Genomic DNA, 138,165 nt, shown 5'->3' with positions numbered 1-138,165 from the left:
GAAATTTTCATCCCATATGAGGAGTACATACTTTTTTTTGTTGTCTTCAAATTTCAAAAGCTCTATTTGTTGATAAGTTCCCAAGGCAATAGTTGCCTGTCTATCAGATTTTGTATCCACCATCATTTTACCAAATTTTTCTCTTGTTACCAGTTCTACTGGTATCACTCCTGAGTACAATTTGAAGCACTGAGATCAACACAGATCATAGTTTAAAACAGAGGCTACAGTCTTCCATGATTTTTGAAACATGCCAGATAAATGAAATAAAATGAGGAGACCTGTTGGCCCACCTCAACTTCTGGTCATTTTTAAAACAAGACAGCCTTGCCATCAGAACCATATTTCTCAAGTGGCAGGAAACGATATTAACAATAACAATAATGATAATAATAATAACAATAACTATAACGATAACGATAACGATAATGTGGTACAAGTAGGTTCGAGTTTGCCATCTGGCTGGCTTTTCGCAAAACATTCAATTTCATGATGCCCCTCTCCATGTACAAATGGGTATTGGTGATATTCAAGAAGGAAAGGTGATCATGAAATGCTAAAAGCACCCATCCAAGACAAAAAAGTGGGATAAACCTAGGATACCTTACCTAAGATGGTGAGCCCTTTATTCTGGCTAACTGATAAAATTGAACCCTGATTTTCAGAGGAGAGCCTGACAGAGCAAACCAGGATGGGGCAAGTGCTGTGCACCTGGCTGCCAGCTGTGGACAACTCAACTGTTTGAGTTTCCTAACAAACTTTGGTGCAGACATCTGGGCTCTGGACAATGAAGGACGGACACCATTAGAGGAAGCTGCCCTTCATGGACGTATGGAATGCGTGAGACATTTAGATGGACTTATTGCTATCCACATGATGCGCAATAAGAAAGAAGTAGACAGGCACAGGAGACAAGCTAAAAAAGATATGATGAAAAGGATAAGAAAGCGCGATAAGGACGTGCAACGCCGAGATAATGCTTATGAAAGAAGAGTTGCAAAGGAAACTAGGGTAAGAAGTAAGTCTATGAATGATGACCAGAAAGATACATGGACTGGAAATGGATTGTCTATCCCTCACAAAAATGCTGAGAAGCAGTTCTCACAATTAACCAATGTTGGCCATTTTCCAGAGCAAGAGAAATCAAATGAGAAGAAAAGCATGAAGTCCCACTCTTCAGAGACCTTTCAATTTGGTTCTAAAAAAGGTAGAATGATGGGAGTCTTTCGCTCAAAATTCAGCTCACTACGCAGCTCAAAAGATGAGCCACAAATTATTAATCGCAGGTCATTAGAAGATGCCGGCCTTGTCAGGAGCTTTTCTCAGAGTACACCTTCTTTTTTGGATCAGTTTGAGTCAAAGGCAATTGAGAATCAACACCAGAGTTTAGCTTCAGATTCTGTGGATCCCTATGAACTTGATTACTCAGACCTGTCCTTTGGACATGTGGTCAAAAAGTTTGATGACAAAGGCAATGTTACAACACATGTTCATTATGTTCCAAAGAATCCAACTAAGATGATGAATGGCAGTGTGACAAGCCGAACTAGCCTCAGCAGTCAGTTAAGCTCAAGTAGTCAGCTGAGTTCCTCATTAAATGACATTCGCAGTTTGAAATCTATTGAGCTTGAAGATGCATTCTCTCTGTCGGACATTGAAACAGAAAACACAAGAAATAAAACCCTTGTCACATTTATGGCTTCACTGAACTTGGAACAGTTCACTACATCTTTGATCAATGAAAGAATTGATTTAAGTACTTTATCTCTGTGTTCCGATGATGACCTCAAAGACATTGGCCTCCCTCTTGGGCCAAGAAGAAAAATTCTGGATGCTGTTCGGAAAAGAAATGCAGCTTTGAGTCATCCAGGGCCAATGAGTGACTCAAAAATTTAATCTTATTGAAAGGTTTCAGTGAGCAATTTATTCTGTATTTTCGATTTGTTTGGCATGTAACTTTTATACCTGTATTTTTCAAGAATTACAGAATGATAAATTTATTTTGCCTTGCCATTGTCAAGCCTTCAGACCAAAAACCCAGCATGAATTATTGTTAATTTCCCAAGCAAAATACATAATCAACTAATTCCTCATAATGATACACGATGATGGCATTGTTAATTATTTCATTATGAGTCTGACTTTTAATTGGTACCTTGAAGTTGACAGTTCCAGGTCACAGTGACTTGTGGTATCACTTTCACCCTTAAACTCCCAGAAGTGATTAACATGTAACTTCTCCCTATAATATCAATACATTATCCAGCAAACAGGTAATGAGAATACTCAAACTTATCAGGTAGAAGTTGTTATCTAAATCAAAGACCTCATTCTCACAGCCTATTGACAATGAAATATGGAGTAGCTTGAGCCGAGAGTTTACAAACAGATCTTGGGAGGTAAAGGGTTAAGAGAAATTTATCTTTGAATAAGTTGTCTTCAAGTTGTTAACTAAAAGAAAGAATTTAACATTAAATCACTCAGTAGAGGCAATGAATTGCAATTAATGAAAGTACATTGACTGCCCAGTGCAGAGTTTTCTGTAATTTCAGCTCAGAAATGTAAAATTTCATGAAACAATTATGTGTAAGAATATTTGCACATTATTGGGAAAGTTTTAGAGAATTTATGTATATTGAGACTTGTTGTTTTTTTCATGGTCAGTTTCTAAATGATTGTAATTTTTAAGAAAAGTCAATTCTGTGACCACAATGACGTTAGCAGATTTGACATTAAGTTTGAATTTTGCTTAAAATGGTTCTAGAATTTGTGAAATCATAAAATAATTAATTAATATTTGAGAAAGAAGTTGTGAACTTGTGAGGCTGCAGTTGGGAGAGTTCATAACATCTTATAGAGAACTAGCATATTAATAAGAGATTAGAGCACTGTATGCATGGATGAAGTTCTCTACTTTCAACAAACACACCCTTTGTTTGTTTTTCTCACACACTGTTAGAGTGGCATGGAAGTTGCCAAGGTGACTAGGCAGGTCATTGCTCTAACAGTATGCACTCTCAAATAAAGCTATGTCAAGGGCACTTCCTTTCCCTATATGCCCCTAAGACTGTAAGTCATGTTCATTCCTGACAAGCTAAAGCTCAAATTTGGCATAACATTTAGTCACATACAGATGGGTTAATTTCAGGATGTGGGGAGAAAATCAGACTGCAAGAAATTAATTCTAGATACAACACTGTAAAAGATACCGATAATTATTAATGATAACTACTAATTCTAGCCTTAAAAGATATTGCTGCAATATATGCTAGATTCCAGAAAATAATTAAAGAAATTCACACCAATGTCTGACAGTTGGATGGTACTTTATTGCTTCAGTTTTGAAACAATTAATGAGCATGGACTGTATGTTTCCAGGATCAGCATCATAAAAATTAACAATACTCTTTGCTGAGATGTGTATCATCAATAAATAAAAAGAAACCTTTCTAAGAGTTTTTCTTTGTCATGGTTTCATGTGGTTGTCTGTAGTTTTCATTACATCTTGCAGAAATCTTACCATTTCATCATATGAACGGTTAAAAAATAAATCAATTTTTGCACTAATATAATTATCATCTTTTTAAACTTTTAATCCCATTCAGTCACACTGTCAATAATTTTGGATAGTACTCTCCACTTTCCTAATTTTTCTGAAATTAAAGCCAACTAAGAGGCTGTCTTTAAACTCAAACAACTGTTTCTAAAATAGGGTAATTCAGTGTTATCAACTGATTTGATAACATAAATTGGCTTGTCAGAGCCAAGAAGCAAAAGAGTTCTCTCACGAAGGGCGAACACTTGAAACATCAGCTTTTAAACTCTTTACGGTGGCCAATTTACATTATCAACTTGATTGATAACTGTGAATTACCTTATCATACTCTCCCACTGACCCAGCACCAGAGTTTCTTTGAAACTTACTACCTTTATACACGTTACTAAAATAGTCACCTCTGGAGTCAGCATTTTGATGCCTACCTGGAAGTTTTAACTAAATTTTAGCTCAAAATTATTGTTAATTTCTAAAGTTGTCAAACACAGGAAATAAAACATAGATTAGCTTGTTCAAAACAATTTTACCTGAAATCATTTAAAACAATATGTAACAACACACTTAGCATATTGATGAGTAGCACAGTCACGCCGCCATTTTGGACTCAAGTGCCTTTGCTAACAAATATCTTCGGGAAGGTTTAACCTCTAAATCTCACACTTTCCACAATATAAGCTTAGTTATCATACTTCATTTTGGTGTAAAGAAAACAAGGTTTGCGACAAAGTGAAAATTGTAAAAAATAAATATTTCCTGAAAATGCGTGAATTTCTGGGTGTAACGCGTAACATGAAATGTATCAGACGGAAGAAAAAAATGAAATATCTCAATATAGAACGCACATGGGGCCACTATTTTTTGGCCGTTAGTAGTTTGTGACAAAAGCAACAGGCAGTATGATTTGCAACAGGAATGGTTTATTCTAACGCAAGTTATAAACGTCTGTTTTTATCACTGAACAATGTAACGCTCGCAACTATTAAAACAACCATAGTGTGCAAAACTAGCAATAATGATAATTTCGACTGTGTAAGCAACAAACTAATAACAAAAATGTAATGGGCATACATCATAATATTTACAAACCAACGCTGAAGTTGAATCGTCGAGTAGAATGTTTTCCAGATCAAAATAAAACACGCAGAAACATTTCGTAACGGTCATATTGAGCTTAATTCCATCACATATCCACCAGTAGATCCGTTGTCAGACGCGATTCTTGTTAAGTTGAGTAAACAAGCTCACCTCTCCTGGAATGGGCTTGTATTAAGCTAAATTTACAGAACGTTTCAACCCATTTCGTTAGATCTAACGCTAGAAATTTACGTTTGGTCGAGGCAGAAACAATTTTCGCCATTGTTTCCGTGTTCATGAACCGTAACGAAGGAAAGTGACGAAGGAATATGGCGAAAAACACCACCAAAACTTTCACGAAATCCGCTCCTTGGCAGCTTCTCTTTGAAAGCACATGCTTTGTTTACACAGACAATAACATGGGATTCCATACAGAGTTTGCAGGGGCAGATTATTGCATGACAGTGAAATGTTTTACGCGATTTTCATCACTGAGGGAATTCAACCGCAGCAGATGGAAACAAAAGAGTCCAATCTAAATTCAGGTATTTCGCGAAAGAAGGCGGCGCAAGAAAGAAAAGCAGCGGCAAAAAGAGAAAGGGACAAGGCCTATTATCAACAAAACAAGGTAAAAAAGATTGCTCAAGTTAAAGAACGGCGAAAGAAATTGCAAACCGAGAAATCAATTCGGCCGCACACACGAAGCATTGCAGAAAAAAACAAACGCCAACAAAAAGCAACGGAGCACAGAAAAGCATCCCGTATCGCAGCACAAGAAAAAAAGAGAAAAGACAAGGCAGCAAACAAGAGAAAGAGTTAGAATATACCGTGAAAAGAAGCGAACAGAAGCACAAGAATTTAATAATAGCGTGGATTCTCCAGGTTTCGCAAACCGGACGTCGAAAGAACGTGCTATAGATAAAGTCAAGAAGACACTCCCTTCCACACCCCGAAAGAAGGCGGAAATTGTCCAAAGCATTGTCAAAAGCCGTTAGTAGTTTATGACAAAAGCAACAGGCAGTATGATTTGCTCATGTTACTGCATCAGTTGCATTGTGAATGATGAGGAGAATTGCACTAACAAGGCATGGCTTGATGAATGGAAGCTGGTGGAGCTAACCAGAGAGGGTGATGTGGCAACCACTCGACAGGCAACTGAAGCACCAATTTTAGACCATGATACTGCTTCCTACATAGCTGACCTGCCCAGCAAGGGAAGTACAGTTGCGATAGCCGCTGAAGATGATCCTGTCTACGACTTCTATCTCCTTCAGGTCACTTCTGATGGAGTTGAAGAACTTGACAGTAATGTCACAGATGACTATCAGTGTCATTATTACAGAGGAGACAGAGTTCTTAAGGGGCACTTTTACAATAAGGGAGAACATTCATGACATGACCTTCACAATTGACGAAAAACGGAAAGCGTTTGTACATGCTGCTACTGTCCGTCACATTTGCGGTGACCTACCAGTCAGAAAGAGAGGACGAAAGTCTATTTACAAACTCCCTTTAAAAGAAAATGAGGAAATCATTGCTTCAATGTGAACTAATGATTACAAAACCTCTTTTTTTCCATTTTTAAATTGATTTTCTTAAGATTTTATGAAAAACCAAAAATGTGCCACGCCCACAAGGGATTGTGGGTAATACCAAAATTAGTGTTATTAATGCAAAATAATAAAAATATTTACAGATATTGATTACAATGTACATTTTGATCAAAATTAAAGTCAAAAAGTGATAAAAAGTGAAAAAATAAAAAAATAGTTATTTTTGAACTATGTTACAGCAAATGGCTATGTGACTGTGCTACTCATCATCAATAGGTCATTAACAATTATTTGCTAAAGTGAAGGTGAATAATGGTGGATACTTACTGAGCTGCAAAGCAGCAAGGCAAATATCACACCAAGACTGAGGTGAATAATTTTTTTAAATATATACAACACAGAAACCAAAAGATTAGTTTACTTCTGTCAATATACCAACAATTGTTGGAAATTAACCTCTTGACACAGGAATTAGTCTCATCAGCTGCTTCAAATTAATAGAAATTTTAAAACAGTTACCTGTACGTATACATTAAAACTCACTTCTCTGGTGAAAAAGTTTTCCACTGGTTAATCCTATCAGTAGATTATTTAAAAACCAATGAGAACAATTTGTATCTGCCTTTTAAGAGTTCAACTAACATGACTTTTGGATACAATATTTTAGATCAGCAACCCTGTTCAAAGGAAATTTTTAAGAGTTCAACTAACATGACTTTTGAAGACAATATTTTAGATCAGCAATCCTGTTCAAAGGAAATTTTTCAAACTATTTTTTCTAAGCTCTTTCCATATTCCAGCCTAGAAATTACTTAAAGCCAACATTTTGTTTACCCATCATTGCCATAATCAATTTTTGTTCAAAGCAAGAGCTCTAGCTCTGTACTTTCCAAAAAAGTCATCACCATTGACATAACAGCCTTGCATGGATCTCTTTCCAGTAAATGACGACCTGCCATGAAGCACTCTCCAGTTACCCATGATGAGTAACAAACCTGGGACGAGTTTGAACCACAACTGGTTTTCAGGGTCACAGGTAAGTGCAGTGAATGCTTTCAAAGCTTTGTAAAATTGAGCAACGTCCTCATAATTCAAACGGTCCAGAGTTTGCATGTCGTAGTTGTTGAATCTTATCCTAGAGATTGTTCCATTGAAAGGGTCAAGCTCTATGATTGGTCCCTTGGCTTTCAAGTGAAGTTCCTCAGACTTGTATTGGAAAGGAATGGTTGTTGAGGTTAGAAAATCAAAGGAAACCCTGTCATCTTTCTTCAGCTTCTCTGCCACAAAGAATCCATCTACTAATGAGTTCATTCCCCCTGTTCCCTGATGTCCCACACAATGCAGCATCTGAAGCCCAGCTGGATTGGAGAAGTATGTGTTGTCTGTGTGCCCTCGGAGGTAACTTGCTGTGTAAGCAGTGTCAGCATGCTCCAGAACCTCATTAGAAAATTCCCAAAATTTTCCATAGTGTGTTTCCATAGCATGGCCACTCAACTTCTTGGATATTTCTTCAACAGCGTCAACTTTAGTTGGTGTGTTTTCTACAAATGCAAACCCATATTTTATGATGCTTTGAGACAGTGTGAAAAGCTGGTCATCACTCGAGACAACTTTGGTAAAATTAAAAGGGTTGGGAACGTTTGTTTCAATAGTGTCTTTATTCCACAAAAACAGTTGATCTATCTGGTCTGGTTTCTTCAACCCTGATGTACTTTGTTCTGTGTGGTAGGAGTGTTGTCTAAGCCATGCTGCATTAAAGCATGTTTCATGGCTGTCTGGCCACTGAACGCTTAAATAGTTCTCTCCAGGAATGGAAACGTTTGTTGGTTTAATATCGAGGGGTACATCTACGATGTTAAATTCTTTCTGAAAAGTAGCGGAGTTGTAACATTGTTCACACTGACAATGATCCCTCAACCAGATGTGGTGGAATTTTGCGATGCTTCCATCTTTCCATCTGATTTTCACAGCTTCACCATCCATGGACGCTGTAGAGATCGCGAGGGTGGAGTGAGGAGAAGATTTCCCTCCGGATTCTGTGCTGGTTCCACGGAACACGATATTTCCAGATCTTACGAAAGCAGGAGACTTACAAGGTATGTTTCTTTGCATACAACAGATCGCTCCCTTGGAAAGTCTATTTATTAAATACCTCATAGTCGACATTTTCCTATGCAGAAGCGATGAATCTGCGCCTCGCTAGTCAGTTTTTGTGGAGGCAAAATTCAGCTGATCTTTAGCGACTTTGTCGAGTCGATTACTACCACCATTGCACTTCCTTAGTGTTTGACAACGCGTGCGCGCATGATCTGCGCATTTTCAACGAGAAATTTCATGGCTTTGTGACCACTCCTTATTAAGAGTCGTCATTGGATGAAAACATGGCGGTGGCCAAACGAACGTGGAGATTAGAATTGTAACGTTTTTCGTGCGTTTTGGTCGATTTTTTTAGATCTGAAAGCGATATTGTTATTTTAAATAATGGAAGGTAGAGACAGAGAAGACTTTGATGGAGGAAATGAGTCCCGGGGCTTCACAAACTGGGAGAAACAATGCATTGAGCAGCTCGAGTCCCAACCCGATGTCGACGACATATCAGCAATTGAAAAAGAACAAGCCTTGCAGCGTTTGAGGAATCTGTTTCAGAACGCAGCAACGGCTTGTGCCCAGCTTTATAAAGGTTAGGCTTTTGGGGGTAAATTCGTTTGAGTTGTGTAGTCCCTTAAGATCCAGGTTATGGCGACGACGAAATCTAACATGTTGCTTGTATTGTTCTCTCTATGGCAGAGCGACAGAATCGGAGCCAAACTTATGATCGTTTATGGAGCCCTTTCCAAGACACTGCAAATACTATAACGCTTCTTTATAAAGGTATTTTATACAGGACTATTTGGTGCGTACGCTTTGAAACAGAATCGCAATTTTGAAGCGCAAGAGTTGGGTTTTACCGCTACGCAATTTATCAAAAGTTGCATCGGATCCCCTTCAAGAATTGAAGTTAATTAGAATTGCAGTGAGAGTATATTTTTAAGGACTTACGGTCTTCATTGTTTGTCTCCGCTACTTCTAAGAAATCTTGCGCGAATAAGTGTTTGGAAAGCTTTGAAATTTGATTGTTTTAGTGGATACAACGAGAATTCGTTAGATATTTGGACTTTGTGCGGCAATAAATGTCGTAATTTCTTATCTGACTTTCTTTTGCTATGGTTCACGGTAGGAAAAGTAGATGTGTTTTGAATTGCTTAGAAATAGCATGGAAATTATGGCCGGTTTGTTTTAAGAAGATCTGGCAAAGTTGGTCAATTTTGTTTATATTGAGAGTATTGCATTTCCAGATATTATTGTAATCCTTCTTGAAAACGACTTTGAGAATGAATAATCGTCTAATTATATGCTACGTCGAAAACCAATTGAAACGGTCTTATGGCTGTGTCAAGCGACGATGCAATCGGAAATGACAGCGTTCCTTTTCTTCCTAAGGATCATTAGATGTGAAAGGTTTTCATGCAGCATTCCACTAATTATTTGTTGCGAACAGTATCTCTGTTTCAGAAAATGTTTTTGAATGAGCATTGCGATTTTTAATTATGGTTGATAGGGTATAAAGAAATATTTAATTTGTCAAAAATGTTTTTTCCTTATTGAGAATTGGTTAATTTTTTAATAGTGAGGAATTCAGATTAAAAAAATAACTGGAAATATCAATTTCCATCGCAAGTAACAAAAAAGAAAGTGTGTGATACTTTTTTACCTAGTAGTGAACAAATTTGAGAAGCTTGGTCAGAAAAAAGTAGTCAGTAACTGAAAGTTAGTCATTTCAGCAAATATTTGAGTGCCTCTGTGGAGGTTACAATGTAATAAAAAGTGTAATTGATATTTCTTTTTCAGATGGTGCTGATGCTTATAAGCGCGGCTTGGACTTGGGCTTCCAGTCTGGATATCAAAAGCGCAGTAAAGATGTCCTTTCTTGGGCTAAGAAGAAAAAGAGAATTATTCTTCGTGAGGAGTTGTTGTCATATTTGGCTGGCCGTTCACCTCCAAGACGGAATCATGAGGCAAGGCACACTTCAAGTACAACGTTAGGATCAAATTCAATGGTTCTGCCATCTGGAATGGACTCTGATATTTTAGACACAGATGCACAGTACTATGGGACACCTCTAGATACCTTTACCGTTCGACCTGAACTTAATACAGCTGCTTACCTCTCTGCTGGTGGGGGCCTGAATTCTTATCATAGTCCTCGCCGCAGAAGCCACTCTGACACAAACTTTGGCGATACTGAAGTTAGGGAAGGAAGAAAACGATCAGCATGTTCAACAGACATTGTTATGGAGTCGCCTTCACACAAACGAAACCGCTACTACTAAAGAGATTGCCATAAACATTATTTGTCCATAAATTTTTCCAAAATAACAGTACAAGATGAAAACAAGCTACTATGTTACTGGGAGATTGAAGTTTCAGTTTTGTAAAGATTTTGGTAAAGTTACCAAGATTAACTGAGTTGTGCTGTGTATGATGAAAATGATTATAGTAAATAGTGTGTTGAAATACTATAAACCTGTTATCACAGCAGTCTTTCTTCTAAAACAAGCATTCTGAGACAGAAGCTCATACCCATACCCAATGAGTCACAACTACTTATTGGGACAAATAACTTGTTTAAGTTCAAGCTTCTCTCTTAGATACATCTGTTTCAATAAGTTTTGAAGTAGACAGCAAAAACCACAAAGTTGGAGGTTAATGGAAGTTCAATCTTTAGTCTCATGTTGTTAATTTGAAAGAAAATAGTAGGCAATTTAGTTTCATGTAAAAGGCAATTTTGCTGGTTGCAAGCTCTAATTGAAACCTTGTGTATTTCAATAGTAGCAGTAACTGAAAAGGAAGGAAGCTGTAAGGTAAAAAATGATTTTATTTAACCTTTGAAACACGACAAATAACAATTGATGATTTTACTGTCCAAACAAGACAAATCAATGGAAGTGAGGATCAGCAGTCCATCTTCTATTTACTTGCTCCCCTATTTAAAAGCATGAAAAAAAAATTTTATCCAAATAACAAAGCTTCAAGCTGAAAAGTGCACAGCTTTACCTTCAGTGCAAAGCTTGAAGGCTTAACAGTGTTGCGCTACGATGTGCAGGTCATCATCCCATTGTCCTCAGATTTAACTGCTATCCCATGATATGGGTAACAATTGGCTTTTAGATGTACAGCTGTAAAGTTTTTCACATACTAAAACAAAAAGTGTTGTGCTTTTGTACACAGCCCTTCTGTGGTCTTAAGGTGTACCATCTTGATTCTTTAGAATGTTTATTTGTGGGAGGAAAACTACAAACAGAAGAGCTGTGTTGCAGGTGATGGCAATATGTTTATACTTTTAATAATATTTTATTTTGGCTTCAACATCAGCATAACAGTTGGGAGAGAGAGAGCAATGGGCAATGTTAATTCTACTGAAAAGTGAATTTTAATAACAAATCAGGCCAATTGTACAATGCTTCAAAAATCTATTTCCACTGTTCCTCCTGCAGCTTCCAAAGCCTTTTTTACTTCTTCAGCTTCTTCTTTGCTCACATTTTCTTTCACATTTGTTGGTAGCTCATCAATAAATTTTTTGGCCTAAAAAAAAAAAGGATGATAAAAATTACACCAAATTCTGCAAGAGTATGAAGTAATCATTGTAGAGATGTTTCCCAGGACCCTTAAAATTAACTCATAGAGACAACCAAAGGTTAAATCTGGAAACCTGTAAAGGGTTGGTTGTAAGTTGTCACAACAAGCTCCAAGTAATATTTATTTAGTCATTCAAGTAATTGCACTAAACAGCTTTGTTTCTATGGTTTGAACTATGCAATATCTTCAAAAAATCTATGAGTGAACTCAGGGACAAGTGAGTGATATTGTATGCTCAAAAATTTCAATAACTTCAAAATGTCATTTTGAAGGAGTTTGGCATACATCAAACCAACAAATTTTTAACTGTCTCGAAAACAATTCAAAACATGTCACTCTCAAGTTTAGGCCTGATAACAACCTTGAAAAATGTTTTCATACCAAAACATTTGTTGCCTCAGCACTGTTTAATTCTTGAGTACATGTCAAGACTAAAGGAAAGGTTTAATTTTATTGAAATTTTAACCATACATCAGATTGGTTCACTTTTTTCGTCCATTGTTTTTAGATTGCTTTACTGAGTCTGTGAACAAAACACCCTCAGGAATGTTGAGCAAGACAACCTGCTTCATGAAAACACTGCCATTAGTTACCATTTCTTTAGGCATAAGTTATAGTGGAGCTGGCAGAGTGTAGCCCCATAATTATACAAAATAGTAGTAACCCATCAAGCCAAAAAAATTTGGATGTACAACCATACGACTGTACGACTGTATGACCATACGACTGTACTAGGTGCTACTTTTAACATGCCTGGTCAACTGTACCGCAGGCATGCCAATGCCATGGCTTTGTTCAGTAGTCCAGTGGTCAGAGCTAGGGCTCCAAGTCGGACGACCTGGATTCTAGTCCTGGCCGGAACAAGGCATTGTGCCCTTGAGACGTGCAGGAAAAAAAAAATGCCAGCTCCACTTTTAGGCTTGGCTAAATCTATATATTACTCTTACCATCTATAATCATGTGTTTATATTTAAGTAACTGATAATGGAGACTTTCCATTCACCTGAACTAAGTTAAGCCCTGGTACAAGATTCTTGATTTCCTTTATTAACTTGACTTTGTTTGCAGCATCAAACTGAGTTAACCTGACGATGAACTCTGTTGGAGGAGGTCTCTCCGGTTCAGCATCTACCTCCTAACAAATGAAAATTGTTTTAACTCTTTCACTACTAAGAGCTTATTGATAATTTTCCTTAGAGGCTGCTTTACAAATCTTATGATGTTAGTTTGGAGAATTTAGTATTGGATCCACTAATAATCCCCTGATTGATATTTTTCTTTATTCTCATCACTTTTCAGCTTGATATTGCATCAAAATTGTAGAGAGAAATTCTATCTTGGTCACTGATGGGAATTGAAGAGCTAAGCCCCAGTAAAAAAACTAAAGTAATAATGTATCCTTTATTTAAACATGATAGGATTTAAAGCTCAAAGCTTGTGGGTTCATGTGAAAATAATTACAATATGAAACTTATTAAAATAGGGATAACATTACTTAGTATACAAAACACAATATACTGTATTTCAATTCTTAAGAGTTCTGTGGATAAAAATGGTTTCTTCCAATGTGGGAAACCCCTGAGGTAAGGTTTTTTTAGCCAGAGAACCCCGATTCAATCAGAAATGTTTACCCAATAATTTAAGATTACAATGACATATGTGATTTGGCAAGTCACCTGGGCTGGTGCAGCTGCAACAGGCATAGCTCCCATCATTGGCATCATTGGAGCACCCTCTATTTTGAGTGTTTTCTGAAAGACCAAATAAAAGTGAACTTCAACTGATTTGTCCCCCAAAGGTCAGTAGCCTGCATAGCAGTGTTTAATGTTTCATTTTAGCCCAAGCACATCCCATTCCCACAAAACCCTCCTGCTCCACTGGAGCTTATCCTGCTTGGATGAAATGAAACAGAGAGGATTACTACACAGGCTAGCCAGTTGCCTGGGTATATAATAACCTTTTTAAGTTCTATTTGAATGTTTACCCTTTAATCTATTTGCTTGAACTTTATGCTGTTGATTTTGTGGAGGGTAAACAAATCAAATAAATTAACTATTTTTTAAATGAAACTTAAACTCCAAAATGATGGCAAAATTTACTAATCGCCAGAGATTCACAAGTGATGTAACTTTGATTATCTCATAGACGAAGACAGTCAGCCTCTTATTTTAATTTTTTCATTTTGAGATAAACCATACCTTTGTCGTAAGCAAAAAATCTCCAAAAGAGCTCGAGTCTCGAGCCAGTTTAATTAAAGGGTACCAATAAAAGATTTTTATCATTTTTTACACTTACAACAATAACGATAGGAAACTATCAATGGAAATCTACGAAAATCTGTATTTCTAAGCAATCGCCGAAAATTATTTTAATAAGAATCAAAATTAATTACAAACATCCCTAAAAATTCAATTTAAAAATTGTTAGAAAAGGGATTTACCTTTAGCAGCTCATTCAAATCAGCAACTTCTATGAGTGTAAGTTTTGATATTTCATCCACAATATTTGTGATCTTTTCAGAATATTCCTTAGGCGATTCATCGGGCGAGGGAGCTGCTAAGGTTGAATTATATCGCGTACAGAACCGCCATCTTTGGAGGGACACACACCACGTGCAACTAGAAAAACAAATGTCAATTACGTCATGAAACTCTTTTGCATTAATTTGAACGCTCCAGCTTGAGATCGTACCTGAGACTGCCATAAAATCGATAAGTACACGCTCTGGATGATGTAAGCAGTCTAAATGCCTCGATAGTGACTCTGGCCGCCATGTTGTAAATCCAGGAGTGGATCATGGGAAGTAGCATGAGTCAGAAAAGCACTGGGCCCCATTTGTAAACTGCAAGTTCTTATGGAATACTTGGTCAGCTGTGGAACACCTGATAATCAGGGGGAAATAACACTTTTACACTCATGCAGAGGTCACAGCGAATGAAAAACGTGAGCACAATGAACGCCGAAAATACCCCACTGATCGTTACCCAGGACGATGTAAGTTTTTCTCGCTACTCTCAGACATTAAGTGACGCATATTCATGCGCAATTTGCCAAACTCAGGTTTTAACCACAGACCATTGCTATTCTGTAGCCGTTTATTCAAAGTTCAAGTCTTCCTCGTCGAAGATATGTCACAGAAGAACCCAACAGTTCGTACAGAGAAGTGAGAGAGATTAGAGAGGTGAGGCATTCATCAGAACTAACTCGCAGTACGATTATTGTATACCTCGTTGTTACTGTTTTTATAGCGACAATCTTATCAACGTTTATTTGAATAGTCAGCTTATTTCTCTTTCAGAGTTTATCCAAAAATGGTGTCGCGGCAGAACCAGGAAGTCTTCAGAAAATATCTTCAAAGTACGAGGTATGTAGTTATTATTATGAACTGGGCGATCAAGTGATGTAACCTCACATGATCATTTGGGTAATTGAACCCCTATACCTCATTATATAGAAACGGTAACTATAATAATTGTATTCAGGACATCTCATTTTTTAAAGGACACTGACGAATGCAAATTTTTATGAAATGGCAGGCAATTCAAATACCGCAGATCTTACCATTATGGGAGAGTAAATTTATGAAACCAACTGGGGGTTACTATTTGCACTTTTTTGTTTGATGCATGGTCACATGTGCAGCATCAGATGTTTATGTATATCTTGTCATGTAAAAGACAGATGTTAACTTCTGAACGTAATGGTAATAAATCCTCTGTTCAGCTCACCTTGAACTTGTTCACAATAACTTGAATTACAACATCAGTGAATAAGATTCACCAAAAGTCTTTTGAACCATTTGAAGTTTTGGGAAAATTTTCTCCAGTGAGGTTTTCATGAAATGAAAGGAAAAATTCAGAGGTCACCTATATTTTAGGGGGCAAATCATGTTTAGGCTGGTTCATAACTTAAGGAATAATTCACATTGAACAGACATTAGGCAGACATTTAGGCCAGTTCATAACTTTAGGAATAATTCACATTTAACAGACATAATAGTAAGAGGTCCTAGTAGTGGCAGTGGGCTGCCAGTAACTGGCATTTATTGAATCTCCTGGTGTATCTGTTTCCATGGATTGGCAAGCATTTTTTCTCTCTCTCTTTCTAGTTATTGGGCTGTTTGTTGTTTTATGTTTCATCCTCCCCTAACCTAGCCACCCTTCAACCCTTTATCTGCAAAACAAAATTCATAACTATCAAACTGTTTGGTTTTTAACAGAGCTTGGACTATGATACTCCTGAAAATTCACTTTACTTCAGAGAGCAGAAGTCCTATACCTCAGAGGTAAGTAAAGAGGTAGCAGTTACTACATCTTGAATGATAGGATGTGTCTCAAGGAGTCGTTCATTAATCACTTGACCACTTTTGTCGCAAGATATGTCAAAGGCTAACATTAAGTTATTCAGGTAATTTGGTGTTTACAACTGAATTGAAAACATAAATTAGCCACTGCAAAGGGTAAAAAAGCTGACATTTCAAGTGTTAGCACTTCATCAGAATGATCGCTCTGACAAAGGGCTAACGCTCGAAATGTCAGCTTTTTTACCCTTTACAGTGGCTAATTTACATTTTCAACTCAGTTGTTAACTCTAAATTACCTGCTATACTCTCCCACCGACGCAACACCACAGTTTCTTTAGAAACCTACCCCTTTATAACTTTAAGTTATACTCTGATGTCCAAAGGGATCAAGGCTGGATACTGTATTCTTTAGAGTACAAATATACTATCCTGGCTAACTAACGGTTTTCATTCTTGACGTCTTAACCCTTAAACTCCCATAAGTGACCAAGACAGACTTTAGACTTAAAAAAATTCAGTACAATATCAAGCAGACAAGTGACGAAAATGAAGGAAAAAAAAACAGTAAGGGGATTGTTCCTTGATCCAATACCAAATTATGCAAGCTCACATTATTTTAAAAAAAACTATATGGGAGACAGTAGGGAGAATTAATAAGGAGATCTTGGGATTGAAAGGGTTAAGTTGTTTGAATTGATAAAGAAAAATAGATAAAATTTATGTAAATTAATGTTCAAAAAAAAAATTTTTTTTTTAATTTCTTTTGGCTCAATTGCTATTGATTCTATATCAAACTGTTTTAATTTTCTTCACATATTTATGTTTGCCTATTATGAAGTCTCTCACTATCTCTAATATTTTGTGTAACAGCTTCACAAATATCTAGCATTGTTTACTGTTGTCTACAAGAAATTTGTTTTGTATTTTTAGTTAATATATTAAAAAATTTTTCTTCTATTATTTTGTCACAAGGAATATCAAATTTTTTTCTTCAGGAACGCCTTCGAGTTAACATTAACAGATGGGTCGTTATGTTTATCATTGGATTTGTCACTGCAGTTATTGCTTTCGCTATAGATGTGTTGATAATAATGTTGGCAGGGTTTAAATATAATGTAATTAAAGACTGTATCCTTTTTTATTACATGCATCAAATGGGTTTGTTTTAGTTTTGCTTGTTATTTTTATAAAATTATCTGTCTTATGAAAGGTTGGCCAGAAACTGAAAACATTTTAATCAAAATCTACCAGTTATTGGACAGGTTTCTTGACACAAAAAACTAGTTAGTGAGTTGTAAGCTTGCAAAATCTTTCAACTTACATGTTATAATATATTTTGTTTCATATATAATGAACAAACGACTGTAAAAATACATTGTTTGTCCAATCAGAAACAAGAGCAATTAAATACTTTACAGGGGAAGGCAATAAATGGCTTCCAATCTTTGAAATGTGTCAGTCAGTAGGTAGTGTATAATAATCTTAGCACTAGGTACAAAATAAAAACATTATACCATGGAAAGTGCTTGAATGATTTTTATTCACTTGTTGCAATGCATTAAAAAACTCACTCATTTACTGCACTCACTCGTTTGTTTTTTTATATATCATAACTCTTGAAAAAAAATTGTTCATGAACATTTTCCATGGAATGATCTCTATTTATTTTTTGAAAGCAAACAAAATATTCAAACAAACAAACCCAAAGTCACCCCAAAAAAGTGGATTTAAATGGAAATGAATAACAAAAAGTTAGACAGTTACTGGTGGTAATTCCTTTTTTTTTATGACAGAAAAAGTTGTTAGCATTGGCAATCTGACTATTATTAAAATCGTACTATGTAATATGTCACTTTCAAATTTTTCAAGGAGTTTTAGATTGTTATTGAATTTTGCTGTTCACAAGATGTTACCATTTTAACTGTGTTAAACAATTCTTGACTTTATGGTAGATATTAGCCAATGCACCAGCGGAAATTGTATGTCCATTCCTTACTCATTATGGGTTGTACTAGATGCTTTTATGGTTTGCATTGCAGCTTGCTTGGTTGTTTATGGAGAGGTAATTGCTAAAATCTTCTGATATTTTGCAGTATCATATTACCATGACAGGACGGAAAATTCGTGCACTGTAAGTACCTCCCTTTGTCCCATACAAAGCCTTAGAAAACTTTTCTAAGGGTTTGTATGGGGACAACGGGAGGTACTTACAGTGCACGCATTTTCCGTCCTGTCATGGAGGTTTTTTAGATTTTTATTGAGTTAACCCTTTAAATCCCATGAGTGACCAACACAGAATTTCTCCTTACAATATCAATACAATATCAACTAGATATTAAGTGATGAGAATAAAGAAAAGTATCAATTTGGGGATAATTAGTTGATCCAATACTAAATTCTCTGAACTAACACTATAAGAATTGTATGGTTGCCAGTAAGGAAAATTACAAATTTGATCTGAGAGTTAAAGGGTTAAAACATTGATGATATTACATAAATATGATCTCTTATGCCCCATTCACACCAAAGCTTAAACATGTTTAAAAGTTGTTTTGTTAAACACAGTTTAATTTTTTTTTTCTTCATAGAAACTATTTAACCGAATATTTTTGACTTGAATGTAGCACATTGGAAATGCAAGTTAGCTAGTACTTGAATCCAATGGAAAATCAAGTTTTTCAGTTCTCTGTTTATAATTTTCATTCAATGAAAACCAGTTTAACAAAACATGTTTTGCTGGTGTGAATGGGGTATTACTGTGAAGTGATAATCAAGAGACTGACCAGGGGTCTTTTGGAATAGAAGTTATGTTGTGAAAAATTAATGAAACAGCCATTAAATGAATGTTTTCAGGAGAGATATTTTTTTGTTAAACGATGGTTATTTTCTTATTGCTTGGTTTCCTGGCATATTATGTATCAGTCATTTAAAATTACATTTTTTATTAATAATTCAAATAAATGTATCCTCTCTGTTCACAAAAAAAATATGATTATGATATTACAAATACTTTTTTCAGCCTGTGGCAGCAGGGAGTGGTATTCCACAAATCAAATGTTACCTCAATGGGGTGTTGGTACCACATGTTGTGAGAATAAAGGTAAAGAATTGTGATCATTTCAAGATCTTTTGGTGTTACTTCTTTTGTCAGAGAACTTTTTTTTCTCGTACTGTCAATCAATACATGTAATTTGAAAGTGAAGAATTTTCAGTTGGACAAGGCTCCAGACTTTTACAGCATTCTTCTAGACTCTTAGCTTGCTTAGTCTGCTATGATCGTGTATCATCAATAATGATTATTATAATATTATTAATATACTTATTATTGATAAGAATACATGAAAGTCATATATTTGTACTGCGGAAAATACATTTTAAGCAAATGAAGATCATCGCAGTATATACTCAACTTAAGCAGTTGAGAAATAAGGCCTGAAAAAGGCCTATCACACCTTCTCCATCTACGGGTATATAACGAACTCACAATTGACCAGCTCCCAGCTGGCTTGATAGCTCAGTTGGTTAGAGCGCTGCACCGGTATCGCAGAGGTCATGGGTTCGATTCCCGTTCAGGCCTGAATTTTTTTCAGGCCTTATTTCTCAACTGCTTAAGTTGAGTATATACTGCGATGATCTTCATTTGCTTAAAATACTTATTATTATTAGATTAGAGATATTCTTGGATTGTTGTCATTAATTTTGAAATAGAGTGCATTAATTGCTTAAATTTGTTAATTCTTTAACTTAATTCTTTGTTGTCCTCTGTTCCTATCATTGATTGGGTACCCTGTGTCTTATGATTACCTGTCCATGTGCTTTTTTTTTCAATTAACAAATGCTTTCTCTTCCTAGACCTTGTTCTGCAAAACAGTTGGTGTTGTATTTTCAGTGGCAGGCGGCCTGGCCTGTGGTAAAGAAGGTCCCATGATTCATTCTGGAGCTGTAGTCGCAGCAGGAGTTTCACAGGGAAGATCTACAACCTTCAACAAAGACTTCAAAATGTTTCAGTATTTTCGGGAAGATCATGAAAAAAGAGATTTTGTTTCTGGTGGTGCTGCTGCAGGAGTGTCAGCAGCTTTTGGAGCACCTGTTGGTAAGTCAAATAAAACAAAATATCCAGACCCAAATTATGACAAGATATCTGTAAATCTATTGAATATAAAATATCTAGACCCAATGACAAGATATCTGTAAATCTATTGAATATTAACAGTCCTGGCCTCTCCCTTGATTAGGTGGGGTTCTCTTTAGTTTAGAAGAAGGAGCAAGCTTTTGGAACCAGAGCCTGACGTGGAGAATGTTTTTTTCATCCATGGTTTCCACTTTCACTCTCAATGTCTTGTTATCTATTTATAATGGCACCCCTATGGATCTCTCAAACCCTGGACTTATCAATTTTGGTTCATTTGAGGTAAGTTTCCACAGTACTACTTATTAAAAGTAGGTTTGAGCTCATTAAAAATTTTTCAAAGTTACCATTTTGCGACTGAAAATCAGAAAATGGTGGGTGAAAATAAAATTTTAGTCCCCAGAGGCCAGCAATCATTTCTAAAAGATGTAGGTTATGACATCCCAAGATGTAACAATCACACAGGCAATTAATAAGCACTTGTAATATTTTATACAAGTTTGTACCACACTTTAATGCAAGATTATGAAAAATTAAAAGGAGCACATGTTGCAGCATGCTACTTGACCCACAAACATTGGCCAAACTCAAGCTTTCCCTACAAGTTTTCTTCCCATGCAGAGCACTTGGCCAGTGAGAAATCCTTGATCCTTTACCAGTGAATCTTAATTAGAAGTGGTGTATGAACTCTGTGTTGAGTTGTGAGGAGAAACTGTGAAATTAAGTTCACCAGTAGAAGGTTGTATTATTAATTACCAGTGGGTAAAAGATTTCTATGATCTGTTGATCATTTAATTGATTAGTATACATTCATGCTTTCATGGAGGCCTATTTGAAAGTCTAAAGTGTTCTACTTTTGTTGCCCAGGGTCAAACATATGCAAGCTACGAGATACCTTTGTTTTGTGTAATGGCAATAGTTGGTGAGAATTTTTGTTTTGTATGAAAAAATCACACACACTTTCTAAGAAGCTTGACTGTAGATTTTTAACAAGTGAAATATATTTTGGTTTAATTACTTCTTATTGGGTTAAAATGATTCGCAAGTGTCAAGAAGGGGTTACAAAAAAATCTTGTAATCGATAAGTTTGAAATTTATGTAAACTCAAAGACTGAAAGTGATAACCTGAGTATTATGCACCCAATTGTCATTACAACTATAATTTTAATTTCTTTCTTTGCTTATTGTTTTCAATTTGTAATCATTTCTTAGGTGGCTTGCTTGGGACACTTTTCAATGCAATCAATCACCGTTTGTGTATATTCAGAATGAGGTATAATGTTTGACTATCCTTTTTAGTGAACATTTTTTTTGCATGAGTAACAAAAAATATTGCAAGCTTGGGTTACTGGTTTAACCCTTTAACTCCCAGATCAAATTTGTTAGATAGATAGATAGATAGATAGACGTTTATTAATAATACCTTAATAGCAGCTGGAAGCTGAATTACAAAGGTGTACAAATTATATAATAGAACTATACAATAAAATCAAACCTAAAAGGGAACTAATTTACATATGGGCCCATATACAATTGTAATAGATGTCAATTAAAATGTCTTGCGCTTGCTGGAATGAAAGTATCTCTGAACCGATTTGTTTTAAAGGAAACTCTAAATGGTCTGCGTCGTCGTAACTCCCTAAGTTGATCTCGGTTGTCGAAAGGCAGTAAGTGGTACAAACAATCCAAGGGATTGGAGACGATGTTGTTAAAGAATTTTAGGCAAAGGTCTTCCCTCCGATCCCTTAGGGTTTTCAGCTCTGCCATCTGAAGCACTTCTCTATAATGATTATCATAACCGTATATAATTTTCAAGGCTCTCTTTTGGACCCGCTCTAAACTTAAGCTCAAATAATCGGGGAGACTATAATGGTAGACCTGACATCCATAAAGTAAGACGGATTGAATGCAAGCAACATAAAAATTCACTAATTCTGGTGATGGTACCTTAGCTCGCTTTAACTGAGTTAAAAAGTAAAGGCGCTTAGCGGCCTTTTTAATCATCTCAGTAACGTGAGTGTTCCACTTGAGGTTGTCTTGAAAATACACACCCAGTAATTTCACGACACTGAAGGCGCTAACCTTAGAGCCATTAATTTCTATGAGATCGTAGGCAGGAGGGGAGCGCACGAAGGAAACTCTTAGCTCATTACATTTTTTCGGATGAAGTTGAAAAGAGTTAAGTGTTGACCAGGTAGCTACTTCGTTTATCATAGACTGAGCATTGCTAGGACCACCCTTGCTTATGATTTCATACACTGTCGTGTCATCTACATATTTTATACAATCACTGGCTGATGGTACTTTCAAATCATTTATCATAACCAAGAATAGCCACGGTCCCAATTTTGTTCCCTGCGGTACTCCTGCTCGGACCGATCCCCACTCTGAGAGACAATCATGTGCAAGTTTGACCCTTTGTTTCCTATCTTTAAGAAAGGCTATTATCCAATTAATGATGTAAGGGTTGATGTTGTAGGTCGAGAGTTTCGATAGCAAGAGGCTGTGATCTATCAGATCGAAGGCTTTTCTATAGTCCAACGCAAAGATCCGCACGGTGTTCCCCGTTCCGTCTGTTGCTTGCGCCCAATTGTGCATCAGGTTTATCAATGCATGCGCAGTGGAGGATCCTGGAATACACCCAAATTGATCGGGTTCCAGGCGTTTCAGAAGTGCTGGTTTCACATGTTATTCCCCTTACTGTCAACCATACAATTCATATATTGTCAGTTCGGATAATTTAGTATTGGATCAACTAATTATCCTCAAATTGATATTTTTCTTTATTCTCATCACTTATCTGGTTGATATTGTATTGATATTGTAAGGAGAAATTCTGTGTTGGTCATTCATGGGAGTTAAAGGGTTAAGCATTTCTCCCTGTTTGATGATTTACTGACTGGCCTTTCTGTATTACTGTCAATCTAAGAGTTTTTATAAGTTTCTAATGGTGATGTTTTTTGAGCATTCACCCTTGGTCTTTGAATGATGAAGGGCAAACATTCAAAATGTCAGATTTCAGAAGTTGTTATGAAGGCCAGTTTACAGTATCAAGTCAGTTGACAAACATATTATCTTGTATATCACCCACCAACACAGTACCACTGACAGTTTCCATGAACAAAAACTTACCCCCTTTTTTCAGAAGGGTTGTTGTAGGTACAAAGAGCTTTGTGAAAGCTGTAGTTTGAGCCCTAAGTGGTTCATTGGTTGTGTTCATAGATAAAACACTTTCTCTTGCAGTGCTTTTCTTAACCTGCATAAATGGGTATCAGAAAAACCTTAAAAAAATCCTTGAGGTCACCTGCCATGGCCAGCAGCATCCCATATAGGAGCCAGTAGAAATACTGCTTATTATTTCTTTCCAACAAAACCAGGACAAGCCGTGGCCACTCTTGCCTTTAGCTTTGATTTCAGACTTCAAGTAAAGAGAGCCATTTAATGAGAGAAGTATAATACTTGTAATATTGCCCTCAATTTTATTTCCAGGTATGTGAGAAAGAACTGGCTTCGTGTAGTTGAAGCAATGATAGTTTCTGTGATGAGTGCAACTTTTGCTTTTGCGTTGATCTACTTCTATGATGACTGCAAACCAATAGGAGCAGCAAACATCACCAGACCATTACAGGTGCATATCGCCTTCTTACCCTAACATCAGTATGCATATTCTCAAAACTGCTCTCTATACATTTCCGTTTCTAACGATGAAGAGATTTTGTTTAATGATCATAATCTTTTCCAGATTACAATCGTTTCCTTCATTCTCTTCAATTTAAGGTTTAATCTCATGTGTTTTACTACACTTTGATTTGTGCTCTTGTTCATTGAGCAAACACAGATAATAAATATGCCAAATACAAGACAACACGAGTGAAGGTAAATCTTGATGATCTTTCACTTATGATCTGTTTCAATTAGTTTTTCTGCCAAGATGGTCAATACAGTTCTATGGGGACCTTAGTATTCAACACACCTGAGGAGTCCATCAGAAATCTTTTCCACTTGGAAGAGTGTAAGAAAAGGTTTTGAGAATGTTTTAATCATAATCTACAGGCTGGGATAGTTCAGGAATTGACAGATTGTAAGAAGTTGATTGGATTTAGGTAGATTGGTGAGCCAAGCTTTGGTGGCAAACGTGTAGAAACTCAGACTAGGTTTTAAGTATTACTTTCAGTGCACCCTGTTTTCAAAAATGATGCTAAACGAAGGAATACAGACATACAATTTCGTTAAAAGTAAAGGTATGTATTGAGTTTCAAGAAAAGAAACAATATGAAGTATTATGGCCGGCAAAGTTAGTATTATCATTTTGTATGATGTAATTTTATTTATATTCACCAAAGGCAAGTACCCGCACTTAAACTGGCAGTTATAGCTCTATAAAATTATTCGTTTCATCAAATAAATTATCGTGAGGAAATCTTTCCTCCCTGTCAGGCAATTGCTTGGAGGGGTGTTAAATTCTCTCAAGTTGGACATAGAGCGGCAACTTGTTCCCAATTAATTTATCACCCACAAGGTAACTTTATGACATTTTTCTTTTCAGTTTCATATGATATGGCGACGCTAGCTGGTTTTGCTCCAATCTACTTCTTACTTGCCACTTGGACTTATGGTTTGTTCGTTCCCAGTGGCCTTTTCGTGCCTTGTATTCTTACCGGGGCAGCCTGGGGACGTCTCTGGGGAGTGGCGTTGAGGAAGTTGTTTCCAAATGGGAACTGGGGTCATACGGGAAGTTACGCACTTATAGGAGCTGCTGCTACTCTTGGTAATAGCATAAGTGAAAAACACCTTTCTCTTACAATTTACAAAACATGATGCTTTCGAAATTGCTGATCTTAGCAGTATGCAGGACGCGTGTTATATATGAGCTTCGTAATGAGCCTTGCTCACCACAGAGTCTCTGTGGCTCAGTGGTAGAGCATGGGAGCTCAGAATCTGAAGGTCTGAGGTTCGATTCCTCACGCTCGTGACAAGACGAAAAACATCTTTCTCTATAATTAAGGTCAGCTTATAAAGGGAGGATTGACCGATTGACTCACTGACTAATGGATTGACTCACCGATTGATTGATATGTGCAAGATGGTTGAACAACGTGAGAGTTTGGATACAATTAAAGTAATAAATTCTTGCAATCCTGTTGTGGTCAATGGGGGAATGTCTTGCCGCCCATGTGCCCCCGACCTTTCCTCTCAAAAGTAACCGGTAATAACTGTCCTGTTTCTCATTTAGGCGGTGTTGTCAGAATGACGATCAGTCTGACAGTTATTTTAATGGAGGCAACTGGAAACATAAGTTTTGGTATTCCCATCATGATCGTTCTTATGATCGCTAAATGGGTTGGTGATTTCTTCAACGAGGTGAGTTGACCAGCTGTAAGTCTTCAGGCCCCGAAGTTTTGCGGAACTGACGACTTTTATTGGGGAAGCTGTTCATGTGTTGACCCCATGTAACCCCCTCTCTCCCCCTTAACATCTCTTTCTCCTCCTCCCCCCCCCCCCCCCCCCACGGTGAAAGACGCAGATGCGAAGATAAGTTCCCCCCAAAAAACGATTCTCATAGGCCTGGGTTCGAGCCCCTTACCTGATCGCTGTAACTTTGTAACTCTTTGTTTGGTAATGGCGATCTGATGGATTGGCAGCTTATCCGATCCAGCGATAATAAACAAAGTAGTTGAAAAACTTAACCGTGATGCATTGACATCTGTGTGAAGCTTAAAGTTCGCGCCCTCTCTTGTTCAGGGTTTATATGACATCCATATCAAGTTGCAAGGTGTCCCTTTGCTTGGCTGGGAAGCGCCATCGATGGCCGTCGGATTGAATGTCAGGTAAGCTTGAACTGAGGAACCTTCTAGTGACGCCTGTAATTGAAGACTTCTGCGGGTGTAGTAGTTATTGCGTTAGAAGGATGCTTGTACCACGTGGGGTTCTCGACCAATCAGATTTCTGTATTGAAAATCGAGTTGACTTTTAAGGGGAGCGGATCATGAAGTACGATGACGTCACGCAATCTAATAAGTTGAGACATTCAATAGCGTCTTGTGGTACAAGCATTCCGCTCTCTCATTGGTTAATACTCTTGTTAGAGTCTGTTACGAGCCCAAGAGAGCTAAACCTTCCAAAATACTGATAGGATATTGAGCTATTTAGCAATCCCAAAAGTTGTGACTTTTCAAAAATAACGACCACACGCCAATGGTCGGGGCTGGAAATGATATTAAAAAAATCGTTCTGACAGCTCGATCGCTCAACTTTTCACGGAACACGCTAATACGTTTGGAGCTAAGTTTTTTATTTTGGCTTATTTAAGTCATGTTCGTTTGATTTTCTCCTCAGTGATATTATGAGTCAAAAAGTAGTTTGCTTCAAATCAGTAGAGAAGGTAAGTTCGATTATTTCTCCACAGCTCACCGCTTTAGCTTGGATTTACATCCTACGAGCGAAACATGTTCAATTATCCACCTTCTTCCCTAACATTTCCCAGTCTGTGGGTTACTCCAACATGGATTTAGTTTGTGCTCATTTTTGAAAGTTCGTCTTAATTAATCTTGGAACTTGGCCTGAGAAATTTTTCTCCCCTCTGTCAAGCCCATTTCCGAACTGCCTCTTGTTTTTATTACATTTGGAAAGTGTTTCGTCACAGTAAGCGGTTCAGTTATGGAACGACCTAACCTTTGCGAGAAAAATAATGCGCTCACGGTTTTTTTAGGTAACCTCCACGAATTTCTTGTAAATCTCAAGGAAGTTTTATCATAGGCCCTGTATAAGCCTTGTATTAGCTTCTGCCTTTTACTAAAAGAGTGACTGATTCCCGACGATGAAGTGGAAAGCTTTCGGTTATTAAAGGATGTCTACCTTAACTCTCTCTCTCTCTCTGAGGTTGTCTGAGGTAATTTTGAGGCGTTTAACTTAACCAGTTTTCATCTTGTCAGGTTGGACGAATAGTTGACGTATTGAAAGACACAAGCTCTCACCACAATGGGTTTCCTGTAGTTGATTTCCTTGAATTAAGAGAAGGAGAGGTATGCTTATTTGAGCTGTTTTTATACTTTGTTTAATTCAGGTAAAAGACACTTTTCCATCGCTTTGTTCTTTCGTTTCAGGAATCCAGTAATGCAGACAGAGACACGGCCCCGTTCGGGACTTTCCGCGGCTTAATACTAAGATCCCAGCTTATTATTCTTCTTAAACAAAAGGTAAGAAAATGAAGCACATAAATGTCTAGAAGGATACAAAATCAGAGATCCCAGAAATTAATAAAGTGTTCCAAAGGAAGATCATTCTGTTGAGAAGCGTCGAAGGGAAGAGCTCGAGGTTGAACTTTCGGATTTGATTCACGACAACCTGACACTTGATCGGGAGCTTTGTCATTTTGCGCAACAAGCAAAATTGTGGCAAGAGCTCGAGAATGAGACCTCTTGTCTGGCTTTGTCAGTCGATAATGACTCGGCACGTACTCAGCAAATATCGGAAAGCGTCGAAAATATCAGCTTGGTTAACGATGACTCGTTTGTTCTTGTAAATGAAGAACTGAATCGCCAAAGCAGTGTTGTGTCGGATCAAAGCGAGGTTGAAGTTTTAAATCCGTTGCTTTTTCTCATTCTATTTAATTTCTTCCTTTTAGATATTCTCTGAGAATAGTCGCCAAGGGAAAAAACATAATTTGATGTTGCAGGATTTCAGAGACGCTTATCCGCGATTTCCTCCCATCCGAGTGAGTATGGGTTCGAGTGAAGATGTTGAGTTTATCTCTCTTGCTTAAAGGTTCTTCAGACGTACCTACTTAACTCGAACCATTGGCAAGCTTATATAGAATTTTGCGTCTAAACCAAACATAAGTGTTGGAAATTAATTTTTTGTTCCCATGATGCTTCTGTGGCTCATCGTGCTAGCGACTTGAATTTAACAAAGCTGTTCACATAAAATAGAGGATCTCTTTTTGGATTTATATTTTTGTTTGTTTTTGTTTTGTTTTGTTATGGGTTTTTTTTTTATCATTTCGTGTATTGGCGTCTTAGGCATTGCGGTTTGAGGGATCACTGATAAAGATTTCTCAAAAATATGATATAATTTCATTTCTCCTCGTGATTGTTCAATTGATGCGTAGTTGCTTTTTTTTTGCAGAATGTCAGTATATCAAAGAAAGAGAGAGACTGCTACATGGATCTTAGACCGTTTATGAACCCAAGCCCCTACACAGTGCATGAAGTGAGCTCTATTTTCCTAAATACCGTCGTAGTTTTCAGAACATTTGCTGTGTAAAGCCGATATGAAATGTAAACTATGTTCAGGTCTCATAACGCCCTTACTCTTTTATTTCAGAATGTATCCCTTTCGCGTGTTTTCAAGTTATTTAGAGCTCTGGGACTCAGGCATATTGTTGTGGTAAATGAAAACAATGAGGTGAGTAGGGTCTGGAAACTAGCTAAATGTCGGGGTCGTGAAATTGTTTCTACTCACGCGGCCTTGGTGCATTTACATGTTAGAGCGAGTTCCTCTAAGTTCTTTGTGTTGTGATTTAACAAATTATCGGCGTGATTCCTCTGGCACATTTCGAACTGAGCTGGGTAGTCCTGATAGTTGAAAGCGTATGCGGTTAGATGTGAAAGCATCTCGTTGCGCGACAGTAAACAAAAGAATCACCAGATGACCAAAAATCGCTTAATTCTCAACACTTAATTGTCGAATCTTATTCACGATATCTTGACTGACTTCACGCTCTCTGTTACAGGTTGTTGGTATAGTAACGAGAAAAGACATCGCTCGTTTTCGAATGTGGAGTCATCGTGGTCAGATTGGCCTAGAGGAAGTTCACATTTTAGAAGAAAACTCCATACACGATTCTTTTTAATCCATTCACTTAAGAACGCAATAGATCTCAAACTGACCTTGGGTACTTAAAATTGGAATAAGTCTAAAAAAGCTTCTTATGGTGGCTTGGCTAATTGTCCAATCTACCAAGACGCCGTTCTCGGTGAGCGAAAACGAAGCTGTAGAAAGTTGTTTCCATGAATCGAGAAATTTGAAAACTCTGCCGGGCTATGTAGTGAGGTGTTGACTATCGTCAATGAGCGTGATTTATTTAGTAATAGAATTCTTAAGGGTCTATTTAATATAATTGCGATTAAATTGTCAAAATAAATGAGAGGTTGATCCAGGGCGCCGTATTGAATCGCGAAAGTTAGAAAATACTCAGAGGGAGTATTTTCACCAATTTTTTTTAAGAGACGGAGTGCAGGGAGAAGTCTGGGGAAGGGATAGGTTTTCGTCGCCTCTCCCACCCGTCCCTCGTCTACTATGTTGAGTTGTTACGTCACCCAAGGCCTTTCACGTCTTTTTTTTTACTAATATCAGACACGACCCGTTTTTTCGATACTTTTTTTGACGAAAAGAATAAATGAGGTATATAAAGTTATAAACAGAAATTTCAACTAGGCTCTGAGATATTTCGTGTAAGAAAATTTATTGACAGGCAGATTTGAAAGTCACATTTGATATATTTATTTTTTTATTTGGAAACAAAACATAAATAAAATTTATAAATATATACATATATATTAGAACAAAAATATAGAATAACACTCTGTTATGGTAACCACTTTAAGAGACCAAACGGTTAAATAAAGTTAGAAATACGGTTTTAGATTGGGAGCAAAATTATCTTGTCATAATCATCACGTGCATAACCACATTATATCTTTGCTGTGATTGGTCGATAGGCATGCAAACTAATTTGTACGGACAAGTTCTTAATTTACTTTTTCATTCAATAGCTCGTCACTGGTAGTGACTGGAAATTATTAAAACAGCAAATATTTTGGAAAAAATTCTTAGTTATTCCTTTAAAGGTTGACATTTGTTAATGTCGTTCTGGCTTTCTTACAATTTTCAATATTCTAGCTTCCTAAGGAAAAGACTCGACTCCTGAAAAGCGCGGTAACTTGTAAGCAGACGGCTGCTATTATTCGTGACCGTTTTTTTTTTTTTTAAGTTGAGGGGGTTTATCACACACCCTCCACCCCCGATCACACAAGAGGAGGTATTTTTATGTTCTCGGGTGACTGTAGGATAATCAACGAGTTTTTGTACTAAACTCAGTGACGCGATCGACGCTTACACTGAGAAATTGTCCTCTTAAGAGATCTTGAGCACACGTTAATTCTGTTAAATACTAGATATTCTTTACACTCTTGCTTTAATAGAGAGAAGAGAAAAAGGAAACCATTAAATCGAGTCGTCGAAAAAGTTTTTTTGTTTTGCTTTGAAGGAAAATTTTATTTTTCACTAAGACACTTTTTAGTACTCTGAATCAACTTAGGACTTTTTGTTGAAGTCCTTAAACCAGGCTAAATTTTCCTCAACTGTGATTGGCCTAATCTGATCACATGTGGCGCTTGATTACGAATCACCGCCGTAATGGGAAGAAGATAAGTTTCCTGGTCTCGGCTAAGAAGAATGAAATAAGTTGCTTTAAGCGTTGGAAATGTGATCCAATCAGTTCACCGTCTGATTATGCTCCTTAATATATTTCCTATTACACTTGAATTATATTTGAATATGCAAATTAATATTTTTTAGACAAGAATCCTATCATTTATATTAATTGGTTTGTACTAGCTGTGATTTCCTTGTTTGTTATTTTTATCGCAATCTCCATTGTTAAGGTCAGCGATTTCAAGAGATCTTTGACGTTATGAATAGTGCGCTCACAAAACGATTTTTTAAACAAAAGAATTCAATTTAATGAGAAAATAATTAACTATGCCAACAAAACAACACAATGGCCATAAAACCAACAATGATGTCTGCATGTAAAACTAGGATTTCAAATTCATTATGTTGTTTGATCATTCGTCACGAAAACTCAAGTTTGTTCTGCGATACTTCTTATGTTGGTTTTGAAATCTTGGCCTGACCTTCTGGAGCTGACAAGTCGCTTCAAACTTTGCCGGAAAGTCTACAGGTATCAATTTCTCTTTCAAGTTTATTTGAAGTAACGAAACTGGGCGGTAATTGTACTAAAATAATCACTCCTGCTCGGCAAATTTAGCAGAACATTCATGTTACGTTAGTTTATATATCTTACTTGTTCAGAATTGCAAAAACATTGTTTACACCAAGAAATCAGATACTGTTTGGTATCTGTATTAATTTTGGGTTCAAATTGACTTGCTAGGCAAACGCTTCGCTTCCGTCCAGAACACAAGACCAAATCACTGTGTCTAAATGTATTTGCCAGAATTCGAAATCTTACAGAGCATGATAAAATTTTATCAAGAAAGTTCCTTACGATTGCCACGGTTTCCTACTTGCCGATATGAAGTCACTCAAAAATCTGAGTCTTTAGAAGGCCACTGAAGAGTGCGCTATGGGTATCAAGACAAGAAATTAAATTTCTAAACGAACGCGTTGAAATGTTAGCTCTCCCAGGGAGGGGAGGGTGGGGCCACCTTGACAGCGTTCCCTGCCCACTATAAGCCATTAACTTGCGATCTTCGAGACAATGGCAAACAAGAAAAAAAATTAATCAGCTTATTGTCCCTAAATTAGAAACTTCGTGGTCTGATATATCAATTTAACTTATGGTATATACAGTTGAATTAAATTCTAAACGTTCGCTACAACGAAATTTAAGGAGTTTAGGTAGCTGCAGCTTAAAGCTTTATCCGGAAGCATACATCCTTTTTCCTGTAAAATAGATCATGCATGGTAAGATGTTTTTCCGAGCTAAGTGATTTTCGGCACGAGTAAATGAAATCGTGTAAATGAAATCTCACCACGCAAAGATACCCTTTCCACTCCTTATTTGCATCGTCTTTTAAATTGTGGGAAAGCCAAGCTCCAGAGCAGTTTTCGACATTTCACATCACTCCTTAGTTTCGCTTCTGTCTGCCGGTTTAAAAGTTTTGGATTCCTCTATTTTGGAGTAGATTTGTGCGAAGAGTTGCTTGTATTCCCTTCCGTTCCCTGATAAGCTGTTTTGCCGTGAAATATTTTGTGAACCTATTTCTTCAAATCGAACGTCGGGTTCCTCGTCCAGTGGCGAAGTTTGAATCGCACGCTGTACTGTCGGAATCGGAGCTATATCTTGAACGATTCCTTCGCTTTTGCATCTCTCAACCAGAGAGTCGTATTTCCTAACAAGCTCGTGATATTGGCTTCCAAGCTCTGACAAAAACGATGTGCTGTTCTCTTTGAGAGGAGACTTCGCCTCATGCGACGGACTTAAAACTTCAACCTCGCTTTGATCCGACATAGCGCTGCTTTGGCGATTCAGTTCTTCATCTATAAGAACAAACGAGTCATCGTCAACCAAGCTGATATTTTCGACGCTTTCCGATATTTGCCGAGTATGTGCCGAGTCACTATCGACTGACAAAGCCAGACAAGAGGTCTCATTCTCAAGCTCTTGCCACAATTTTGCTTGTTGCGCAAAATGACAAAGCTCCCTATCAAGTGTCTGGTTTTCGTGAATCAAATCCGAAAGTTCAACCTCGAGTTCTTCCCTTCGACGCTTCTCAACAGAATGTTGTCTTTTTAACTTCATAATCCTATCGTTGAGAATTTCAATATCTTTCTTAAAACCTAAAACTGCCTCGTCTTTTTCGGTGTGATCAGACTCGTTGTCGCTGCCTAACTCGTACCCATTCTCCTTCTGAGTAAGTTTGAGAGACAGACTGTTGGCCATCTCCCTCTGAAGTCTCATCCGTTCTATTTGGAGTTCTTCTAACTGCACCCTGTACTCATCGCACTTATTTTCCAAGGAGTCCACGGTTTGCACAAGCGTCTGGTAGCGTTTTCTCATAACCGCAGTCTCACTTTGTAATTCCTTGTTAGTATTCTGTAGTTCCAAAGCAGTGGATTCCATTTGTTCACAAGCCTTCACTTGACCATCATGCAATTCACGCAATGTTTCCAGTTGTTTGGAAAGAAACTGAAGATTTCAAAACAGTTACATATATTACGAGCGCGCATTGATTATTATAAGAAAATATTAATTACCACCTTTAACCATTTACACAAATTAAGTAATTGTAGAAAAATCTGTCTCCTCTCCTAAGTAGCGTATACATACGGGATAGTCTTTAGAGTGTCACGCAATGCTTGGGGGGAAGGGGGGTGACTTCCCTAGGGGAGGTACGGGACAGAGTCGCTAAGTCGCCTGCACTTGCTCTAGCTTCCCTAGTATGAAGCGCCAACCAAGAGTACTAATATTCCGCTTAGGTGTACTTCAAACGGGGTGAGTTGAAGTTACAAGTTCGCAGTCGTTTATTCGACCAGGCATGTTTGATTCAGAGTTGCCGTGTACGGTGGGATGAGGGGGAGTGACCCATTTCCTCCCCTCTCCTTAATTTTGACCGTCGCTCCCCCGCTTAGCATAGATTTCTTTCCTCCCCAGTCTTACGCGGAGGTAAAAATCAAAATGGCGTTTAATTTTTTTCGGAAATTTTATCAACTTAATTCAAAGCGAATAAATCCGTTCGAATTTTGGGTGGCTAAACTGTCTTTCTCTAGTCAGTTACTTCTTTTCTTTTCTCTCTCTGCTTCCCTCCTCTTAGATTAGACACGCGTTCAATCTATGCGATTACTGTATATTGAGCCAGTAAGAATATAATCTGAGAGATAGAAGAACGTGATCAAGAATGAAAAACAAGCAAATTTCATCGCTAAAAGCATATGGAATATTTCAGTTTCTTTACCTCATTTTTAATGGACTGCTCCTCGAGATAGTGATGTGACGACTTCAACATTACTTCCAGTTCTTTGTTTCGTTCCAGAAGATTTTTGCCGATCTCAGCCGCCAGCTCGAGATCTATAATATGGCCAAGGTAAAAAAATAAAACGTTCTTTCAGTGATATTGGTTGCAATGTAGGGTACAAAGATAGCTTCATTTTGTCACGCTTGAGCAACGATTACGAGATGAACGATTATTTAGCGCGCATTAGTTCTGAAGAAGTCAGTGATCGTTAAGATCAATGATAAATCATAAAACAGTAAATCTAAATCTCATTTTGCAGTTTTACGAATGACACTTCAACGGTAATAAACTCCGTTCCTGTTTTCTTTAATTAATAACAAGAGAGATTAACTTTTTCTTAAAGCGGGAGAGGCCAGCATCAACTACGATTTTCATAACACTTCCATAAGTCTAACTTTACTTTTTGTAGGTCGAAACTAGAGTTGGATAGGAAGCGAAAGGAATCGGAAGGCGACTTAACCAGGCGATAACGAATAATTAAGTAGGATTTTTCTGTTAAAGCGCTAAAAGCTGGAAAGAGAATAGATATTGATGTTGCTCTGAGCTATACAACTGAACATTCATAGCACTCCAAGCACAAAAGGGGTTTATACAACCAAAGCTTCCAACCTACCCGCTTTATGCCATCTATTATCACACAAAGGGTAAGATTCACAAAACACCGATGGATGTTCAGATTCCATAACAAATGATGCTTTCACAATTAACTTGTTACCAAGACTAAAAGTTCATGCAACTTAGTTTGAGCATTAGCGTTGTTGACCAATGAGATTTCACTTCTGGTAAATAACTGAATAATGGTAGAGAAAGTTTGTTTGCCGAATGAATGTAATATTGAAACAAGTCTTTCGACCTAATCAGTGATAAACTCTTTGTGAGTGATAAAATTTCCCTTGATTTTTTGGCGGATCAATATGGAATCTCTAACAATTCGCCAAAATCGCAGTTTTTTACACCGTTTTGCGAAACAAAAACTTATGTGATTAAAAGTAATCTTATACGTAGCTTATTCACATACTGTTGCTGTTCATGTTATTGTTTTTCCTTTCCTTTCCTTTGGTGAAACAAGTTTTTAATGAGTGTCGCTTACGTTCGTATTTATCACTATTGCCTTGGTATCGCTTTCCAACTTTCCCCACAAAGCGGAAGTGACGCAATTTTCTTGCGCAGCGGAAGCGAAATGTTTGGGTGTTGCTGAAAAAGTCTACAAGTTTGCCTAATAACCCGCGGAAAATAAATTAACTGACCCACCGGCAAAGATAATCTGTTTTCTTAGAAACATTCTCGACGGCATAACAGTTTTATCCGATGACGATGTTGATTTAAATATAAATCACCAAATCCTTGAGTCGCTTTTACATGATATGGTGACAATAAAATTATATTCGAACTTTGTGTTGAAATATTCTTAAATAAAAGACATGATTGACTGACTACCCTCATTCAAGATCGCCTTGAAAATGCATAGAAACACAGAAATCAAACAATATCACTGGGTTAAAAATGCCTTGAATTTGTATGAATCTCGAATCAAATTTCACACAGAATCAGACAAAAACCTTTTGATCAATCAACTTGTTCAATACACTCGCGATCGCATTTTAATAGTGGAATGTCTGTACTCAAAAAATTCGACAGGATACATGCTACTTTTTTTTTTTTTTCGTTAGGGTCACTTGCAATTATACATGAGGTAGTGAAAGGAAACATTTTTCACGGCAGAATGCACTAAACGGCGAGAAAGACACAGCGATACTAAGGACATAATCTCACTCACCAGTACAGCAATGTGATCCGCGATCTTTCTGCTCCATACTATCGCTGATGTATTCCAAATTATAAAGCGACGAATTCACCTCCATGGACGCGATTCCAAATATTGTCTAAAAATTTGTCATATCGGTTTCTCGCCCAAATAATATCGCAATCCCGCCCGAAAAATCGCGCTTCTCGTCGGCGAAACAAACCCAAACCAGAACAGATTGCCGTGAATGTAAATATCAACCACTCATGCGAACGAGGCCGGCTGTGCCACGTAAGGTCTAGTGTCGTCATTTGCATATCACAAACGCTGACCTGCGAGAAACATATCATCATACACCGCGATTGGGAGGCATCGCTCATTCAAACAGCCAATCAAATGCAGCGAATAGGGAACAAACTGACATGTTTTGACCTTTTTCAAGAGGCAGATGTGTATGTCACATCTTCCGATATCTTCAGGATTATACATTTTTAAAAACAATGTTTGCTTGATAAAATATGCATACAACCCGCTGATTTACTTACAATTTTAGTTATACGGTAACCGCGGTCAATTTTTTTTTCTGACATGGATCGCCGAAGGTTGATTTTTACCACAGAAGGTGACTTTTGTATAGGGAAAGAAATTTCAAATTCATATTTCATGTACCGGCAAAGATTGAGAGGAAAAAAAACATTTGGGGGGGGGGGGGGGAATTGTTGGGCATAAAGGTTCGGCAAAGCTTCCCGTGTCGAAAATGATTCGAAAATATGGTGTAGGGTGGGGGGAGGGGTCGGGAGGCTGAGGATGCGAATATCAGACCTGTACCTGAGGCACTACTTCAGTTAGCACAGACGGGTCCGTGGGTCAAAGCCGCGTAGGTTTAGAGGGGAAGAGGGGATTGGGGAGTAGTCAATATAATATTAGTCAAAGGAAAACGAAGAACAATGGATCATAGTATAAGGATCGAGGAATGTGGAGTTGAAAATAAAGAGGCAGGAAGACCAAAGGAACGGAGGAAGGGGAACGGGGAATGACGCAAACTGCTGAAGCCAAATAAGGGAGTGTCTCGTCCCTATCCAGAAATGATGGCAAGCAGGAACCCATTTGGGCTCCTGTGGCCAGCGGAAATCTGTATTTATGTGACTTTGCACTTCTTTCGTATTAGCCACGGTGGCCCTTCAGTCAGATCTTAATTAAAATGTCAACGAAGTCAGTAAGCTTTGCTGTCTTGACTGACTGGTGTCTTCGCTTTCGTTTTTTTTTTTTTTTTGTTTTTGTTTTTTTGTTTTTGTTTTTTCTTTCTTTTTGCCAATTTTGTGTTCAATGTTCGAGAAAATAAAACAAAACTCGGTCCTAGTCTTCTTTTGTCTGATACTCTGGAACAATGACCAAATACTGGTTATGTAATACTAAAACAACTTGCGCTACGCCTTGCACGTAGGTCGGAAATCGGTCAGCAGTCATTTGTCAAATTCTAAGACTTTTTCAACTTCCGCTTACTTAAACAGCCACACAGTACCATTGACGAGTTTCCTGACTGATCTCAGAATCGCCGGAAATGATTGATTTCGTACGAACGTAAACTGTCCATTGTATGCAACGCTTTCTATTCCATTTTCATTACTTGTGTATGTTTTGCATGCAGTATTCTTTTGTAAAAAAAATTCAAATCTAAAGGGTAGCTTAGCAGAACTCAATAAATGATGAAGCTTTTATGACATTTCGCTAATCTAATTGGCTGTTGAAACTTTCGAAGTGAGATTAAAATTTGCCTTTTTTTGGTGTCCACCATCTGCTTTGAGATTTTCCTCTTTTGAAAGATTTAATTGCAAATCGAAGCTGACAAATTTTTAAGTTTAAATGGAAAGTTAGCTTGAATTTCTTGACTAGGAGATTCCTCGATAAACACAACTCAAATAATCGATTTCAGGAGAGTTCATTTCCTCAGGATGCATAATCGAAGGTAAATTAAAATATACGAATTAAATTGACATAATGTTATAATTTAAAAGTCGTATCGTGCAAGGAGAAATATACTTTTTAAAAGCCGCTAATTTCAGTTACGTCAAAGTGAAATTATTAATACTTTTATATCTGTGCTTAGACGATTTTGTCACAAATTTATCCCTCGCATTTAAGATTGAGGTAAGCGTCACGTGTAGTCAGTTTCGAATTAATCTTTTGCCTGTCAAAATGGAAATGGTTAGAATTGAAGATACAGTCTATAATTTACCAATGGTAAGTTTCTTCAACTAGATGTACGTGCAAGTATGAAATCCGTGTGCGATTCAGAAAAAACCCATGGTAGGCAAAGCCGTAAGATCACATTTGAGCTGAAAGACTTTTAAAAAGCGCAAGCAAAAGGACCTTATTTTTTCTCCATGCAAAAGAAAATGCTTTGGATCAGCGGTGAGCGCGTCATTTTTTTTCGCGTGGTACGTAGGTAAGTCTGGCAAAAGCTGGTTGAATTTGTCGAATGTATCTTCATATGTAAATTATCAGCGTGTGGGGCTTGCTCGGTGAAAATAAAGGTCATAACAAAAAAAGGGGGAGCTTTAATTAAACGATGGCTCATCAAAAATTTGAAATCTTTCAAGACTGAGAAAAGGTGACTGGTGCAACCACACCGAATTCACGAATGATTTTGTTCTTGGCCCAATTTCCGCTGGGTTTTTTAAGTCTAACTCGCCAAAATAGTCAGAAAGTGTAAATTGGTGATTTTTCAAAGCGGTTTAGTTTATTTCAGTTTCATGCCTCACAAAACAACTTAGAGTTTATGTGTAATAATATTTCCCCAAAATTCTAACTTTCGTTTGAAATTTTCCTTGTCAAAGAAGTAACATTGCCAATAACACCTGCTGAGGTTAACTAATGGTCAGGTTTATTGTGATACAAATTAATTTTCACTCTTTTGGCTGAAAGCAGGATGAGTGAAAGGCCATACGAAAAAAAAAAAGATTCTACATTCATCATTTTTCCAAATCATTCATCCATACTACTATTTACTCCATCAAATGTTTTCTGTTTGTGTTAGCTAACGAGCTTATCACGGTATGGTTTACTGAGAGAGCAAATATGTACACAGAGTTTGGCTTTCTCCATTTTCTGTGACCTTCTAAACCGCATGAGTCATGAGAATCGATCTGTTGGTGATGGCAGTATTAGGGATGTGCTATCTGTGAAAAGTTATCATTTCGCACCTCACACTCTAGTCAATTAGTAATTTTTTTCCAAAACCGCAAATTAGTCAACACTTTGAATGTGAACTTAAACTAACCCCAGGTTAGGCGAAGATTTTTTTCACTATGTAATCACGTTTTTTTACAAATTGGAATGTCTTTTTATTCTGTTTCTACCGATGAGTTAGGTTAAATAGCGCCAGGAGCCCATTACGGACTTCTGATAGCGCCTGGATCATTTATATCTTCAGCATTAATCCAAAATTTTTCGAATTGATTATAAGGGTCCTAAAAATAGCGTGTGAAATTGTCAATCGTTATATATATGTATATAAACCCGTTTTCAAAAGCATTGTAATTTGAAAATATCTTTTAAATATACATATCTTTTCTTTTCTTGTCACTTTTGGATGGAAAAAGAAAAGGTGTATATATTTCATATATATTTCGAAATTGCAACGTTTTTGAAAAAGGCTATATATGTATACATGTAAGTTACATCTTTTTTTTTTATCTGAAGAATACAGTAGGCAAAATATTTTTCAATCATCCAGAACAGTTGCAATTTCTACCTCTAAATCCAAATCGTGACTGCGCAAAATTTAATGACGCTTTCGATGTGGTCACGTTTCGGGGAACAAATTTACAAACATATTGCACAACAAATTTTCATTAGTCAGCGTTTGATAGACGATGATAACGTCTTTTCCCTAGTTTTCGACATTCTCCTTGCAAACAACCACTTTAGTGAATGACACTAGTAGGAATTAAACAGCAGATGGCAAATTTCTTTTCCAAGAAAGAAAGAAAGCCGTAATATATTGGATGTTTCTTCAAGCTCGTCTCGTCCATCAAATTCGAATTTACTCATAAATGCTAGTCTTTTGCAATCGGAGAGAGAAATTAATCATGGGCAAGGGAACAAATGTCACATTTGCGACGTGTACTGGTGATATTGTGATAATATGCGCGTTTTTTTAGTGGTTACTTCATATCTGTAATTCGTACTGACACATATGGGAAAATAAGTAAAAATTTTTATCTCTTATCACTTCTAAGAACTTTTTGATTGGTGAAAAATCAAAAGGAGCCTCATAGCTAATACCTTCCTTAAAAAAATATTTGCTCTTCCTTCAATAAACAATTTCGCAGTTTTATAAAATCTAGAGCGTCAAAGTAAAAAAAAAAACCATCGATGATTCTAATATTAAACAAAATTTACTCCCAGGACGAAAAGCAGACGACACCAGCCCAATAAAACGCCATATTTGACAGTTCTCATAGGCTTGGCTGAATGAAAAATAAACATTCACTACAAAATTTATTGCCATCTCAGCTCTGTCAGTCAAAACATTAATCATACCAAGGAAGGTGAATTCAAATCGCAAGGGTATTATCATTTCTAAGGGGTTCTGTACTCCAAAAGGATAAGATTTGAAGAACAACGTTCGGAAACGCATTTCAAAATACTTTGGAAAAGTCATGTAAGTTTGTTTAAAATTTACCATAAAAGTCTTCCTCTAATGTGTTGATAGGAAATATTTTTTGATGTTGTGTTTAAATGATGGATATGCGATCGTACTGGTGTGTCCAACTAACACGGGCGGTGTCGAAAAAAAAAACATGTAAGTGATTCTTTAGTTTCTAATTCATCGGAATGATGCAGTCATTTTCAAAGCTAAACGGCAAATCGGCCGAAAAAAAATTACGATGATTTTTGAGCCAACATTAGGATATATATAAGCTGTCGTTAGCGAGAGTGCGAATTTCATTGCGGTATTAGCTTTGTTATAGCAAATTACCCAAATTAAAAGTTGTCATTTCCTCCACTTTGGTTTTCTAGATACTGAATATCTGCAATTTCCTTTCTCGGTGATTTCAATCATCAGTTCGTATCATATAATTTTGCTTTAATTTTTCAAAGGAAGCGACAAGGTTCTGACGATTTTCCGTGGAAAAAATAATTTCACCTTTGTACTGAAACTAGTCATGCGTTACAATCGGTTTTCATCAGAAGACCATTTCATTGACATAAAAAATTAATTAAATAAGAGAGAAATTTTGATTTAAATTTAAGGCAAGTAACCTCAGATGTACCTAAAATATTCCTGACTGCATTAATAAAACGGGGTTTAAGTCACATAAAAATCTTTAAGTGGTAAACTCTATTTAAAATATTGCAATTAGACATCCTCAACTTTTATTCAACGCTGTATGATGTTCCACTTTTCACATTTAAACAGTAAATCAAGTCTTTTGTATCCTTATGTCAACCCAGGAAAGGTAGTTATCATTGAAGATGTTTTGAAAAAGACAAGATGAAAAAAACTTGTTTGTTTTGTTTTGTTTTGTTTTTTTGCATTCAAATAAAAAATCAGACAGTAAAGTAGATCTTCCCCTCGAGGTTTTAAAACCCAATTTTCTCATAATGAGGTGCTGATATAAGATCCATGGAAAGAATTTAAAAAAACATTTACTGGCCATTAATCCGATAAAACTACTGATGTGTAGATGCTGGCAGGTAATTAGCACAAAATTCGATAGTATTGTTGTACAAAAACCGCTTTTACGAAACTAAGGCCAAAAGATCCTAAAATTTCAAAAGAAAGCTCAAGAAATGGCGCGACTATTCCCATCAACGGGTAGAAATTTTAATCTCAGATTAGCCTGTGCATAATTCATATTGGAAAAATAACACGAAAGTCCGGCAATTTCGTAGGCAGGGGTTGTACGTTTACCTCAACATCAGCAAATGATATTTGTATGTCAAGATTTTTCTCGTTTGCGGGGCTGACTATGAAACAGAACACTGTAAGTATTTGATAAGTTGTAAATTAATAATCTGTTCTGAATCGATAGCTAAAGGCCCTTTCTACTTCGTTAGAACTTTAGTTTCTTCGATTCATCATATTGTAAGCTTTCATTGATCGGAACATTTTACAATGTTTTACAAAGGAGTTCATCTCCCCTGTGTTTTCACACTTGCCGAATTAGAGAAAATTACAGAGAACACAAGAATTGGGAAGCCCAATTCTGATATTCCCATCCAGTTTTTGCCCACGAAAAGTCACAGAGTTTGATTAAGCTTTAACTTCCGTTTCTTCGGGGCGCACCATTCGGCGATATTTTCCACACCCGTCCTCAGGGAATCTTTTTAAAGAAACTTCAGTGTTTTTACCATAGATCATTGATCATATACTGCTTTTCTCTTTTTCTTTCATTTTGTTTTGGGGGGCCAGAGCTGGGAGGCCCCATTCAGTGACATGTGGGATCCTTGGTTCTTTGTCTCGGACATACGCATGCGTTCAAATGACTAGGAATTCCTTTTATTTTCCATTCAAAGTTTTAGCTCTTTACATTTTGTTGTTGTTTATTTTGCTCAGTTTGTTTCTTTTTTTCGTGCGAAGAAATAAAGACAAGAAGGGACACAGAAAGGGTAGGAAATTATTCTTATGCACCTTGAAATATTTTATCAAATTTGGCTGTCACAGTCATAAACTCAGATTTTAAATAAAAAAAAGATGTATGTAAATGCAACAGAAAGTAACTTTCTCTTCCTAAATAATTATGAAGGTATCATCAAATGAAATTCACAGCTAGTCTAAAGCCATGCATAATTTTTGACCTTATAGCTGCAAATGCTTTTGATCAGGAACACTATATATGCCAAAGCCAGGCCTTAAGAACCGGTGGTCCATTCGCTAAGAAATAATGTCTTACAGACACCATAAAGTAATTACAAAAAGTCAAATACCGGTATTTCAGTTTGATTTTCCTGATTCGTGGCCTAGAAGAAGATGGCTGAGCTGAATTTGCGGTTGTCCCATATGTGGCTAATCTGTCGAAAAACTAAGTCTTCAAAATCTGGATCGCACAATGTGATAAAATTCAAAAGAGTTCCTAGAAATTAAGAAATTTGTTCAGCTTCATACATGTATTTTAAAATAAGAAAGCTCCATTTTCCTTTTTGAAGTGCCGTCTACAAGAGTTTGCGATTGATATCGACAGTTAAGATTTATCTATATTGATCTGTCAGACACCAAAGATTATTTATCAGAGGGTTTTTGCACGCAATGAAATATATTTCGGAACGTTTACGAAGGAGGAAAATCTGGATTTACACAGGCAAAGCAAACGGAAGCAGGGTGTAAGACAAAATGTCAATTTTATCAGCAATAGGTAAATGAAATAGGCATATTTACCGACAAATACTCCAGTTCGTGTCGTATAATTACATCATATATTTGACCTTAACAGAAACAGACGAAATGATTGTCAAATATAAAAGCAAAAAGCGCTCTGTACGTGGAGCTGAAAAGTTCAATTCTAACGCAAAACGGAAGCTTGTGACAAAAAGGCTCGGATTGAACTGTTCTTTGTAAAAGGTGAGGTGCTTAGCTCTAAGTAGAATTTCAAACTTTGCGAAAGTCTCTGTGAACATTTGCATAGAAGTGTTTCAAGATTTCGCCATTGTTTCAGTTTAGCGATTTTAAAAATTGACTGCTTATAATTCTGGTTAAAGACAAAGATCCCGAAAACCGCAAACCAAAAGCTTTCTAAGTAATACGTCCCAGCGAAAAAAGGTTCTTCTGTAAAATATGTAGAGCTAACAGATCTCCCGTTGATAAAATATCTTATCAATTATACAATTTAGAACATTACTAGCGGCCTCATTAAAAGTAAGTTTGACGCTGATAAGCAAGTGTTTGGATACTGAAAAATTCTATAGCGTCATTTAATGAATAAACAAAGTAATTCCTGGTAGCAACACTAAAGAGCTTTAGCCTTTCTTTGTGGTGTTCATAAAATATCTATGTTATGTAGATTTTGGTGTTATTTAGATTACACCAGTCTCATTTGTAATTAATACCATCGTGAAATTGAAAAGGAAAATGCGTTTCCTTCACATGTAGTTGAACGAGACACTTGGCAAAAATCCTACTCGGAAAGTGTAACAATGAAAAGATCGGATTGTGTTGGGAAGAAGGCCAACCCTTGCGCAATTTCAAACGTGTTTTCAGACTTTTGGTAAACACGCTAAATTGTATATAAATCATTTTTAATGACTGATAATAATTCTACCAACAAAAAAGGAAAGGAAGGGAAACTTTTACAGGAAAACTGCTGCGGCAGAAAACGTTCAAAAACTTGAGGTAGGGTGGCGTTTTAAATGATGTAGTGTCGTCGCGGTAGATGCCTTCAAAAATCATGTCACGAGAATAGTCACATTTTTCTTTTTTTTTTTTTGCTGTTGTTTTAATAACAAATCCAAAACGTCCATGATGACGATTTTAAGTTCCTCAAACAAAGGCTCAAATGAGTAGTTTGACACGGCGATTTCTGACTAATGAAAATTACAAAATATTGTAAATGCAACACGGAAAAGTGTTCGGGGGTCATGGAAATTTCTCGATAAAATTTGCTGATTATTTAAATCAGGCTGTATTATTTTTCCCTCAGGCTAAATAGTCGAATGGCAAAAAATCTTTCATATCATCAAGGAAAATAAGATTTTTCAATGTAAAAATTAAATGATAAAATATTTCTGAGTTTCAGTCAAGTGCACAAGGTTGTGAAGTTTATTCGCTGTGGTTTCCAGCTTGAGCCGGGCACAAAATACCAAAGACCTTTTATAGTATCATAAAATTTTTGCAATTTTTAGAAACGCGACTCGGTGACTCAGTTAATTTATCAGTGTTTTGCTACAATAATTAAGTCATACAACGACAAAATGCAAATTTTTCGAGTAATTTGCAGTCATAGATTACAAACCACGTCAAATTGTATCACCAAACACCAATTCGTATCAGATATCTACTAGCATTTCCAGTTTTAATCATCCCCAAAACAACAGTTTTAAATGATTTTCCTAATTCATTGATGGTGTATCTGTGCCGATCTGTTAAGTAATGAATAATTTTTTTATTGGAGAAACGTTTAACATGACGTGTTACACCGAAAACTTGCTTGGCCAATTATTTACTGTAAATTCTTTCAATTTGTCCATTTTACTGGATTAAGCGGGGCCAGAAATTATCTTCTAAAACTTTCAACTTCGTAGTGAGCCAAGATTTTCCTCTTAATTGAGTCATAACATGCCATGAATCGGCTAAGTGAGACTTGGTCATAAGGCCTAGAAGCATTTTTCAAATGTGCTCTCCATCCCATCTACTGTGCATTCTATTTTCGAAAAAATAACAGTGGTGCGATTAATTGCAAATCATATCCTCTTGTGTTTACCTAAGTCGCAGTGTAAGTTTGTGTCAAACTCCCTCACAAAACAACGTGTTTAACGTTCTCAGGGAGATTTGGTTGTTCGTTTAAAACCTGTGTCGTAAGACTGAGGAAGTTATACATAGGCACTGTTGAGTTAACTGTGGGAGGTCAATATTACGAGATTACCATCACAACGATAAGACTTGTTCAAATCAAAGAACACTGACACCCGTTGTAAGCGGAGACTATTGCCGGCTCCCGATTGCATGTAAGTTCGTGTACTTAAGCAGCAGACCGTCAGGAAACCTAGAAAAGTCATTGTTGGTTTTACAAACAGGTGTGTCCCATGACAACGCTGTGCCATTTGAAAGTAAAATAAACGGAGTAATTCAATTTTTGTGGCATCCCTGTGTCTTCGTTGCCAAACCGGCGAACGAATACATGTGAAGGGACGATAGGCGTGATACGCAGTCTTGTTACCTAAACCTGGCTTTACTCTGAACTCTGAATACATAGATAGCATCCCTCGAGCACTGCAAGAGGGACAAAAAAAAAAAGCATGATCCTATTGCATCACTGTGGTGCTAATTTCCTCTCGTCAATCGCATCGTTGACCTTCTTTTCATTTTTAAAGTAAACTCAAATATATTAATATGATGGATGGGACAAATCGTATTTGTTTAAACACACCCATAATGGAATTTTTTAATAAACTTGGAATATCCCTTTACAAAAAACTATTCTGTCTGGTGTTGATGGTATTTGATCGGCCGTTTGCAAAGATAACAACTCAACTTGAGGTTTTGTGTGGTGGTTTCACGGATGAAATGTTTCTCTATCCCTGCTATTTTTTAGGTTGTTAAAGTCATTTCTTTTCCAGGAAGTATTTCTCCCCTGAAATTATTGTCGTCTTTGCCTCAATAAACAACAACTTAGCCCAGATGGTTGCAAAAAGGTCTCGTGCCTTCTACCCCACTGACAAATGTCTGTTTGGCTAATGGACTTACAAGTCATGTGAACTGCAGTTTCCGTTCGTGTTGATTGATGTATAAAATACCATCAAGGCTGATATAATTTGATCTGAGAGTTACCTTTACAATTGGGTGATAAATTCAAGGACTATTCAAGAGTCTTATCTACTTGGAATTAAGTCGGAACTCGTGCTTCACTTAACAGTAAAGTCCGTTTACTAACCATTTGGACATTTGAATTGTATTGTTTGAGGACGGTTACGTTTTGGATTAATCGTACAAGATTACCAAGCGAGGTAGGGCTCTTAGAGAGCTGTGTTTTGATGTCTCGTTACTTTTTATTTCCAGGCAATTATCAAGTGCAACAATCGGAATAGATTAAACGTAGATCATTATTAACAGGTTGTTTCGGAAAATTTTCACGGTCATGTATACAAACATGAATAGATTTAGTTTGGAAATGTGGGAGATCTGGACCTCATATTTGTTGATTCCATCTTTTTAACCTGGATTTAACCCAGGAAAAAAGGTATTCTGAGACTCTTAGAATAAAACGTGTGTTCGCTGTGGTCAACTCATACTTAATCGACCGTGCCGTAAGAAAATTAGGTCTTATTGCTTCTCTCAGACGGTGGTAAGCAGTTGCTGCACCTCATATAGAATCTCAGTTATTTAAAAACACTCCTTGATTACCACAACGATTGATGTAGTCCTTAACCTCGATACATGCTTCCTGAATGAACTGAAAACCAATTTATAAAAGCAGTAAAAACAGATTTATTTATTTATTTATTATCTGGAAATCAGTGAATTTTGCCTCTCTGCTCACGCAGTCCACTACGTAAGCTGTCTCATCCAGGTTCTCACTGGCAAAACATTTACATAATCGACAACAAAGCTGTAACGAAATATTTATCAGAACTGGCCCAATGATTGTTAGTTACATAAATGGACTTTGAAACCCTAGGCGCACTGGTCTGTTGTCGAATTTTATCTTGTGACAATGAGTTAAACATGTTCCAATGCTTTATAACAGGAACGTTACTACAGGAACACTTCGTGCGATTTGCGCGGCTATTTTCGACTGGAATTTAGCCGTTGTCATCGACTTTCGGTTCCTTCTCACCTCTGTCTAAATATCAGCACTAATCCTTCGTTATTTGCTTATTTGTTAGAACTCATAATTGCTATTACATACAAATTTTCCTTGTAAGGATTTGGGCAGAAGGGTAGCGATACAAATATTTAAAACGCTAGAGTCTCTTAAAATGTTCATCATCTCAAGTTACTGTTGAATGAAGCTATCGCTATCTCGGAGACTCCATCTTCTGCCAAGGCGTTGACAACTTGCGAACGATCTTCACTGAGCTAGAGCGCGATTTTTTACATGGGGAGAAACCACCAAATTCAAAATGTATACAACCTCAGCTTATTTTTTAACTTTTATAGAAGGTTTGAGGTTTGACATGAAGTTATAATTATCTTATTCTGATCTATTCTAACAACATACGCTGAAAGAAGTCAACTGAATAGTTGTCTTTCAATGACGTTGGCGGCTTTTAAAAGCTTTTTTCATAATATTGAAGCTAGAATTTCAACCAGGGTTTTTTCATTTCCGTAGAGCAGATTACTTTGTATCAAATTAAATTTTTTCTATTTTTATCTTTTATTTCACTGATATCTTTCCAAATTTTACTCCTCAATCGTTGCAATTGCAGTTTGCTCTTTAATTTCTAAATATTTTGAAGCGCAGTTTTTTCCAAAAGTTACTAATTAAGTTGTTTTATCATTTTGTGTCTGATTGCAGATTTTTGGATCCAAAAGTTTCTTCCGCCGAACTTAAGTGCTATCTAGAACCACTTGGTTGAAAATAATTGACATGTTTATCTGTAGTTGTCTCTTTTTTCCAGACTGAAGTGAGCAAGTACTTGTTTGTTGGCCTCCAGTAAACATTTCACATTTCGACAATTTGTTCTTGTAAGGATGGTTTATCCTGGTAACTCCAGCTACTCTAACGCAAGTCAATCGGTCGGCCCACGTCCTGAACTGGAACCGAGATACGCCGTGACTCTTCGCCTTACCTTAAGTGCTATCATCTGCTCGATTGGAGTTGTGGGTAATATTTTGGTTGTCATCATCACAGGAGCAAACCACGGTGGTAAAACCGCTGTACACAAGTACATCCTCAACTTGGCTATCGCAGATATCAGTGTACTAGCAATTTGTTATCCGCTTACACTTGTGAAAGCCGCGGATCCTGAAAACTGGCCGCTCGGAAGGTTTGTATGCAAGTTTGTGTACCCGTTTACGGATATCTTCTACAGTGCTTCCATTGGCTCCATCGTTGCCATAGCAATGGACCGCCACACAGCAATCGTTCGTGGAATGACAGCGTACAGGTCGAGGACGATTGCTAAATGGGTGATCCTGGCGATTTGGATTGCAAGCTTCATGAGTTCCGTGTTTCCAGTTTACTTGGTGATGGAATACATAGAGAACAATGGTACAGTTGACTGTACTCCAAAGTGGCCAAGTCACACCACTTTTGCCGCTTACGTGTTTTCTTTAACGATTTTTTGGTACGTTATACCGCTGTTCTTGATTCTCTGGGCGTACCGGCAGATCGCGTGCAAAATTCGCGACAGCAAAATACTCCACCAAAAAATGCACAATATGGTTGGCTCTTACAAGAGAGAAAGGAAGAAGAAATTCGAAACTGCAAACACCAAAGCTCTTAAAATCCTCGTGCCGGTGGTGATTGTCTTTGCTATAACTATGTTTCCCTTTCATCTTTTTCAAGTTGTCAGAGTTTTCGTTGACGTGGGTCACATGAAATACATTTGGGTCGTGTATAACATATTTATTACTCTGATGCTGACAAACAGTGCTGCAAATCCGATTATTTACTCCCTTGTGAGCGAGGAGTTTCGGCAACAGTTCAAAAACATTTTGAACTTTAAATGTCAGCGTCTATGCCTCGAGCCGAGGAAAAAACATGATGCATCTATCACATATCGATATTCTCTTTCAGTAACTGCGCCTCCACCAAATCCTGACCGAGAGACAGATGTGTGAAATGGAGAGTCTTGAAGCTAAACTCAAATGAACTTATCAGCTAATGAAATCTCAGAGTGAAAACATTAGCGAAAAAATAATAACAATAATAAAACGGATAAGGCCATATCAGGAATGATGCAATACAATACAATACAATACTTTATTCAAGAGAAGGAAAATAAAAATTGTAAAAGTATCTCTCGAAAGGGGATATTCTAGAGGTTAACCCTATATAAAAGATTCCCCGAATAAAAAGATCAAAACATTATATACAGATAATTAAAAACTGTTTACCATCATCTCAATCAATATTCATGTAAATCTTTAGTCTGTTACGAAATAAAGTCAATGATCCTGCGTGTACAATATCTTTAGGCAAATTATTCCACATATTAACGATCCGTACAAAAAAAGAAAATTTGTAGCAATTTACGATAGCTATTTTTACGTAGAGCTTATAATCGTGATTGGCTCTAGTTCGATTACATTTAGTAAGTTCAAAAAAGTCCGAAAAATGAAGACTATCTATTTCCAGAACTATCTTGTAGCACTGGATCAGAGATAAAAACTCTCTTCGTTTCTCCAAAGTTTGCAAATTCAGTAGGCGGCAGCGGTCTTCATAGCTCATTTCTCCGCGTTTTTGCTTTAATGCCAACCGAGATGCCCTTCTTTGGACTTTTTCCAAGGATTCGATATCCTTTTTTTGGTAGGGGCTCCAGACGGGGACAGCGTATTCGAGTATAGGTCTTACTAACGACTTAAAGAGGCAGGAAAACGCATAGCGATTATCGTTTCCAAGTGATCGCCTAATTATACCCAACACTTTGTTCGCCTTGTTTACTATGTAGGAAACGTGTTTACCCCAAGATAGATCGTAGTTTATTGTGACCCCTAGGTCCTTGGCACTGTCGACAGATTTTAGTTGCGTACCAAGGGAATAACTAGGCTTGGATCTGTCTCTACTGTGCGTTACACGCATAACTTCACATTTTTCAGGATTAAAGCGCAACTGCCACTTGTTAGCCCAATCGCTTAATTTGTTCAAGTCCAGCTGTAAGGCTGGTATATCCTTATCAGGCTCCATGATCTTGCGATAGATTTTAGTATCATCAGCGTAGATTTTCACGGTTGATGCAATGTTTGCCGAAATATCATTTATATAAATAATGAATAGGATTGGGCCGAGTACTGTTCCTTGAGGCACACCTGAAATCACGGGTGACCAGTCTGAACAATTGCCCCTTAACACTACACGCTGCCTTCTATTCGTCAAAAAATTTCTAATCCACAGTAGTAGAGAGCCGTCTATCCCATACCGTTGTAGTTTCAGCAGCAAGCGCTCGTGTGGCACGCTGTCGAAAGCCTTGGAGAGATCTAGGAAGATGATATCCGTTTGTTGCGAGCAATTCCTAGCCTTTGCCCAGTCATTGTAACATGTAAGTAATTGTGCCAACGCGCTATAAAAAGAACTGGTAATTTGGGAGAGAGTTTGAAAATACTACTTATCAAACGAGCGCTTGCTTCTCATGAGCATTCAGTTGTATTGTATAGGCATGCACAGTGTGCTAAGAGGACAGGACAAGAGTGACTAAAGCTTCTATCCCCAACCTTGAACCCTAAGGGGGGACTCACGCGTAAGTTCTTCTGATCATAAAGCAGTTTTCAATGAGTATCGAAATACCAAATAATAATGACTACCAATCAGAGAAACGGTTAACATCCTCATTTTTCAATGAGAATTTGAGGTAAAAAAACAAGCAACCTGCCTGAAGGGCGGGAAAACACGACAGACCAAGTTGGGATTTGTTTTAGTTTTACATTTGATTGGATGGGTGGGTGGTGAGAGTTTTCTAGACCAATCACAGAGCGAGATGAAACAAATCCAAAGTAATCCAGGATCACTTTTAAGACTAAATTGAAAACTGCTCTTGTATTAAAAAGTTTGAAAAGAATGAACAAGCTTATAAGCTATGGGGCGTTATCATGATAAAACAACAAGTTCTCTTAACTTATTTGTAAGGAAACGTATAGCAGTTTGAGAGAGAGTTAAGATCAGATGCAAGGAGTACAGCGCAACCATACTTAAAACCAGAATTAATTAAAACTATCAGAATCATTTCCAGGTTTCCTTGGAGCGAATTGGAGAGAAAGTAACCTTTCGGGGGAGGGGGGGGGGGAATGGGATAGAAAAGAAAGTAATGGCGTCGAAAGTCTCTTCATAACACGCTTTCCCAGGCCTGTTTGTAAGCACGTGTGTATGTTTTATGATCAAAAAGAAATCTTTACAATCAGAGAAACATATGGTTGCATTTTTTCCCAAATGGTTTGATATGAATCAGTATATGCTACAAAAACGATTACTAAATCGAAGTAAGACAATTTTGTACTAAACACAGGATCGTGCACATCAGGTAAAATGTAAATTCCTTATCAGTAACCCTTCATACTGTGCTATGTTCAAGCGCTTTCAGCTTTCTTTTTGTTTGGTCTTTGAGAAGAACAATCCTTAAATAAACTCTATAAAAACTCAAATAGGAGTTAAAAACTTAGAGGAGCTGGGAACCAAAAGGAATAAATTCAGTGTACCAACTCAGTCTCAAATCTTCCCGCAGGCGGAGAACGCACGTCCTGCAGCGCATATCTAAGAGGGCTTTCTCGAAGGCTAATGAAATAAAAGAGTATGAACAAAACTGACAAAGCTCGCCTGATTTATTCATTCTATGATAAAAGGAAAAAGTTACAAAGGCAACTAATGACTTTATAAATAGTACTAAGATTTACTATAAGCGCCCTCCTCAGCTTTTGCCGCTAAACGCATTTATTATCAAAATAACTGTACGTTGAAGATATTTCTTGATTATTTACATTGATCAATGAATTCTGCATTAGAATTCTTCCACTACCCATTCGTTTTCTGTGATAAACGCATCTATGACCTCTTTCATAACGAGGTTTGGAGTCAATTGTTCTTGTTTCAAATCCGTTCTTGTCACGGGATCAAAATGGCCAACACGCTAAGAAAGAAAAAAAGGAAAAATGACCACAAATATACATCTGAGCTGAAGATGATAACAATGCACGCAGGTGAACACCGACGCGCACTAATTCTTATGAAAAAAATGACTATATTCGATGTCGAAACCCTAGTCTCGATTTTCCCAAATCTTCGTTGGAGAGCTCGTTAAATCTTTCGATATACTTGTCCAATCAAATAATAGCACCAGCACCTAGAGTTCCCCGAAATTCTCACGCCAGAAGAATATGTCACGTTTCTTGAAAATATCGAGATAAATCCTGCTGGATAAAGAAGTTCCGGAATACCAGGAATAACTTCACAATAATTTCATGTCACTGCGTTTTTTTCGCAGATTGACTAACACAATTTAAAAAGGAAATGATAACCAAGCAAACCTGTTTTTTTTTTCTAAAGAGAAGTTTAGACTGACATACCTGCAAATGTTCTTCGATGTGTTTACGATCATATCTACGAGAGTTAAAAGTTTCCAACATTGTCCAAAAGTAATTAGCTGGCATCTGGGCGCAGCAGAGAAAAGCCATGTTACAGCTTGCATAAGGATGTGCTACTGGACTGGGTGCGGTTTATAGCCTTCCCTTCATCACACTCTCTCTCCTCCCTCACACTCTCTCTCTCTCTCTCTGTTAGGAATCTTAATCTGCTCTAAGAAGTAATTTTTTTCGCTACATATTAATTCAGAGATAAATCATAAGGTTTCTGGAATATACTTTATCCAAGTATCCATGATAAACTGGGTTCTAATCTTAAATGTTACGCAAAAACTTCAAAGGTAACAAGGGCAGGGTTTTCACCTTGCACAGAAGCAAAACCTTCACATCTGAATTTCAGTCAAAGTCTTCCCAGAGGCTTTTCACTGGAAACAATTCCAGTGATTTTTCCAATTGGCAAATTAATTAATTATATAAAAAAGATACGTGATTCCACTTGGTGTAATGACTGGATCCTTCATGAGTTCAAAACTAATTTGTCCACACAAGAAGTCTGGCACCTCTCTTTTCTGTAAGAAACCAGGAAAAATATTTCAGAGCAAGAAGTTGGGTTTCTGGCTTTCAAAGAACAAATTAAAGTGACAGTAAACAGGCAACAGAGCATAAAACCAATAAAACACAATCATTGATTAACCTCAGAAAACTGTATTTGAACAAGTCATGGCAAATCTTGATTTACTGTCTCTCAACTCACAATTCAAATTCTGATAACTGTAATAACCATATCCTCACAAGAGCTTAAACTGCCCATCCTCTAAGAGCCTAACCTGATTTTGTAGCAAGAAGTGACCGAGAGAATTGCTAGTCTCCCTAGGTGGGATGCTAGTCCATCACAAGGTTACCCTTCCACTCCCTCCCCTCCCCTAAAAAAAATGTGTAAGGCTTTAATGACAGCACCCTAGCACCCATTTATGGTTGGAGAGAGGCATTGCAAGTGCAAGGTGTCCCACCCAAGAACACATCAAAATGACCAGATCTGGTCTTGAACTTAGACCTGTTAATTCACTGATATGAAGTACTGATTTTATTATAAAAAATATAACTGTTTCATCAAGCTTTACTGGTACAGTAGGTGAATAGGATGTTAAACTTTACATTCTGATACCTGCACTGACTACCTCCGATGGGAAAATCTAAGACTTTAAACTTCATCCTCACCATTGGAGTTATAATTACTACCAGTGACTCACACTGTTCCTTAAGATAGACATAATACATTCAGCAAACTGAGGTAAGAAGATGAGCTCTCACCTTTCGTCTGACATCAACTTCTTTAAAAAGGCTATTTACTTCTGATAGTCTTTTATCCTGGAAAAAAGATGCAACAACAATTAAGCAACAACCTACTGACTTTGGGGTGTATTGATGAAAAGGTGAGCATGTTGCATTTGTCAATGCAAGAAAAAAAAAAAAAAAACTTTACTCACACATTCCAATTCAATTTTATCAAGTTCTTCTTTATCAGGATCTTTTCCTGCAGCTTTAATTTGTCTGAAAAAGGTTAATTGATAATGTTAACCCTTTAACTCTAAGCAGTGATCAATATGCAACTTCTCCCAATAATATCTATACATTATCCAGCACACAGGTAATGAGAATACTCAAACTTATCAGGTAGAAGTTGTCATCTTGATCTAACACCTAATTCTTGTAACTAATATACAAGGAAAAGTGTAGCAGCTAGAGGGGAGAATTAACAATCAGATCTTGGGAGTTAAAGGGTTAAACCCTTAATATCCTAACATAATTCTATATACTGTTTTCCATACATTTCTTAAGGAGCAGACGAAGAGAATTGTTGAACAATCAAGAGCTTCTTTAGTTGGTGATCATTTCCTTTATTCTCATGACCTTACTGTGTGATTCAGGGCTGATATTGTAAGGAGAAATTAGATGCTGGTCACTCTTAGTGGTCAAAAAGTTACCCACTGGCAGCTCAAAAGCTGATACAGGTGACTGACAAAGTTAAAAGGGTAATGTCAGAGTCAACAAAAAAAAGTTTACCTCTTCTTATCATCAAGGATTAGATTATTCAAATATGACTGCAGCTCTATTTCCTGGCTAATTCGTCTTTCTTCTGCAACACTAAATCTCTGGAATAACAATATTGAAAATGAGACAAAATTAGATCTGACAACTAGCACACTTAAATTGTGTTGTTCTTTGTGGAAGTAACCAGAGGTTCAAGTACATCTAACAATGCCCAATGTCTTGTCATCTGTCATCAGTCACTCATTTTGATTTTTTCCAAATTTTTTTTCAAGCCAAAAGTTTATATTTTCCATTTACATACAGGTAGCTTACATTATCAGATAATCATTTCATACACAATGAGTGTAGTCAATTCTTCATACCTTCTTTTTAGCCAGACGGACTGTACTTGCTATATCATCTCCAAAGTTAAGTTTCTGTTCTTTGGCTAAATCATAGGCTGGTTACAGAACAAACAATGATAGTGAACACCTTTTTGCTTGAGAGAACTTCATAGTTGATTTATATCAATCCTGTACAATAGTTAGGCTCACTGACATTAAATAGACATACAGAAAGTCCTTAAGGACTAAAGGAGCTGTTCTATGATTGGAACGGAGATTGGAACTTTCATGGCACCCTAAAAAGGCAACTAATGCAGAGTGTTAAAGTCTGTTTCTCATTTACAACCAGATTGCTATCTGCAGGTGATCATAGCAGAGGGGAACCCACATAATATTTCCATGCTACTGTTAGCTGTAAATTTTAAAGTGAATGAAAGGGATTTACCACAAGCTTTGAAGTTCTTACCGTATTCCAAATTACACTCTATGCCAAGTTTGAATGTCTAACAGCCCAATTGAAAAAACTCAAAATAAAAATTTAACCCTTCACACCCTTACATCAACATGCAAGTTCTCAATGCTGTTCTCTACACATTTCATATGGTCCTTACAAGGAAAATTTGTCTAAAAATCAAGGGCTTCTTGAATTTGTGATCATTTCCTTTATTCTCATCAAAACAACGTTTGATTCAGGGGTGATACTATGGGAAGAAATTAGATGCTTATCATTATTTAAGGGTTAAGATAATCCTTTTTTTCCACCTCTTTTTAAACTTGCAAGTGCTTCATCATAATTCTCCTGTTCAAGGAGTGCCTGCCCAAGGAAGAAATGTGCCTTGACCAGGTTCACATCAAGTTCTATGGCACGACGACAGTCACTTATGACCTGAGACCACTTCTTAAGTTTGAGATGACACAAAGCCCGATTTGTGAAGTATGTTGGAACTGTCGGATTCTTGATCTAAAATAGAGAAATTGAAATAATGGTGAATTTGTGGAAATTTCCTGATGGAGCTAATAGATCAAGAAGAAAAAGAAGTATTCAAAAATTTCATTAAAAAAAAGAATTACTGTTTAATCACATATTTGGACATTTACTGTATTCATCGTAGAAAAATGAAACAATGATTAAATCTTATTTCATAATGTAGAGAGTTAATCGGCTTCTGATTTAAGCAAACTATTTTTCAACTGTGTAATGTATCTGAAAATGAAACTGATTACACTTCTGCGTAAAATATTGTGCCCTAGTTTTTAGATGAGTGACTCAGTCTTAAACAAACCTTTTCAGAACTTTTCTATCAGAAGGCACACCACATGAACAAGTGTTACATTTGAAAAGCTTTTAGCAGGGGAACGGAAAGCCACAACGTATCGTAGACACCGAAATTTTGGGAGGTTACAGAAAATTAAATTATATTTTCTTCAGATTTAAAAAATCCTCGCATCGTCCTAATCCTTTACTCTTCAAAATCAGAAAATAACAGACAAATTAACTATGCTATTATGTCAATGGCGAAAAAAAAATCCGCAAATGAAAATCACTAGTTTTTTTCCTGGTATCAAACTCGAGCTTTCCATGGGCACGATCCAGTTCAAAATTATAAAATTCGTGTGATCATGAAACTGGCAAGTAAAAGCGAGACAACTGATTTTATAAACTTCCATCACTATTCTCCGGATGGCCAACGCCAACTTTCAAATGTAATAGATAAATCTAAGTCAAAACTTCGAGGAAAACAAACCACAAATTCTTAGATGTAAGGCGATTTAACTGAATGTGAATGAACGTGATTTCAACCTACAATAGCCTTTGTGTAACATTGCGCTGCATCGTCGTAATGCCTGCCGCTAAAAAGACGATTTCCCTGTTCTTTGAGGTCTATGGCCGTCATTCCAGTACACCTCTTGCGTCTATAACATCTCTTGTGATTAATATTTGTGTTAAAATTTTTAAAACAAACCAACCAAACTTAGTCCTGGCACTTCGGCTGTTGTGATGTATCGCGCGACCGCAAAGGAGGCTTAGGGTGTTATTTTACTAGGGTAGGGATGGAAATTTTTGTCGCGATAGTGCCGGGTGAACGAATGACTCGGTCGTTATCTAACTAAACAGATGACATTGTCGATCACATTCGAGCCTTGTGTCGCTATTGTTCCTGCTCTGTAAGAAATCTTTGAACCTTTGAAATCTTATGAAAATTTCTTGCCAATGCAAAATTTTTTTAAAGAAAATATGCCCGGATGCGACGCACATATATAGCGGTGAAATTATGAGTGTGGAATGACTCTTAAAGGCTCTATTCCGGCACACACGTTTCCAACTGAACAGCAAAGTTGAAGTCTTTTTCAATCAGGTTTTACGATCGACAGTTGCACTTGGACGGAATATTTCTTCTGTTTAAAGACAGTCGATTTGAAACATGGGTTGCTTTAGCTGTTCGAGGTAAGATGATTTTAATAATTAACTTTATGGGCTTTACATATCCGCATAGTTCATACTAGCATATTCTAAAGATTTCCTTTAAAAAAAAGGTTTTCTTTCGTCAGTAAGTAATCACAGTAAGCCTATTATTTGTGTATGAAGAAACAATTTATCTTAATTTTGAATTGCCTTTTTTGGAAATAATACTGTACTTGATCTACATTGCTGGAAACATTTCTGGCCTCATCAGTCAAGTTAAAACTCATGAGTCAGTTTTCTATTTAGCCAAGATCAGATGGGGAGGGGAGATTAGCAGGGCGCTCAGAAACCCTTTTGGAAAACAAGGAATCTCTGTTTTGATGTAATTTTGAAATAACAGAGCATCATCGACCTTTTATTTCTAAGGGCATATCATCCATCTCATATACCATATACCAAGCATGCTTTGAAGACAGATAGACGTGAATAATGAGCCTGATCATTAGCCTGACCTAGGAGATGAGTCGGCCTCGCATGTCACTCTCAAAAATCCCTTACAGCAGGCTTAAAACTTGAACAAGGGTGCAAAATACTATCATGCAAAAATAAAGTTTTGTCATGTTGGTGGAGGAGGAGGGATGCCCTTGTTAGTTGCTGGGAAATGGGGTCAGGGTCATTCTTACTCAGTTCAAATTCAAAGTAAAACTGACTTAACCCTTTGACTTCCAAGATCTGATCGTTAATTCTCCCCTCTAGGGGCTATACATTTCCTTGTAAATTATTGACAAGAATTTGGTGATACAGAGATCAAGGTGACATCTTCTGCCGGAAAAGTTTAAGTATTCTCATGACCTATTTGCTGGATAATATATGGATGTTATAGGAAGAAATTACATGCTAATAACTTCTGGAAGTTAAGGGGTGAATGCTATATTACCCAGTATTGGCAGTCTTCAGTAAAAAATAAAATCTACGTTGTAGACAGTACGTTATGGAAATTTATATAACAATATGTTTAAATCTTGTTTCTCAGACTTATGAATCCACCTGCTGGTAAAAATGAGGCATATAAACCCACTGTGATTGAACAAACAGCGAATATCATTACCCATGGAGTAAGCACTAAATAAATTAAATATTCCCTTTTGAATAGTAGTTTATAACATGTTGGAACAGGAAATTTTTAGCCTTTCTGTTTTTTGTTTCAGCTGTTTGTAATGCCAGCTGTTTATGCAGCATTGCGTCTTCACCAAAATTCTAGACTGCTATCAGCAAGCCATCGTTTTATTGCTGAAGTGTATGGAACTGCTTTTATCCTTGTCTTCTTGATATCAACTCTATTTCATGTTGTCAGCCTGACTGGAAAGGCCAGGTGAGATGAGTTACCTACATTGTGTAACAGTATAATATAAATTGGACACAAAATGATTTATGAAAATCGATCTTGACTGTACATTTGGCAGATCGACATTTTCATTTTAACCATAGGTTCACAAAGAAATAATAGCAGAGAAAAATCATTCAGGTCTCTTCCATTTAAATGTGATAATTTTCTTTATGCATGCCATACAGTTACAAAAAAATTAACCCTTTAACTCCCAGATCAAATCTGTAATTCTCTTTACTGTTAACCATACAATTTTTATAATGTTAGTTCAGAGAATTTAATATTGGATCAACCAATTATCCCCAAATTGATATTGACTTTATTCTCATTACTTATATATCTGATTGATATTTTATTGATATTGTAAGGAGAAATTCTGTCTTCGTCACTCGTGGAAGTTAAAGGGTTAAAGCATTAGCCTAATCAGTTTTAGTTCAAATCACTCATATATTCTCTTCCTGATCATAAAGATCACAAAAATTTGTAAACATACTTTCAATCAAAGGTACCGGTATCATCCTTTTGATGGACAACTAGATTTACCTCTCAAATTGTCTTGTATGTCCTTGTAAAACAGAGGGAGAAGTTAATGTCTCATCAAATGTCTCTCAGGATGTTATTTATTCTCTCCATCAATTATTGGTAAATATTGATATTGTAATATAATCATACAATTCACATAATACAATAATCTTTTTCTTTTTTCAGCTCTTTGAGATTCTTTCTGCATTTGAGTGATCGTGGCATTATTTATTTCTTCATTGCAGCTTCATACATGCCATGGTGAGTGGATAAAAATTTTGTTTGGAGAAAATCTCAATACTCATTTTCATCAAATCTTACTACGCCAATACACCTTTAAATTTTTTCTTGTGTATGATTAAAAAAAAACTTCCCTAACCACCCATTGGGGGGCACTGAAATTTTTAAGGGAGGTGGGTTTCAATAATTTATTTTGTGGAAGGAAATAAGGATTTATTCTCGAGGGTGGAGGAGAGGGTTAATACCAAAACTCCTCTTTTACGATTTGCACAGATCTTTTTAGGGACAACATTTATGTTCCAAGGGTGGGGTTGGGGTGAAAGGGAATCATAAAGATGATTCTACCCCATATAAAGGAGTAACTTCTGTTTTGTTTTCCAGGCTAGTGTTAAAAGATGTTGGCCAGTATGGAGATCTAATATCCTGGCTTTTATGGTGTCTTGCTGCAACTGGCACTGTTTATACTTACATGTTCCATGAAAGGTAACTGTCCGATCTCAGTGATAAACTTGGCTCAACTTCTATCAATATTTTCTGTGTTTTCTTAATTTTTAATTTATTTTGAAATGATTTAAAGGAAGGAAGCTCTTTGCACTCTGTTTGAAAAGTTTCTGCAATATTGCACTGGCTGTTGTAACCAGTTCATGAGCTCTTTTTGTTTTTAATGTATGGTTATTTTTTCTGTTTTTTGTTTGATTTTGTTTGATTTTGTTTTGCTTTTAGATATAAGACAGCAGAAACTGTTCTGTATCTGATCGTTGGAATATGTCCATCTCTTCCCCTTGCTTTTGCCTCAGTAAGTATATTCGTTTCTTTTGAGCCATCCCTTTCCAGCTCTAATCTCTCATCAGGATGCAGATTTGTGCTTTCTGTTAGTGTGTCTTAAACTACCGAGCTACGCTTAGCGACCCAAAATTTTCTAAACGTCTCGTTCTTGCGAATTTCCCCAACTCACTAGCGGTCAATCTATGTTGGTGACGTAATCGAAATTTGATGAGTATAGCCAATTGTTGAGGAAGTAGGAAACACAATATTTGCGCGCGTTTGAATATATTTGTCATTTTTTCCTTCTCGATCATGCCCACTAGTCATAGAGATGGCCGTATAGATGATAACTCCATTCGTCAGGACACGCGTGTAAATGCTGTCAGAATCCTTCTGCCTGCCTCATTTAGCCAATCGCAATGTCGCCACAGCTTTTCTCGCGCTTTTGATTTAAGCTTGTTGTGCACAGAGGAATTTCCAACCAACTGATTATAGTAATCCGAAATTGCATTCAACTGGTTTACCATACCTCACTCCTTGATTGGTCTAGTACATTTGTGCCATCCCGTCAGCCGATTGTTGCAAAAATAAAACCAACTGCGACTTAGTCACGTGCGAATTTCCGCGCTTAAGGCCGTCAGCAGGCATTTTCTTTGGGCTCTCATTGGCTCCTCCTGAATGCTATTTGCGTTTTATGTCATGTTTGGTCGTTATGATTATCCTGGTTTTAACACGCTCAATCAAAAGTGCTCCAGCCACTGTTATTAATTTGGTTCGGAATTGTGAAACTCCATCTGAGACTGCTCTTTGTATGTAGGCCTTTTTTTCGAATAACTGTTTTTCCCTTTACACAGACGGACTCCGCTGGTCTAGCCGAGGTAGCACTGGGAGGAGCCTTTTACGTCAGTGGCGTAGTGTTTTTTAAATGTGATGGACGAATACCCTTTGCGCATGCTATCTGGCATTGTTTCTGTGCCACAGGAGCATGGTGTCATTTTTATGCTGTCTACACGCATCTATACTTGGAAAAACACTAGTTACGAATTTCCGATCGTAGATCGATTATACGTCGGGCATAATCGTGCAACCTGGTCTCCAGTGTTCTCGGATGTTATTGATACTGGATGAGGTGTGATTGCATATTGAACTGTAAGCGGGTTGTGGACAGAATATTTTGGACTGAATTTCATAGAATGTTTGCACGGAAATAGTAGTATTTCGCAATTTTGAGTGAGGTGTGGAAGAAAAGAAACGAAACTCTATGTGCAGTGAAGCGTAAATTTTACTTAGTGTGTAGCAGTTTAATCATATTTATTGAATTCTATACATTGTACAGTGTAGTTCTCGTAAAACACCGACAAAGTTGTCGTGCTATTTAGGGCTCAGAAAATAAGCAGAGCAACAATAATTCTTACAAAAGAAACATAATTTTTAAGTTTGCAAAAAAATCTTCCACATTACTCATGTGATCTTCAGTTCCAAATGGTCATTGTACGGTTTTTATTTACACTTAAGAAAAACGTTATGGAACTACGACCTAAGATTACGTTATACAGATTCGGAAACTATTGAAATAAAATACAACAGAATCACAGAAAAGCAGTGGCGAGACTGAAGTAAAACAGGAAAAACCAAAACAAAACTGCCCAAAAAAATTTAGAAAAAAACAAACAAACAAACGTGTACGACATATAATACAGTAAGAATTTAAAAAAGAAAATGAAAACTAATATAAGCGAAGAAAGTCGGATTATCCTATTCAATATACGTGCCCCCTTTTTTTTTATTTGAAAAATTGAGGGGGCAGAACCTGCAATTATTTTTTTATTCAATTCCTATTTATTCCCGCCGGTGTATTCACGCCTCGATATCCTTGAAATAAGAATTGTTTAAGATCCTTGGGTCAAGTAGGAAAACCAATATTTTAACCTTAACTCTTGCTGATTAGCATCATATTCTCTTTAGCCAACGTCAGGTCACTGATTTTAATTGAAATTTTAATCAAGTGTTAAATAGTTATGATGTGTAACGCACACTCTCATTAGTCGATAGGTGTATACAGATAAGAGCATGGAAGCATGGTGGTGCCGTTTCAGTTTTCCGCATATTTTTAAAGAAATCTTTCATTAAAACATCAGAGGCCCATTAACGTGTCAACATAGCCTCGGGGGGTTTGAAGGATTCCAGAAAGTTATGCAGACCCAAAACGGCGCAATCAAAGTTCTAACCGTCTTTAATTCTCCCAATCCTTTTCAGGCTAAGCGATGAAAACGCGCAAGAGCTCTTTTAGTACATCTACTGTCTAGATTTCATGAGAAATTAATTCTTTCCAGGTTATGTATGATAGCATGGCATACCATGTTGAATTTAAATACTGTCCCGATCAGAATTTATTTGACTCCAATTGTCTTACCGCAAAGAGGGTTGATTTGAATTGAAGATGTCGAAAACTGAAGAAAGCAGAAATAAAACAATGAAAATTAGCGGGTATACATTTGTTTGTAAATTTATGTATTTTAGAAACCAGTTAGAGTGCCAAGCAACCTTTTGTGTATAAAGTACATGTTGATAAATTACTCTTCCTGAATCCACTGTTTCATTATGTTTTCTCTTGTGTATGGACTGTCAACAAATTGAGTCACGGTTAGTAAATCGTGTCAACCGTTATTCAACATTTCATTAAAATGCAGCCACAAGCAGGGTTTGTATGCGTCCTGGAGAGTCCTGGAATTTTATTTTAACATTTTCCAGGACTGGAAAGACCTGAAATAAGACTGTAGGTCCTGGAAAGTCCTAGAAATCTGCTGAACTCAAGCAATAAAGTTTTCAGAATTTACGTGAAAAGAAATTTATACAGGGCGTAAAGAAAACTGGTTTTGAAATCTTGGGCATGAAAGGGTTTAAGTTGAAATTTGGAGTGCTGGAAAAGTCAATCTGAGTCTTAGAAGAGTCCTGGAAAAATTTGTTTATAAAAAGGTTACGAATCTTGTACAAGGGTAGGGGTCTCGCGCACATAAAATTTTTATCAGGTTAGCTCACGGGAATCCGATGAATTGTACGAGCGAGCTTAAAAAAAAGTGTGATGGCACGGGCGGGTCACACGCCTCTCGCCACGAATACGCCACCACCCACGTTGGCCAAAAAATTAACTCTTTTCCCGCGTGCTATTAAGCTACCAACTGTCTAGACAGCAGTGCAGATATTTTACTCGACGCACACGCCCTCAGCGTTGCAGGACCCGCGTTTCTCCGCCTGGCGAGAATATTTGAGACGGGTCGGGGAGGGGTTTGCAGCAGGTTTTGGGTTAGTAAGGGAGTTGAAAGACTGTGCTCAGTGCATTTTGCACGTAGAACTGGCTTCTATATTACTGAAAATCAATGACATCCTACATGGAATAAAGCTTTCCACTCCGAATTCTCAAATAAAACGTAACAGATAGTTTTTGAAATAAATTCTGTTCCTGTCAAAGTGTCTATGGTAGGAAATGGTAACTTTTTTCTCAAACTGACAGGGGAGAAACGCAATTACATTCCACTTTCTCACAAGAATATTACAGACATTTCAGAGACCTTTTTTCTCATATATATAGTGCTGCCGCGAATTTTTATTGTTGTTTAAATGTACATCGAAAGATTTATCTAACATGAAACGTCGTTTCTTGTTATCTTCTATCGAAATTGAAGGGGACGTAGCAACTGGGGAGTTCTTTGAGACGTGAATGAGACTTGCAATGCATTTTTAGCGGGGTAGGGTGAGGTTGTTTTTGTCCCGTCCTGCGCATGCCTAGTTGACAGTGTAAAAGGATCAAACCCGGGGCGTCGTTTAAGGAGGTATAATAATTTCAGAAACTCTCTCCGAATCCTCACAAAGAGCTTTTAGTTGGACTTTTACGACCTCGCTTTCTTTTCGCCATTTAATCTGTGGAAGTAGGTAGTCAGAAAAAGGCGAGGACATCTGATTTCGATTAAGAATGAAACAGAAATAGCAGCGATCTACGATCTGCTATGGCTGATCGTGCTTGCAGGAACTTTCAGCCAAATGTCTTCAACAAGAGCAAGTGTCAAAATTGTTTCAAGCTACTGGAAGCACACAGCTCCTCAATTTCCGGCCAAGATCCCTCCTTTTCAAGTGCAACGAGGAGAAATTCAACTCAAAAGGTAGCAATGTGTGATTGTTTGACTCCGTTCGGATAGCAACCGTCTATTGCCTATGTTATGGTGTTTTCTTGAGGGTTCTGTTTTAACTTGCGTTGGCAAAGATTTCCTTGTTCAGTCGCAGTTCACGATTTTAACCACGAATCTTCTTTAAATTGATTTTAGGTTTATCCAAGGATCAGAACTGTGGTAAAATCTGGCGTTCTCTGTATAACAACCCATGAATCCCTCGAGAAGGGAAGAGTTATTCCTTCGGTAAGTTGCGATATCCTTTGCTCCGTTTGTGAATTTTTTGCTAGTTATTTTCTTCAAGGTAGGCTACCCTATTTTGAATGGCTTATTTTATCGTTTTGTCTTATTTTCAGCGATGGAATAAGCGCTGGTTTGTTCTTAATTCCACGGGGACACTCGACTTTTTTTACTACGATGAACAGAAGGTAGGAAATTTAATTTTCACATAGCTGAAATTAACATGGTATTTGTCTTGTGTTAACTATACCAACTAATATATTTAACTCGAGAGAAATCGAGCACATTCTTCGTCAATACAGCTATTTTGCGCTCATTGTCTACATCTCAGTCCCTTTATAACGACGAAAGAGCAACGATAGATTGTTTTCGAACATTGCGGGAATAATTTTGCGAAGGTCTTTGTTTGTATCACCTATTGAAATTAACAGCGAAAAATATTTTGTTTATAAATTGTTTCCCACATGCAAATTGAATCCGATGGATCGATATATGTCCATCCATTTGTCGGCCGTAAAGTATTTTGACACATTAACCTTTAATATTATAATGAAGATGTTTTCTGATGTATCAGTAATCTTTTGAAGGATGAATCTGTAGTGAGGCGATCACGTTTGAATAATCACATCTTTACTGATAATCCTGGAAGCTGAAGTATGTCAGATTCTTCTCAGTTTTCAAACTTTGTAATGGGAGAAGCACTTTGTAAACATCCCACAAAGCCTTTTAAGTCCTTTTCGCTGTGAGCGGTGTTGATTTACCCCAAGCTAAACATAATTTCGGTATGCTCCCTTTCGAGGTATCTTGTTAATCTAATTGTTCCATTTGCCCTCTGGGGAGAGAATATCTTTAGTAATATTGCATTGTTTACCTTTTTTTTAAGACTATGTAAGCGTTTTTGTTGGGTCTGCTCTGAAGAAATAATCACTCAACCAGTTCTGGGCCTAATTTTTTTTTTTCGATATTGTTATAAATAATCCATGTCAGTGATGTTAACCTTGAGAGATACAATTCCCTGTGATCTTAGGTCTTGTTGTTACATTGCATATATTGTGTAATTTGAGCACTCATTTATTTGATCATAACATAGGCAATATTTTACGGTGGAAACTCGAGGCGTAGAAGGAATTTACATTTTTTATCTCTTGTTAGTATGAATCAAATGTCACATTGGCATTTTTCACACTCTCTTATGTCTTGTAATATCACCAGTGCATTCTTTCTTGTGGACAAATTCTACCTCCCAGAGTGGGATTTTTTTATTTGTGCCTTTTGACACCCAATTGCATGTGGATAACAGCACATCTTCCTTTAGCACCTTAAATTTCAGACTGTATAAAGTTTTTAAAATAAAGACATTTTGATTTTTTTTTTTGAGATTTGTGTGATTTTGTACCAACAACATAGAGATTAGTTTGACAATTTATTTTAAAATTTACTCAAGTAAATGATTTAAATTTGTATTTGTATTATCATCATGATGCTCTAACATAACTAAGGGCAGGCAAGTGTGTTTTTTCATTTTTAATTCCAAACATTTTTTGATGAGATTCATGAAATATTGAAAGTGTGTGGTCAACTGTTTACTCATGAATATCTATAGCAGCTGATGATTGCAAAAATTTAATCCTTGTAAGCTCAATTAAATTGTTTTGCCTGTATGTGTTATGACAAGCACTGCTCACATATCTCAGATTTGCGTTTAATGTTCTTAAATTGTTTGAGTTGTGCTCAGTCTTGGCGGACAAGTTAAATATGTGAAAATGGATGAATAAATGCCCTTTAACTTGGAATAATGCTGAGGCAACTAAGAGTGTACAGTATTGGTTGCATTTAATCACTCTGGTCTGGCCTTACACGTTTATACCATACTCATTTCTGTTTTCTGTTCATGTTAACTTTGCATAAATGTTTTCAAGTTAAAACTGTGCTACTGCTAAAAACCTTGGGATCCAATTATTATTTTTTTTGTATATAAAACTTGTACCCTTGCTTATGAGCAAATGCTCTACTATTAAAGCAATATTTTTTTTTCATGATTTGGAAAAAGTTAAATGGGCAGGTCCCCTTTTTTCCAGCATTGGCATCTTCACTCACATAGTGAATAACACAAATGTTAATCAGAGGATTTATTGTAACATTAATTTTGCAGAAATCTGCACAGTTGGCACATATATCCAGATGTATTCAGAGTTATTTGATGTACATTTTTTATCTTTTTTTAAAAGGGCTGCTCAACAGAACGACTTGATGGAAACATTAATCTGGACTTCTGTAGTGGGATGTTTATTGGTGAAGCAGATACTGGAGAGCCTTTTTCAATTGGATTGAAGCTAGGAAAGTCCACCTATTATCTGAAGGCAGAAAATCGATTGGAATTAGACAACTGGTCGCGAGTACTCAAACCTTTTGTCCAGGCATCTCAGGCATTTATTCCACGAAGAAGCTCAAGTAGTAGTTCTGCTGAGTCAGATGTGTTTGCGCATAGTGAGTCAAATCATTCAGTGCAAGTTAAAAAATTTTGCTATACTCATATTTTTGTCAAAAGTTTAGAAGTTAGGATTATCTCAATTTTTTTTTCAGGGGAGGGGACCCTTTGTGACTGTCATAGCACATCTCTCCACTAAGACAAACCATCCCATTAGAGAATCCTGTCTAATGATTTTTTTTTCAGTTGTAAAATAAGAACATCAATTAACCCTTTAAACCCAGGGAGTGATTAGCATCTAATTTCTCCCTACAAGATCACCCATGAATCACACAGTAAGGTCATGAGAAAAAGGAATTGGTCACTAGGGAAGGAACCTTTTGATTGGCAAACAAATTCTCCTGGTCAGCAGCTTAGGAAATGTATAAAGATCAGTATGGAGAATATGCATACTGATGTTAGGCTGTAAAGGGTTAAAAGCTTTGGCTTTGGCCAGTTATTGCTCCCTGTTTGCAAGCATGTGACACTCTTGTTTATATTTACATTGATGTAACATCTTGACCATTTTGACTTTTTTTTTTAGAGTTATGGGTATTTGGAGAAACCTTGCTAATTCAGTGCATGTAATTACTGTTATGTGATCTGCTGAAGTAAACAAGCATTTTGATTGGTTGTTACTTATGATTAAATGGAGGACAGACACATAGATGATCTCACCATTAGCAACATTTTGCTTTTTTTTATTTTAAATAAATAGATGTCATGTTGCTGTGCAACTGTTCAGTAGTAGATTACAGTAGTTGTCAAAATGTGTGAAGACCATCAGTGACATGTTCTGCTTCGCCTCTGGCACCACATTTTTTGTTCTTGCCACATTTCGAATGGACGCATAGAAGTTCTTTGTTGTCGATTGAAAGTCTTCTACTATCCTAATTTGACAGGTACATCAACAAGCCTTGGACGCGCTCCAAGCTTTGGTAAATCCTCAGTGTCCAGAGTGAGCACAACTCCTCTTAGTACAAAAAGCACCACGGGCAATGAAGAACAGCAAACATCGGTGGGTGAAGTCTTGTTGTGTCAGTGCTTTAATCAGTGATCACTTTGGTTGACTTAGAGAGCAGTTTTCAATTTACTGTCAAGTACTTAAACTCCAAAACAAAAGGAATCACAACGGCTAATCATTACAAAGGTTAACATCATTGTGAGCCAATGAGCACTCAATGTAAAAATAGACAAACCATGAAAAAGGCAGGAAAATGCAGGTGACTAAGTCATGCTTGTTTTTTGTTTTGGGAGTTTTGTAGACCAATCACTGACCGAACAAATGCCAAACCAAACCATCTCAGATTACTTTAGATACTTAACTGCAAATTGCTTTAACAAACAAGAGAAATTATGGCAACCAAATGTACAATGAAATTCACCAATTTGACAACCTGTGATGGCTGGCTGTGTAACAAGCGGAAAGGGTTGGATTTCTGAGTGTTTTATGTCTAAGTTAAAGTGAGATAAACTGTTACATGAAGTAGCATGTGAAATTGTACAAATTTGTTTTTCATGGACAACTAATGGAGTGCATTAATACCTCAGCGTAATAGAAATATTCCTTTCTACTTCATCGACATGGAACTAAAATAGTGTGCTTATCAGATAACCAAACAGACTTGTAGGAAATTAAACCCTTGGGTCTGTTTTTATTTTTTTCGGTGAGAAGTAAACTTTTGAAAAATCTCTCAGATTTCTTCTGCTATCGAACAAATCCGTTCTGTTTTTTTGGTTAATTTTTTTCTCTATTCAGTTGCAGCTAGAGAAACTTAAAGACGAAAACAAACGCCTGAGGGAACAAAGCGTGTTATCCGTTAGGCAGAAGGATTCGACACATATTTTAGAGTTGGAACTTAAAACAAAAGTGAGCAGAATTAAAGAGCTAGAGAAGGAGCTCTCACAGTGCCGAGACTATCAGAAGGCACTGCTATTTCAGGAGAAAGAACTGCTTGAGGCCAGAACTAAAATGAACGATTTGAAACAACAAATGGAAGAGAAAGAGAAACTTCTTCAGCAGCACAAAGGCAAGCTGTCGATTCATGCTAAGGAACTCGTCGAGGCCAAAGCCGACTTGCAGGAAGCCAATAGTATTATTGGTATTCACAGGGCGAATATTGAATCGCTGAAAAATGAACTTACTTCTGTGAAAAATATCTCAGGAAGTGGGAAGGAAAAACTGATCGTAACTGGCGAAGAACCCGAGAGTGATCAAGTGTTTAGTTTGAAAACAGAGGCCAGTGGGAACGAAGGCAAGGATCTAGAATCTAAACTTTCAGCTCTTATGCAGAAACTAAAGCAAAACGAACGCGAGTTATTAGTGAAGACTAGAGAACTCGAGAAAGCGAACGAAAGTCGGTCGAAAGTGGCAAAGTACACTCGGTCTTTGTTGCAGGAATTGGAGTCGAAACTGAGTAACAATGAGAGGAAGCTTGCAGAGACCGAAAATCAACTTGTAAACAAAAACGTAGAACTCGAATATGAAACGGAAAGACGGCTTAAAGTTGAGGAAGAGAACAACAGATTGTTTTCAGAGCTTGAGTTGTTATCTGATGAAAGGAAAAAGGATGGGCTTTCGAAGGAAGTCGTCGAACTTTTAAAGAGAGCAAAAGAACGAGTCGCATCTGAAAATATTGTGCCAGTTAGAGAAATGTCTGTGGAAACTGGGCTAACGTCAGTAATTCCGAAAACTAAAGATGACGAGAAAAGAATTAGTAATGGTGTCTCATACGTCGAGGAAATTGATAAATTAAAATCAGTTCTTGCTTCAGCGGAGAGTTCTTCGGATCAGAGTGACAGCGAGACGAGCTTTAGGTCGGCTAAGAAAGAAACTGATCGTCTTAAGGATCGTTTGAAAGTGCAACAAAGAGATTATGAAAGTTTACGAATCGAGAGTAGCAAAATTAAGGAAGATTTGAAAAAGCGGGACACTGAACTGGATTCCTTGCGCAAGGAGCTGAGAAAGTTGGAGGATAGAAATGCAGATGTAGTTGAGAAAAACAGAGAATTAGAAGAAAGGCTTCAAACTGTGGAAAGCGAACTTACAGAAAGTATGGAAAGGGAGATATTCCTTCAAACTGAGAATGAAACCGATGAAGGTGAAAGATGGGATGTGAAAGAACGTATTGTGGGTTTGGAGGAGGAGGTGTCAATTTACAAAGACAAAATTGATGAACTGGAAACAAAATTAGTTGAGAAGGAATCCAAAAATGTAAACGTAGAGAAGGATAGAAATCGTGTGCACGAATTAGAGCGTCTTTTGAAAATTAAAGAGGATGAACTGAAAGAAATAGAGAGGCGTAATTCTCGAAGAGAACGAGAGTTGAAGAAAGAGGAGGAAACAAAACGAGATGAAATGGAGATTGAATTAAGCCGAGAAAAGCTCCGACTTCAAGAACTTGAAGAGCAGTTCGGTCAGGTCCAAAACGCTTTGGATTCTGAACGGAATAAGTCGAAGGTAAAGGAGAATGAACTTGATGAACTCAAGAAGACAACCAGTCTCATGGTGTACAGAGAGGACGCAGAAAGACATATAGATGAGCTCGAATCGGAGTTGAAAGAAAAAGAAGATAAACTCTCTGAAAGAGAGTCTTCTCTGTCCATTGCTAGCGAGAGAATCGCCGAATGCCAAGAAAAATTGAGGAATTATGAATTAAAGGCTAAAGAGTTTGTGTCAAAGAATTCGGCTGATCTGGAAAAGAAAATTCGAGAACTACAAGAGGAACTGGAAGACAGCAGGGAAAGGTTGGCCGCAGCCGAAGAAAAACTGGAGGATTTCGAAGTGGAAGAAAAACTTCTCGCTGCTGAGCTTCACAAAAGTGAAAGGGAAGACAATGATAAGGTTGACGAGGTGAGGAAGAAGTTGACGGAGGCAGAGGAGAAAATTAAGAAGTACGAAGACTTTGCCAAGGACAAAAATTCTAAACTTATAGCGAGCGAGGAGAAGGTCATCGAACTTGCTGAAGAATTGGCGAGAAGGCTCGCCGTGGAACAAGAAACGGCTGAGTGGATTGAAGGTGTTGAAAATAATCTTACTCAAAGAGAGAAAGAGCTTAATGTCACGCGAGAAAGTTTGGTAAATAAGGCCAAGGATTTAGACAAGGAAAAATACAGCATTTTAGACGTTATGGAACTGTCTATGAGGTACATTAAAGAGTTAGAGCTGGCTGTAGGTGAGGAGAGAGTGAATGCCAAAGAACTCGAGCGACAACTGGATGATGAAAGGGCACGTGTAACTCAAATGGTTCAAGAGATGAAGAGCGTCGAAAGTGAAGGAAATAAAAACCAAGACGCTCTGAATGACAACGCAAGCGTGGAAGAAAGGTTATCTTCTTGCGAGATAAGACGAGAACTAGAATCCACTCGAGTGAAGCAACTCCAGACAGAACTTGAAGACTCCAAGAGGAAATTCGCCGAAGAGCTGAGTTCGGAAAGGGACTCGCACGTAAATGAGATGAGGAAGTTAAATGAGGAGGCTTTGCAAGTCTCCGGAGCCGCTAATTCAGAAGCCGATGAGTTGAAATTGCGGCTGACTTCCCGTGTGATAACTCTACAGTCCGACATCAGCGAACTGAAGGCTGCGCATCATCAGGAGTTGGAAAAACTACGGGCTCAACACAAGAAGGAATTAGAGAACGCCAGACGGGAAGCCATCTTGGAGACCAGTGCTAGAGAAGTGATACGAGAAACTGATGAGGACATGGTGGCCAGAGTTAAGGAGGTGGAAGACGAGATGAAAGAAATGACAGAAAGGTAGAAAAATTTTTAGTAGTTGTGTTTGTTTTGTTGAGAATACAAGGTCATTGTACGCTTTAGTGTCACTTGTTTTCACGTGTAGTGATAGTAATTGATTTTCTAGATATGAAAGTCAAATGGAGACACTTAAGAAGAGCCATTCTCGAGAGATGGACAAGCTCAAGCGGAGCAGCGGAGACGGTGTGGATGGGCTACAGACAGAAGTGGTCCAACTACAGGTTGAGATGGAGAACATGAGCCAGAAATACATGGAGGAAATTGAGAATCTTAAGGTTTGTTTTACTAGCATTTTTTCTCGGCTCCACTCCGCCACGACCATTGCCTTCGTGGTGGAGGCTATGCCAGGGCAGACAGTGAATATGTTGGCTGACTCCTCTGAAGTTAATCTTGATATAATAGTTATGGCATAAAACTGTAGCACAACATAATAAACTCATATCGGCATGTTTACGTCAGAAAGTTGTCCCAATTTCTTGTTAGTATTTGATTTTAAGAGTTTTTTTTCAGAACTCATACCTTTTTAACTCTTCACTGGTATTGTTATTTACACGATTCCTCTTCTTATTCTTTAGGTTCAACACGGAGAAGAACTAGAACAACTCAAACGCGACATGGCTGTTGTCCTGCAGGCGTCTTTAGGAGCAGCACCTTCCTCAGCCAAAGACGACTCCAATGTCCAGCTGCTCAAGAACAGAATTAATGAACTGGAGCAACAAACAGAAGAACTCAGCCGGAAGTACAACGAAGAACTCAAAGCTGAAAGGGTAGATTATTTTGTCAATATCTTTCGGGGTAAAGTTAGCGGCTAGCTTCCTTCAATTTCCCGGCTCATTTAACCTTACCTTCTTCATCTCTTCGTTTACAGGAAAAACAACAGCGAGAAATTGAGCAAACGCGTAACGACATGATGACAGTGATCCAGGCAATCAGATCGGAAAAGTACGCCGACGAAGGTAGAGCAGCTTCTCCGCGCCATCTTGAAGACCTGCCTGAAGAATTGGCCAAGATGCAGGAAGAATACGAGGAAAAGATCGCTAAACTGCAAGAAGAACATGAAGAAGCCTTGAGGGAGGCGAAAGGATCGAAGACAGTTGTTTCAATGAATTCCATGAATGGAGAACAAGAGGTAATGTGACATGACTCTTACGCTTTGACTCCTAAGAGTGACTAGCATTCAATTTCTCCTTACAATATCACTCCAGAATCACTCTTTAAGGTCAGGAGAATAAAGGAATTGATCACCAACTGAAGAAGCTCTTGATTGGTAAACAAATTCTCCTTGTGAGCACCTTAGAAAATAGACGGAGAAAGTATGGAGAATATACATACTGATGTGTGGTGTAAATGCTTAAAAGAGTTTAGCTTGTTTTTTCTCCAGGCGATGTCTTTACATCGTCATATAGAAATGTTTTGCGAATTTATGAAATTATAATTCAGGGGATCTAAGCGAGTAGTTTACCGTTTACCGCTTCACTTTTTTATAGTGAACAAAGTAGGTCAGCTATCAAATCAAATTTTTCACGCGAAAAGATCGTAGTTTGTTTTAATTGTTGTACTTTGTTTGTAGAATGATTCCCAGCTTAAAAAGAAAGTCAGACAGTTAGAGGCGGAGTTGTTGTCGTGCAAGGAGGAATTTCAGAAGCAGCTGCAACAGAAGGACACCAAACACGATGAAGAAGTGAACTTGCTGAAGGCCGACATGTTGGTAGCTCTTCAAGTGGCTCGGAGTGGTAATTTGCCCCCGGCTGGAGCTAGTCAACCAGATTCCCAGACTTCTAGCAGCACCATCACTCACGGAGGAACAAAGCTCTCCTTAGAGGTTTGGTGCACTTGTTTCGTTTTTGATTATGACCGTGTGGCATTGATTTGAGAACTTGTCGTCCGGACCATCTTTAAAGTTAAGGAAAAAAGCTGTTTGCTCAAGAGTAGAAGTTAAGGAAATTGGTCTCCAAGAACGTTTCCTCTTAAATCGGATTTAAGCTCTTTCGGCCGTTTCCGTCCTGGTGGGTCGTACTTTCACAAAATTTGCTGCTTGTACCCTGCTTTCTTCGATTATCTCTTCCCTCTGCGCACGATTTTTGTTTGCATATTGCCAGCTTTCGTCCAACCATCGTTTGCCGTCCCTCTTTGTTGCATTAGTAGTCTACTTCCCAGCCGTTGTTTGTTCTTGTTACGTCACGCGTTTTCTCTCTGAAAGAGATGGATAAGACAAGGTGTGTTGCGTGACAAAACCAAATAAGGACTGCGACGGGGACTACTGTCACACTCGTTCGAAAGTAATGAGAATTCACGAAGTTTTATTTCATGAGCATCTTTTGAGTAATTTTATCGATTTCTTAACAGGAAGCTGTCGCGAAAATCACCAGTTTGGAAAAGACAATCGAAACCACCAAGAAACAAGCTAAGAAGGAAAAATCTGATTTGGAAAAAAGCTTGAAAAAATCCGAGGCTGCCACAATGTTTGGACTGAGACGAACCGAAGAGATGAGCATAAAGATTTACCAAATGCAGAAAGAAATGGAAATTATTGACCGCAAATATCAAAAGGAGATACAAATGTATAAGGACGCGTTTGAACGAGAGAAAGAGGAGAAATGCCAGCTGGGAGACTGGGAAACACTGTCCTCCGAGAACGACAGTCTGCGACTGGAAATCGAAGAACTTGATTTGAAAATCGAAGAAATGGAAAATACACACCAGGCCGAGATCAATATGTATAAACAAAAGCTCGGCGAGGAGGAAATGCAAAGTATCGAGAGCTTAAGATTGAAAATCAAGAGCTTAGAGGATGTTATTGAAGAACAAAAGTTAGAGCATGAGAAAGAGTTGGAAGATTTGAAACTGGAAAGAGACGCATCCGTTCAGGAATTAAAAAGACGACACGAAAAGGAACTTGAGAATGTCAAAAGTGAACAGCGAGTGGTGAACGTAGGGAGTAGCCATACGCGTGCCACTTCTTTCGATTTGCAACAAAAAGATCTAAGAATTAAAGAGTTAGAGCTCAAAGTTGAGGAGCAGGAAACTCTTCTTGAGGTGAAAAGACGAAGACACAAAGAAGAGATAAAAAGTCTTCGTCAGAGATTGGACGACGAAATGCAAAAGCACACCGAAGATGTTCGGTCGCACCGAACCAAGGTTCGGATGCTGGAACGACGCAAATCCGAACACTCGATCTCTTTCGGGTTAGTGGACGACGATTATAAACGGATGTACGATGAACAACGTTCGGAGAATATTAAGCTTAAGTTTACTGTTGAGAAACAGAAGAAGGAGTTGGACGATATGCACACTGCTTTGGCAGCTAAAGAAGAGAAAGCAGCAGAGGTTACAGAGAGAAGAAAAGCGTTTGGTAAGGGGATTTTTTAAATTATGAATAGTGTGATATCGTGAAATCCAACGTATTTCCCTTTTCCTAACGCAACTTTCCTTTTCAATATTTTTATTGACTTTTGCAGGAAATAGATCACTGTCTGAATACTTTTTTAATAGATCAATTTATTTATCGCTTACGTGAGAACACTTGAAAACTTAATGACCCATGCTAGGTTTTTATTTGGTATCAGCGACTTTGAAACGGCTTTAATCGTAACGGGCTGTTTGACCGTAGGGTGATTCGTAGCTGTTGTTGTCCCCATTACGCCGCACACTCACATTTATAGAGAGCGTGTTGCCTGACGAGGCCAAACAACTGCTGAGTAAGGGGACTGCAGCTTGATAGCGATCATTCTAAATTTCTTTTTACGATGGTTAGTATTGTGCCTTTCACATTTCTCTCCTCTTGTTCGTCATTCATTGTCTCTTTGTTTGATGGTCTATATTTAGATAACCAATCTGCTAGACAAGAAAATTCATTATTGAGCTTGAATTTTGACCTTGTCTCTTTCAGGAGAATCACGGCGCCCTGTTTCAGATTCCTTCCCATCGGGCTTTTCGTACAGCCGGACCACTCCAGCCCAGGACTCCTCCTCCCAACCCGGCAAAGTGCCTCTGAGAAAAGTATCTTCGGATAACAAGTCAGACTCAGATCCTGTGTGGAAGAGGGCGTCAGGGGGACCACTGTCAAGACAGGCGTCCGAGGGAGGGTTAGGAAAGCATGATGTTGGCAAGGGGAAAATATTTACAAGGCAACTCTCTAAAGGGGTGAGTGAGCAAAGTCGATTACTCGTGGAATAAATTTGTAGATAGTGAATTCAAGACAGGTTGACATTTGAGTCTGCGTTGTTTAGTTGTTCTGAATACGTAAATTCGCTCATTATTGTTATAATCAAAACTAGGAAAAGTGGTAACCACGTTATTCGTCGCTTTCATTTGAGTTTCAAACACTTAAGGGGACATTTCCTTGCTCTCTATTACTTGAACGACTATCTAATTTTGTTTCGTGAACGTTTACATCAAACATTTGTATCAAAGCGTACGATAATAGTTCTTACGTTCGCCGTCAACACTTTGACCGATCTTTTATCTTTGTGTTTTTCTCGTTATGACGGCTATCTTGAATCATCAAGGCACTGGAAAGTTTGGATAAGGGAAAACTTCCACCAAGTGGGGGTGACCCTGAATCAAACAGTGCGGCTCGGTAAACGAATTCGAGCTCGTAGCGCTAATGCATTCCTCCTTATTGCAATGCAAGCTGGGTAACTGCAATCACACTAATGTTTTAGTCTGGTTGGGTTTATAGGTTGAAGCACCAAATATGGGCTCAGTAGCAGCTCGCGTGGCCTTGTATCAAACTGTAGGTAGGTATCAAGCTCTTTTGTTTGCGAAAGTGGAAGTGATGAGCGGATAGTGGGAGGAAAGAAAAGAGAACGTGATGAGATATCTATGAGCATTTTCCTAGTGAGATTTGAAAATAATTAAATCCGAAAGAAATCCTCTCTACTTGCGCTTTACGCCCGTTTTCTGAGTTTTCATGGGCTCGTTGTGAAGTTTTCCTTCGCTTTGTTCGAACTGTTTGATTAATATCTTAGCATTTGTGTATTTCCTTCTATGTAGATCTCCATGAAAGTGTCTTGTCCCATAGCTTTGGATCAGCAACAACAAAAAAACAAAAACAGTAGTTATTTAACATTAATAAACCAGTAGATAATAGGAAACAGCAAAAAACCAGAATTCTTTTTCACTTTTCTTCTGTAGCTTCCAAGTTTAAAGATAAAGATGAAAAGACAGGACAAAGGAAGCCGTGATGTAAATCAATTCTTGCTGAGGTAATTTTTTAATGAAGAAACTTCCGGCTCAGCAAGTTTCAGGGTTGGTCCATGTTTTAGTCTGTCTGTCCGTCCGTCCGTCCGTCCGTCTGTTTCACTGTCCAAGTGTCTGTCTGTTTCGGTGTCTCACTGTCCGTCTGTCTATTTCGCTGTCTCCTTATCTGTCTGTTTTACTGTCCATTTCACTGTCTGTCTTTCTGTGTCAGTCCATCTGCCTGTCCATCTGTATGTCTGTCTGTCTCTCCTTCTTTCCGTCTGTGTGTCTGTATGTTAAACATCTAATTGACCTCTCAAGTTAGGCAGCTAACCATGATCTGCTTTTCGCAGTGATGAATTGGTTGCGATGGTTATTCTTGTGTTTTTACATTTTATAACATATTTATTAAGTATTTCTTTTTCACCTAATTTTCAGGTCAAATCCTCGCTCTCAAGCAAAGTTCTGCTCAACTTTGGCAAATATTCCAAATTTGAAATACAATGTAATTATGTACAGGAAAAACTCTATAAATGTATGTAAAACTAAGTATTCTCGCTTAGGCGAAGAGATACTTAATATTTTGTATACGAGTTTATTGTACCGAAAGTCTGAATTTGTGAAAACAGTACAAAAGGATGTCACCCAGGAATGAGTAATTTCCGTCCACAGTTTGTCAATCGAAAGGTATTTTTGTAATGATAATATGATAGCTATTTTTATAAGGTTCCGTATAGTGAAAGATTCATGCGGTAACCATTTCAATTTAAGTATTTCGTTTAGGCTCACTGGCGCTTGAGTTTAGTGAATAAACTTATTTACTCATATTCTGTGGTCACGAGCTCTTTGAAAAGTGCTTACCTTTTGTTACTGGCGTTCAAATGGAGCGGGGGAAAGTTGGCCGAAGTTTACGGATTGGGTTAATAGTATTCAACATTTTCGTCTTTGTTATTTTATTGGCTCTCGTACGACGAGGTGTTCCTTAAATGACTGGATTAAAAATCACCGCTCGAAGCGAACACGCTACTGCTACCTGTTGCAGCGTCGCTATCTCAGAACAAATCCTACATCTAAATAATCTTACTGTTTTACTAACTCGCAAATTTTTTCAAATAAGTCCACTTGTTTCCATAAATCTTAACAGAGAGGAGCTGGAAAAAGAAAGTCGCAAAGTCTCAGAGAGAAAGTACAAACCCGTACTTTACGACCTTGAAAGTATCACGTATAACAGGTTCATGTTAAAGGATAGATCATAAGCAGTTCTGTTAAAGTCAAGTTCTTGGGGCATTGTTCGTCTTCTTTAGTTTCGGCACCCTCCACCCGTGAGATTTCAAGTAGTCCCGAACAGCTCGTGAAGTTATTTCCAGTGGTGGAAAGTATGGCCCAACTCTAGTCCGTTTCCACCAGAGTCCAGAACGTGCTTCTTCACTGCCAATTCTTGTGAATTTATATAGGTAGCGTTCACCACGAATAACTCTAGCGAGGGAAGAAAAAACAAAAGAAAAGGAATTCAGCTTCATTTAGACCCAAGGGTTGTACAGCCTGTGGTGGGTGACGCGCTCAGAAGGTTGGGCCATTAAGTGACAGACACGTTTTACAGTAAATCGAGTAGTCTGGGTCCAGACTCGTCCCCAAACTCTCCCTAATTATTATTCGAAAGTAACGGAAGACAGAGCAGGTTGGTTGGGCCATAAGGCGACAGACACGTTTCAAAGTAAATCGATTAGTCTGGGTTTAGACTCGTCCCTTGTCCATCCGTAACCATTTTTCGAAAGTAACGGAAGACTGAGCAGAAATTACTTCATCGCAAAACTTGCACAGTGTGTTGTGTAGGACGCAAATACTTTAGACCTTCCCTCACGTCATGCGCATTTGTCCAATTCTTCGAAGAAGTGAGTGGGAGCGAGTCCGAACGTGAACAGTGAAGGCTCACGAATTGAACAGTCGACGAAAGGATAGGATGGGGAAAGCGACGAACGCTAATAGCTCGTTGGACCATTCTCTGCTGAACAAGTCGCACGCGTTTTCCAAATGCGCTAGTATGGGTTAGCGACAATAGTGACAATAATAGTACAACAAAACTAAACAACAAAAGAGCATCACTATGCAATACTTACAGCGGAGGAGTACCATTAGAGAATGGGTTGTGAGCTATCAATGAAGTGGCCTGTTCATCATTAACAAGAAGTTTAGCTGCCAAGTGTATCAGCCAAGGGTTGTACTGAAAGTTCTGAAAAACAGAATTAGATTTGCGTTTAGAGAAATACCATAAGCAGCCAATGAGAACTCCAAGTAAAACAACCAAACTGCCTAAAGCGTGGTTAAACGCGAGCGAACAAGTTTTGATTGGTTTTAGTTTTGCATCTGATTGGTTAAGAGAGTGGCGTGAATTTTCTCGACCAATCACAGAGTGAAGTAAATCTAAAACAAAAGCAAAAAAGGAAGTAAAGCCTGCACTGTAGCCGAGTGGCCCATCCAGGTGGAGCTCATTCCGGTTTTCAAGCAAGATACGCCAAGGAGTATTACTACTCCCCGCTGGATGGAATGCTTCACTCTACCAGGTTATTCCAAGCATTTTACCAGGCTTTTCTTGCAGTTCTCTGATTCCCATTTGAAGGGAAAAAAAACTGCTACCACTAAATATATAGCCTTGTCTTTTCCACTGTTCGGATCGTTGGCGGCGTCTTCGTATTTAGGCCTCTAACTTATATTATTTCTAACAGGCGAGCCATTTCTAACACTAACCTGAAAAGCTGCAAACCACATGAGCCAGTCCAGTCTGTAGTGATAAGGTGAAATGAGACAAGGCCGCCTTCGGGGATCACCTGGTTTGCATTTAAACTGATATTCTTCCCAGATCCCGCCTTCTTCATCCGGTATTACTGTCAAATTTCTAGTACCTTGGAAGATCACTTCGGTTCTTTCTTTTGTTACACTAGGGAAAGGAAACAAGATTTCATATATTACGAATCCAACACTCGCGCTGTAACCAAATTTCTAGGTTTGTGAAGAAACTAATTTGCTATTGAGTTTGTGTGTTTCGCTTCGCATGTCCCTCCAGCCAATCAGATGTGTGCAAAATTCAGTTCAGTTTACAAGTCTACAAGTGAATTAACGAGAGGAAAAACCAAAGAGTGGAAAGTCGAATACAATCAGAGCCCGTGTGGATGAATCAGGGCGTTGGCAAAGCGTAGAAACAAACCTCTGTGATCCTTACACTGGACTAATTTTGACCTTTTAAGAGCAAATTTGTTTACATTGCCGAATTGATAAAAAAGTTGGAGATTGACATAAGATACATGTCTGTAAGACAAAAATCGAGAGCTATGAAATTTGAAAGCCCGCCAGTTCTACGCTTGAGACAAAACGAATTGAATGCAGTGAACAATACCTGGCTTACAAGGTTTTGAATTTTGTGTTACTTAAAGTACCTTCCAAAGGCGCCATAAGTGTTCACAATCCTGAAAGAGTCGAACGATGTGTTCATAGCTTGTCGAGAGGACAGAAGATTCTGCACCACAGGGATACTAAGATAAGCTAACACGACTCCAAGCATGAGCTCAAACACACGACGAACACAAAGACCTACAAACAAAGACAAGCCGCAAAGAAACAAATAAACAAACAATTGATTCGTACCACGTACAACTAATTTTTCACACATTTTCTCAAATGTTTGCTCTTATAGACACACTGTATATTTTGACTTTCCAACAGCAGACGAGAGAGACTGATTTGCCGAGTAAGCTTTTTAATAAATTCGATTGAGTGTCCAAAGTAATTCTGGATTGCTTCGTTTTTGCTTTATCTCGCTCTGTGATTGGTCCAGAAAACTCGCCTAACTCTCTCAACCAATCACGGCTTGGTCGCCGACGATTTCCCGGGCTTTAGGAAGTTTGACCGGTTTTACTTTGAGTTCTCATTGGCTGCCTATGGTATTCCTTCCTTCTGATTGGCCAATTAGACTACGTTGATTTCGTTAGCGCTCTTCAGCTACTATCTCATGTAAAATACACCGATTATTTCAAGACTGCCTTGACCTTTACATACCCCAGGTGGGTTTTGTCGCAGTTGCACCAGTCTTTTGGAGATGCTGTATTCTAATCACTTCTCTCTTGGCTGATGATGAGGAGAACAAGAAAGCCAGGCTTTTGTCATCAAAGCACAGGAGACTGGGAAGAATGGTCAGCCAGTTTAAGAAACTCAGGTTGCCACTGATGATCAAAATAACCTAGCTTAACAGGAGTAAACAACACAACGACCTCAATGGCTGATCAAAAATTTAATTATGACCATAATGAAACTCACTAGCCTCAGCAGATCCTGTAATTTTTTGACAGCATGGGTCCAAACTCTGATTCAGAAAACACAGGGGTATTTTTAACCCCTAAGTCTAAAGAAGCTAAAAAATACTTAACAGTATGTAAAGTTTAAATACTTCTGGTTGAGTTACAACAAATGTTTTTTTTTATGGAAGAATTGTGATTTCAGACAAGTAGAAAAAATACCAGGGGGGAGGGGAAGGGGGTCAAGGAGTCTGAACCCCAAACCTAGATTTATCACTGAGACAATATATGTTCAAATTTTCTCTTCTTAAAATAACCAGGCTATGAAAATTAGCAGACTTATGACAGTTATGATCCTAGTGGTATCTAAGAGGATTGTCACACATGAATCTGAAGCATGGTCTAGCTTGCCAGTGAATTCCCTGAAGCTCAGAGTCAGAGTTAAAATCCTTGAGGGTAACTAAGTTTTTTTTCAGTTCCTTGCTCCTAAAATGTTTAACATCTTATGGCACAGGGGAATGAAAAGGTGACAATACAGAAAACTCACCTGAAAAAGAATTTGTAAAATGCCACACCAAATTCGAAATCTTCTTGTCAGAAAGATGAAAAATGGAACCACCAACTCAATGAAATGATTGACCAAAGTTTCACACTTGTGGAGTATTTCTGGAGACTGGTGCATAAAATAACTCATAGGATTTGGCACTGGCTGAGTCTGTCAAAGATTGGATGAATATTTTTTTTAAGATTACATCCACTCTTCCAGTTAATGGAAGGTCATCAAAATTAATTAATTATTGATACAATTATTAATTTGAGGCGTGAGTAGTCCAGTGGTCAGTGTGCTGGACTCTGGGTCCGACGGCCCGGGTTCAAGTCCTGGCTGGGGCATGACGTTGTGTCCTTAAGCAAGATGCTTCACTCACATTGCTTCGTCTTCTCAGATAGGACATAAAACCGTAGGCAGGGTTGGGGTAGGAGATGTTAATTTCCCACGCACGAGATTACTGTGAGGTGGATGTCCTCCCCTGGGGTGGGATGGGTGGAAGATGTAACTTTTAAGGTGCATCTGAATATATTCATATAGATATTTGTGCCAAATAAGTATTTATTAAATTAAAATTAAAAAAATTATTACCTCATAGTGATAGTTCATACATGTCAGATCCCGCCAGCATTGGTCACCTCTTATCTTGATCAGTCCCTTAATGATAAAAAACATGCAATATTAGAATTACAAATAAATATATACTCCAAGGGAACCTATCATTGATCCTTCCTTTACAAGTTTGAAATCAGGTACCTTGGGTGAGTGCTGTAAAAATTCTTACATCTGAAGATGATGTTCACAACTGAAGTTCAACACTATTGCTGACAGTTTTCCTATACCTAGGGTTAGGTCAGAGCTCTGCCTATGGAAGCTTAATCAATATCATTTCTATTTATTTAATGAAACAATACATTCTAACTAGTTTAATCAATACTTCTTGCCAAAACTTACTGCACCAATCATAATGCGAAAGATAAGCCATCTGTATCCCCACACAACCACCAGAGGTGTCGGTGTGTAACTGGGTACTTGCTGTAATTTAAACACTGGACACAAAAAGATAGCTAGGAAACCAGTCTCAAGAAGCTGTGATTCCCAACCTATAATGAAAAAGAAATTATTTTGTATTTAAAATGCAAAACCAACTATATTCTACAAAACCAGCTATGTTCTAAAAATCCACACAAAAAATATATATTGTGATTATACTTACCAAATGAGTACCTACAACAACAAAGTAATAGAAAAACATTTAGATTTACAAGTGATAAATGTATGAAAATCTACCAACAATCATTTTTGTTGATTTTAAAATTAATCTTCATTGGGTATTTGTAATGCAGGGTTTGTTTACCAGGTAGTCCCATGGTAACTGATATAAAAAAAAAAAGTTGTGCCAGTAATTATGAACTTTAATGTAAGTTTTCATCTTTAATGCCATCCTTACTTGCAGTCACAGGTAAATTTCATTATTATTCATGGCCTTGTTTAAAAAACCTCAGTTAAACCCTTTGTCTTCCAATATCTAAACTGTACTTCTCCTTCTAAGCTGCCATGTATCTACTTGTGGATCAGTCATGAGAATTTGTTGTTGTGTCATAATAAAACCTTGTAGCTAATGAGTCTGTGTTTTTCATCTCCACTCTCCAGGATGCATTTGGTGATATTTGGATTTGTCTTCTAATATTTTTAAGCATCTCATGTCTTTGACTCATTAAAAGTTGACAGGGACAAGACACCCTATCAAACACTTACCATCTTTGCCCAATGTTGACAATAGAATGATAGAGAACCCACAGTAAGGCCATAATAATCATGTTTGCACATCCTGATAGTAGGATGAGTCCTGAGAAGAACATCCCAGTATATGCCAAAATGTCCAAATGCTCGTCAATCTTGGTTTTGTCAGTGAAGAGTAACAAGGTTGGAACATGAAGGACTTTTGTCCACCCAGCATCATCAAAATGTTCATCAATTTTTTTCAGATATAAGTCTGATGGAAGAAGCCCGTTTTTTCCTAGCAACTGTTTGTTTTGATTCAAGGCAACTGCAAAAGCCACAACTGAAAATAAGAAGAGGAAACTGTCCATTAAAAAAATTCAGAGATCAAATTGACCAATCTCTTGAACTTGATCATCGACTTAAAGGTGTTTTGATACCACAAACGACTAGTATATTATTTTTATAACAATTACAAAGGAATATTATTGCATGTGCTCTGTAAATTGGACACCACAGGAGAAACCCACAAGTATTTCATCATCTATAGTTTAAAAATACCAATGTATTGGCATTCTCAGACCTACAACAATGATAGGATTTTGTTCCCATGAATGTATGCAAGGAGAAACCATAATCATGTCTTTTAACCTTTCACTCCCACGAGGAACCAAGACAGAATTTCTCCTTACAATTGTCAATACAACATCAACCAGATAAGTGATGAGAATTAAGAAAAATATTAATTTGGGGATAATTGGTTGATACAATACTAAATTCTCTGAACTAACATCAAAAGAATTGTATGGCTGACAGTAAGGAGAGTTACAAATTTGATCTGGGAGTTAAAGGGTTAACCGAGGTACTTAAACTTAGGTCATCTAAATTGATCAGACATCCATTGTACTGATCACATCAGCTGTTTTAATGAACATATACAAGTCTACAATTCTACAGTCCAGCACTTCACATGTGGGCCTAAAACTGAACTTCTGGACCTGTTTTCGGGAATGATGACGGTTAGATTTTTTCTTTTGAATTCATTCCCCGTACAACAATAAAGTATGCATATCCCAAACTTAAATCTTGGAAATACTTTCTAAAAATCAAGTTTCTTTCAAATTCTGTTAATAACATAAGTGAGTAGTTGAAACAACTTACAATAAATAAAGCCAAGTGACCTCAGAAACACGATCCTCGTCAGCCAGTAAGTTCCAGGTTCCAAATCAGTTCGCCTTGCCTCAGCTGACACTTCCTTAGAGTCCTTTTGATCGCAAGATTTTATTTCCTCAACTTTCTTCGCGCCTTTCCCTCCATTAACAGACCCTTTTCTTTGCCTCAGGCCCTCAAGTAACTCCATAACAAACCACACCTCTCTAAGAACATTAAGACTAATGGACTAATTTTTCTAAAATAAGACTTTGGAACCCTCGATTTGCAGTTCATGCCGCCATCTTGGATTCACATGAACGACAAATGGCGCGAAGCGATTGGACCGAGTCAACTTAAATAAAGGTTCAGTTGGCAGAGGAGAGCAGGGCGGGTTTTACAGAGAGTTTCACTCAGAGGAAAATATTTTAAATTACTTCTAGTGTAACCTTTCTATGAGGGAACGCAGGGAGACGCTTAAAACACGATTTTATTCGTCACGCAACGTTCAAGTAACTTTTTCGCGTAACAACACTTGTAATTAACAATTATTCGCCGAAGGCCTATTGACCAGTAGCTAGTTGTCCTGAAATGCTCATGTTGACAAAATAACTAGTAAAGCAAACAGGATTCTTGGTCTTGTAGAAAGGACGTGCAAGGGTATGAAGGAAGAAAATCCGGCAGGGCAAGCGACAAAAAAAACACCGCCTCCACCTCCTTAAGTCTAAGTCTAGACATATCTACGTACATTCAATTCTGTACTGCTTCTGATTGGTACCTCTTCATTAAAAGGGATGAACTCTACAAAAGAGTCATAGACCCCATACAAAGGCAGACCACCCAAAAGAAAAGGGGAAAAAAAATTTTTTTTTTCCTTTGAATGAATATTGTTAAATAATCTCCGAGACGAAGCCGAGAGTATAACGGTCCGGTGGGATGCGCACGCTTAATTGGTCATGGATTGTCATATTCAATAATCCCCGAAACTTCATCTCAGGGATTGTTCAATAACATTCACTTCGCCTTCGGCAGATTAAGGAAGGAGTGTCGGCAGGAGCGCTAAATTTCAAAATGGCGGCCTCGCGTTTTGCCAGTTATGTTATCGAGGAATATGCGTAACACAAGTACCCACCGCTCAAGACATAAGTAACCTGCAGGCCGGCCTTTTTTTTGCATTTTCAGGAAACGGAGACAAGCACAAGGCAAGCGCGAAGTGGGAGTCACACGCCATAGTGGGAACTGCGCTTTAACCAGCCTGTCTCTTACCATCACTCACTCACTCACTTGGTGTCCAAATTCATAACTTAGAACATAAAGGAAAATTGCAAATATCGAGCCAATCTTCTCTACAAATTGTATTGCCAATTTAGAGGGCCGTAGCCAGACTTCAGAACAAGACGAGGCAAGTTTCGAGCGCCGAAGGCGCTAGCCGCTAGGTAGGTTTGGGGGCATGCCCCTCCAGAACATTTTGAAATCTGGAGGTTCAGAAATGCTCTTTTAAGCATTTTCCGTGGCATTTTTCCTCAGAAAAGTCAATCTTGGGCCAAAATCAAGACGAGGCATTTGCCTCGTCTTGCCTCATGCTATCTACGGCCCTGATTTAGTTGAAGATCATAGATCAGGCGAAATGGACCGACTGAAATGAAATCGGCAAATGTCATCTGAGTTACAAAGGCACAATGTCAAGAACGTAAGTTGCAAGAAATATTTAGCAAATTTTTATACCAATATTTCCCTAGACATTACACTGTTACCAACTAGTACCGTTTAGCAGTATTATATTCACAGTTTGAGGCCAACATTGCAGTTTGCCAGACGATGATAACTCAGAATATAATTGTAAAAGAATTCATTTACGAAAAAGAGAGACTAGAGTTGAAACTCCGTAGAAAATATGTATAAAGTTGCTAAATGAACCACAACATTTTGCTAAAATAAAACTCCGAAACTTCTTAAATTTCCAAGCAAAGGGGTAACAAATTTACGCGAAAGAGAGCTCAAAAACAACCAAAACTCCGCGCAAAATGTCCACGTCAGTTTTCCAATGTCAGGGTTAGAGTTCTTTAACGTGATTGGCTAATTTGTGAAATCACGCGCGCCGCGCGTGAATACAAAGAGAATACAAAGGGGGGAGATGAAGAAAAAAATTGTCCCTTGAAATTTGAAAACGAAAGAGATTTTCTACAATGACGCAGAGGAATCAAGAGACTTGACTTTATCGAAGTTAAGTGTGATTTTGCAACGTGGTTTGTAGTTTGTAACGCAGCAATGCATGTTTTAAAAGCCAAGTTGTTCACTTAATGAGCGTCGTTCTTAACCCAGAGATAGACATGGGCTCCAAAGATTTAAAAGAGGCTTAATTAAAATTCAGTAGATAAATGCTTAACCTCGTCTGGAAAGCATCATGTGTGTGAAAATAGCATCCATCAAGGAAGAGAAGTGTCATTCAGCCACTTCACGCCGTGACTGGGAGGGAAACTAGTATTCCTGAGCTGTAAGTAAACTTAATGCCTCTCTGACTTGACACATCCTTCCCTTAAACTAAAGACTTTTATTTTTTGCTTTTCTTGTGACAGTTGTCCTAAAAGTTTCCATCCGCAGTGAAGCGGGCGAGGATCAAGGCAAGGCAACGCACTCATGCAGCAATGCTTACATCCTGAAAGTGAATGGAAAGGACTCTTCTCCTTATCTCAGAGGCCAGAGAAAAGTTACTGCAAGACTCGCCGTGACTGAACTGAGATTCGTGTGAAAAAAGACAATGAATTTTTTGATGAATAGGTATGAGTTCGAGACTATAGGAGGCAACTTAATTAGTTTCGTTCCTTGGCCATGCATTTAAATATTTCAGCTTCTTTCTACCATGAAGTGTGAGCGGATACCGACGAACTCTCCGCGAAACAGGATTACACCGTGAAATGCTGGGGGATAATTGCCTTACATCAGGAAGGAGGAGCATCATGCAACGAAAAGTGGGAGCCGCTCAAGCGGAGTTAGTCCCTTACATGAAACGAAACGTCTTCATTGTTTGAGAATTTCTTCTAACAACATACTCTATGAAATTGCGAGATTCGCAAGTCGAAATTTCTCAAACAATTCATTGCTTGTGCGACGCGAAGTTCAGGGCATGGCCACGAGTTGAAATCCACTAACAACGACTGCACGCAGGCATTTCTGAGCACCTTTTTTCCGTTATCCGAGCTAGCTGGTAGGGTTGTGACGTTTTCGAGTCGCGTTAACCTCTCGTGATATATGTGGGGCTGTCGACATCCAGCACACTGTAAAAAGATATACTTCCTCCATCTACCAGAGCGATTTTAAGTGGAACACGAGCGCATTCCTTTTTCATAGCGCTCATAACCGCCAGTGAAGGGGGAGGGTCACAAAACCTGAAAGTACAGAATTGACCAGTTTCATGATAAATTACACCTTAACCGTGGCCTGACTGACTCAATTAGGAGCGGGGTGGGTTACCGTGCATAAGGTCGAGGCTTCCGACTTACAGCAGACAAACATAGCAACATTTGACTAAATTAAATGAGGATTTTTAATCGGAGGACACCGTCAGGTAGGCACGAAGCCCCCTGTAAACGACACTTATGGTTGCGAAGGAAAAGATTGGACAAACTACATATAACAGACTCAAAAGTTCGACGTTAATTGAAGAATTCACTTCGCATCACGCTTCACAACCCCTTTTCTTCATTCCTTTTAAGAATGAGTGTGGATTTACAAGGTTGTATTCTTTAACGATTGCTCCTTGGCGAGTTGGGAAGAAACAGTAAATATAGGGACCTGAAAGAGTTGGAAAGGAACCCAGTATTGATCTTATTACTTGGAGAAATGACATTTTTAAGAGTAATAGGAATTGTAACCTTTCCTATTAGCACTACGATATTTGCGGTTTAAACTGAATCTGAGATTTGGAACTCTAGGAGGATAAATGGGGGCCCATTTTTTGAAACTTTTCAAAAGTAGAGCACAAGCACAAGTTACCTGCATACAGAGACACAGAAGTCTGGAGTCCCTGGATCTGATTTCTTGAAATTCAGCCCTGGCTGATAAACATCAAATGCTATTTGAAGAGATTGCTGTTTTGTGCTGTAGAGCAAATAGCAGTAAGCAGACATTTTAAAGTCAATGACAACCCATCAGCCCATTACAGAGCAGTGGTCATAGTGATACACAAATTAATATTATATTTAATATCACTGTCACTTTTCACAGCTCTCCTGCCTTAATTTTGGCCTGTATCCTCACTGCTTGCTCATGGCCATGCAGTTGCAGACTTTCCTATGACTTGATATTATGCAAGGACGTAATGAGCCCTCTGAAGGAAAGCTCCCTAAAATGTTTAATAAAGAGGTACCTTAAATCATTAGCTTCAGTCATCCTTTGGTTTTTGATTACTTGTAGCTTGGACAAAACTGCAGCTAAAAAGGCACCAAAGTAATATTAGAATACAAAAGCTGAAACTCTACTAGAGTGTTAAGGGCTTGCTTCCGGTGGGACCCTGAAGTCCTTCCCAATCATCCTTGCTCCTTAGGTTTTCCTCCATATTCTCTAGTCTTCTTCTCTCCAGAATAAACAACACCCCTAATTCCAATTCCAATTCAACTTGGAGACAAAGGCCAATAGGAGCATCCCCATGCTTATCCTGATTAATCTGATTCTACTGATTTTTTTGTTAATTTAGCTCCATAAAAAGACTATAGATACAAGGTATCATATAACATTGACACATCTCAAGATTTCAATGAGTCTACTTTGAACACTACATATACATGCAACATACCTGTGGAGGTGGCATCCTCTGGCCTCACAAGGGGTCTGCAGCCATCTTCACTGGTCCAAAGGTGGGTAACAGGAGATGACACCAGTGGTTTGCTACCTTTACCATGAGCAGCATCAACACTTCCTTTACTTTGAACAGATGTCACAGTTTCTTGTTGTTTTTTCTTCTCTGGGCTGACCATGTCAGTCTGTGTGTCTGATCCACGTTTTTTTCTAAACAAGAAACACATTCACAGTGAATCTAACACCATATGCATGGTAAATTTCAATATGACAGGCCAGTGACTTAAATTTCATAGAGTTAGAGATATTCAAATATTCAACAATAATTATTGACACATACCTAAGGTTCTTGCTTCTGAAAAACATGCAAAGTATAAGAATTTAACTATACCTTGATTGATGTCTTAGAACTGTGAATCCCAAGCGCAGAAAATAAGCGTAAACCTGGAATAACACAACACAACACAGATTTTAAAAAAAGAAGAAAAATTGTTACAATAAATATCAAATATATGGAATATGTTCTTAGAGCTGTCAATAAAAAACTCTAACACCAAACATTTCATTAGTGTGGATACTTCAATTCATTAGTTTCAAAACCCTGAAAAACATTAAACCCTCAGCACTCATCATTAGAAGGACTTAAACATATAGAAAACCCAGAGATTACAGTGTACAAAACTTGGTATCCAATACAGGGAACCATTAAGACATAAACTGATCATGGCACATCTTTCTTCAAATAAAACAAACACAATTTCATTATAAGTATTAAAAATCTTAAAATTATATTTCCACCAACCAGATAGAAATCAGGAGGGAAACCATCAGAGAGCATAGTCATATAGGCCTACAGTGCATCAGATTAAAAATAAAAGGAAAATAAACTTTATGTTATCAGTGATAATACAACTTGGATACAGGAAAGGAAATGATCAATTAGAAACACTTTGATAGCATTTCTATATTATAAGGTCTAAGCAGACATCATTTTCAACTTAAAGAGTTCAAGCTTTACACTTGCACATGCAGTTTACTCTGAGATATGTTGAGCAATATATGCACATGCCAATACATGCATAATGTATGCATATACTATGTAGATTTGTAAATGTATTTTGTTTTGAAAGAAGGAAGGACATATCATTCTTGCTACCTGTTGAAAAGACATTGGAAGTCCACCATAATACAGTGCCAGCAATCCCTGAAGAATTATATTAAAGCAAGTTATCATCAGTAGGGATAACTGTAAAAATTTCACCATTCAGTTTATTTCACTTTTGAGAGTGTATTATTTAAAGATAAGAAAAAGTAGACATCCTGTGTGACTGTCTGTCTCTTCAGTGAATTAGCATATAATTAATAGAAAATTTAAATGTAACTTATCCACTTTACCAAAATATCTCTGGTCAAAGAGAAAAAAAGAAGGTGAGTATGGGTAAGTATGGTGGGTCACTATAGCTGGTTCTGTGTGATTTGCTTATAAAAATAAGATAGTACAAAAGAATACTCAGAAAAACAAAAATGAATTAATCAAATACCCAAATGAAATGCAATATACCTGTTCAAGAAGAAAAAGAGCTTCATGTGGTTGTAGTAACATTTTGCCATGTTTTTGATGTCCAAAGTGCTGCCAGTGAGGACCCTGCAAAAAGGGAAGGCAACTTAACCTTGATAGCTTGTCACCTGAATCTGTTATAACAGAATTCATTTCTAATGTCAAACACCTGACAGACATATGCAAGAGACTTTGACAAGTACACAATTGGTCAAGGCCTAGATCCAGACATATGGGCTTTCATTTATCAACTTTTCTCAGAATGGTAGCCCTTCCATCACTTTCTGGTGGAAAAAAAAAACTTACACACTAAGCTCTGTGGAAATATGCGCTAGAGCATAAATCAGTGGGCAAACAATCAAACAAACAAAATTTTTTTTAAACATTATACATGCATTTCTAGACAACTATTCACCTTTGTTACTGACATCTCCACAACTTTTTCACCAGGAACCCATGTGCCTACAGATAAGTTGCTCCTGTCAGAAACATGAATCAAAATTGCAATCACTAATTGTATTAACTGATGTTGCGGAGTCTTCATGATGCTATTGTCGAGGTAAACGTTAGGATAATGAATTCTGCAAGTAATGATAACTGCCATAATCTTACATAATAAAGTATGCAAGATTAAATTACAGAAATACTTAAACACTGATTGAGTCAGATGGCACGTTCAGAGTTGATTTTAGTTTTCTGATGAATAACATCTCATGCATTAAGCAATCAAATTTATTTTTGCATTTCTTTAGAACCATGAAGCAGGGACCTCGCCATGTTTGTCTTGGTAGTGTTTAAACCAAACTAAAACCAACTCCGAACATGCAATTCAACTCAATCCACGTTAAAGTATCCCTGTAATTTAATCTCGCATTCTTTATCAGGTAAATTTATTGCAGTTGTCAATACTCGCAGAATTCACTATCCTCGCATAAATTGCCTTGACAATGGCGTCATGAAGACTTCGAAAAGTCGGTTCATATCGCTATTATTTACGTGTTTATGTATAACTAAATCTTAATTGATAACTAACTGTATTGTATAAAAATTATTTCAGTAAGTGAACTTTACATTCAAGTTCTAATCTTAAAGTCATTCGCAGAAAGACATTCCAAGTCACAATAAGTAGTTTGTTACCCGCGGTGTGGTAAGAGAGCAAAGAAAAGAACTCAATAAAATATACTTTTTTGCAACTCTTTGTTCCTGTAGGACATCTCCATGTTCCTGAAGCAAGGACGACAAGATTTTTTCATCTGCATCTACATCCGGAGCGAATGCCTTGGGTCCTCCTTGCAGTGGTAACTGAGAAGGTTTCTTTTTGTGTGCTAGTAGATCTTCAGGGCTAAAATTTGGGCAGAGATTAAAGGTATTAAAATAAAAAGAAAGAGCCTTCTTCACTTCGCATAGCACTAATGGGTGTCTTTCTGGGCATTTAATGACCAAAGTGAGATGAGCCAAAAACTTTACCAAAAACTCGTTCTCAAATTGCAAGAGCAAGGTCTTACCAGAATAAAATATTCAGATCAGACATGACTCTTTCTTTGGAAATAGATACTACGTCCTTTCAAACAACATCCAAATAACTAGAGACATGATCTTATTATATAAAAGAGGACAATCTCGTACACAAAACAGCCGCCATCTTGGCTTAGTATCCTCGCCAGAGGTTCCGTATATTTGCGGGTTCCCAGTCTTTACTCTATGAGTTCACATCAAGCGAGCAGGTGCGCGCATCAACCTTTATTGTAAGACTACTCCGTGAGCCAAGCAAATCTTGTATTTTCATTCGCTACTCGAGTGGGCAAGATTAGATGAACCTGTCTTACAAATGCTTGAGGCCGGTGCGCATGCTTCACAAGTTCAAGGCTTTCTAGTTTTTTCTGCTAAGAGGAAAAAGTTCTCTAAAAGTTTAAGCCAAGTTAGAGTCGTAGAATTTTTTTAAGCAATTATACCATAGAAAACCGCGAAAATTTATCTTATCTTATTCTAAAGTTCCACGTCAAAACCGCAAGGAGGCGTCCAATAAAACGGAAAGGCTATTCAATGGGTACATCTATCTCTTGTCAATCACTAACCAAACAGGCTCGCAATTAAGTGCTGCCTTTTGTAAACATTGCAGAATATGTTACAGAGTTTCTGGTTTCTCGCCAAAAAACGATGATACATTCTTTAAAATAGATTGATCGACTTTGTCACTGTGCGTTACAGATATTCTGTTTGGATCATAGAAGGTATTTAATTAGAAACTTCGTGGACAGGAGCCAATTCCAATGACATGGACAGTCACTAACACTGAAGCATGGTTTTAAAGTTTCTTCTCCTTTACTTGTTTCTCCTAGATTTCCAGGTATTCGAAGTTATGAATTAAGACGTTTACTAAACCAAAAACTATCAAATTTTCGCGATAGTCTTGCGAAAAAAGGAGCTAATCGGGCGACATCAAAGTATAATTTTGTTTGATTCAAACATAATCTTTCGTCCAAAGCTATGAGTGTTTTTGTTCTGTCCTTAGGTGCAATTAAGTCAGTTTTGTGCAATTTTTTTTTTTATCTAAAAGAAGAAACTTGGTATGATTAGTTGAAGGTAATAGTTTAAATTTGAGCTGAAATGAATTATTAATTTGATCGGTGAAACGAAAGACGAAATCTATCTTTTGTGGTTTTTGATAATGAAGGAAGAAGCTATTTTCTTTTTCCATCATTGCAGGAGGGTTTTTTTTTACCCCTGCGTTATTTGTGTCATGAATCAAACTTTTTTGATTGGGGCCATATTTACTACAAACCCTCTTTTAAGTGCTAAATCTTCGTGAAAAAGAATCTCTACAAAACCTAGGCCAACAAATTTTTACATTATTCCTTCAACAGATATGAGGTGTGTGCAAAATACATCAAGTTTGTATATCATAGCGCAATAATATAATTTACTGCGCGTGGATTTAACTAGATCACTAAAATTCGAATCCAAAGACAGAATGAGGTAGTTGCGATTTGTTTCGGCAGTTGTTTTAAGTCAAGCAAAATTTCTCATTGTCTAGTTTCATTTTCCTAAGAATGTTATCGTGGCCTGTGTTGCGGCTGTTTCTGCAGGCAACCTCTACACGTCTATCGCTGGCTTTCTAACTCGCCTTTTTTTCTTTTTTTTACCAGGATCCTGGAACGCACTAATCTATTATTTTAACACTGTATCTTGTCTTTTGACCCACAGTAAAATATTTTATTTGTTTTCAGGCTCAAACATGCTTTGCACAAAACGACGTGTTTCTTCCATCAGCCAAGGTGAAGACGTTGGAACCCGAGATCACGACCTCGACTCCTCTGCCCGTGACCGAGAGGAACCTGTGGGGAATAAGAATGTGGCAGGTGGCGGGATTAGCCTTCCTGTCCACCGTAGTGCTTGGTGAGTGTCTACTGATAACAGTGTCATCCTAAACTGTAAACCGGCTTCTGTTGGGAAGACACCGAGGCCAATTTACCTCAACAAATGAGTTCATACAACCAAATTATCCTGTAATAACCCTCACTGACGCAGCGCCAGAGTTTCATTAGAAACCTACCCATGGAGACTGGGGATAGGGCTCGTCCTCGTCTCACTGGTTTTTAACTAATCTTATGCGTTTGATTTTAGTCATATTTTGTTGCTGCCTCTGTGACTGTCGTATCCCTAAGACTACTTATGACAAAGAGGAAAAGCCACAAGAAGACAGTGACTGCAGTGACATTGAACCAGCGGTTACCATCCGTCAAGCACCTGTGGTGACACAAAAGCAAGAGCCTGAGGGCGAGAAAATGCTGGTTAACGGTTCCTCTCCCCAGGAACGTCACAGGGGCTCCAGAAAACACGAGATAGGAAAAGCAAATTCTGCTTTCGAGAACGACGGCGAAAATTCTGCTCTGCATAATGAAAACTGGATAGGAAAGCCGCGTATTTCATTCAGCCGGCAGCCTTAAAACATATTACGGTGTTGATATAAACTGAGGAGTGCACAGAGCTAAAGAAAAGCACTAACGTCCCAATTAAGACAACGCATAACTTTATTTTAATGGAGATGACTTACTAGTCTTACGGACAAGTTTAAGTCCGTTCTACAATTACTCCCATAGCTTTCTCAAGAATAGTTTAATCACATTATACTGCGAGTAATATCAGTTGAAGAGGTAAAATTTTTGTTTCAACGACAAATGAAGCGGAAACATACCCGCATACATTCGTCATCTCTTCCGAAGAAATCCTCGACACTCTTCTATACCAAGTGGTCCTTTATAGCAGCCATCTCTATTCTAAAAAGTTTCTACCTTTTGCACAAATATTACAAATGTCATACTGCAGTTTGCACGCAACCTCAGGTGACGTTCCATTACCATAAAATAAAAATATTTGCGTCCAAAAAAGTGGTACTCCATATCAAGTTATATTCTCAACATTCAATAAAAGTTTTTACTACGATCAAGAAAAACAGAATGTCACATGTATCTCTAAATATTTCATGCAATCGATCTGTCATTAAATCGTATAAAAATTATCGTACAGGTATTCACACCTGATTGTCATAAATAATTAAATAATTTAGATTCAAAAATATAGATGCCTCCGCTAACTTTCACTATAAAACAATCAAGATCTTTTTGATAAAAACGCTCTATGCGTTAGCCGATAGATCTATCTATCTACATGTTCAAAAGACTCTAAATAGCCTTAAAAAGTAGGCATGAATGATTAAGTAGCCCTTTTCGGCTTTCGTATTAACAAGTTTTAAAATTTTTCGCTGCAAACGTGTATTGCAAAAGTTTTCCCGCAAAGTGATACATCTTAAAGCTTCTCAGAAAAGTCAGGCGAAGAGGATGACGTCACTGTCTTATTTCAGAACGCCATACTGTTGATCTCGCCTCGTCCTCTTATGTTTGGAAGGTCAGTGTTGGAGGATACATCTGATGATGATGGCGGAGAAGCAGCAGTTAACAACGGATTAGCTCCTACTGAACTGAAACGCCCGGGTTTCCACGAATCCTCGAAGGAATGAAACTCCATTGAGGACCGGTGCATGGCGTTGTACTGAATGAGAGGGAAAAAAAACAGAATTCACTATCACATAAGCAGACATTCGTTGAGCTAAATTTTAAGTTGGTACCTCTCTGAATCAAGGATAATTCATCGATATTTCTCTCTGTTATGACATTTAACTTGTGTACAAGGAAAATATAATTTTATAAATCACTTAATGTAAGTTATGAAACATTGATCGTCAGATTAGCGTTCGCAGTTCATCATAAAGTTTAGATTAAGCAGAGGATAAAACGGAGAGCCCGTGCAGCCACAAACTAAAATGACTACCATTATACCAGACTTTGTACCGCTTAGTTGTCAGCCAGTCAGAGGTCAATCATCAGTAGTTAGTCACTCAGTAAGATGCTAAGTTGCTCCGTCAATCAGTTGGTAAGTCACTCAGTGGTTCTGTCAGTCAGTCATTTGGTAAGTCAGTCAGTGGCTTTGTCAGTCAGTCAGTTGGTAAGTCAGTCGGTGGCTCTGTCAGTCAGTTGGTAAGTCAGTCAGTGGCTCAGTCAGTCAGTCAGTTGGTAAGTCAGTCAGTGGCTCTGTCAGTCAGTGAGTCGTTCTGTCAGACAGTCAGTCAGTCACTCTGTCAGAGAGGGTCAGTCAGTGGTCCGTCACTTGGACGGTTAGTCAGTAAGACAATCAACCAGTCCACCATTCACCAACTCCGTCGGTCAATTTCTCATTAAATCAATATCAATCAGTCTACATATTCATTACCGTTGGTGTCTGCAGATCGTTGGGAATGAGGGGTACAGACTCCGTTCTGGGATCTTCTTCCGAAATAGACTGGTAAGGAGTTCCAATAGGGGAGTCAGAGCTGAGCAAGATTAGATAAGAGGAGAAACACGACACAAGTGAGTATTCACTCAACCACCTTAAATACACCAGTTTCGTTCTCAAAGGACAGAGGAATGTTTAAAACGTATTTGGGCATGGGAGATAAGACTGGAGACATGTTGTTATCGGATGGCTGTGGAAAAGAAAAAGGGGTAAGCTTCTAAAAAAACTGTGGTGCTGCGTCGGTGGGGGAGTATAACAAGATAGTTTTGTTTCATTAACTGAGTCGATAATGTAAATTGTCCACCGTGAAGAGTTTTTAATCTGACGTTCCGAGCGTTGACCCTTAGTCATAGTGAAAGTATAGCAAAACAGTTTATTTAAATTAATGTTCAAGTCACTCACCCACACACGTGTAAAATGCTACGGTGCTTTCGACCCTTGGATGACGGAGTTCTGGTGAAAGAAGCAATGAGTATAGGGTTGTCATAGCAATTAATACAAATAAGGACAAATACATATACATGTACGCATTGGCCAGCAAAAAGTATCACTGGAAGGAAAGCCAAATCTATATCAACCTAAGACTTGGATGGTAACTTCCCACATCTTTAGCAGATTCTTTCGGTCGCAAACTTAAACACGAAGAAAAATTCAGGAAAAAAAACAGTTTTCACACTTCATTTTCTTCGTTCATGTGCCAAGAGGAAACTTGAAAGCTGTTAAGTCTCATTTCCAGAGAGAGGGAATATCTTGCGTAAAAGCCCAAGAATTAATGGCCCATGTTTGACGTTTGAACATGGGTCATAAAAAAAGAAAAATCCTTAGTCAATTACATTGAGTAGAAGCTTACTCAGGTAAGCATTTTGGGTAAAATTTAGAACACAGCAAAAACAGTTTTTAAGTTCCTTGTTTCACAAATCACTTCTCTACATGACTCTGCCTAGAGAGAGCCTCGATCTTGTGTTCTAGACCCAGTCTTCAACCTCTACCTACGACCACTCATATCCAATGTGGTGTATTCTCATGTGAAGATGCAGTATGAATAAAGGGGTAAGTTTCTAAAGAAACTGTGGTGCTGCGTCAGTGGGAGAGTATAGCAGGTAATTTAGTGTTAACAACTGGGTTGAAAACGTAAATTAGCCACCGCAAAGAGTAAAAAAGCTGAGAATGTGGCTGCAGTACTCCATCGCTCTGACGAAGGGCTAACGCTCGAAACGTCAGCTTTTTTACTCTTTACGGTGGCTAATTTACGTTTTCAACCCAGTTGTTAACACTAAATTACCTGAAGATGCAGTAGTTACCTAAGTAATATGGGCAGCACCAGAGTGAGGTTAATGATGAGGAAAAACCCAATAAGAAGAGTTATAAGCAACAGTTCAGCAACACCCTCCCTGCAATGGAACCATAAATATCATGAAGCAGTACATTTTGTTTACTTTTATACGTTTATTCATAAGTTAATCTCTCCAACACCAACCCAATGCCTAAGAAAAGTCCACTTTTTTTATCCCCTGAGCCGAGTCTCTCTCCAATTTGTTTTGGATGTCCAGAGACTTAAGCTTACCAAAAGTGTTTCCCTGACAACCAGACAATAAGGGTTGATTATTACAACTGTGATTGGCAGGCACAATGCTCAGCATTATGATTAGTGCACTGGCCTTTTGATCAAAAAGTGTTGATTCACCAGCAACCTCTGATAAAATGTCTGGTGGTGAGCTGTCATATCTTGGCATCCCATTCAATGGGAATGTGGTTGCAGTACTCCAACTCACGAATGACTTAAAAACTGGGATAAGCCCTGAAGGGGTCAGCCAGTGGCTCAAGAAAACACCTCACTGTTGACAAATAAGATCTCATTGACACACACTAACTGATTTGTTATACTTACGCTATGTAATAACACACAGAGTACTGGGCACACTTGAATTGCTACAATTAAAAAAAATATAATTTACACATTACAGAGCAATACATAACTGTCTCTCTTATTGCAGACTGTAACACTCAAACAGAAGATAAAATATCTAAATGTGTTTGTAGGAAGTAAATTTCCTTGTTAATCCACGATGGTTGATTTTTTTACATTTTTTTCCCAAGAAAAACTAAATGAGGGTATATATTATCCATCTCTTTGCCGTGGTGGAAACTTTGTTTAGGAAAAGCAATAACAATTGAGTCTGGCTCTAACTCCAGAGCTGTTTGATTTAGGATTATTAATATCCAAACAAATGTTCATCCTCTGATCAAGAAAGTGAACAATTCAGCTTGTAAAAGCTCATTAACAGCTGAACTAGTCTCTCACCAATGGCAAGTTGATAAAGACCATTTAACTCCCCTTTTATTTTTATCTTTTGATCAAAAAACAAAGTTTCTCAACACATCTTGACCAATTTTCTCCCAACTGATGTAGAAGAATAGGGGTAGCAAAACATTTATAAAACAAGATCTCATCATCAAATGAGGAACTCTGAGTAAATCAGGATCAATCTGGAATTCCATTTCTTTCCCTTCACTTTACTTTGTACTTGGTCTAAAAATTGTGTGACCCTCCCAACCAGACAGATGCAAAACAAACATTAATAGCAACTTGGTCACATGTTTTCCACCACTTTACTCAGTTTCCTCATTTTTATCTTGAGTTTGCATCATCTTCAAGTGATATTTTCTTTTGTCATGATTTGCCATTTTGATCACTCAGATTTTGGTTTCTCTACATGCATTTGAGCAGTTTCATACCTCATGTGCATATCCACAGTCAAGATTCTTGGCTATAATGGACACACTTTCTTGTGACTGGTGCAAGTCCCAGTCACCTTTTGAAAGATTATCTTCACACTCAGGAGGCAAATGATCCTTCAATTCCTGAACATAAAGATTTTCCACATAACAATTGAGGAATTGTTAAGCTTCAATTTCAATACATTGGATGGTAAGACATCCCAGTTCTAACTTTTGTCAGTGGGGGGGGGGGGGGGGGGAAGAATGGGGTGGCATTTGAAGACCAGTATCATGTCAGGCCTCTACAGTTTGCTAAATGAAGTAAGATCTTGTGTACTACACTTTTTGGACAGATCGTTGGGTTAAAATGTTGGATAAAGGAGGTAATATGCTTTGTGGAACACAAGCACCACACATACCACCCATTACCCCCATGGGAGATGTTAGTGGCCTAATCAGGTGAGAGCCCTTAGCCTCCCATCTACAAAATTTTGGGTAATTGTGAAGAAGAGCTCCCCAAAAAACCTGTCGGCCGACAGACGGCCGACAGTCGGCCGACAGTCGGCCGACAGTCGGCCGACAGTTGGCCGTCTGTCGGCCGACAGTCGGTCGACTGTCGGCCGACAGACGGCCGACAGGTTTTGCCTGAAATATAGGCTACCTGTCGGCCGACAGTCGGCCGACTGTTGGTAATGTGTCGGTAACCTGTCGGTAGCTTGTCGGAAGCTTGTCCGTGAAACGTTAACACAAACCTTAATATTTTCTCTCGGTTTTCGCTTGATACAACATCCAACATGTGTAATATGTTGACAATTGACTTTCAAAATTTGGTGGCTCCTAAAGGAGCCGTTTTGTGAGTGGTGAAATATACAAGATACTTCACTCGTAGAATCGTGATTTTAGCGGCGCGCGCCTAAATCAATTATCATAACGAGTAAAAAGATTCACAGTTGTATCGTTTATTAAACTTGAAATTGGAAATAGCAATTCATCCCAAACCTGCAAGATAGATTACGATGCTAGCAACAAATACATTACATACATACATACTTAAACATACCATAAGAGGCCGCGTTGCATTGTTGGGCGATTTGAACGAAAGCGTTTGTATTGATACGTAGCTTATGGTTTTCAGAGTTTTTGGCCGAGTTTTCGATTAAATTATCTTCCCATGCGATTCTTAGATTGTCTGGTGTGTTGTAAATTACGCAAGTGATATATCCTATACGCATCTGATAACATTTTGGAAGAAACGTTTCTTTACATACTACCAACTTTGCCGTCGATCGGTAAGTAGGTGAAGTCTGTCGAGTCATACATCACCATTACGGATTGTTATGTCACGTTAACTGTTCGTTTTTAACACAATTTTTTCTTTTTTCTTAACCTGTCGGTAGACTGTCGGCCGACTGTCGGTCGACTGTCGGCAGACAGTCGGCCGACAGACGGCCGACAGGTTTTTTGGGGAGCTCTTCTTCACAATTACCAAATTTTGTTCAGTATTGGAAGATATCAAATGTATCTCATACATACATGTGCTCGCTCCATAAGAATAAGAAATGTTCTTAAAGCTTCCTCCAAATGTTCCATGGCCTTATCTGCATACTAAGTACAAAGAAAAAGAAAAATTCTATTCATTCAAATAAAACCTTAACTATTAACACAAAGTAAGCCAGCAATAATTCTACTTCCAGCAACGATTTTGTCAGGCTTTAACAATGCATTTTAGAGTTCAACAATTGATATTGAAATAGAGCATTGAACATCATGTACTTTTAAAAAGTCAGTAGCTTTAAAAGTTTTCTGACCTTTTGATTTGGATTATGTTCATCCAGTGGGCAGTCCATATAGTATTTCACGACTCCTGTGTAAAGAAATAAGACAACTCAATGCAAAAAAAATTTCACATCATAGAGAACCTAATGCAAAGAATAAAAGATTCGACTGAGGATGGGTTTACAGTAGTTTATTTTGTTCTGTGGTCAGATCATTCCAAGTACACTCCTTTTTCACACTATAGTCAGATTCTCTCACAATAGAAGTACAACCTCTCTTCAATATAACTGTCTTGCCATTTGTCCAGTGTGAACCCTTTAACTCCTAGGTGTGATTGGAGTCTAATTTCTCCTTACAGTATCATCCCTGAATCATATCACGTCTGGGTGGAAAGGGTCAATTGACCAAGAACAAACTTAAACTCAAAGCAATTAGAATAAAAAGAAAATACTAAATATCTTACCAGTATTCTTCAACACAGGTTGACTATTGACGTAGTAATTAACTGTTCCTTTAGGATTCACACACAGATCAGACATACCCTGTACAAAAACGGCTCGTCAGAAAATTGCAAACTAAAGTATCTTGCTGTGTACACCTCTGACCTGGTAATTAATAATGGTAATAGGACTGAGTGGAGTCCAATTCGGTCTGAAATGATACATTCAAGTGATCAACAAAATTGGATGACCACAAAGCGGGGGTCCAATTTGTCAATTATGAGTATGATTACAGACACAATTGGAAGACAAAAAGTCCTGTTACCAATTAATCATAACCATTACAATTTCTGAAAACAACAAATGCATTTAGGACAAACATCTCTGGTAGTGACGATGCCTAAAGTAACAAAATTTCTCCATTTTGGAAATTCCTCAGTTTTTCTAGGATAAGTGGTTGTTGCTATGGTTATTGTGATTAATTCTGTGATTGGTGGAGTTGGTTAAGTGGACTTAGTATGATTAGATTCTTCAGCTGTGTGATTACAGGTGTCTGATTACAGCCAATTGTCTGATTACACTGATCAATCTGTTTGATTACACTGTCCGATTACAGCTGTACAGAACGATTTATGAAAAATAAAGCAGCTAATGCACCAATAACATGTGAGGAAATTGTAAGTTATGATTAAAGTTATTTATTCGTGTATGGTTATGTAAAATACAGTTATGAACAAATGAAGGACATGTAACTTAAGTTTTTCATGTTAGGTCAAATATGAGTGCCATTAGCATTGTTCTGCAAGTAATCATCATAACTACTATGCTTGTGTAAGATCTTGTAGTCAAGAGACTAAAGCAGTAAACAACAATTTCAAGATCAAACCAGTGTCAACTGTGTGTTTGTTGTAAAAGTGATTGATATGGGCGGCCGTCACCACCAAAAATACAAGGATGTCAAATAGATCAGCAAATACAAAGATGGTGTAAGGATCAGCTGCAGGATAGCATAGCTAATAAAGGAATGGCATGGCCAAATTATAGACAGTCTAGTTTTCCTTCGTGAAACAGAACACCCTAAACATGAATAGTTTAGCCAAATGAGAAACGGTCTAGTAGCCCATGTTGAGTTGGAACATGAGATTGTGAAATGGACTAGCTCAATTACGAATAGCTTAGCACTCATTTGCGATACAGTACTCAAACGGTGTAGCGTTGAGTTAAACGGCTCAGGGTATCGTCGAGTAGCACAGCGTACGCACAAACGGTGTAGCGTTGCGTCAAATGGTTCAGCTTAATGTAGAATGGTACAGCGTACACACATATGGTGTAGCGCTGCGGGAAATGGCTCAGCGTAATGTCGAATGGTACAGCGTACATAAAAACAGTGTAGCGTTGTGTGAAATGGCTCAGCGTAATGTCGAGTGGTACAGCGTACATGCAAACAGTGTAGCGTTGCGTGAAATGGTTTAGCGTAATGTCGAATGGTACAGCGTACATACAAACAGAGTAGCGTTGCGTGAAGTGGCTTAGCGTAATGTCGAATGGTACAGCGTACACACAAATGGTGTAGCGTTGCGTGAAATGGCTCAGCGTAATGTAGAATGGTACAGCGTAGACACAAATAGTGTAGCGTTCGGTCGAATAGCTTTGCAAAACATCAGACGCTCTATCTGAACATTAAATTACTTAGTATTACTTGAAATATTTCGATGTTGTGGCGAATCGTCGTGGCGTGACGTGAAGGCTATGCCATTCCTTTATTAGCTATGCTATCCTGCAGCTGATCCTTAAGCCATCTTTGTATTTGCTGATCTATACGACATCCTTGTATTTTTGGTGGTGACGGCCGCCAAGGCATCTCGCCGAAACCACCAAAAATACAAACCGCAAATGGAACAGCGATCTGCTGGGGGTATGACGTCATCGAATGTGAAGACTGACACGAAATCATTACATGGCGTAGTATAGTCTTCACTTCGCTTTGCCGTAAAGCAGAGCCAATTTGGTACGTTTCTCCTCTTTTTTCACTACTGATATTGCACTTATTCGTTGTCGTTCATGAAAGCGTCAATTAAAATAGCAACGAGACTGAATTCTACCACGATTTGCCGGCCTCCCGGTTTACCACAGTTTGCACGCGTTGGTGGGCCTGAACATGTTTATAGTATTAAGTGGTGTTATGACGTGCATTAAATGTCAATTGTCGAGCTCTCTTTTCTTTCTCCGACTCACGCTTACTTTTCAATGAGAGTCCAACTTCAACGGCTCTTTGAACATTGGAGGAGTACGTGAGAAGTTAAATATTGTGTGTGCCCTGGACGCCATGGTAAGAAAACTGCTGTCCTTGATCTGTTTTGACATTTTTCGATCAAAGTGATATCGGAATGCTTTAATTGATGTGCCGGACGATAAGAGTAAGCTAAGAGAAGACATATTTATTATTTTAAAAAGGTGTACATTATATTGCTTTGTTTATTAATTTTTTCCTGGGTGCAGTGATAGTAAAAGTAATGCACCGTAATGCACGTAGTTGTACGTAATTGTCCAACTTTACATTTCTGTACCTCAACTATTAATTTAACTATTAAACTCAACTATTATTAAAATGTGCATTAAATGTCTATTGCCGAGCTCTCATTTCTTTTCTTTTCTGACTTGCGCTTTCTTTTCAAAGGGAGTTTAACTTCAACGGTTCTTTGAACATTGCAGGAGTACGTGAGAAGTTGGATTTTGTGTGTGCCCTGGACGCCATGGTCACGCAACTCTAGTCGATATATTTGGTGTGTACTGAACTCAGTCTGTAGCAATAATAATAATAAAAATAATAATAATAATAATAATAATAATAATAATAATAGTAATAATAATCACAAAAATTAATAGTTGAGGTACAGAAATGTAAAAATAAATAAAAATGTAAATAAATACGTCTACCGAAACAAACGACGAAACAGCAAGACGTCCTGTCAATTGTCTGAGTTATGCAATAGTTTTTATTCAGCAAGTTGCGACTGTAACAGATCGAACGGTAAAACTCGACCTAGAGTTGGACAATTACGTACAATTACGTGCATTACGGTGTCCGCACTAGCCTTCCTTAATACGTGATGACTACGGAATGGGAAAGAGCACAGGGAAGATAAGTATGTATGCGCGCAAAACCAACTCAGAAAAAATATTACTCTGGCAAAAACTATTTTGGAACGCGAAAAAACCCTTTAACTGTTTCCGGTCCAGACATGTAATCTACGTTTGATCGACAAAATAAAAATGGAACTTACTTTTACTATCACTGCACCCAGGAAAAAATTAATAAACAAAGCAATATAATGTACACCTCTTTAAAATAATAAATATGTCTTCTCTTAGCTTACTCTTATCGTCCGGCACATCAATTAAAGCATTCCGATATCACTTTGATCGAAAAATGTCAAAACAGATCAAGGACTGCAGTTTTCTTACCATGGCGTCCAGGGCACACACAATATTTAACTTCTCACGTACTCCTCCAATGTTCAAAGAGCCGTTGAAGTTGGACTCTCATTGAAAAGTAAGCGTGAGTCGGAGAAAGAAAAGAGAGCTCGACAATTGACATTTAATGCACGTCATAACACCACTTAATACTATAAACATGTTCAGGCCCACCAACGCGTGCAAACTGTGGTAAACCGGGAGGCCGGCAAATCGTGGTAGAATTCAGTCTCGTTGCTATTTTAATTGACGCTTTCATGAACGACAACGAATAAGTGCAATATCAGTAGTGAAAAAAGAGGAGAAACGTACCAAATTGGCTCTGCTTTACGGCAAAGCGAAGTGAAGACTATACTACGCCATGTAATGATTTCGTGTCAGTCTTCACATTCGATGACGTCATACCCCCAGCAGATCGCTGTTCCATTTGCGGTTTGTATTTTTGGTGGTTTCGGCGAGATGCCTTGGCGGCCGTCACCACCAAAAATACAAGGATGTCGTATAGATCAGCAAATACAAAGATGGCTTAAGGATCAGCTGCAGGATAGCATAGCTAATAAAGGAATGGCATAGCCTTCACGTCACGCCACGACGATTCGCCACAACATCGAAATATTTCAAGTAATACTAAGTAATTTAATGTTCAGATAGAGCGTCTGATGTTTTGCAAAGCTATTCGACCGAACGCTACACTATTTGTGTCTACGCTGTACCATTCTACATTACGCTGAGCCATTTCACGCAACGCTACACCATTTGTGTGTACGCTGTACCATTCGACATTACGCTAAGCCACTTCACGCAACGCTACTCTGTTTGTATGTACGCTGTACCATTCGACATTACGCTAAACCATTTCACGCAACGCTACACTGTTTGCATGTACGCTGTACCACTCGACATTACGCTGAGCCATTTCACACAACGCTACACTGTTTTTATGTACGCTGTACCATTCGACATTACGCTGAGCCATTTCCCGCAGCGCTACACCATATGTGTGTACGCTGTACCATTCTACATTAAGCTGAGCCATTTGACGCAACGCTACACCGTTTGTGCGTACGCTGTGCTACTCGACGATACCCTGAGCCGTTTAACTCAACGCTACACCGTTTGAGTACTGTATCGCAAATGAGTGCTAAGCTATTCGTAATTGAGCTAGTCCATTTCACAATCTCATGTTCCAACTCAACATGGGCTACTAGACCGTTTCTCATTTGGCTAAACTATTCATGTTTAGGGTGTTCTGTTTCACGAAGGAAAACTATACTGTCTATAATTTGGCCATGCCATTCCTTTATTAGCTATGCTATCCTGCAGCTGATCCTTACACCATCTTTGTATTTGCTGATCTATTTGACATCCTTGTATTTTTGGTGGTGACGGCCGCCCATAGATTGAGTTCTGTAAGTGACTTACAACTGCCAAAGCCAAATCAACTCCTGCACCACACCAAATTATTAGGAGGCAGATGATTCCAACTAATATGGCTCTGCAAAGATACAAGTCAATTTAAGAGCAATGAAAGGAATACATCTGCCATTAGCAAGGTTTGAAGTGTGACACATGCAAAACACGACCTAGATAATTATATATATTACAACTGAGGTGGAAATGTTGCCATAGTCAGCACACTGTGTACAATGCTGAGAGGCAAATGTGCATTTAACAGGGGTTGGTGGATCCTGGGGGGGGGGGGGGGGAGGGGGATCTACAGGGTTCAGTACTTACAGTACAAATCCACATCTGCTCCTTCTTAAAATTGCATAAATCATGAGCACACAAGCAAGAGTGGTCAAACACATTGTACCAAATGTAGTCCACCGTCTGAAATTCATAAAAAAATAGCTTATTTTATCATCTTGATCATAGTTTATTGTAGAAACCCTTTATGAAACATTTACGAAATCTTCAAAAGTACAAACACAACAATAATAATAAACAAAAAACCCTGTATGTTATAGACTGTTTCACTACCTTGCCATGACAATTTGGTTGACCTCGAGTAAGAGAAAATGATAGTTATCTCACCTGTAATACTCAATGTCATGGATATCTCCATTTATGGGAGGAAGATTAACTCTTTTTATTCTTACTAAACTGGTCACAATGCCTTCCAAGTAGATTCTAATTTTATCTATCAACTCTTCACCAATAGAAAATCCCGCACAGTCTGATTTAGCATCAAGGAGGATGCTGTCCATGTCTATCAGCTTATCTTTTACGAAATCAACCTGGAATATAACATAGTCCCATAAGATTATAGTTTGTTAAAAAAAAAAACACATTAACTCTTTACACCCTGACATCAGTATGCAAGTTTTCCTTCCTATTGTCTAATACATTTTTTATGGTGCTGAAAAGGAGAATTTTTAGGACAATCAGGAGCTTCTTCAATTGGTGATCATTGCCTTTCTTCTTGTGACCTTTGTGTGCGATCCAGGGGCCACATTGTAAGGAGAAATTAGATGCTAGTCACCCACAGGTGTTTAAGGGTTAGCCCTTAAACTCCCAGATCAAATTTTTAATTCTCCTTACTGTTAGCCATACAATTCCTATAATGTTGGTTCAGAGAATTTAGTATTGGATCAACCAATTATCCACAAATTGATATTTTTCTTTATTCTCATCACTTATCTGGTTGATATTGTATTGATATTGTAAGGAGAAATTCTTTCTTGGTCACTCATGGGAGTTAAAGGGTTAATTCTGTCAGTGATATGTTTATCATCAAGCAAAGAAATGATCCTTCCAAGTGGACTGCAATTTTGACAAAAGCAGAAAAGAAGCCTGGAAAAATTCAGGCTTTGAACCTGTTCCTCCCAAATACTAGTTGGGCATTTAACTACAATTCCTCTCAGAAACTCCTTTTCTGCAATGGCTAAAATTGCAGTCCATTTGCCAGGATCATTTCTTTGGTTGATTTATATCTGCAGTTCTAGTGAAATTTATAACAAGGCATTAAGATATTGACCAGACATCTCTGGTGTAAAAGCTGAAGTAAACAATTCTTCCACTGAGACTAGATACATCTATGTAAATGTTATTTCTGATTATAGATGTGATGGTATAATTTCAAAAGAATAATATTGATTACTTCAACTGCAAGGTCTAAATTTCATGCAAGAAAACAAGTAACTTTGAGTAATTAGTACCTTTGTTTCTATTTCTAAAAGACTTTCATTCACATTTTCTGCTGCTGCAAGCACTCCTGTTACTCCTTCATCTATTGTTTCATTAAAGACAAATCCTGCAATTCCTGCACCACTGAAATAAATGATAAATTGAGGTGACAAAAAGAATAACAGTACACCATTTAAACTGATTCTTAAATTTTCCAGTACTTTTTAACTAATCCATTGATATGATTGACTCTGAGATAATATTTTTAAACTAGACATTTTAGTGATTAATTACCCCAGCAGAGTATCAAATATTACATGTACCAGTATTTCTTTCCTAATTAATTTGAAAAATCATAAACCAATATTATTTACAGGTACACCAACAGCACATGACGTTTTTATTTCATACACTCTTAACTAATACTAAAAAAAATTACCAACCTGCACAAAACAGATGTAAACAGAACAATGCATCGCATAGCTATCACACATTTTGCTTGAGGTCTTTGGTGCTTATCACAGGAACACCAACTTGCCAAGAAATGTCCACAGAAGATAAGAAATAAAAGACCACCAAAAAGGCATAGACCCAAGGCATAAAGTAATAATGCCTGCAAAGGAAATAGAAATGGTGTCAAAACTTTACAAGTAAGACCTACACATATTTAATGGTTATTACAGTACTGCAATTAGCTTTGGTTTTAGTTTTAGGGTAACCTCGATGGCAAAGAACAATTTATCTTTTGATAGCACAATATTTGTCAAGTTGTAACTATTCTCTTGCACACAGGCAGCCTCTTTTCTGTTTTGCGTCACTACACAGTTTAAAAGAGGTGCCACCATCAATTAGCCATACAGACATGTCTCTACCTTCGGAAAAAAAAAACCATTAACCAACTTTTCAAACGCCACTCAGTCACCCCTTTGACCGACTTGAACAGTCTACATGTAATAAGATAATTGAAAGTCATGAATGAAAGTAATCCTCACAGTGATGTGCACTACTTAGGCAGTAGTGAAAATAAGGCCTGAAAAAAAAAAATTTCAGGCCTGTACGGGATTTGAACCCATGACCTCTGCGATACCGGTGCAGCGCTCTACCAACTGAGCTAACAAGCCAACTGGGAGCTGGTCATGATGGTGGTTCCAAATAAACCCGTGAAGTGATGAATATACGGTTAAGAATATATGAAAGTCATATATTTGAACTGCGGATAAAGACATGAATGAAAGTGATCCTCGCAGTGATGTGCACTACTTAGGCAGTAGTGAAAATAAGGCCTGAAAAAAAAAAAAATTTCAGGCCTGTACGGGATTTGAACCCATGACCTCTGCGATACCGGTGCAGCGCTCTATCAACTGAGCTAACAAGCCAACTGGGAGCTGGTCATGATGGTGGTTCCAAATAAACCCGGGTTTATTTGGAACCACCATCATGACCAGCTCCCAGTTGGCTTGTTAGCTCAGTTGGTAGAGCGCTGCACCAGTATCGCAGAGGTCATGGGTTCAAATCCCGTACAGGCCTGAAATTTTTTTTTTTTTCAGGCCTTATTTTCACTACTGCCTAAGTAGTGCACATCACTGCGAGGATCACTTTCATTCATGTCTTTATCCGCAGTTCAAATATATGACTTTCATATATTCTTAACCGTATATTCATCACTTCACGGGTTTATTTAGAACCACCATCATGACCAGCTCCCAGTTGGCTTGTTAGCTCAGTTGGTAGAGCGCTGCACCGGTATCGCAGAGGTCATGGGTTCAAATCCCGTACAGGCCTGAAATTTTTTTTTTTTTTTTTTTTTTTCAGGCCTTATTTTCACTACTGCCTAAGTAGTGCACATCACTGCGAGGATCACTTTCATTCATGTCTTTATCCGCAGTTCAAATATATGACTTTCATATATTCTTAACCGTATATAATTGAAAGTGGCGTCAAGAATCAACAGGTTTCGTCTGTCACGTTTTATGCCTATTTATAAGTAGAAGCCGACCTGTAGCGATACTCTGCAGGCGCAGAAATCATACAAGAAAATGTACCCCCCCGATAAGATCCCTTATATGAAGGGCAAACTTTCAGAAGTAAGCATTGTAATTCTCAAAATGCTTTAATTAAATCAAATGCAATGGCGGTACAGATGACATACATCAAATCAGGTAACGAGAATCTCTGTGTTTGATCGAATCTCTACAATACAACCCACACTCAGATTTTATTTCCACTTTAAATAAAATCAAGATCTTCATAAATGGAACCGAACAACGACTTTTAATGCACTACTGTAATTGAGCCTACGTTTGTCCAAGAAAGTCACAAGTTGTGCCTGAGAAACGCATCAAAATAAATCTAATATTGTCCTACCTGTTGGTAATCTTGAAGAGTAGGTGCAAAAACAGATGAAACATTATGAAAATAAAAATTAACGTGCGCAAAGGAATGGAAAAATTTTGCAATCCATGGTAATTGGAAAGTATCATCAACACTACAGTTCGCCATTACTCTATTTCGTACCTTGTCTCTCTCTTCGACCTTCTGATCTCCAGGTCCAAACTCGTGATCTTCCCGTGAAGGCGTGGGCCTAGTGGAGTCTTCATTGAAACTCGTATTTCTAAATAACTGAGTTAGCCCTGTCCAATAGTATATGTTTAAAATCACTCACTGACAAAAGATTCCCCAACTTAAAAATATAAATACAAAAAATTTAAGAAACTGTTCAGCACAAGGCTTACCTCTCGGCCGGCTTACCTTTAGGCAAGTTTCACCATCGTCCCACAGAAATTCGTTGGCTAATAACGACTCAGGCCGTTTGGTCAATCAGCTAACGTCTCAAGTAGATTAGTCTTGGGTCGACGAGTTCAGTTATAGGGTCAGCGAGTTTATAGGGACCTTGAGAAGTCAGGACGGCAACGCCAAGGAAGACGCTGATTTGAAAATGAATTTATAATTTTTGTTGGAATTTCGCGAATGACTTGATGTGTTTACCATCTCTTACAGCGACGCAAGTTAACCTCAGCATAACTTAGGAGAGCGACGTTGAGTTCCAAATGGAACTTAACTAATTTGCCGTCGTGGTTTCCTTTCACCAGGCCACACAAATTTTGGTGATTTCACTTTATTCTTTTACAGAGGACAGCCAAGGGCCTGTTTACATGGAGGTTGGGGACCCCATGGGTACCCCAGGTAGGTGAGGTAGCCCGCCTAAGTGGGGTAACCCGCCTGTCCATATAATTTCTTAATTTATCTTGATCACGTTTACATGATAGGTGGCTGGGGTGACCCGCCTGGGCGGGTTGCCCGGTCTGCCAGGTAGGGTAACCCTGTCAACCGGGGTGACAATTTGTCATGTAAACGTCTCAAGGTTAAGTAACCCGCCTAGCCGGGACCCCGTTCATGGCAAAAAGCTCAAAAGCGAAACACGTACGTTTTAGAACTTTGTACATTTCCTAGCCATGTCATGGCAAAAATCCCCAGAAACCGCAACGGACATACAAGGAGTATAAAGTGTTCCCATTTCGGAATATATGGCGTTGTAAATAGACCATATTTCAAACTATCATTATACGTAACGTATTAAGTCAATGCATGGTTCTTCGCGTAACCTAACACCGCGTAACACAACACGTACAAATACATACGTGTCCGAGAATTAATCTTTCGTCTTTCTCGAGACGTGGGGTTGGGACGCTCATGCTCAAACTCCCTAATTGCAAGCGTAACAACAACCTCAAGAAACCTCACCCCAGCACCCCGAGCTGGTAAGATTGTATGTAAACGCGTTTTATTTTCGACCACGGCTAGGCGGGTTACGTCACCTATCTGGGGTCCCCTACCTTGTAAACAAGCCCTAAGAAATGTACACAGTTTCGAAACGCACGTGCTGAGCTTTTGTTCTGCTCATTAGCTCTTTTGTTTTGCCACGTCCTCGTTGCCGTTGCTGTCGTGGTCTGCAAAAGGTGTCTAATGTCTCAGGTCGGCAAGCTATGGTTTCGGTTCGGCAAGGTATGTTCTCGGGTCGGTCTCGGGTCAGTCCGTTTATGTCTCGGGTCAGTCCGTTAATGTCTTGGGTCAGCGGATTCGTTAACGTCCCTGATTGGCGAGTTCGCTGTGAAGGGAGAAAGGACAATCGACTTAAAGCGCAGGAAAACGCGAGTGGCCCAGTAGCGACTGGTTTTAGACTAGAATCCAAATGGATTAGAGTAAGGGGCGCGCGTTTTCTGGACCACTCACAAAGCGAAGTAAAGCGAAACCAAAGCACCCCCTGATTAATTTTATTAGAAGCTCAATTAAGAGAACTCTAAGGGTAGCCTCAGGGACTATGCAGAGGATTCGAGAAATTCCACAATGTATGGGTAACATTAAACAACATTAGAGATAATGAACAAAGACAGACGATTTTCAAAACGTTTTCATTCTATATTCAATGGTACTACCTGCTCGCAATTCGTTTACAGCGTCTTATGTAATCTTTTCTACAATTGCAACAATCGTGATTCTGAAAGCTATTCTATAAATATCACCTAAGTATTAGAAAAATCATTCAACGCATCGCATCAAGACTAAATCAACAGCATATCTATTTACGATCCCGTGATCATCAGAGATCAAACTACAGAACTAGTAGAGGAGAGCTAAAAATGTTTACCTTTCCATCTTCATTCTTGACCAGCATGGTAAAAGCCTTGAAGGCTAAATTGAAAATGTACTTTCTCTCGAAGAAAATGCTACAGCCAAAACAAATTTGATCAGCTATTTTTTCTTGATTTTCTTGTTTACTGACTTGCCACCCAAATAACATCCAATACACGTAATTTTGTAACTTTCGATTGATCCTAAATATACTACAGCATTTAAGTGTGGTTAAAATGACATAAACTGTAAAAATAAAAAGTAGGTTGAAGAATGATGTTTATAATTTTTCTCGAATCTCAGACTCACTAAAGCACTATGACACTTTTACAATGAATCCATGTAAACAAATCAATGACTAAATTCTTCAGTTCGCTTTAGTCTTAACCTTCCGCTCAATCAAATGTTGATTTAATTTTCCTTAACTCGAAAGGTAAATTTTGCTAAAGAATCTTTGTTTCACTATTGTACAAAGTCATCACTGCTCTGGTCTATCTAACCTAGAACAGTAATTATTTACAAAATGTAGTTGAGTCGTTCAGCTCACTCCACCGAGATATTTACATAAAAATAAGTTGTCGATATATGGATATGTAAAAAATACCTCATTTACAACATTGTAATTACCACATATGTTATATAAAAATACTGTTAAGAGATAAACGATTTACACATCTGCTTTTTACAAGCACAAAAATGAATTTACAATAGGGATATAAAACTGTTACCGTACAAAAATAGGGCCAAAAAAGGCCAAAATAAACTTAAAACTGTCTCCTTGTGATAGCTTTTGCCTGTAGGTACAACTGTATACTATTTAACAAACGTCTGTTTCGGAATGCATGAGGTTTAATCTCCCTTAGAGAGAATATACGTTACCTCTCAATCAATGGTATGGTTGAAGATCTTGGAAGACATTTAATGATAGAGAGATTTGGTTAAGACCTTCAAGAACGTGTGCCCGTCACTCACTGGAGGACCTGACTATAAATTAATGGTAGATGTGACAAGAAGCTAAACGAACGAGGAGTATGTTGAAATGTGGGGTTCACTTGATTCAAAATTCTCGTTGTTGTGACCAGTTCTGTCCATGTATAAAACAGGGGGAGGAATCCTTCCGCCGTCCGAGTGATCGCTGTTACCGTCTCGACTAGAACCGTGGTAAGACGGTACTGGAGATATTCTGCCTCCGAACACTGGGTCTACAGTGTGGTAAGAGGGTGCTGGAGATACTGGTGATAACGGAGAAGGCGGGGTGTGATACCGCGGCGGTTTATTAACAGATTTCATTTGGAGGCTGGGCAACTGTTGTGGTTGCCGCCTTCTACGACCAGGTTCTTCGTCATATTGAATTCTGGGCCGACCCATTGAATTCGCATTTGTCCTTGTATCTCGGTGGTCGTTGCTGCTGGACGACGCCCGATCGGAATATTTCGAGCTACCGTCGGAATCCCGAGGATTTGGGTCAAAGTCGAGGGCTCTTCGGAAACTATTCGACCTTGGATCTCTTCTGTTTCGGTTCTGAATTTCCGTCTTCGGCAGATAACCTATTCCAGTATTTGGACGTGTAGGTGACCGAGGTGGTGTACTGCTATCATCGTTATAGTCCATTTGATCGCGTGATCTTCTCAATGAGCCCGCAGGTCGCGTGGCCCGCGAACGCGAAGAGGGCTCTTTACGATCCTGATAAGCTGGTCTCTTTTGTTTCTGCTCGTAGTCCGGTGACATGAATGACGTCACAGCCTCGGGAGGTAGTTGAGACCTTTCAATTCGGTCTAACTGGTCAGCAGATTTGGCCATGAATCTGCGATTATCGTATGCTGGAGGCCCATCTCGTTTGTCCCTCGGTAGAGACATTGCAGAGAAGGACTTGAGAGCTCTAGAGATCGGAACTTCCTCGGGTGTGTCGGATTCTTCCGTTGTGTGCTCGATTAAGTTTCGGCCATTTGCCGGCCTTGTTCGGCCAAGTGAGTTTTTCCATTGCTGGTGGTTAGGATTGTTGGAGTAGTGGCCTATGAAATTAATATCTGCCTGTTTTCTTTTGTACGTCATCTCGGACACTCCGCTGTCACTGTCCGACGGCTCTTCTTTAGAGCCCAAGCTACTCGCATCTTCCTCCGGCTCACGATTAGCGTCTCGATAAGTACTGGGGAGAGGATAAAAATCAGAAAAACGTCAGACATTAAAAACTTGTAAAAGCAGTACAAACATGTAATAGGGATTATGAGTGATACAAAAGTAAAAATAGCCCGTTCCAGGCGAGCCCAGTCGGTAAACAGAACCGTGATGTTACCCGGAGTGGCGTACAGACAACTGCAGAAAATTTAGAGCTTGGGAAGAATGCAAATTCTCTTCAATCTCTCCTCTTTGTTCTTGCTTTTCTTCAGTCGCGCTGCAGCTTAGGAGACTGGAACACAACAGATATTTACAATAACACATACATTTGAACGCTTGGAAGAGTTCCACTTCTAATGGTTCCGTTTCGCGAGGGGTTCCTCATCCTTTCAAGTGTGCTCTGTGTTGTAGAGGCCCCAGCAGACGAACCTTGATCTGCGTCTTCTAAAAAAAGAAGAATGGAGACGTTACTTTCCTTGACCAGTCGCAAATTCCATTAAGAGTAACACACAAAACAAATACAAAACCCACGGTAAGTAACGTGACCCTAAAAATGTTTCTGAAACCAGAGTGCTGTTTGCAACCTCTAATTCGATAAACTGGCTGAAAAAATGCTCTCTTCAAAGTCGATGCTGTAAGTACGTGGAAAGCCCCCCCTACTCCCTTGCCAAAACCAACCCAAACTACCATTTCTGTTCACATTGATAGCGGATAGCCCACATTCTGGTTGTGAAGTAAACTGATCTCATTCCTAGATAATTACCATTTAAATTAGTCAAAAGTAATCAATCATACCGGCAATAACTATCGTATTTTGCGACATAAGGATTTTTTTTCACAAAAATTGCTAATCACAACATAACAGCCAATCGGAGCATGGGTACATATCATCAGTAGCCAATGAGGAAACTGCTTAGAGCGCGGGAAAAGGCGAGTGACCATACCACGACTGGAGTTTGGTTTGCACATGATCAGTTCGTTAGGCGGCGCGAATCTTTAACCAATCACAGCGCGAAATAAAGCAAAACTACTGCAAACTAAGATTACCTCCAACACTCAAAAGAAAACTGTGCTATTAAAAAATGCTTATCGACAAGACCGAGGTTTGGCTCTCGTCATTTCCTTACCCTTTCTGCGACGATAGCAGAGGTATGCGAAACCAGCGATCAACAAAACGAGAATAATAAAAAACAGCACCATTAACAGGATAAACCACCACTGTTTGTAAATGATTCCGCTCTGAAGGTCGCTGTCAGCCGGACCTGCAAGGCACAAGAATTATTTGTAAAACGGATACCATAATCTCACACGGCGGTATAACAGACCAGCTCCAAATCTGATTTAAAACGGTGAACCGAACCGGGAATTTTGAGTATGTTTACAAGGTCTCCATCCCCACCTCAAACCCCTTAATTGGTTTTTTTTTTTACAAAAAGCTTCACAAGAGCTTTTCATGTATGTTCAAAAGGTACTGAAATCCATAGACAATCTCACAGCTCCTGGCGAGTATAGAAAGGCAATTTAATACTCACTGACACGTTTTGAGGCCACGTCCGGATTTTCTGTTCGCTCTTACTTCGCTACGTATATCATCATTTAACGTTCACACGAAATTGAGTCTGAGAGAAATTCACACTTTTCGTGATAAAGTCGAAGAATATTATTCTGAAAAGGTAACTAACTGACCAGTAATAACTCTGTCTGAAGGTTCAGATGGCTTTGATTTGCCCTTCTCGTTCCATGCGATTATTCTAAACCTGTATCCAGTGTTTGGCTCCAGATTTCCAACTGTGTAGGACACGTACGATCGGTTCTTTCTTGTATCGTCAGGATTCGCTTCCCAATTGGTAACAAAAGATTCTGATCCTGGAAACAAATAAAAAACTATGCTTTAACTTTAACCTGATTAAGAGTTTAAGAACACTGTGTGAAACTTTCCTGGAGGTTTAGTCCACCTCATTTGAGTCTATTTCATATATCGAAGTCTCTATCGAAGCCTAATGGCTTACCAATTTCAGAGCGTATTAATGAGAAACAAAAAAACACACACAAGATTGACAAAACTTCGCTGCAATTAAGCAAAAGTATGATGCAGTACAAATGGTCTGGTGAGGTGATGTAAATCTCCGATAGGAACCTTTTCCACTTTTCCCAGCCCCCCCCCCCCCTGAAAACTGGTGTTTTCACATCCATCGACAACAAAATTAGTACTTACCATCCGTCTGTGACTGGATCTCAAACTTATCGAAAGGAACATTACCACTGTCCCCATTCACCCACATTATAACAGCAGTAATAGAGCCCGGATGTACCACAGGTTTCCCAGGTTGCCCCGGAGGTTCTGTAACAAAGAGAAGTTATATGACAATATGACAAAGCTCAATCTTTTGTTCCTGTATTGACTTATTTGCACATACGGAATTACAGAAATGCCTTCATGAGTCTTTTCGTTGAACATGACTAGAATGCTGTTGAACTTTACACACATATGATATTATTAAAGAAATACGTCGAGTGTCAGTCTATTTACACCCTAATGTTAATATTCACATTCCTCACACTGTTCTCTTTACATTTTCTATGGTAATGACAAGGAGAATTTATTTAACAATCAGGAGCTTCTTAAATTGGTGATCATTTCCTCAATTCGTATAATCTTTACATTTGATTCAAGGGTGAGACTGTAAGGAGAAAATAGAAGCCAATAACTCTCAGGAGTTAATAAATCATGGTCTGAGGGAGTAAAAATTTTATTCGTGTTATTCCGGCAGGGCGAATGAACACTCACCAGCAGGCCCCTTTGTTTTTGCAAGAAACTCATTTGGCGGTCCGTAACCCATGGAATTTCTCGCACGGAGCTGAAATGAGTAACTCGTCAACATCGCCAGCCCGGTTACTTTCATCGTTTCTCTTTTTCCGTCAACAACTATCTTCTCCCGGTCGCTGTTGGGGGTTAATTCCGCTGTCCTGCCATAGCTGATCTCGTACTCAAGAATTTCTCCATTCGGTTCACAAGGTGGTTTCCAGTACAGATCTACGCGGGCATTATAGACCGCGTCGGCACGGAAAACGGCTGGGGGCTCGGGTCCTAGTTGGGCGGAGGTAAAATAAGATTAGAAGTAATGCAAAGAATAAAGATCCATTTGTGATGGGTTACATAGAGAGTACACATTATCTCCAAAATTCAGTTCTGGAAATAATAGTTCGAGGACAGAATTTTGCTTGCTATTTCAGAGAGAGGTGGAGGAGTTGGGGGGGGGGAGGGGGGGGGAGGGGGGGGAGGGGGGGGGAAGGCGAGTGAAAAGGTTCGGAACAAATATCAATCAAAGACAAACAATATTCTCCTCAATATATCGTGCAAAGTTAACACTTACTGTCCTCATGTGTTGTGACCTCCAGCGACGTACTTGGCGGACTCTCTCCTTTGGAATTATACGCTCGCACCCAGATTCTATACTTAACATATTTCCGAAGGTTAGTGATGTTGACGTTGTTCAGGTGAGGAGGTACGAACAGCAGCTTGGGTCCAGGTTCTCGCGGACATACTCCAGCCTCCAAAGATCGTCTCCTCCTGCGGCGTCCTTGAGTCAGAGAGAGGTCTTGCGCATAAACCTACAATCAGAAAGAAATATGGAGATTGAAAAAATTTGCATTACTGAGACAATTGACAAAAGAACACTGCAGTAAGTTTCGTAAGTCACGCAACACGCGTTACTGACCTTGTATCCCATAAGATGTCCATTGAAGGAAGCCGAAGAGGGTGCGATCCACCTGACTCCAATGGATGTTCTTGTCACTGTACCCTTTGTTATATCCTTAGGAGCTTCCGAAGGAGCTACACATCAATACAGAAGAGCGACACAAAAATAACATTATTTCATACTTATTGTGATTTACACATAGTTCGGCCAATCAGCGACACCGAGGATGGTACGTTGCGCAGCATCAACAAACTCACTCGTCCGCTGCGCTCACTCGTTCGTTTTTTGATGCATTGCGATTCGTGAATAGAAATCATTCGTGCGCACTTTTCATGGAATAATCTCTCTTACTTAGGTACAGACGTCTTGGCAATCCCTTTGATATCCTTATCATTTATTGGCATAATGTTATTATAGTTAGTAGCGTTAGTATTGCAAGCAATGTTGCTATTGTGAAAATGCCAATATTATAAGAAATACTTGTATCGTTAGTGATATTAGTTCTGTCAGTAAGTTGTGGTAATCAATTGAAATAAAAATACGTTTTTCAAAAGATTTCAGGGAATATTCCTGGCAAAGTTTTTTCTAGATTGTAAATTTACGATTTCTGCCGGTACATCCAGGGCTACGATTGACCTCTCCTATATCAACTTTTCAAATTTTCTGTAAAGATAACTCATGGTTCAATTCCCGTTGTTATCCCTTGTTGAAACGATCGTGGCACATATCCTATCTGCTATCAAATCATACAGAGCACGATTGTCCTGGAATTCTTCAAGAGTCAAACGCTAGCAGAATAAATATCATGTTTCTTAGCGACCCCAGCCCTACCCTGCAGGTTCGACTAGAAGTCTGCATTAGTCTCACTCGACAATGAAGAAAATTAAAAAGAGAAAGTATGATTCTGTTAAACAAAATAAATCCAAAAATGTTTACATCTAACATCACACTTACGTTTCTCTCCGGTTGTCACTCTGTAAAGAGGGGAATAGGGCCCAGGTCCCTTCTCGTTCACAGCCGCCACTTTGATTTCGTAGACCGTGAAAACTTTCAAGCGTTCTAATTTATGGTTACGAGAGTTGGCGTCCAAGGAAACCTCGCTAAACACACTGCCAGCGGCACTCTTTTCTCTGTGTTTTAAAATGAACCCCTGTAGAGTTCCACCCAGCTCTTGTGGAAGTGGAGCCTTTAAATTTGGATAAAAGTCAAGAAGTAAGAAATTGTTTCGTGACTGAAAAATGCGAAAATGACGAGCACTAAAGGGACCCCAAGTTTTACAGATGGTGTAAATCTTAAATAAAAGAAAAATAAGCCCACCTTCCTAGAAGATCCTATGTCAAGTTCAATATTCCACCCTTCCACCTTCTCTTTAGAAGTTTCAAGTTGACAATTTTAGGCTTAGGCAAAAAAGTCTTTTAAACACCACAATTTCTTCTTAAACTTGTAACAGACAACCTGCTTCACTTTCTGTTTTAATATTGGAGGTTTTTTTTCGAGATGAAAAATCAAGTCTCGCATTTTGACGCCCATTCACTGAAAAATGACACAAGAGGCCACTTACCGCCCATTTAATGTCAAGTGACGTGGGATATGACGTCACTGTGATATTGCGTGGAGCCCCAGTCGGCACTACAACACGATTTAAAAACAAACAGCATATTAAATGACAGTCAAGCTGAAAGATTCTTACGAACTTCAAAGTTGTATCAGTTCTACGCAGCATTATTCCCAGCTCCTTTTTTCGCACTTGTCAAGGAATGACTATTTGCTCTTTACATGACCAAAGGCAAACCTGTCGATAGCTCTCATAAATGAAAAACTTCCTTGAGAAGAATTTTCCCTAGCACCTTTTACAGTCTCCCAGGAAGGAAGTTACGTAAAAAAATAATAATAACAGAAATACACAAACAAACGAAAAAGTGTCTTTGATGAGGAATGTCCTGTCCCCAAGTAAATTCCGCCGCCAACAAATTTTCCCTGACAACCCTCGTTGTCCAAAAGCTGGCACGTCAGTTTACAGAGAAGAAGACTTGCCAAGCAAAACCTTTTGGCACAAGTACTATTTACATTTCTAGCATAACACGTTACACTTACACGCAAGACGAGTTGTAACAGAAGAGGACGCCGCACTGTACGGACTGTTTCCCTTGTCGTTTGTGGCCATAATTCTGAACGTGTATGACTCCCCAGGAAAAAGTCCCTCCACTTTAAGGCTCCGGAGATCGTGGAGAACGTTTGCCGAGTACACCTGCCAGCCCTCGTCATTCTTGTTCAGCTGCAGGGTGAAGTACCTCAAGGGGCTCTTTGCATCTGATGTGGCTTGCCACTTTACGATTATCCATCGTTCGCCGATGTCCGAGAAATAGACCGGCAAAATGTATGGTGCATCAGGAGGTTCTGTTAAGTAAGAAAAACGTTATATTTCGAAGCATGAGAAAGAGGTTCCGGTGGAGGCCAAAAACTTATTTTTTTTTGTTCTGTTTGTTTGTTTTCACCGATAAAAGAGGACACCCTTGAGCCAAATAGACATGGCGTAACGTTGCCAACTCGGAACTTTCTGTTCACGGATCGATGCCTGAAGAAAAGGCACAATCTCTTAAATGAGCAAAGGAGGGTCTGTGTCCCATAAGAGGTGTTGGTGATTGATGTATACGCGACGCAGCGACCTGCATGACCTGAACTCTAGGTCGAGAGGTCTGGGTTCGAGTCCTGGTGAGTCATTGTGTTGTGTTATTGGGCGAAACACTTTATTCTCAATTTACCTCGCTCTACCGAGGATTGTAATTGAGTGGAGGCAAACTGTCGGGGGAACCTAGCAAAATGCTAGCCGACCAGCATCATTGTCCTAACTAGGGGGGAAATGGCAACGAACTTAATCTTTGAAATAAAGTATCACCTCTGGCGGTATGAGCCACTTATAGAAGGTAAAGGTAACGTCTGTACTCCCCCTGAGAAGGATGCTAGTCCATAGCAAGGTTACCTTCTGGATGGAGAGTCACTGTGAGAGTGAAGTGTGTTGCCCAAAAACACAAATCACTGACCCGGCCCAGGTCTTAAACGCGGATCTTTTGACCTGGACTCCAGCGCACTAGACATAGGGTAACGTCCCCGCACTAGTAGGTGAATCACTAGAATATACAAACCTGTTGAACCTCCAGTATAAACAACTGCTTTCGCTGGAGATTCGCTTTGACTTGTGTTAGTCAAAGCCCAAAGGTAAAAGCGATAAAACGACTGAGGATTCAAAGGGCCAGCAGTCCTCCTGAGATCGTTTCTTCCCATGGTGCTTTGCCACACATAGGGGTCTGACGCAGATGACGTATTTAGACGACATGCTGCCTTGTATCCTTGGATGACGCCGCGCGGGTACACTGGTGGGTCCCACGCTATCGTCACGGTCTCTCGACTGACGGATGTAAAACGGACACGAGAAGGGGGGCCTGGACCTGAAAATGAAATAGCAAAACAGGTTACTTTGAGCTGCCTATGATGAGAGCTAGCAACTGACCATGTCCGAATTTTAAAAAAAGGGAAAAACCATCTAGGACGAATTTCTTGTCAGGACACTCTACTCTTGCTGTTGCTCATCTCATAAAAAGCACGTCTTTCGCTCAAGACTTATGCAACAAGTTAACAAATCACGTGGACAAGATCCAACCGCGTAAGATCGTGTCACTCCCTACTCCCTACGTAAAACATTTTCCTTAAAACGACACGATTTCCTCTTTGAGGAATTTTACACTTTAAGAGTTCTCCACCTCTCCAATATTCATTTGCGATCCTAAGGTGATTTACAAGTTTTTACCAAATTATATTGTTATATGCACTTGGGTAACTCCTGTTTGCTGTAGAGAGCCGGACTGTCGTGCGGGAGATTGAGGGCTCAAGCTTTAGACAAGACCAATACTCCGAGCCTTAAAAAATAACGGAAGGAGAGAGTGCTGCCTTTGCTATGACATCGCAAACAGTAAGACGTTCTAGTCTTCACTGATAAGGACAATAAAACGTAGGCTCCGTCTCCTGCATCTCCTCTGTGCTGGTTAGCAGGGGGACGTTAAAGAACCCACGCACTTCTTGCAAAGAGTAGGGAACGTATCTTCTCATGTTGTGGTCTGGCCTTGTTTTGCCTACGCAGGCCCTCATTTAAACCAGTTTTAAAGCTGAATTGAGCCAGCCTGTCTTAACATCGCAAACAAATAAACAAATATGCGCTTTCTTCTGCAGTCAGCATAACCACTTTGATCTAAAATCGTTGCTCTTCTATCAACTTATCAAACACCTACCAAGTACAAAAGCGTTTATCTGGTAATTTAACTTACTGGATGATAGAGTGGTGGCTCTAACTGCAGCGCTTTTTGGTCCATTTCCAATTCTTGTGTACGCAAGGATTTGGAATTCATAAGTGACAAAGCTCTCCAGTCCCGTCAGGGAGGTAGAGTACACGAGACCATTGAGGAGTTCCTTCTCTTTCTCCGTGTTTTGCTTCCCAAAAATACGGTAGTATATCTAAGAGGACATAAAAAAACGATCTCTATTTTTTGTACAAAACAGTCACTTGAAGAATTCCCAGGATACTAGAAACCCTTCCCAGATTGCAGAAAATAAAATGACCTGTACATTTTTAAAGACCACTTCACACAAACACACTGAGTTAGTATCAAATAACATCGCTTATTACGTGTTCCTGTTGATGAGGTAGTATAAAAAATCCGCCATTTTATCATTCAGGTACTTTCAATTATGGGCATACACTTAAAAATTCAAGATGACGTTTTTAAGTATTTGACATGCGCAGACTCGGAAAAACAAAATGAAAAAGATAAATATTAAGAGGCTTAAATTTACGGAAGAACTGCCAGGTATTTACTGCACCTTGTAACCAAGAATTACACCATTTTGTCCCACATACGGTACAGGTCCCCATCTGAGCGTAACAGATGTGGCACCTGTTACTTCTGGAGTAAGACTAGTTGGCGCTGAGGACGGAGCTGAAAAAAAAAGATGAAGAATTTAACCCATGACACTCGGTATCCATATTCAGCACAACACCTTTAAAACAGATAAGTCAAGCAAACAAGAAATCTTAAAGAAAGATGTTTTTCCTCCTTATCATAAGCGTGGGTTTTTAAGGAACTTAAACTCTTAAAATTTCATGATATCCATTCGTTTCAATTAGGTACTTTTATGTTTTCATTCGAGAACTCTACTCTCCCTTCCAAATTCAATAACTTTTTTTTACTGAATAGTCAAATCCACAATTATAATACTAGGAATACTCAGTCCTTCCGTTTGCCACTGTGCAGAACGAACACCAGGAAGTTTTCAATTTACTTTCAAGGTCCAAACTTTTATAATTCGCTAAATTCTGACATAACTAGTTCTTCCTCCTCCGCTTCTTTTAAAAGAAAGCTTAAGCAATTTCTTCTCTCTAGGTATTAACTTCTGTAAGGCAGTAATTCTTAACTAACTTACTTAATATGTGTGTGCGTGTGTGTGTGTGTGTACGTGTGCGCGGTCAAAGTTAATTACCATAAGTCCATATTGTAATTCTAATATAAGATTAGTTATTTTAAGTGAGAAAGCCTGACTTGTTATAAGCCTCGTGGTTTCTTTCAGGTTTTCTCGCCATTTATTTTCTGTCATCAATTTTCTTCATTTTTTTTTCCATCTGTAAATGTCGTATATGGCAAATAAATATTGTATTGTATTGTATTGTGGGTCAAAGAGAAAATTCCCCATAAGGAATCGAACCTCAAACCTTCGAATTCCGCGCTCCGATGCTCTACCACTGAGCCACAGAGACTCTATGGTGAGCAAGACTATTACGAAGTTCAAATATGACACGTCCTGCATACTTCTTGGATCAGCACTGTCGATAGCGTGTTTGCAAATAGAATATGAAACATGGTTAATTTTGAGCTCGGTGAAGAAATATATATTCGTGAATTGACCCTCGTGAAAAGACGAAGAAACATCTTTCTCTATTTCTTCACCGAGCTCAAAATTTACCATCTCTCTTTTTCTATTCACCAGAAATCATAAATTCTACACATTCGGTCTCACCATCTTCTTGCGTCCAAGCCCAAGCCACCGCACTGCCATTGCTGGCTCCTTTACCATTTAGATTGTAGGACCTCACGGAGACCTTATAGCGTTTGTGTCTCAAAAGGCCTCCCGCTCTGTAGTAGTTTAATTGACTGCTTGGAAATTTATTTTCAAACGCAAAACTGGGAACTCCTTCCGGCTCAAATCGCAGTATGAATCCTATAAAGTCGCTATTCCAAGTGTCTTGGGGTGGAATCTGAAAGATGTGAGCGGATATTGTGGGATTCCCTAAGCTCTGTTCGGTCAAATAAATTCGTGCTTACTCTCTAAAAGGCAAAAAAAATCACCTCAAAGGATCACTTTTAAACTTACCTTCCACCTTAGTTCCAGTCCATCCTTCCCAAGTGGAAGCAAAGTCAAATTGCTTGGGGGAAGGGAGGGTGCTGTGGAGAAAAATAACATGGCTTCAGTTGAAAGACTGGTAAAAGTTAAGACTACGAAATAATTAAATTGACAGCAGAAACGCTACACCCGATGTGCCAAAAAGGACACCAGGATTTTTACAATAAAAGCGAACATTGAATGAAGAATGAAGGTAAAAACATTGCTATCAACAAGATTCGAGTGCATCACCCTGGCAAACTTCGGATGTGTTCTTAAAGCTAAATGTAAGCTATACAATGTGCCTATTTAAGCCATTTACTGAGCTCCTATGAGGTGCAGTTAGGGCAAAACCTGTGTTAAGTGCATGTGTGGACGGAAACAACCTTGGTTGCTCAAGTATGGAAGTAAGTCAAGTTTAGTTTTTGGAAAGAGGGAGATAAGAGATACCGTCGAGTTTCCTTACCAGTTTCTTGCGTTCTGATTGTATCCGTTGGGGCACTGGGGCTACTGCTTCCCACTTTGTTCGTGGCAGTGACTCGGAATCTGTAGTCTCTGTACGGTTTCAGATGCGGTAGCTCAAGAGGAAGTAAATTCCATACGAGATGAGCGTCACGAACAATCATCAGTGTCTTCCAGCTTGACGACGCTGGGTCATAGTAGGTGTCGTTGTTGTACTGTATGGTGTAGGTCAGTATAGGGGCTCTGCCAGATGATCCAGGGGTAAAATCCAATACCACCGAACGGGCCCTCACTTCTATGACCTTTAGGTTTTGTGGTGCACCAGGTTTGACTGCAAGAGAATATTTTGTCCATACGTTTTAGTCCAGTACATTAATGCTCAAACTCTCAGTGAAAAAAGTCAAGGTCTATTCCCCCCGGACGGCCAGCATTAAGTTACTTTGCCCTCTCAGTTTGTGTTATATACTTAGTAGACTCTGTAAAACAGCTGACGCTCAAAATTCAGCTCTCTTCGCCGCAACACATCTAATATCTAAAGCCTGGTATTTTTCTTCACAAGATACGCTGAGGCATGTTTGTTGAGCCGTAAGAAAGTAAAATAAACAACATTACAATTTTCTTCCAAGATTCATATCAAAAAATTTTTGATAGCTTTTGCTTACCGGGAGATTCCGTAGTTTTCGCCACCAGTCTCTTACTCGTGCTAGTTCCCGCTCGGGTCTCAGCGGACACCTCGACAACGTACGCAGTATTGGCTCCTAATCCTGTCACTGTGTGAGATAAGGTGACGTTTGAGAGCCGCGTCGTTTGACCGCTGCTTGGGAGTGAGTCATTTCGCCAGCGTTTTACCAAATACGCAGTAAGAATACCATTCAGTCGTAGAGGTGGGTCCCAGCTCACTCTCAAAGCGTCCGCGTAGACCTCGGAGACTGTGAACGACCGAGGCGCGTCTGGAACTGTGGGAGGATAAAATAATTATCAATTGTTGCCATGGTTATACAAAATGCTATAAGTACTAGCAGCCAGTATCTCTCAATCAAACACGCAATATATTGTCTTCATCTCAATAAATGTTTCAAACGTTCGGTGAACGTACCTCCTTCCTCAGTCTTGATAAGTTTAGTATCAGACCTCGGACTGTCTCCTGCACCATTGTAGGCTACTATAGCTATAGTGTACTGAGTGAATTTTTCCAGTCCGCTAAGAATCCCCTTCTGAATAGCTGCCGTGTCGTCATGATCAGCTACCCGCTGGAAGATATTGCTGGGTGTGCTTCCCTTCCACGCTTGGAGCTGTGGGACAAAAAAAAAAGTACATGCAGAAAGGGTGTAAGATCGGGCTCCTCGATGAACGAAAGATAGAAAGAAACTTGAAATATTTGCTAAGTTACAGAGATTTCGTTTAGTGTTACGCCATACACCAGTGGAAATTGGCATATGTTCTGCCCACTGAGAACGCAAAATACCTTGTATCCTTTTATTCTTCCATTTTGTTGCTTTTGAGGTGGAGGTTTCCATTCTAAATATACACTGACTGTGGTAATGTTAATCACGTTCACTTCCTGTGGTGGAGCTGTTGGTACTGCAACAACATGTAATAGAGTAATTAGCAAATGCAGCCAAATTACAACTAGTCAGGATGGGTGAAAGCGTTCGAATCCATTTTATAAAGTTCCCTTTTTTTTCGACAATTTTGGCTAATTTTGAAATAAAGGCCATAAGAATGGTGAATGTAATTTAGGCATTAGCTGATCTGAACAGACAGTGCCATGAAATCACAGAATTCCTTTTATAAACAGAACGGTCTCGCCATCCAGTTCTGATGTTTGCAAATCTCTGCACCAAGTATACATATAACTATCATAATGCAGAGTTGGAAATGCTATTCACTGGACGAGAAAGTTCTAACAGATGCGAACACGTAAGAACGGTCAGAATCAAAAGCCATGTAAAACTTACGCCCTTCTGCTGTGGTGACTGTGATTGGTTGACTGTACACCCCGTCTCCTGCGTCATTGTAAGCCCGCACTTTAATCTCGTACGCAGTCCACTGCAGAAGTCCGTCGATGCTTCCCTGAGTAGCAGATGAAATTGCAATCTTTCTTATAATGAAGCTACTCGCTGAAACGCCAGCCAGACGGTAAGCGATTTTGAAACCACGCAACGGACCATTGTGTGTTTCAGGAGGAGGAATCTGAAAACGGAAATTAAAAAAAAAAAGAAATTTTTAATGAAAATTGTACAAGCTGTAAATAAAAAGTTCAGTTAAAAAGACGAATATTTTTTTAAGTATGCAAACAGGCTGAAGACACTCACTTGCCACTGCACTAGTATAGAATCAGCGCTTGTTGGAGCTCCACTGACGCTTTGTGGAGCTGCAGACGGCGCTGAAAGAAAGATAGGTAAGATCTTGGTTTACAAAAGTTCTGATCTTTCCTTGTGATTACCATGACAATAGGGTGAAGTCGGTAAATCGAGCAGCTTTTGTATAATTTTCACGGCTTACGTTTAACTGTCAAAATTGAAGAAACCATCAGATCCAAAGGATGGTTTCCCCAAAACAAAGAAGAAAGAACCGGTCATATTCTGTTACCTGATATCAGTGTCCTTATCACTCCGGACGCGCCACTGGGTGCACCATCTCCGACTTGATTGACAGCTCTCACGCGGAATTGGTACTGAGTATGCGGCGAAAGATTACGGACAATGACTGACATCTGTCTATCAGAAGGATTGATGTCATCCCTGGCAAGTTGCCAGTTGTTGGAGCCCTTCTTGGCTTCGATTTTGTAAGATGTGATGGGGCTGTTACCACTATAATCCGGTGGAAACCACGATAAGCGAACTGAAGTCGTCTTGATGTCACTTACCACTGGGGTAGTGGGTGCGAGCGGTATCTCTAGAAAATACAGAAAAGTCTGTGAGCATTTTTAAGCGGGAAAACATAGCTCCTCGGGATGAAATTGCTTTCAAGCAGTTCCCCATAAACAAAATGGGAATACTTTGAGGAATACGTACAAAATCGTGATGAATGGCAATTAATTTTTTTGACGACCAAAGAGATGTTCTAAATAAACTAATTCAGCGTATGGTGCCCTTGGAATAAACGTGAAGGGGAAATTGTGCGTTGATCGATGATCAGGAACTCTCATGGCTCAACCAGCTTACGACATGATACATTTCCCTTTATTAGCTTTTGCATTCGCAAATGAAGATAATTTAGGCATGTTGAGAGCATAAAAGTGAGCCAAGGAAAAAGGATAAAACAATGCGGGGAAAAATAACTCAGCTTCTCAATTTCTTTTCCTGAGTTATAACCAAAACAAGAGAAAACGATGAAAAGTTACCGAGAACGCTCAACTGTCCTGTAGTGCTGGCGTTTCCCGCCTCAGACTGTACCAAACACGTGTACGACCCAGCATCTCCCTGCTGCACAGTGAGTATGCGTAGTGTTCCATCACTTTGAACCTTCATCCGGGATACATCGACTGCAGATCCATCTTTGGTCCAAATCCACTTGACTGATATATCCGGGTCTTTTTGGACCCCACACGGAAGAGGTTTAGCAATTCCTTTGATAGCGTCTATTTGACTTGGTAACGGATTGACGATCACAGTTTTGACTGCAATAAACAAACAGAAGTGTTTTTCATTGGATTGTTAAAACAGAAAGATTGCTGCAAAACTGTTCAACGATCGTAGCGATATGAAATACATATTAAGATTAAACTTACTTAGCACTCTAAGAGAAGCGTTTGCCCTCTTGGAGCCAATGCTGTTGGTTGCTATACACGTGTATTTTCCACTGTCACTCTTCTGACTTCTGCTAATCTGCAGGGAACCAGAAGACTTCTGAAAGTATCGAGGATTATTGGCAAAGTTGATGTTTTGGTCATTTTTCTGCCAGGTTATTGTTGGCGATGGATTTCCACGGCCTACACATTCTAACTCCACTGTGTCATTAACCACAGCGTCTGTGTTCTTTGGTGGAACATCTATCCATACAGGTAATTCTGCAAAATACAACGCATTTAAAAATATTAACTGAATCCCAATCATCAGTTATTAAATAACTTTCCCCAACAGTCGCAACTTACATCGTTCCCCTTGGCCATGGTACCAGGCATGGGCGAATTGCTGCGCCGACTAGATGCCACAACCCAACCCCCACAGTAATCAGACAGAGACAATAACGGCAAAATCGTCAGTACGGATACTTCCGTCACAGCTCCACTCTTATACAACTGGGTAGAGGATGACTCGCAGCGAAAACCCAAGTTGCTTAGCGTAAGCTGAACTTCAATATGTGGTGGCTTATCAGTTCCTCCTTAAATCTAGCAGTCTGACCAGCGAGCTTTACGCAGGCCTTAGAAATCATGAGAGCTTGGATAACAGTCCTGGGCCTAATTATTCAAAGGATGGATAGCGCTATCCGACGGATAAATTGCTATGCAACGGATAAATCGCTATCCAGCGGATAGGTGTTCACAAAACGTTCTGCCATATCCAACGGTTAGAGATTTATCCAGTGTCGGGATAGCCGGCGTTATTATTCACCCTTGGATAACCTGGTTGATTTTTTCCTATAAAGGTCTATCACAGGAAAATACCAGATACACTTCTTACCTTTTACACGCAACAAAGCTTTGCTCAGTATCTCGCCAGCATCGTTGGTTGCCGCGCACTGAACACTTCCTTTGTCGCCCGATTGAAGACTTATAAATGTCAGGTCATTTTTATTGTTTATCTGGATCCTTCCTGTGGTCGAAGGTGGAACTTTTTGGCCATTGTGGAACCAAGTAATCTCTGGGGTTGGAGTGCCAGTCGCACTGCATTTAAAAGTCACTGATTCTTGAGGATACTTATCCGCCATCGTTGGGGTGACTGTAAACGTTGGCATAACTACCAAAGAAACGAAATGAATTTTTGTATTTAATATATTAAAAACTGATGAGAATCCAATTGAACAAGTTTCAATTGACTGCCAAGAGAAATACGCACTAGCGTTGGTTTTGATTTACGATGGTCTCTGATAAGTCAAACAAAAACTCTTGCCACTCTCTCAACCAATCAGATACAAAACTAAATCTAAAAGTGACTTGGTCACTCTGACCTCCAATAGGCTCCTTAAAACATTTTCTCTTTGTTCTGGTTGGCTGTTGCGGTCAGTCTGGTTGAGATTTTGGCCTTACAACACTCAGTCCAATAAACTCTAATAGTTACATTTTAGTTAATAAAAAATAAAATTGAACTGCATTTTTTTCATGCTTACCAATTATTGTCAAGTTTGCATTCTTGGTTTTAAAGACATTTCTGCTGTTAGTTACTCGACATTCGTAGACTCCTTCATCAGATACAGCTGGATTGTGAACAGTGAGTCTCTTCTTGAATGTGTCAAAAGAAAATTTTGCACTCTGAGAAATCACTTGCCCAGCCTTTCTCCAGGATATCGAGGGCATAGGACTGAAGTATAAACAGCAAATAAAATACACAATAACATTATTTTAAAAATGCAGAAAAAAGCAATTCAAAATTGAAAAGACATTAAGACAATAACAAGTGGACCTCATTTCTTGAAGTCAGTCAATGTCAACTACTTGTATCTCCAGTTCCCAAAATTTAAATCAACTCTAGTTTTAACTCTTTAACTCCCACATGTGATTAACAAGTAACTTCTCCCCATAATGTCTCTTCATCGTCCAGCAAACAGGTAATGAGAATACTGCAACTCATCAGGTAGAAGTTGTTATCTTAATCTAAAACAAAATTCTCATAATTGATATACTGGAAAATGGTTGGCACCTAAAGGGGAGAATTAACAATTGATCTTGGGAGCAATAGGGTTTAGTAAGCTCTGGAGCCATTCTGGAAATTTCTGTTCCATAGGTTTGCCTATCATAAACATTAAATTAGACATAAAATCTTCACCTTCCACTTGCAAAGCACTCAAATGTAACACTGTTTGTCTTTCCCGCTGTAGCTCTCTGATTTGTGGGGCCAAGAATGATATATGGTGTATCAGGTATGTTTCCCCTTGCTGCAAACAATATATTATATGTTATTGGTTATATATTATCAGAAGTGGTAAATTTTTTTCCTCTTTCATAGCTGAAAATTTGCCATCTTTCATACTTTAGTTTCTGATATTTTTCTGTTTCCCTCATTTTAAAGGTGATTACCTTACTTTTTCAAAAATAGGACTTGAAATAACATAACATCTAATTCAAGTCATTTAACATTTTGTCATGAATTAAATAAACCCATTAACCCTTTGTATTGGTGACTCCCATGAGTGACTAACACAGAATTTCTTGTTACAATATCAAGCAGGAAAGTAATGAGAATAAAGAAAAATATCTATTGAGGATTTCTAAGTTGATCCAATACCAAATTCTTTAAACTACACCATAAGAGTTGTGTGGCAGAGAGTAAGGAGAATCACTAAGTAAATGATGGGAGTGAAAGAGTCAAAAGGGTCCAAATTTCTCTGGTGAGAGACAAAACATTTTCATCTGAAACCTAATTGAAACATGTGTGTATCATTCACAAGATTACTCACCTGTCACACTCACTGTTAGCGGACCTCTACTAAATGACTGGCCTCCATTCTCAACCCTTGAGTAGTAGTTACCTACATCATTTACTTCCACATTTCCAATATAAATGTTTCCTTCAGTAGAAAAACTGATGCGTTGTGTCTCAGACATAGAGCTGCCACTTTTAGTCCATGTAATTGTAGGCTTTGGAAAACTTTTTATAACAGGGTATTCATAGGTGAATTCACCCCCCTGCAGTAGTCCAAGCCTTACACTGGTATCAACATTTGGTGTTTTTTCTAGAACTGTTAGGAAGAGAAATTGAAAATCAAAAATTTATGACAGAACTGCAGCAATCAAACAAAACTGAATCAAATCAAGGGAAATTAGATAAGAACTCTAGAGCTCTGATCTACAATTATTGTAATTTTCCTTCACTTCCTTCAAAATAAAAATTCCTTGGAAATATGTTGTTTGAAAGGTAAATGAATAAAGAGGGTAACTATAAAATTTCTAAAAAAATTGCAGAATTACACTGGTGGGGTGATTTACATGATAACTTGATTTTAATAACTGAGTTGATAAATAAATATAAATTGGTCATCATATCAAATAAGTTTCTAAAGCTGATGTTGCAACCATTAGCTTCATCAGGACAAAGGCAGTGACACACAGCCATTTCCTCTTCAGGTAGACAGCATGCCTTCACCCTTTAACTCCCATGAGTGACCAAGACAGAATTTCTCCTTACAAAAATCAATGCAATATCAACCAGACAAGTAATGAGAGTAAATAAGAAAACTATCAATTTGGAGATAATTAGTTGATCTAATACTAAATTCTCTACACCAACATTATGAGAATTGTATGGTTGACAGTAAGGAGAATTACAAATTTGATCTGGGAGTTAAAGGGTCAACAAACTAAACACACATACTTCATAAATCTACGGTAAGTTGTAATAATTAAGCCACTTACATGAAACTTGGATTTTTAATCTTGTTGATCTTGTTCTTCCAGCTGGATTCCTTGCTACACAATAGTAATAGCCATCATCTAGAGTATGATTCAGACTGTTTATAACAAGCTGACCTGTGCTTGGTTGCTGACTGTGTCTATCTGATGAAACATCCTTGGCATTACCCTCAAAATCTGTTGCAAACCACTGGTAGGTAAGGGGTGTGTTGCCTGTAGCTGAACAATGAAGTGTCACCCTGCCCCCTTCATAAAAGCTCGCAGGAGTTTTTGTCACACTGGAAATGGTTGGAGGGTTTTCTGAAGGAAGACAAAAAATATTCATTTGTTGTAGTATTTAATCAGGGAGAATCAATGAGACAAGTAAATTTATGAATTTTAATAGCACAAAAATGTTCCAAACATCACTAGAAAACATGAAAATACACATAGCAAAACCCCTTCAGATTTTACCCCCTATCTTGTGTACTAAATATTCTTCTGCTGATTCCTAAGCTAAGACGTGGCAGCTTGAAAGAATGTTCATCTCATCAGCTATTTCTCAGAACTTTTTTTCACTCGTCTTTGCAATTTTTGATGTACCCTTATAGATGAAACAGAATGTATTCTTAAAAGTTTTGAGAAAACTAAATAAAATAAATTACATGCTAGAGTGCACTTATCTCTTATGATAACAATGCCTAGACCTACGCAATAATAAATGGACACACGACTGAATCCTGTCGGAGAATAACCGGTGACACAATCCTAGTGATTCTATCACTTTGAACAAAAAGTAAAACTAAAACACCAAATTTGACAAATTTAACACAAGGTTCTACAAAAGATAACAGACATTTTACTAATACTTTCAGCAAGTATTTATAAGCAATGTTGATAAAACTGATTTGAATTTAGAGAGGGTGTAGAACATAATGTGAGTCAGCTGAACATGCATCTGACCACAAAGAATGACTTTTATGCATGATTTTCTCTCAGTTTGGCTAACTATAAAGATATATTGCGGAACTATGACATAATCATGTTTTCGTTTCCAACATTCCCATATCTTTCACAAAAAGATCTTTTAATAATGATATTATTGCAATTTGTTGTAACTAAATATCACATTTATTTTAAACTTTAGAACTGGAAAGATAATTGAGCTTCATTGACCTCTAGATATCCTCTTAAACTCTTCACTAAGGGAAGTGTTTCTCATACCAATTTATTGACGTGCATGTTACTCAGCACTTATGGAAGTCGGCAACAATCTGTATCACACGTGATTCCCATTGACACAAAAACTTTAGCTAAATCAAAAGAAGTCAATATACTGTAGTCTTCAAAAGACACCTTACCAATTGATAGACTGTTATAAAAATTACAGTAAGATGAAAAAGATTGAAAGAGTCCCTGTTAGACAAAGCATGACTACAAATTATCAGATATTAGTTAGTCAAGGATCTGTAGCTTACAAGCTACAAAGGGTTTGTAACCATACACTTCAAGGTTTTAGACAATTAAAAAGCCACCTACATTAACTATAACATGTTCAAATAACTGACTACAGCCAAAAAACAGGGAGAAAATTATTTAATAAGTAATATCACACCTTTAACTAACAGAACCAACCCATCATTGCACACAAAATAAATTGGTTTATGAACTAAATTGATAAATGTAAATTGGCCACGTCAAGATCTTCTAGAGCTGACGTTTTGAGTGTCAGCCCTTTGTCAGGGTGATTTTACCAATAGATTATTTCAACCAGGCAAATTTTTCTAAACAATTCAGTCTGGACTTGGCTTCTTTCACAAATCTTAAAGTCCAGACGAAAATAAGCAAGCATGTTAATTAATAATTTTGTCACAAGACAAAATCAATTAATTAGGCTTGGAGTGAATTTTTTCACATTTCATCTTTAAAATTAAGCAATCCACACTTAATAAAACAACAAAAAATTATTATTTTAACTAATATTTGATTCGCAACTGAACTGCGTGTACTTCACGGAGTATGCATATTAACAAAGAAATATCAGGGATGCTAATTTTAAAATTTTAAAAGGATCGGTAAACAAACTATTTTACATCTTTGTAAGGTATAAAATCTTGAAAATATCTTAATGACTTCACAGAAAGCTCCTCACAAATAGAAGAGAACCAAGCCGAACCATTTCCACGTTGTGTAATTGGCATCCAAGACAGACTGGTCTGATAAAGATCTGCATTACATATCTAACGGATGTACTTTTTATATTTTGTTCATTTTGTGATTGAAGTGCCATGCAGAGAGGCAAATACTTTAATAAGAAAGTCAGGCTTTACTTCTGCTTTTCTCTCATGACGATATCTAAGAAGGGTCTCTTTGAGTCTCTTTGTGACCTGATTAAACTGCACTAGTTCCCGACGATATACAGTTCATGCACATATCCTCCATCACAAACACAGACAACAATAGTTGTGCGATTATAAATTTTGTTATTGTGTAGCTGCGTTAAAATTCAGCCTTAAAATCGACACCTTTAAAATAGAAACCAACATTTCTCGTCTTTCTTACTCCGTCTGATGTCTGAAGCGCAAGAAAACATCACGCGATATCATGAGGTGTCAGAACGAATATTTTGTGCAGCAGCTGTAGTGGCAACTACAAGGGGTAACAATGCACATAACCGCTACTATTAGCCACAATTCATTAGACACAAATTCTTTTTAGAAAATTCGTAAATCTTCTTAAGGAGGATTACTTTCTCAGACCAGATATTGTATAAATACATCAAGAAACGTGGGCGAGCATAACTTCGTAGCTACACTGTATTTTTTAGCAAAAAGACGAACTCCTTGAATATATTTAAATTTCAATTTACCTCCAACTGTTATGGATAGAACAAGAGATTTTCGAGCTGAGGTTGAAAAACCGAGGCCTTTAAGAGTTTTTAAAGGCCAAAATTTGATGAAAACGCCATCTCAGTGGTAAGCTTACTAGTAACTTCAAAATTCGATCGCGTTAATATCTGTAATGAGGTTTGTTTCCACCGCGAGGCGAATCACGCGAAGGATTAGTATTGAAGACTTCACTCGCTTTGCGCACAACACCGATCTCTAAAGTCAAAACGACGTCAAATAAAAAAGGAAATGAAAAAATGGGACAAATAAAAGAAGGCACAGTTTGCTTTTGAATTCTTATGTTTTCTCCAAGTGTCAAACGAACACAGTAATACGACATAGCCATTCAAAAAGTCTCATATCACAAATTATGCAAATACTGCTCTCTGTTATGAGGTTTCACTTGTACTTTCAGCTGAACTTTTATGAAAATGAAGGATGGAAAATTTGACGTCTATGAACTTATCTATTACCTACATTTTCGTTTTAAGGCGATCGCTAAAAAAAAGACTTAATTTGATTGCACAGTTGAATGGGGCAAAGAAATGACGCACATATCAACATTAGGTTACCTTAACACCAAGAATTATCTTACCTGCTTTCACCGCGATCCAACAAAGGAGACACAACAAAAGTCCACTTTGCTCGTGAATCATAGTAATCTTCAATCAATGTAAGGTTGAAAATAAGGTTGCGGAAAGGAGCGTGTTTTCCATCAACAAGAAACAGTGGAAGCAGGCATCGTACTTAATATAGACCAAATGTTTCGAAACCAATTAGGGCTTTCTTCCCGCGTTATCCTTCCGAAAGCACAAAAGTCTCGTAGTTCGCACGAAGAACAAACGCAGTTTTCAACTTTTAGCGAAGTAGAAGTAAAGAGCTATGACTTCTCCTAGATTAACGAAAATAGAAATTTCCACACAGGAGATCAATACAAAAGTTGACAAAGTGCAGTCGATCGATCGATCGTTCCAAGAAATCAAATCGCTTGAGATTCTGAACTGTCAATCGATGATTTGCGATTCTTTCCTGTTAGAGGTCGCTCGTATTGCGGTAATGACACTCAATATAACAATATAGTGGATGTCTACACATTTCGGAAATTTCCGTCTTCCAGAATTATTTTTAAAGAGATTCAAACTTTCAAACGGAAACCACCAACAACACTATGACCCATTCACAAAGCACAACAAAAGCTAGGGGTCACGTGGATTATACTGAGTGTTGGGATTGGTTAATTATTAAAAAATATGATTTCACGGTTTGACGACTTAGAACAATTAAAGGATTATATGACAATCAAAACGCCGAGCTTTTCCATTGTACCTTGGAAAAACAAAATATTTACATTTGAATGGAATAAAACCGTGCATCCAATATATAACACATTAAAAGCATTTGATAGCTTCTCAAGATATTGAAATTAGGGACTTGAGAGGCGGAATTTCGTGGCAAAGATTGTTATTTTGTTTTAAGAAACTATTAGTGATTGGGGAAATGCCATGTGCTGAAAGACTCCACACGAAGTCAGCCCTATTTCTGATTAATTCGACACTAGACGCGCACGCGAACTGAGCAAGTCGTTAATTACTCTCGCTGACTGCTTCCAGGAGGGCGTACATTTCTCCGTTTGTAAGGACCTCTATTGTTTATGCGATGAGACTTCGGCTTGAGGAATAATTTAGTTGATACAGAAAGCATCAACGGACCCCATACGGAGCCGGCCCCTTTAACCTTTAAATTCTAAGTATAACGTCAGGCACAGTTTATTGTTTTTGCAATTTGTTTCCATCCGCGATAAGAAAATATTCCTGGGAAAAAATCATCAGACCGTTAATTAAGATTTAATTG

General features: G+C 38.3%; 15 protein-coding genes across 29 annotated transcripts in view; 7 read left to right on the top strand and 8 right to left on the bottom strand.

The window, feature by feature from the left end:
- Positions 1 to 3,455, top strand: part of LOC113664610 (pre-mRNA splicing regulator USH1G) — a 4,721-nt gene extending 1,266 nt beyond the window's left edge. Inside the window, exon 2 of the mRNA XM_027180236.2 lies at positions 666 to 3,455. Coding sequence (XP_027036037.2) covers positions 666 to 1,896 — 1,231 coding nt within the window. The 3' untranslated portion in view covers positions 1,897 to 3,455. The remainder of the gene's footprint in view (positions 1 to 665) is intronic.
- Positions 3,456 to 6,168: 2,713 nt separating this feature from the next.
- LOC113664613 (uncharacterized) lies at positions 6,169 to 8,491 on the bottom strand. The gene has a single exon (XM_027180237.2). The coding sequence runs from the start codon at positions 8,347 to 8,349 to the stop codon at positions 7,033 to 7,035; it is 1,317 nt and encodes a 438-aa protein (XP_027036038.2). The 5' UTR covers positions 8,350 to 8,491; the 3' UTR covers positions 6,169 to 7,032.
- Positions 8,492 to 8,527: 36 nt separating this feature from the next.
- Positions 8,528 to 10,746, top strand: LOC113664634 (HUWE1-associated protein modifying stress responses). Its single transcript, XM_027180261.2, has 3 exons — positions 8,528 to 8,863; positions 8,971 to 9,054; positions 10,072 to 10,746. Exons 1-3 carry the CDS (start codon positions 8,665 to 8,667, stop codon positions 10,551 to 10,553), a joined length of 765 nt encoding a protein of 254 aa, XP_027036062.2. The 5' UTR covers positions 8,528 to 8,664; the 3' UTR covers positions 10,554 to 10,746.
- Positions 10,747 to 11,554: 808 nt separating this feature from the next.
- LOC113664635 (large ribosomal subunit protein bL12m) lies at positions 11,555 to 14,686 on the bottom strand. The gene is made up of 5 exons (XM_027180262.2): positions 14,551 to 14,686; positions 14,300 to 14,477; positions 13,536 to 13,610; positions 12,863 to 12,994; positions 11,555 to 11,805 (listed from the first exon to the last, which is right to left on the bottom strand). Exons 1-5 carry the CDS (start codon positions 14,667 to 14,669, stop codon positions 11,686 to 11,688), a joined length of 624 nt encoding a protein of 207 aa, XP_027036063.2. The 5' UTR covers positions 14,670 to 14,686; the 3' UTR covers positions 11,555 to 11,685.
- On the top strand, positions 14,683 to 29,934 carry LOC113664632 (H(+)/Cl(-) exchange transporter 7). The gene is made up of 23 exons (XM_027180259.2): positions 14,683 to 14,853; positions 14,951 to 15,040; positions 15,158 to 15,223; positions 16,079 to 16,144; positions 17,158 to 17,290; positions 18,115 to 18,224; positions 19,182 to 19,262; positions 20,015 to 20,255; positions 20,398 to 20,573; positions 21,159 to 21,213; positions 21,504 to 21,564; positions 23,781 to 23,919; positions 24,210 to 24,303; positions 24,838 to 25,059; positions 25,525 to 25,652; positions 26,034 to 26,119; positions 26,628 to 26,673; positions 27,224 to 27,313; positions 27,395 to 27,487; positions 27,916 to 28,005; positions 28,416 to 28,499; positions 28,614 to 28,694; positions 29,023 to 29,934. Exons 1-23 carry the CDS (start codon positions 14,776 to 14,778, stop codon positions 29,140 to 29,142), a joined length of 2,430 nt encoding a protein of 809 aa, XP_027036060.2. The 5' UTR covers positions 14,683 to 14,775; the 3' UTR covers positions 29,143 to 29,934.
- On the bottom strand, positions 29,738 to 36,086 carry LOC113664633 (cerebellar degeneration-related protein 2). 2 transcript variants are annotated; one of them, XM_027180260.2, is made up of 3 exons: positions 35,829 to 36,086; positions 33,992 to 34,104; positions 29,738 to 33,225 (listed from the first exon to the last, which is right to left on the bottom strand). In XM_027180260.2, exons 1-3 carry the CDS (start codon positions 35,911 to 35,913, stop codon positions 32,158 to 32,160), a joined length of 1,266 nt encoding a protein of 421 aa, XP_027036061.2. In that variant the 5' UTR covers positions 35,914 to 36,086; the 3' UTR covers positions 29,738 to 32,157. The 2 variants fall into 2 exon arrangements, with proteins under 2 accessions (XP_027036061.2, XP_089041443.1); XM_089185317.1 differs by lacking the exon at positions 35,829 to 36,086 and adding an exon at positions 34,665 to 34,781.
- Positions 31,117 to 49,587, top strand: LOC113664645 (galanin receptor type 1). Of its 10 annotated transcripts, none has more exons than XM_089185329.1 (3): positions 40,321 to 40,461; positions 42,361 to 42,413; positions 48,075 to 49,587. In XM_089185329.1, the coding sequence occupies exon 3, from the start codon at positions 48,148 to 48,150 to the stop codon at positions 49,237 to 49,239; it is 1,092 nt and encodes a 363-aa protein (XP_089041455.1). In that variant the 5' UTR covers positions 40,321 to 40,461; positions 42,361 to 42,413; positions 48,075 to 48,147; the 3' UTR covers positions 49,240 to 49,587. The 10 variants fall into 10 exon arrangements, with proteins under 10 accessions (XP_089041451.1, XP_089041453.1, XP_027036082.2 ...); XM_027180275.2 differs by lacking the exon at positions 40,321 to 40,461 and adding an exon at positions 43,235 to 43,362; XM_089185325.1 differs by lacking the exons at positions 40,321 to 40,461; positions 42,361 to 42,413 and adding an exon at positions 31,117 to 31,254.
- A 2,325-nt stretch (positions 49,588 to 51,912) lies between these two features.
- On the bottom strand, positions 51,913 to 57,085 carry LOC113664625 (E3 ubiquitin-protein ligase CHIP). Its single transcript, XM_027180250.2, has 9 exons — positions 56,867 to 57,085; positions 55,824 to 56,022; positions 55,101 to 55,177; positions 54,751 to 54,839; positions 54,174 to 54,237; positions 53,998 to 54,054; positions 53,173 to 53,255; positions 52,672 to 52,705; positions 51,913 to 52,235 (listed from the first exon to the last, which is right to left on the bottom strand). The coding sequence occupies exons 1-9, from the start codon at positions 56,954 to 56,956 to the stop codon at positions 52,107 to 52,109; spliced, it is 822 nt and encodes a 273-aa protein (XP_027036051.1). The 5' UTR covers positions 56,957 to 57,085; the 3' UTR covers positions 51,913 to 52,106.
- A 12-nt stretch (positions 57,086 to 57,097) lies between these two features.
- On the top strand, positions 57,098 to 62,099 carry LOC113664636 (monocyte to macrophage differentiation factor 2). Of its 2 annotated transcripts, XM_027180263.2 has the most exons (7): positions 57,098 to 57,507; positions 58,499 to 58,580; positions 58,674 to 58,837; positions 59,561 to 59,635; positions 59,996 to 60,097; positions 60,338 to 60,410; positions 61,234 to 62,099. In XM_027180263.2, the coding sequence occupies exons 1-7, from the start codon at positions 57,485 to 57,487 to the stop codon at positions 61,414 to 61,416; spliced, it is 702 nt and encodes a 233-aa protein (XP_027036064.2). In that variant the 5' UTR covers positions 57,098 to 57,484; the 3' UTR covers positions 61,417 to 62,099. The 2 variants fall into 2 exon arrangements, with proteins under 2 accessions (XP_027036064.2, XP_089041507.1); XM_089185381.1 differs by lacking the exon at positions 58,499 to 58,580 and having other exon boundaries at positions 57,105 to 57,507.
- Positions 62,100 to 64,164: 2,065 nt separating this feature from the next.
- LOC113664646 (uncharacterized) lies at positions 64,165 to 78,012 on the top strand. Of its 2 annotated transcripts, none has more exons than XR_016180547.1 (15): positions 64,165 to 64,536; positions 64,699 to 64,788; positions 64,899 to 64,970; positions 67,011 to 67,269; positions 68,152 to 68,267; positions 69,009 to 72,004; positions 72,111 to 72,279; positions 72,580 to 72,771; positions 72,873 to 73,133; positions 73,575 to 73,826; positions 74,351 to 75,356; positions 75,894 to 76,147; positions 76,669 to 76,743; positions 77,141 to 77,211; positions 77,624 to 78,012. XR_016180547.1 is itself a non-coding variant. In XM_027180283.2 (15 exons), the coding sequence occupies exons 1-14, from the start codon at positions 64,384 to 64,386 to the stop codon at positions 77,188 to 77,190; spliced, it is 5,928 nt and encodes a 1,975-aa protein (XP_027036084.2). In that variant the 5' UTR covers positions 64,165 to 64,383; the 3' UTR covers positions 77,191 to 77,211; positions 77,624 to 78,012. The 2 variants fall into 2 exon arrangements, 1 of the variants encoding a protein (XP_027036084.2); XM_027180283.2 differs by having other exon boundaries at positions 76,686 to 76,743.
- A 109-nt stretch (positions 78,013 to 78,121) lies between these two features.
- Positions 78,122 to 85,228, bottom strand: LOC113664647 (lipase maturation factor 1). The gene is made up of 11 exons (XM_027180284.2): positions 84,902 to 85,228; positions 83,777 to 84,083; positions 83,235 to 83,245; positions 82,973 to 83,121; positions 82,610 to 82,675; positions 82,019 to 82,186; positions 81,236 to 81,416; positions 80,617 to 80,770; positions 79,931 to 80,120; positions 79,303 to 79,415; positions 78,122 to 78,661 (listed from the first exon to the last, which is right to left on the bottom strand). Exons 1-11 carry the CDS (start codon positions 85,098 to 85,100, stop codon positions 78,457 to 78,459), a joined length of 1,743 nt encoding a protein of 580 aa, XP_027036085.2. The 5' UTR covers positions 85,101 to 85,228; the 3' UTR covers positions 78,122 to 78,456.
- Positions 85,229 to 87,420: 2,192 nt separating this feature from the next.
- On the bottom strand, positions 87,421 to 92,923 carry LOC113664637 (uncharacterized). 2 transcript variants are annotated; one of them, XM_027180264.2, is made up of 11 exons: positions 92,747 to 92,923; positions 92,425 to 92,583; positions 91,657 to 91,720; positions 91,245 to 91,328; positions 90,840 to 90,887; positions 90,486 to 90,533; positions 90,075 to 90,127; positions 89,682 to 89,893; positions 89,256 to 89,319; positions 88,883 to 88,987; positions 87,421 to 88,275 (listed from the first exon to the last, which is right to left on the bottom strand). In XM_027180264.2, the coding sequence occupies exons 1-11, from the start codon at positions 92,770 to 92,772 to the stop codon at positions 88,122 to 88,124; spliced, it is 1,017 nt and encodes a 338-aa protein (XP_027036065.2). In that variant the 5' UTR covers positions 92,773 to 92,923; the 3' UTR covers positions 87,421 to 88,121. The 2 variants fall into 2 exon arrangements, with proteins under 2 accessions (XP_027036065.2, XP_089041471.1); XM_089185345.1 differs by having other exon boundaries at positions 91,657 to 91,703; positions 92,747 to 92,903.
- A 394-nt stretch (positions 92,924 to 93,317) lies between these two features.
- LOC149039324 (uncharacterized) lies at positions 93,318 to 95,792 on the top strand. The gene is made up of 3 exons (XM_089185387.1): positions 93,318 to 93,588; positions 94,469 to 94,637; positions 94,866 to 95,792. The coding sequence occupies exons 1-3, from the start codon at positions 93,541 to 93,543 to the stop codon at positions 95,186 to 95,188; spliced, it is 540 nt and encodes a 179-aa protein (XP_089041513.1). The 5' UTR covers positions 93,318 to 93,540; the 3' UTR covers positions 95,189 to 95,792.
- On the bottom strand, positions 95,255 to 111,401 carry LOC113664615 (protein tweety homolog 3). 2 transcript variants are annotated; one of them, XM_089185316.1, is made up of 15 exons: positions 111,119 to 111,401; positions 109,048 to 109,217; positions 108,637 to 108,748; positions 107,513 to 107,715; positions 107,213 to 107,308; positions 106,901 to 106,973; positions 102,028 to 102,106; positions 101,597 to 101,652; positions 101,322 to 101,393; positions 99,807 to 99,932; positions 98,959 to 98,999; positions 98,372 to 98,461; positions 97,473 to 97,523; positions 97,008 to 97,107; positions 95,255 to 96,290 (listed from the first exon to the last, which is right to left on the bottom strand). In XM_089185316.1, the coding sequence occupies exons 2-15, from the start codon at positions 109,083 to 109,085 to the stop codon at positions 96,099 to 96,101; spliced, it is 1,329 nt and encodes a 442-aa protein (XP_089041442.1). In that variant the 5' UTR covers positions 109,086 to 109,217; positions 111,119 to 111,401; the 3' UTR covers positions 95,255 to 96,098. The 2 variants fall into 2 exon arrangements, with proteins under 2 accessions (XP_089041442.1, XP_027036039.2); XM_027180238.2 differs by having other exon boundaries at positions 110,969 to 111,155.
- Positions 111,402 to 112,999: 1,598 nt separating this feature from the next.
- LOC113664599 (protein sidekick-2) lies at positions 113,000 to 137,507 on the bottom strand. Its single transcript, XM_089185249.1, has 31 exons — positions 136,910 to 137,507; positions 133,451 to 133,747; positions 132,496 to 132,777; positions 131,865 to 131,973; positions 131,209 to 131,399; positions 130,563 to 130,838; positions 129,671 to 129,949; positions 129,284 to 129,559; positions 128,530 to 128,835; positions 128,253 to 128,323; positions 127,896 to 128,130; positions 127,403 to 127,518; positions 127,034 to 127,229; positions 126,600 to 126,893; positions 125,942 to 126,268; positions 125,467 to 125,537; positions 125,113 to 125,350; positions 123,922 to 124,037; positions 123,369 to 123,555; positions 122,193 to 122,495; positions 121,144 to 121,446; positions 120,611 to 120,678; positions 120,004 to 120,235; positions 119,068 to 119,183; positions 118,723 to 118,960; positions 118,137 to 118,436; positions 117,564 to 117,689; positions 117,035 to 117,214; positions 116,476 to 116,610; positions 115,675 to 115,792; positions 113,000 to 115,379 (listed from the first exon to the last, which is right to left on the bottom strand). Exons 1-31 carry the CDS (start codon positions 136,968 to 136,970, stop codon positions 114,248 to 114,250), a joined length of 7,179 nt encoding a protein of 2,392 aa, XP_089041375.1. The 5' UTR covers positions 136,971 to 137,507; the 3' UTR covers positions 113,000 to 114,247.
- Positions 137,508 to 138,165: the final 658 nt, after the last annotated feature.

This window comes from Pocillopora damicornis, chromosome 10 (genome assembly GCF_964200805.1).
Source record: "Pocillopora damicornis chromosome 10, jaPocDami1.2, whole genome shotgun sequence".
NCBI classification, from domain to species: domain Eukaryota; kingdom Metazoa; phylum Cnidaria; class Anthozoa; order Scleractinia; family Pocilloporidae; genus Pocillopora; species Pocillopora damicornis.
The sequence above is the reverse complement of the archived record's forward strand: the minus strand, read 5'-3'. Positions and strand labels throughout refer to the sequence as shown.

What these genes read in the sequence shown, in the direction of transcription:
- LOC113664613 (XM_027180237.2), bottom strand. Translation starts at nt 8,349, where the DNA reads ATGTCGACTATGAGGTATTTAATAAATAGACTTTCCAAGGGAGCGATC.
- LOC113664637 (XM_027180264.2), bottom strand. Translation starts at nt 92,772, where the DNA reads ATGTCTGATCTGAATATTTTATTCTG. An exon ending in GTTCTAAGACATCAATCAAG is followed by an intron (nt 89,894 to 90,074) that starts GTATAGTTAAAT and finishes TTTCTTGTTTAG; the next exon opens with AAAAAAACGTGGATCAGACA. An exon ending in AGAGGATGCCACCTCCACAG is followed by an intron (nt 89,320 to 89,681) that starts GTATGTTGCATG and finishes GTGCCTTTTTAG; the next exon opens with CTGCAGTTTTGTCCAAGCTA.
- LOC113664625 (XM_027180250.2), bottom strand. Translation starts at nt 56,956, where the DNA reads ATGACGGCCATAGACCTCAAAGAACAGGGAAATCGTCTTTTTAGCGGC. An exon ending in AAGTTGATGTCAGACGAAAG is followed by an intron (nt 53,256 to 53,997) that starts GTGAGAGCTCAT and finishes GGTTTCTTACAG; the next exon opens with AAAAGAGAGGTGCCAGACTT. An exon ending in ACATCGAAGAACATTTGCAG is followed by an intron (nt 52,236 to 52,671) that starts GTATGTCAGTCT and finishes TTTCTTTCTTAG; the next exon opens with CGTGTTGGCCATTTTGATCC.
- LOC149039324 (XM_089185387.1), top strand. Translation starts at nt 93,541, where the DNA reads ATGGTTTTAAAGTTTCTTCTCCTTTACTTGTTTCTCCTAGATTTCCAG. An exon ending in TGTTTCTCCTAGATTTCCAG is followed by an intron (nt 93,589 to 94,468) that starts GTATTCGAAGTT and finishes ATTTGTTTTCAG; the next exon opens with GCTCAAACATGCTTTGCACA. An exon ending in CCTGTCCACCGTAGTGCTTG is followed by an intron (nt 94,638 to 94,865) that starts GTGAGTGTCTAC and finishes GTTTGATTTTAG; the next exon opens with TCATATTTTGTTGCTGCCTC.
- LOC113664634 (XM_027180261.2), top strand. Translation starts at nt 8,665, where the DNA reads ATGGAAGGTAGAGACAGAGAAGACTTTGATGGAGGAAATGAGTCCCGG. An exon ending in TTGTGCCCAGCTTTATAAAG is followed by an intron (nt 8,864 to 8,970) that starts GTTAGGCTTTTG and finishes TCTCTATGGCAG; the next exon opens with AGCGACAGAATCGGAGCCAA. An exon ending in TATAACGCTTCTTTATAAAG is followed by an intron (nt 9,055 to 10,071) that starts GTATTTTATACA and finishes TTTCTTTTTCAG; the next exon opens with ATGGTGCTGATGCTTATAAG.
- LOC113664646 (XM_027180283.2), top strand. Translation starts at nt 64,384, where the DNA reads ATGGCTGATCGTGCTTGCAGGAACTTTCAGCCAAATGTCTTCAACAAG. An exon ending in CCATGAATGGAGAACAAGAG is followed by an intron (nt 73,134 to 73,574) that starts GTAATGTGACAT and finishes CTTTGTTTGTAG; the next exon opens with AATGATTCCCAGCTTAAAAA. An exon ending in GAACAAAGCTCTCCTTAGAG is followed by an intron (nt 73,827 to 74,350) that starts GTTTGGTGCACT and finishes ATTTCTTAACAG; the next exon opens with GAAGCTGTCGCGAAAATCAC.
- LOC113664645 (XM_089185325.1), top strand. Translation starts at nt 48,148, where the DNA reads ATGGTTTATCCTGGTAACTCCAGCTACTCTAACGCAAGTCAATCGGTC.
- LOC113664599 (XM_089185249.1), bottom strand. Translation starts at nt 136,970, where the DNA reads ATGATTCACGAGCAAAGTGGACTTTTGTTGTGTCTCCTTTGTTGGATC. An exon ending in TGCAAACTTGACAATAATTG is followed by an intron (nt 130,839 to 131,208) that starts GTAAGCATGAAA and finishes TTTCTTTGGTAG; the next exon opens with TTATGCCAACGTTTACAGTC. An exon ending in AGCTTTGTTGCGTGTAAAAG is followed by an intron (nt 129,950 to 130,562) that starts GTAAGAAGTGTA and finishes TGTATTTTGCAG; the next exon opens with AATTACCTGTATGGATAGAT.
- LOC113664633 (XM_027180260.2), bottom strand. Translation starts at nt 35,913, where the DNA reads ATGGAGGTGAATTCGTCGCTTTATAATTTGGAATACATCAGCGATAGT. An exon ending in CGGATCACATTGCTGTACTG is followed by an intron (nt 34,105 to 35,828) that starts GTGAGTGAGATT and finishes GCCATATTATAG; the next exon opens with ATCTCGAGCTGGCGGCTGAG. An exon ending in AGCAGTCCATTAAAAATGAG is followed by an intron (nt 33,226 to 33,991) that starts GTAAAGAAACTG and finishes TGAAATCTTCAG; the next exon opens with TTTCTTTCCAAACAACTGGA.
- LOC113664632 (XM_027180259.2), top strand. Translation starts at nt 14,776, where the DNA reads ATGCAGAGGTCACAGCGAATGAAAAACGTGAGCACAATGAACGCCGAA. An exon ending in AAGTGAGAGAGATTAGAGAG is followed by an intron (nt 15,041 to 15,157) that starts GTGAGGCATTCA and finishes TTTCTCTTTCAG; the next exon opens with AGTTTATCCAAAAATGGTGT. An exon ending in TTGTGTATATTCAGAATGAG is followed by an intron (nt 21,565 to 23,780) that starts GTATAATGTTTG and finishes TTTTATTTCCAG; the next exon opens with GTATGTGAGAAAGAACTGGC.
- LOC113664635 (XM_027180262.2), bottom strand. Translation starts at nt 14,669, where the DNA reads ATGCTACTTCCCATGATCCACTCCTGGATTTACAACATGGCGGCCAGA. An exon ending in CGATTTTATGGCAGTCTCAG is followed by an intron (nt 14,478 to 14,550) that starts GTACGATCTCAA and finishes TTGTTTTTCTAG; the next exon opens with TTGCACGTGGTGTGTGTCCC. An exon ending in ATTTGAATGAGCTGCTAAAG is followed by an intron (nt 13,611 to 14,299) that starts GTAAATCCCTTT and finishes TTGGTCTTTCAG; the next exon opens with AAAACACTCAAAATAGAGGG.
- LOC113664647 (XM_027180284.2), bottom strand. Translation starts at nt 85,100, where the DNA reads ATGGAGTTACTTGAGGGCCTGAGGCAAAGAAAAGGGTCTGTTAATGGA. An exon ending in GTATGAACTATCACTATGAG is followed by an intron (nt 82,187 to 82,609) that starts GTAATAATTTTT and finishes AATCTTTGACAG; the next exon opens with ACTCAGCCAGTGCCAAATCC. An exon ending in ACTTATGGCGCCTTTGGAAG is followed by an intron (nt 80,121 to 80,616) that starts GTACTTTAAGTA and finishes TCCTTTCCCTAG; the next exon opens with TGTAACAAAAGAAAGAACCG.
- LOC113664636 (XM_027180263.2), top strand. Translation starts at nt 57,485, where the DNA reads ATGGGTTGCTTTAGCTGTTCGAG. An exon ending in AGCCTGACTGGAAAGGCCAG is followed by an intron (nt 58,838 to 59,560) that starts GTGAGATGAGTT and finishes TTCTTTTTTCAG; the next exon opens with CTCTTTGAGATTCTTTCTGC. An exon ending in GCAGCTTCATACATGCCATG is followed by an intron (nt 59,636 to 59,995) that starts GTGAGTGGATAA and finishes TTTGTTTTCCAG; the next exon opens with GCTAGTGTTAAAAGATGTTG.
- LOC113664615 (XM_027180238.2), bottom strand. Translation starts at nt 111,103, where the DNA reads ATGGCGAACTGTAGTGTTGATGATACTTTCCAATTACCATGGATTGCA. An exon ending in ACTGTGGATATGCACATGAG is followed by an intron (nt 99,000 to 99,806) that starts GTATGAAACTGC and finishes TTTTAATTGTAG; the next exon opens with CAATTCAAGTGTGCCCAGTA. An exon ending in GTGCTGCCCATATTACTTAG is followed by an intron (nt 97,524 to 98,371) that starts GTAACTACTGCA and finishes TTCTTTCACCAG; the next exon opens with AACTCCGTCATCCAAGGGTC.